This window comes from Dermacentor andersoni, chromosome 1 (genome assembly GCF_023375885.2).
Source record: "Dermacentor andersoni chromosome 1, qqDerAnde1_hic_scaffold, whole genome shotgun sequence".
Lineage (NCBI taxonomy): Eukaryota > Metazoa > Arthropoda > Arachnida > Ixodida > Ixodidae > Dermacentor > Dermacentor andersoni.
This window is the reverse complement of record NC_092814.1, coordinates 199,389,924-199,505,229: the sequence shown is the minus strand read 5'-3', so window position 1 is coordinate 199,505,229 and position 115,306 is coordinate 199,389,924. Positions and strand designations below refer to the sequence as shown.

Genomic DNA, 115,306 nt, shown 5'->3' with positions numbered 1-115,306 from the left:
TTCTCTCGAGTGACGCCGGCGGAAGCGCAGGCGCTTTCTCAGAGGAACTGAAGCAGCGCGCCGAAGCGAGACGTTCTTTTTTTTTTTTTTTTACTTGGTTCTGTTGGAGACGTCGCAGAACTTGCAGGTATATGGGTGTTGCGTGAGGAGCGTGAGAAGCGCTGGTGAACAGGGCTCCTAGTAAGAGGAGGACGCCCATCTCAGGCGAAGACTTCGCTTGCGCAGTACAATAAAGCTTATTCCTCCTCATTGCTTCTGTTCTTCAAACATTTGGTTCTCGGGGTGTTAGGTTAAACAAGGGGTCTGTTTTGTTTTGTTTTTCATGCTTTTGATCACCTTTCTCCTTTTTTTTCTTTTAGGCAGAAGTAGATAACGACAATCTTTTTGTCTCTGCAAATCGTGCTATTTTTATATGACGATGGAGAACAGGATCATGCATGGGAAAGAGCGACCCGCGCGTGCGTCGTACTGAGTTTGAGCGCCCTCACCCTTTGACAGAAATGCAGTTATCTTTGTTGGGGACGCGAGCAATGCGTCGTAGAGTAGAATGATGAGCGAGTCGAGATTATTGTGCTTCCGGGGAAGCCAATCGGAGCCATGGTAGTGATGGCCCCGACCCAACTTGGACGTTTAACTTGCTCCTGCATGAAGTGGGATTCCGTACTGGAGCCGTGTAACTAAACCAATAAACCCTTTTCCTTAATTTTCTACAACCTGACGTAGCAGTCGATGGGCTTGGTGGATTCCATTCCCTGAACGCCACCCTATAGCCGCAACACGACGCTCCCGACGCCGTCAGACTTCAAAGAACGCTGATACCTCTCTGAAGAGTACGCCTCATCCGTCAACACCTCCTTCTCTGCCCCCTAGGCCTGGCAGAATCCAATCCAAATCTGATAACAAGGTCATGGTGGAGAACAATACGACTGTGTTCCACTACTCGCCGTAGAAGGCTAAGTAGACGGCTAAGAGGAGACCGGCCATCTTAAGTCTCGTTCCAATTCTCACGAGGACGTCAAAGTAGACAGCTTCGAGACGGCAGCATCGAAGTCACAAACGATGCAGGCTACTTTCCTGTCCAAACAAGATGGCGGCTGAGCAGGGCGCTTGGAAAGCAGACAGGAAGGTTTTCTGCGCACGAGAAAACGTAGACACGCTATCCTACGCCCTTAATGTAAGCTACATCGTGTTTTTCATAGGGTAAAAAAAATTATGGGGTTTTACGTGCCAAAACCACGATCTAATTATGAGGCCCGCCGTATACGGCGGGCTCATAATTAGATCCGGAAATTTTGACCACCTGGGGTTCTTTAGCGTGCAGCTAAGTCTGAGTACACAGGTGTTTTCGCATTTCGCCCCCATCAAAATGCGGCCGCCGTGGCCGGGATTCATGCAATCCCGCGACCTCGTGCTTAGCAGCACGAGGTCGCGCCTCCATAGCCACTAGCCACCATAGCCACTAAGAAACCACGGCGGGTCTTTTTTTCATAGGTTTGCAGGCGCAAATACTTAAAATACAGAAATAATGTATGCTTTTCTCAACTTTTTCTTCTGCCTGCAAGGTGGCGTCACGTCGTAGAAACGTCTTCCATGCGTCTTCCAGACAGCTAGAAACGCGTTCCATTACATGGCCTCGAAGCTGTCTCGGCTATCTCCTTAGCTGTCTACGTAGACTGTGTCCGACGCTGCCCAACCTTAAAGGGACACTAAAGGTTAATATTAAGTCAACATGGACTGTTTAAATACAATCCCAGAAGCCTCGAAACGCTTGTTTCGTGCGAAGAAGAGACTTATTTGAAGAGAAAATGCGTTCTGAAGCGTCCGCGTACCTCTAGCGCAGTTCAAATCACCCGCCCTCCGATCGAGGAGTATTGACGTCATGGTCTCATAGTGACGTGGTGACGTTGCGCCGTCGGTGAGTAAAAAATTAGACGGCGCTACGGCTTTTCTGCACAAAACGCAAACGCGCGGCCAGAAACAGAGCCAAGACAGAGCCGACAGTAGCGCGAAAGCGGAACTGTGGTGGCTAGCGGAAGGGAAAGCGCACGACGATAAGCTGGTTCTTTATTTTATGACGCCAACTTCGACGCTCGTTGCAATGGATGACCCTGACAACGACACATTAGCTCGCGACGCTGGGCTCAAGTTCAGCGATTTAAGCACTGATGAACGTGACCTGCTGTTGAGGGCTCGCGCTGCCGGCGTCGTTGCGTACTACTACGACGACGGCCTGCTTTGAAAGACACTTCACGCGACTTCAGTAAGTCGGCGTTGAAGTCATAATCCTCTGGAGGAAAGTGCAGCGAGCACACTACGTGATTTCTCTGCTCTTTGTCAGCGCGCTGTGGCAGAGGTACGGCACTTAACCACTTCGAACGGAGAGGTTCAGTCGTTGGCACACAGTGATAAGTAACATTGGATTCGCCGCTGCAACTGCCCTTGGCCAAGTTCCGCTGACCATTCGCGCATCCCAGGACATCACATGGACGTGGCATTCTCGCTGCTTGTTCCAAATGCAAGTTTCGCGAGCCAGCAGGACCACCGAAGCACGACACGATAAAGAAACAACTGAAACTCCAAAGCGCGCGCGGCGCAAAGTCGAGCGCGCAGAGTCGAGCGAAAACGAAACCTTTCGATCACCCATACTATTCAAGGGTAACGACAAAATGTTATTTTTTCTTAGAATCGAATAGAAGTAGACAAGTAGCATTTTCTTCCGTCTTATCTTATCTAATGAAATTATCTTTTTAATACGAGTAGTTGAGTACTAGTGACATAAATTATGATGAGGAGTGCTTTCGTCATCGGGCTAGTACCGGAATGTCACTGGGGGGTCTCAAATCGTGTCATGCATTTACCTCAATTTCTCGGTTACTAAAGCTCTGTTTACGATTATACTGACGCCTTAGACGTTCTAGAGCATTGCTTTATAACTTGAACTTGACTTTCTGGTAACCTTTAGTGTCCCTTTAACGAGGCGGCACACGAGGCTGTGCGCGCTCTTACAGACCGCGCGGCTTCACCCGACCACTCGGAGAGCAAGGACGCCCCCACTACATACAATGGAATCACTAAACACTACTACCTACAACGTAGACAGTATAGCACGCCACACCGCACGCTCACCGCACGCACAATCAGAATGCTACAGACATGCACATACCCCATGCAAAACAGACTACACCACTACATGCCTGAGCTCTACGACAAGTCTTATTGCACCAATTGCAATACATCCCTTAACGTCTATCATTTACTCTGGCCGTGCTCGCAAGCTCACATAAACTCCGAATCAGACAAGCGCAAGCTTGAAGAAGCAATCCGGAGCGAAGAACTCGCTCCCCAACTCTGGGACGTCCAGCAGGTCCACGACGCCGCCAGGAAACTCAACCTCCCGGTTCCGTCGTGGGAGACGCCCACTCCATGAGAGCCCCAAAGCTCTCGTGGCCTGCAGGACCTTGAATAAAGTTGATTTCCTTCCTTTTTGGACAGAATTGTAGCACACCCTACAACTTGGTCCGCACTACTAAAGCCACAGCCAAAGCCAGAGCCACAGCGGAAGTCACAACCGAAGCTTCAGCCGATGCCACAGCCGATGCCACAGCCGAAGCCGGAGCCGCGTCATGTGATACAGCTGCGCACCGCTGTAGAGTGCACAGCGGGGGTTCCTGACACGTTGCCCGAAGAAGACCGGCAAGTGGTTATGATGCTCCGGTCTCTGATGAATACTTTTCGAATGCTCTTGAATAACCTGCACACACTGTCAGCGCGAAGTGCAATGCAAGTGCTGGGATGCTCCCAGTTCAGTACTTTCAAGTCTTGAGTAAGCATCATGGCTCACCCGCAGCATTCTATTCGCACTGCAACGTACTGCTGACGACCAATGGCTCCTTGGTCTTCACAGGTGACTTCAACGTGCATCACCAGCTATGGGGAAGCACCAGATTGGCTTCAGACAGCAGAATGACAGCAGCCTAAAGTATCGGCGGAGCACTTGTTTGCACTTGATTGATTTCAAGACGCTTTGCTGCGTGAATACACAGTGTTCCCTCTATCCCGCACTGTAAAATAATTTACACCCTAAAAAGTGAAAAAGGGTGTAAATGTGTCTATAACTCGCACCCTTAGGGTGTCCATTGTATAAATAACACCCTAAGGGTGTGAGTTATAGACACATTTACACTCTTTTTCACTTTTAAGGGTGTAAATTATTTTACAGTGCGCTTTCCTCTTTCTGTTCCCTCTTTCCCTTCTCCCAGTGTAGGCTAGCAAACCGGACGCTCGTCTGGTTGACCTCCCTGCCTTTATTGTCTTTGCTCTCTCTCTCTCTCTCTCTGAACTAACTCCATTTTTTGTTGTGTACTGTGTTCAAGAGGTGAGATAGCTTTCTATTAAAGATAATGCGACACCACGGATTTCACAAGGAGGTAGTTTTTCGAACAGAACATTATGTTGCATGCAATCGAAAGCCTTCCTAAAATCGAGAACGATGTTGTCAAGAATTTGTTCTTTTTTTTTCAAGTAAAGTGGTTTCTGAAGATTTACTCTTGCAGAAACCGTACTGCTTTTGCACTATTATTTTACATATATTTAAAAACCCATAAAGTCTTTTGTTAATAACTTGCTGAGCAATTTTCTCGAAGCCCTCCCGCAGGTAGCGATCTGAGTAAAGTGAGGGAATGCCGCTGTATTGCTCTCACATATCGGAGTAAATATTCAAGGATCGGGAGTTTTTAGGGCAGCACATCACTTGTTAAAACTCCCATGTGGGGTTATTTGCGTTGACAGTGTAAATTTAAATACGTACATTTTGTATTACGACCTCGTCTTCTTTCGCGTCGACTTTGGTTGACATGCCTTTCTTTGTATAGTAATAAAATCACACTTGAATAACCGCTTTTCGCGAACAGGAAGTTCGGGTGCTCTTTGCTGGAGGGCCCGGCAGTTCCACTGCCGTGGGTGCCGGGATCGGTTGTTGCTGGTTGCTTTGGGTTGTGGTGGTCATGATCATTTCGAAAGATGTCCCACGGAAGCACCGTGGTAAGTCGGCAACTGCGCTTCGGCAGCCAAAGTTGGCGCCATAACGGTGAAGCCATGTGATCGTCCATGCATGTATCTCGCGACATGTGCTTGAAGATTTGATTGAAGAGTGACAATCACCTCACCTTATGCTTGGGTCAGCTTCTTCATCAGTTCACGGTGAGAGTTAATGAGTGTAGAGTTACTGTGTATGCAGTAACTTGGTAGCATATGCAGTAACTTTATAGGTTAGTGTGGCTGTGAGCGCGGCCGTGATGGCAACCGCATCGATCGGGGAGCCAGAGATGGGGATGAAGGTGCGTCGACATTGCTGTTGCTTGTCATGGCACGCTGCTGAAACATACGTCGTCTTCTCCGGGTTAGAACATCGGTTTCGTTGCGTGTCGTTAAGGCTCTTTGTGTCTGCGCATGGCCATGCCCAGTGCTCGGTTGGCGTCCTGCAGCTGGCGCTCAAGCTCACGCGTCTGGAGGGTGATGCGCTGGAATTCTGGCGTCATTTCCTCGCCGTATTCTTGCACCTCGGACTCGTTGAGGGTGTCGCTTTCTTCGCTTTGGTTTTATTATAATAATAATAATAACAATAATAATAATAATAATAATAATAATAATAATAATAATAATAATAATAATAATAATAATAGTAATAATAATAATAATAATAATAATAATCTTTATTTATTTCAGACAACAAGGTCTCCGATACCATGGCAAAAAGCAGATGTGCTCTGCCCGACGGGACCCCAGCACCCGTATGCACACACTCAGAGCATGTAGCAACAGAAACAAGAACATAATACACTATCGTTACATACAAAACACAGTTTTATGCAAAGTAAACAACGGAACAAGGTACAAACTTTTGAAATCATAAAGGAAAATTCCTACAAATAAGGGAACCTCAGGATTATAAAACGATTTGTATACACACCCTATTGATCATTAGGACATGAAAGGAGCTAAGCTTTAACATTCTTTTTTAAAGAGTTCAGGGACACGCATTTCTGAATAATTTCTATGGCCTGTGTATGTATGTCTGTTGAGAAGACTGGGAATTAAGTACGAAAGCATTTGGGTTCCGTAGTTGGTCCTCACAAGTGGAGTTCTGTAATGGTCGTGCCTTAATTTGTAAGGCACCTATACTCGAGCGCAATTCAACATATTTAGAAGGATCGAGCTTGATTTCGTTATAGATGCAAGAGAGCAATTTCAACTCATATAATTGATTCACTTTTAGAACAAAGTATTCAAAAAAGTGCAAATCTGTATGGTCGTTGTACGAGAGATTTTCGACATATCGTATCGCTTTTTTCTGTAATGTTATCAACCTAATGAAATTAGTTTTTGTTGTGCTTCAATGCCTTAAGCACCGGCATATGCAACTTTTTTTAGAGGGGGTGGGGGCGAAGCATCGCTGTTTTTCGTGGAAGCGGTCGGGCGGCTTCTAGAGCACAGCGTTGCAGGTGCCGCCATTTTCTGCTGCTGCAGAAGGGTTACAAAGAAATAAACAAGTGTGCTTCCTTTTGATTAAACACTTGATGGCAAGCAAGTTAAGCATGCGACTCGCTTAAAATATATAGGTGTTACTATATTTCAAATTACATGGGTTGGAAAAGGCATGTAGCTAATTATGTGCAATCCAGCGGAGGTGAAACTGTCGTCTCTACGACGGAAGCTTCAACTCACTCCTTCAAATGTTAAATTAACTGCCTGCTTAACATGAGTTCGACCTGCATTAGAATATGCTAGCGCAATATCGGATCCATTCAGAAAGTACAAAATAAACAAACTTTAAAGAACTCGGAAGCGTACGGCAAGGTTTATGTTATCAAACTATCACTCCATGAACTAATTAGCGATAATGCTAACTATTCTAAACTTGCCAGCAGTCCCACAGGAGAGGTAGTCAGGTAAAAAATTATTTTCTCGTTTAGCCGTGATTTCTTCAAACTTAACACTTAAAGGTATTTAAATAAAATAAGGCTGTATTCCATTATGTCAAACCCTATTGATCAATTTATGCCTATACCAGCAAGGGCAGATGCTTTTAAGTATTCTCTGTTTTCCAAAAACAAAGAATGTTAAAGGCTGCCGCATATGATATAATAAAAACAGATTCTCTAGCAATGTGAAAAATGTGTACCGGCGCATTGGCTGCAACTGAACCATAACTCTAGACTGTATGATCATGTTTTAGGAAGTGTACTGTGTTATGTGGTGTTCTTATTTTTATTTTTATTTCTCTGAGATGTCATAAGCACTGGTTAAATTTTTTCTTCGGGGGGGGGGGGGGGGGGGCAAGGAGGAGGGAGCATGCCATTTCTTGATTTTGATGTTAAATGTGACATCGTTCTTCTAACAGAATTTCCTTTTCTATATTCTGATTTATTCTTATCCCCGTCGGGCTAACAGTATAAATAAATTAAATAAAATTAATTATAGCAGCGAGCAAAATCATGAATTGATTCACTGTACTAAAAGGGATATTAATGAGTTCATAAAATTGTGGCAGGATATATCATTGCGCACATGAAGGATATACACATACCGATTACAACGGTCCTCTAGTTCTGGATCTGCGCGAAGAACAGTACCATTTGTAGCACTTAACACGGATAATAAGTGACATGTACAGGTAATGCGACAATGCAGAAATATGAAGTCATGTTTTAGCTTCACATAACGGTTTAGGAGTGACTACACCAAACGAGAATAGCTGAACAAGGAAAGGATAGCTTAGGTAGTTATTATATACGTATAACCTTGAACGAAGATACCGACTCAAGACAGGAAGAAACAGCAGAAAAACACTGAAATATTATAGTATCTGATTTTTTTTATTCCATTCATGATAGAAATAAAGAAATTTATATTGAATTCAAAGGGCAAATAGAAGATGCTTCAGAAAGCGTAGAGGCCCTTCCTACAGCGGTCTGGGATATTACGAGGAGCTAGTAGACATCATGTAGCAGAAGGTAAGACTATTAAACACGACTAAAAATCGTTAGAGTGGAGAGAGGAAACCACGTAAGTGGTGGAACAAGGAAATAAAGCAAGCTACGAGGGACGTTCCGAAAGTAAGTTTCGTCATTTTTTTTAAAAGAAAAGATGGTGCACCAGGTGAAACAAACAATCGCCATAAGAATCCACGCCCGTTGCTGGTTCAACGACGGAAGGAGCTTCAGCGGCGGAGGAATGTAGTGTTCCTGTATATGCTGTGGGAGCATATACAGGAACACTAGAGGAATGAAGCATGCAGCGCCGAAGAAGATAGAGTAGCAGCAGACCGGCGTTCGAGTCAGGTTATTCGAGTACAAATCACGATGGCAGACAGGCATGTGCTGACAACCTGGTCGCCAATGGAGGTACGTGTTGTTATCCGGTATGAATGGGCAGCTGTTCCCTGCATTGAGAGCCGCACTCTCGGGATGTCACCTCCAAAACAATGCTGAGGAGGAGCAGGCTGTGCGACAATTCCTTGCATCGCAGGGCACCGAGTTTTACCGGAGTGGTTTCTTCAAACTGATTGCACGCTACAACAAATGTCTCAATGTCCGTGGCGACTATGTGGAAAAATAGTGTCAGGTGTATAGTTTATGATGCCATTGTATTTTTTTTTTAGGGGGGGGGGGGCAATAAAGTTTCCGTGTAAAAATAAATGACGAAACTTACTTCGGAACGTTCCTCGTATATAAGAGCGTAGTCTAGGAGTAAGGGAAAAGACAAAACGTTTGGATTTCACGAAGAAGTATTACTTAGACGGAACAAGTATTGCAGAAAAGAAAAGGATGGCAAGTGAACTAGTGCAAGAAAAAAAAAGAAAAAAATGTACAAGTGAACTTTGGGGCCATGATATTCGCAAAAGATATAAAGGTGCACCAAAAGATTCTTAAGTCATGTGAGTACACAGGAACCGCCAAATAAAAATGCGCGAACCTTTATACAGGATGAAGACGGTAACATCTTCGAAAGAGACAACGCGCTGCGGCACATTAGAGAAGTTATTAGTGATAAATTCGGCAAGAAAGTGTAGTCCAGACTCACAAAGATGCAGCACCAGAAAAGGTGGAGAGCACAAAATTTAAAATTGAAAACTTTAACTGGAAAAATATTCCGGCAGGACCCACGTCACGATGACTGTTGACGGTAATGCGTTAGCATTGAATCAATATCGTGACACAACATAATGTCACCGTCAAAACCAGTTATGTATGAGGCGTGTAGTAGCCGGACTCCTCTTTCGCGCTTCGGATAAACGGACGGACGGACGGACGGACGGACAGACGGATGGATGGATAGATGGATGGATTGGATTGTATTACATTGGATGGATGGATGGATGGATGGATGGATGGATGGATGGATGGATGGATGGATGGGTGGATTGGATTCGATTGGATTAGACTGGATTTGATTGGATGGTTCATATAGGAGGTCCGGACAGGCCGCTATTGGAATATGAACCTGGCAACGTTTAACGCTAGAACGTTATCTAGTGAGGCGAGTCTAGCAGTGCTATTGGAGGAATTAGAGGGCAGTAAATGGGATATAATAGGGCTCAGTGAAGTGAGGAGGCCAAAAGAAGCATATACAGTGCTAAAAAGCGGGCACGTCTTGTGCTACCGGGGCTTAGCAGAGAGACGAGAACTAGGAGTCGGATTCCTGATTAATAAGAACATATCTGGTAACATACAGGAATTCTATAGCATTAACGAGAGGGTGGCATGTCTTGTTGTGAAACTTAATAAGAGGTACAAAATGAAGGTTGTACAGGTCTACGCCCCTACATCTAGTCATGATGACCAGGAAGTCGAAAGCTTCTATGAAGACGTGGAATCGGTGATGGGTAAAGTCAAAACAAAATACAGTATACTGATGGGCGATTTCAATGCCAGGGTAGGCAAGAAGCAGGCCGGAGACAAGTCAGTGGGGGAATATGGCATAGGCTCTAGGAATAGCAGAGGAGAGTTATTAGTAGAGTTTGCAGAACAGAATAATATGCGGATAATGAATACCTTTTTCCGCAAGCGGGTTAGCCGAAAGTGGACGTGGAGGAGCCCGAATGGTGAGACTAGAACTGAAATCGACATTATACTCTGCGCGAACCCTGGCATCATACAAGATGTAGACGTGCTCGGCAAGGTGCGCTGCAGTGACCATAGGATGGTAAGAACTCGAATTAGCCTTGACTTGAGGAGGGAACGGAAGAAACTGGTACATAAGAAACCAATCAATGAGTTAGCGGTAAGAGGGAAACTAGAGGAATTCCGGATCAAGCTACAGAACAGGTATTCGGCTTTAACCCAGGAAGAGGACCATAGTGTTGAAGCAATGAACGACAATTTTATGGGCCTTATAAATAGCTTTCATTGATTACGAGAAAGCGTTTGACTCAGACGAAACCTCAGCAGTCATGGAGGCACTACGGAATCAGGGTGTAGATGAGCCATATGTAAAAATACTGGAAGCTATCTATAGCGGTTCCACAGCCACCGTAATCCTCCACAAAGAAAGCAACAAAATCCCAATAAAGAAAGGCGTCAGACAGGGAGATACCATATCTCCAATGCTATTCACAGCGTGTTTACAGGAGGTATTCAGAGACCTGGAGTGGGAAGAATTGGGGATAAAAGTTGATGGAGAATACCTTAGCAACTTGCGATTCGCTGATGATATTGCCTTGCTTAGTAACTCAGGAGACCAATTGCAATGCATGCTCACTGACCTGGAGAGGCAAAGCAGAAGGGTGGGTCTGAAAATTAATCTACAGAAAACTAAAGTAATGTTTAACAGTCTCGGGAGAGAACAGCATTTTACGATAGGTAGCGAGGCACTGGACGTGGTAAGGGAATATATCTACTTAGGGCAGGTAGTGACCACGGATCCGGATCATGAGACTGAAATAACCAGAAGAATAAGAATGGGCTGGGGTGCGTTTGGCAGGCATTCTCAAATCATGAACAGCAGGTTGCCACTATCCCTCAAGAGGAGAGTGTATAACAGCTGTGTCTTACCAGTACTCACCTATGGGGCAGAAACCTGGAGGCTTACGAAAAGGGTTCTGCTGAAATTGATGACGACGCAACGAGCCATGGAAAGAAGAATGATAGGTGTAACGTTAAGGGATAAGAAAAGAGCAGATTGGGTGAGGGAACAAACGCGGGTAAATGACATCTTAGTTGAAATCAAGAAAAAGAAATGGGCATGGGCCGGACATGTAATGAGGAGGGAAGATAACCGATGGTCACTAAGGGTTACGGACTGGATTCCAAGGGAAGGAAAGCGTAGTAGGGGGCGGCAGAAAGTTAGGTGGGCGGATGACATTAAGACGTTTGCAGGGACAACATGGCCACAATTAGTACATGACCGGGGTAGTTGGAGAAGTATGGGAGAGGCCTTTGCCCTGCAGTGGGGGTAACTAGGCTGATGATGATGATGATGATGATGATGATTGGATGGATAGATGGATGGATTGGATTGTATTACATTGGATGGATGGATGGATGGATGGATGGATGGATGGATGGATGGATGGATGGATGGATGGATGGATGGATGGATCGATGGATGGATGGATTGGATTGGATTAGATTGGACTAGACTGGATTTGATTGGATTTGATAGGATGGATAGATTGATGGATTGGATTGTATTACATTGGATGGATGGATGGATGGATGGATGGATGGATGGATGGATGCTATGAGCATCCCCTTTGGAAAGGGGCGGTGGGTTGCAAGACCAAGTTCTTGTTATTATATTGTCTAATGTCCTACCTATGTTAAAAAATTAAAGAATTAAAACAACACGATGAATTACCATAACCAAACCTTCTGAACCTCCAATGCGAACTTTGTTTTTGTACGCCTCTGTTTGTCGTTTCCCTACTTTTCTTCCACCAATCTTTCAATCACCTCTTACTAACCTCTATTGCGGGCAAGCTTACTTTCCCCCTGCTCTCGCTGAACCCAAGGGCTTCAAGGAGGCCAGAGGAGCCTAAATCCACCACTGGGCAGATATCTTCGCATTCTAATAAAACATGCTCCATCGTTTCCCTAGCTTTGCCGCCGCAAGCACATGCTTCTTCTTCCTTGTACTATCTCGCTTTATAAGTGCATGTTAAAAGGCATCGTGATCTCGCTTCGAAAAGTAAAGGGCTTCCCTTTCAGTTATCATAAATTATTTCTTTCCCCATTTCGTTTTTTTCCTTTTAAGTAGTTAGCAGGTCTCTTTTCCATTGCCACCACCTATGAGACTATCTCAGTCTCTCTGACTTTCCGCTTGACGTTCTTTGTTGCTGTGTTGCCCACCCTACAGGCCGCATACTTGCTGGTAAGCTTCCTAGTTCTTTTCCTCCACTGTGAATCAATGTTTTTCCTGTACAATTACCTAAACACTCTCCCAGCCCATTTACTTTCTTCCATATTCCTCAGTCGTTCTTCATACTCAATTTTACTGTGAGCTTCCCTCAATTCAAAACTAGTCCAGCCCATATCACCCTGCACAGCTTCATTTGTAGTTTTCCCGTGAGCGCCCAATGCGAGGCGTCCCACTGACCTTTGGCTCCCATCGAGTCCTGATTGTATCCCTGATTTAAAGCAGACAACCGCATTTCCAAAAGTAAGTGCTGGGACCATTACACCTTTCCACATACCTCGGAGCACCTCGTACCTATTGTATCCCCATAGCGCTCTGTGCTTCATTATGGCTGCATTTCTTTTCCCCTTCACTGTTATTGTTTTTTCCTGTGTTTCTATATATCTATTGCCTTCGTTTATCCATATACCAAGGTATTTCGATTCTGTTACCCGAGGTAATTCCTTGCCCTGTATTGCCACTGTCTGTTCACTGTTTTCATTGAATACCATACCACCTGATTTTCTAACACTAAATTTCAAACTTGAATTCTTGCCTTCCTGTCCACAGATATTAGCCAGACGTTGCAAATCACTTTTCTTGTTAGCTAGCAATACAATTTCGTGCGCATAAAATAAACCCGGAAGCTGCTGCTCTACTACTGTACCCGCCTGTTTGTATGAGAGATTAAACCCGATATTGCTTCCTTCTAGCGCCCTCTCCATCCTCACCATGTACGTCATAAACAGCAGTGGGGATATAAGGCACCCCTGCCTCAGTCCCTTGTTGATATCAACTTTCTCCTTGCTCCTTATCCCTTCCCATTCAACGCAAACGGTATTTTCTAGGTAAATTTCTATCAAAAGCTGCAGAAAATCGTCACCTAGGCCTTCCCCTTCCAACATATCCCACAAAATGTTGCGGTCTACGTTGTCATACGCTCCTGTAATGTCTAAAAAGGTCACATATAACGGTCTGCTTTCTACTCTTAATATTTCAATACACTGAGTAAGAACAAATGAATTATCATCCATACGCCTACCTATTCTGAAGACATTCTGAAGTTCTCCCAAAATGCCATTATTATCTGCCCATGCTTGAAGCTTTAATCTGATTGCCTGCATTCCTAGCCTGTAGATTACTGATGTAATGTCAGTGGTCTATACGAGTGAATTCTATCTTTCTCCCCCTTACCTTTATAAATTAAATTCATTCTACTTTGTCGCCAACTGCCTGGTATTCTTCTCTTTTAACGGAAAATTGACGGAAATTGCGCCACGCTGCGCCAGAACGGCATCGGCATGTGTGCTCCGGCAGTGGCCACGAACAGCGAGCGGATTCGTTGTCCGAAAAAGGGTGCAGCGCCGTTCACATGCCGCACACCGCGCGACGGCGCCTCCCGCGCAGTTCTCGTAATTTTCGCGCCTATAACACTGGACTTTTCGACACTTCTGGCAAGTGGCCGGCGCGCGCGAGGCCATGCACTCCTGGCTGTCGTCGTTGTTAGCGGAACAGCCAGCAGGTTACTTAGAGTGTACTAGAATAGGCTTGAGTGGACCCAATCCCTCCTGGCACTGGGGGGCCGAGCGGCGTAGCGCTCCCTGTAGATGAGGAGCAAAACAACAAAAAGTAGGATGTGGGCGCTGCGAGCGAACTACATAAGAGAAGTGGCCGGGCGTCTCTGCCTCCATGGCCGGTATAACGTAAAACTATCCCAATCTGATTTTATGCCAACATGGCCGAGTCATGAGCCATTTTGACCTAATGGCGGATTTGGAATAACCTAATGGCGGATATGAAATAGAAAGTTGCAGTTTAGCCGAAAGGAGAAGCATCAATTACGTTAGCAAAGTAGTAGACAGCTATACGAAGTAAGGATAGTAGCTTTATCAGCCGTATAAACTTGTAAATATTCGCTTACTAATTCAGTTAACAAGCACGGTGTCACGTGGGCACAAGAAAACATGAACACGTCTCACTCGATGACCGCGGAAACTCGCTGTCAAAACGCTGGATTGAGGAAGCGCGGCAGCAGCAGTGAGCGAATTGACCTTCGTGCTTCCTCTCGCTTCGACGCGAACGATGCGGCGAAAGCACGGCTCACACGAGCATTCTGTGGCCATCGCAGATCGCTTTCACGATATGACCCACCCCGCCGCACCAGACCTTGCTGCCGCCGGAGTAGAACGCCGCCTCCCCCCCGGTGCCTTGCGCGCGGCGACGATGTTATCGCCCCTGGACTTTATATGGATAATCACGGCGACGCCGACGGTAGAAATGCGCCTGGAGTGTCCATACAAGTGCTATCGCAATAAAACAGATTGGAATAGTTTTACGTTACACCAGCCCAGGGTTGATCGCGGCTCTCTGGGTCTGCGGTGATCCAGAAATCCAGAAATGGTTGCCGCGTCATTTGGACTGCGTAATTTGAGAACATTTTCCGCTTTCATCATGAGCGTCGGTGGGGGAATATATTGTTCGATCGTAGTACCGCGGATGTCTTCGGCTTCACAGGAAAGCATGCGCCGTGCCGCCGCTCGACTTACTCTTCCATATTCTAGTATACTATATATATATATATATGTGTGTGTGTGTGTGTGTGTGTGTGTGTGTGCGTGTGTGTGTGTGTGTGTGTGTGTGTGTGTGTGTGTGTGTGTGTGTGTGTGTGTGTGTGTGTGTGTGTGTGTGTGTGTGTGTGTGTGTGTGTGTGTGTGTGTGTGTGTGTGTGTGTGTGTGTGTGTGTGTGTGTGTGTGTAGCTGCAAAACACGCTTCTACTACGCGCTTCGCGTTGGTTTATTCTTTGCTTCGTCGTGGTTTCGAAGTGCGCTGTCATAGTCAATTATTCCACTAAAATTCAGATTGGTCTGCTCCACACTTCTTCAAAATGAAATATTATCTGCTCCAAACTGCTCCAAAACGAAATATTACTTGCTCCAAAAATTGCTACAAAATGACTTTGGGTAGTCCCACCCCTTCATCAGAGGGCCAGAGTTAGTCACACAGATGCGCACTCCGCGCGATTCGCTACAACCCTATAACAGATGCAAAGCGGGGTGGTTTGCACGAACATAAAAGAGAGCTATACACGCGGCCAACAGAAAGTCATAGAACGACGTGCATGACAAAGGGAAACAAAGTGTGTGTGTAGCGGCGGCGCTGCAGGCGAGGTTAGCCTAAAGCCCCTTTATTATATTTAGCTTAGCCAGGTTAGCCTGGCAGACTTGGCCGGCGATTAGTGTTACTGAATGGTGGGAAATTTCCCACATAAAGGCAAATATCGGGGGTCCCAGGGAATAAGGGAAATTTACTTTTTGGCAATGTAAAACGCAGAAAACGTTTTGGTGAAGTACAAAATGTTCTTATGCCCCTATTTTTGTGGTATTAAGGGCCGAAAGTGGCACTAATCTTTACTGTTCTGAACGGCCAATTGAATTATAGTCAATTCGGCATGCCTAAACCTTCACGCGGATGCATTTTTGCATAGTTTAGAACATTCGAGCGTCCTGTGTGAGGTGAGTCGTGGTCAACCTTGTGGCAACAAAGACTGTTGCAAAGCGGGCATTCCCTCGGGCTCACGTAAGCGGCCGTAGTTTTCTGGCAGTCGCAGCGCAGGTAAAATAAATCTTGTAAGAGGTTACAGCAGAGATCGCTGTAGCATCCTTCGTTAATATATTGATTTTGCTCCAATGAATGGTGACGGCTGGAGTAGCGTCATACGTTTTTGTGCCGTCGGCGTATATATATATTTTGCAAGGACAAGCCCGTGTATCAAACACTGAACATTGCGTGATATTTACAGTAGAACCTCGTTGATACGTTCCCGCTACGTACGTTTTCCTGGCGCCAACGTTCGCGATGGAGAACACAAAAATGACCCAATAGACTTACGCTCATTTCTTTACTGGATCGTATACATTTCTGGAAAAGAGGATTTTTCGGCACCAACGTTCAGTACGCCGCCAAAGGGCGATCGTGTGATACGTTTTCGGGCCACTAGATCTTATGTAAGCAAGAAAATGTGCGAGGGGCGCGCGGTCGGGATAGCTTCGCCGCAATAGCTTCGCCGCAATACCCCTGTCCTGCGCCAACCAATTCCAAATAGCTCCCGCGAATTTCCTAATTTCATCGCTCCACCTAGTGTTCTGTCGTCCTCGATTGCGTTTCCCTTCTCTTGGTACCCATTCTGTAAACCTAATAGTCTAACGGTTATCTAACCGGCGCATTACGTGACCTGCCCAGCTCCATTTTTTTCTCTTGATGTCAATTAGAATATCGTCTATACCCGTTTGCCCTCTGATCCAAACCGCTCTCTTTCTGTCTCTTAATGTTATGCCTAGCAATCTTCGTTCCATCGCTCATTGCGCGGTCCTTAACTTGTTCTCAAGCTTCTTTGTCAGTCTCCCTCTGCCCCATATGTCAGCAATGGTAAAATGCACTGATTTTATACACCTTCCTTTTCAACGATGGTAAGCTTCCAGTCAGAAGCTGGCAATGTCTGCCGTATGCGATCCAACCCATTTTTATTCTTCTGTGAATTTCCTTCTCATGATCAGGGTTCCCTGTGATTAATTGACCTAGGTAATTACGTACTCCTTCACAGACTCTATACTCCGTTTCATACATCAGGTGCAACGCAGTGGAGGCTAGAGATACTTTTTGCAGTGGCTGCGTCCGCACTTAGGAATAGTTCGGTCTCTTTTGGCCGAGTTTTGTGAAAATGTTCTTTATATAAGGTCAGTTCTGAACGAAAAAAAAGAATTTACCCTTAGAAGCAGACAAACTATGCGCTCATTCGGCTGCTAACACGTTTTTTTTTTTTTCATATCAATTTGTTCTTGTTTTTTTTTTTTTTTTGCATCCCGTCGCGGCAGTCTCAGGTGCATGCCCGCTGGCGCCCAGCGAAGCATAGACGGAACGCGCGGTGTGATAAAATTTGGAGACCGCACTACTTCCGCAGCTTCCACCGCGTTGCACCTGATGTAGGAAACGGAGTATAGAGGCCGACTGGCGATCCTGAACTCTTGTTCCTTTGCCCGGCTATTTATCATTATCTTCGTCGTCTGCATATTGATCTTCAACCCCACTCTTACACTCTCTCTCTGTTAAGGTCCTGAATCATTTGTTGTAACTCGTCTGGATTGTTGCTGAATAGAACAATGGTCATCGGCAAGCGGAAGGTTGCTCAGATATTCGCCGTCGATCTTTACTCATAAGCCTTCCCAGTTTAATAGCTTGAATACTTCTTCCAAGCACGCAGGGAATAGCATTGGAGAGATTGTGCCTTCCTGTCTGACCCGTTCTTTATAGGTATCTTCCTACTTTTCTTGTGTAGAATTAAGGTAGCTGTAGAACCTCTTTAGATATTTTCCAAGGTATTTACGTAAGCGTTCTGTACTCCTTGATTACGTAATGCCTCCATAACAGCTGGTATCTCTACTGAATCAAATGCCTTTTCGTAATCTATGAAAGCCATATAGAGAGGCTGATTGTACTCTGCGGATTTCTCGATTACCTGATTGACATGGATGTGATCCATTGTAGAGTATTCCTTCCTGAAGCCAGCCTGTTCCCTTGGTTGACTACAGTCCAGTGCTGCCCTTATTCTATTGGAGACTATTTTGGTAAATATTTTATATAATACTGGGAGTAAGCTAATGGGCCTATAATTTTTCAATTCTTTAACGTCTCCTCTTTTGTGGATTAGTATAATGTTTGCATTCTTCCAGTTTTCTGGGACCCTTGCAGTCGATAGACACTTCGTATGAAGAGCCGCCAGTTTTCCAAGCATTATGTCTCGTCCATGTTTGATTAAATCGACTGTTATTCCATCTTCTCCTGCCTCTCTTCCTCGTTTCATGTCTTGCAAGGCTCTTATGACCTCATCGCTAGTTATAGGAGGAGTTTTTGTATCCTGTTGATTACTGTTTCCAATTGAGGTATCCTGACTCATCTGGGTACTGTACAGGGCAGTGTAGAATTCTTCCGCTGCTCTTATTATAACTTCGAGATTGCTGATGATATTACCCTGCTTATCTTTCAGTGCATACATCTTGGTTTGTCCTATGCCAAGTTTCCTTCTCTCTGATTTCAGGCTGCATCCATTTTTACGGCTTCTTCAGTCTTTCTCACGTTATAGTTTGGAATATCACTTATTTTCGCCTTGTTGATCAGTTTTGACAGTTCTGCAAATTCTATCTTATCTCTTGAGTTGGACGCTTTCATTCTTTGTTTTTCTTTATTAGGTCCTTTCTTACTTGGGCGAGCTTGCCTACTGGTTGCCTTGGTGCCTTGCCTCCCACATCAATTGCTGCCTCTGAAGCCAACCTAGTTACGGTTTCATTCATTAGCTCTATGTCATCCTCATCTCTCTGTTCTAAGGCTGCATATTTGTTTGCAAGTACCAGCCTGAATTTATCTGCTTTTACCCTTACTGCCTCTAGGTTGACCTGTTTCTTCATGACCGATTTTGCTCTTTCTCTCTTCAAATTGAAGTGAATCCTAGCCCTCACTAACCTATGATCGCTGCACTTTACCCTACCTAACACTTCTACAGCCTGCACTATGCTGGGATGAGCAGAAAGTATGAAATCAATTTCATTTCTTGTTTCACCATTAGGGCTCTTCCAGGTCCACTTTTTGTTGCTACGCTTCCTGAAAAAGGTGTTCATTATTCGAAGCTTATTCCTTTCTGCGAATTCTACCATCATCTCTCCTCTTGCGTTCCTAGAATCGACGCCGTAGTTGCCAATTGCTTGTTCACCAGCCTGCTTTTTCCCCACTTTTGCATTGAAGTCGCCCATTACAACAGTATACTGAGTTTGCACTTTTCTCATCGCTAATTCAACATCTTCATAAAACCGATCTACTTCATCATCATCGTGACTGGATGTTGGAGCGTAGGCTTGAACTACCTTTAATCTATACCTCTTATTAAGTTTGATTACGACTACAGCTGCCCTCTCATTAATGCTGTAGAATTCGTCAATGTTGCCCGCTATGTCTTTACAGATTAGAAATCCTACCCCGTATTGCTTCTTATCTGGGAGACCTCTATAGCAGAGGACAGTTCCGTTATTCAGCAATGTATAAGCCTCACCAGTTCTTCTAATCTCACTGAGGCCGATGATATCCCAAACAATGTTGGATAGTTCCTCAAAGAGCCCTGCTAAACTAGCCTCACTAGAGAGGGTTCGGGTGTTAAACGTTGCAAGGGTCAGTTTCCATTGGCGGCCTGTCCGGACCCAGAGATTCTTAGCACCCTCTGCTGCGTTACAGGTCTGACCGCCGCCTTGGTCAGGTGCTCCGAAGCTGCTGGGGACTGAAGGCCATTGGGTAACTGAGTGAGCCATATGTGGGAGGGGGTGACGGAATACTGCACCAGGGAGGCCAATTCCTGTTCTGGTGAGGGAGTGTCTTTGTTGACGCTTAGTGGGCCTTCCTAATTTGGTTGTACCAGGATTAGTATAGCCCCACTTGCTCTCGGCATTTTTTGCCGGTGACAGGCGTCACTCCAAGCCTGCAGACGTTGTGCACTGGAGGAAGTGAATTTCAAGCTCACCATCGTCAAATTAAAAAAAAAAAAAACCTTATAGAAGGATTCGAACTTCCGACTATGGCAACCGAGCATTCGACATAGCTCAGTCAGATAATCCCACAGGCGGCGAGGCTACCTTATCGCCGACAAGTACAGCACAGAGGGCTACACGTGCCTAAAAACTTGTTTGATTTATCTGCGACAGATGTGATTTCCTGATCGAGATGGGTAACTCAATATAGAACGATTTGTAAACGGTTCTGGCCTTGTAGTTCCGGAATCTGACGTGTGCAGGCGGCCGTGAACTCGGCTAGGCAAACCTCATACAGCGTGTCCCAGCTATCTTTAGCCAGAGTTTAAAAAACATGCAAATGCCACGTAGCTGGACAGAACAAGGTAATGTTGTTTACCGTCTCTTGGAGATACTAAAATTAGTGTTTTAATTCCGCCTAACTAGATAATTAATGGGTAACACAACATATAACGATTTCTAAACGGTTCTGGTGGCCGCGTAGTTCCGGAATCGCACGTGCGCAGTCGGTCGTGAACCCGGCTGCGTCCCGGCTAGGTATAAGGCGTCTTGGCCGCCTTTGACAGCGCTTAGAACGTGGAGGGGTAAGATAATGGTGGAAAACTGGTCGCTTCTCTCACCGGAAAGGCGACTAGACACGGGGCACCTCCATCTTGCGCTCCTTCGATGGCCGAGCCGAGGAGAATGGATAGGCTGTCCAGTCGTATGCACACACGTACATATATATATATATATATATATATATATATATATATATATATATATATATATATATATATATATATATATATATATATATATATACGAAAACTTTCGCTCACGGGCGAATCGAAAGACTGCGACATCGTATTTTTCTACGGCACGGAGCTCATAATGAGCTACTCTCATTTAAAATTGATAATAACTGAAATAACGTCCACTATGTACTCGCTTTGCCACACAACATATGCCACATAACAATAATTGTTATCTGTCTTGCCCGCATTTCCTTTCTTTAACGCTGCCAGCCCGGCACTTCCAAGTCACGAACGGCATGCGCGTTATCAGCACGACAGAGCATTCTCGATAGGAAAGTAACGAGGGCAGCGTTTTCAAGAAAGGAAATGCGGGCAAGACAGATGACGATTATCGTTTTCTGGCAAATATACACCCCAAAGGGTGCAAACATTTCTTAAGAGTGTACGAGTAAATACAACGTACTTACAATGTACTCTTACAATGTACTTTTAGACAAATGTACGCGCTTTGGGGTGTATATTTGCCACACAACGATAGTCGTCATCTGTATTGTTTGCGGTTCCTTCCTTGAAAACGCTGCTCTCGTACACTTTCCTGTCGAGAATGCTCTGCATCGTGATAACGGGCATGTCGTTCGTGACTTGGAAGTACAGGGCTCGCCGCGTTAAAGAGGAAATGCGGACAAAACAAATGACGATTATCGTTGTGGCAAAAGGGTGTAATTTTGCTTAAGAGTGTAAGAGTGCAGCTTCCATCACAGAACACCTCTTCCATCCTCGAGAGTGCAGCGCCGAAGTCGGTCCCGACTGTTGGTCGTTGTTCCCAAAGAATGCTAATCGCATTAAAAAGCAAGAAAGAGGTTGATAGTGTCGGAGCCATTACAGCCAGAGGTTTTAATGAAGAGATATGAAGGAGAGATTGCTGACGCAATCCTCTAGCCGCCCCGTTCTGTTCCGTCTATATGGGCACGTTGCAAGTGCTAGGCGGCGCCCTGTCTTTCCGACCCCTAGCGCCATCTGACGAATAGTTGCGCGAATGTGGTAGGATTACTCACGGCGTCAGCGGCTCGCGCTGCGTGTTTGGCGCCCTCTCAAACGGTAGCGACGGCGCGAAACAGCGTGCCGATATTAATTTTAACCGGGTTTCGGGAATTACAAGATCTTCATAGCTTTTTTCGTTAAAAGAATTTAGAGAAAGGAAGTCGTCTATTTGAAGTGGGGCACGTCTACGACGTGAGGGAAGTGTTGAACTCGCACTGATCGGAAGTGACTGCTAGGTTTATTTCGCAAACGAAAAATAATGCACCAGCGAGATGCGTGAAGCTCAGCGTAAGTTACTTCGTTATCTACGGTGTGGACGCATGAAATTATAGACGACATTGATTCTTGAAGGTCGGCGACAGCAGACAAATCCTAGCGGGGAGCTGCGATTACCGTGCTGGCATCGCAGGGAAGTGCAAGAACGCCGCGGTAGTTTCCCTGTACACACAGGACGGCAAATACGAATCCAAAACACCTCATCCAAAAACGTGGGGCGTACGAACGACTCGTAAGACCTACCAGAGGTATTCTAACGTTCCTCTCCCCAAACACAAAAAAAGGGGATGAACTTACCAGTTGTGTTAGACTACGCTGGGGGAAATATTTTCGCCCAAGTTACTGGAAGTGCGATACTCTTATGTTGCGATTTTTCAGTGCGTGCAAAGGAGGTTCCAATAAACCACGTTGTCAAAAATATTGGTGATCTCAACTGCCCCTTAGTTGATATACTGGGCGCAGAAGTGTATGCCAGCTCAGCCGGCTGCAAGCCCTAGCGCTGTTTGAATGGGAGAGGATTGGGAAATAGTTCCACAGATTTACTGCGGTACAGTGTGGGAAAAAACTACTTTGTTTGCTGCATATCCTGGTACGCACTGCAGGCAGTGGCGTAGCAACGGGGCCAGTGGGGGGGGGGGGGGGGGGGTCATATACGTCTGAAGACCAGCGGAAATTGTTGATATCCTCGCCTTCCTCGAATAAACCCGGGGGGGGGGGGGGGGGGGGCGTTGACAAAAGACCTATGGACCCCGGGTGCCAGACGACCTAGCTACGCCACTGACTGCAGGTGTCGCGTTGCTGCCATCATTGCTGTAAAAGCAAATAATTCAGCGTTATAACGCACTTGGCATAACGCCGGAACATAAAACAGCTTATGCCGTCGGACGAGTGCTATCCAGTGTTGACGCTGTTCTGCTTCATACGGTCGGGTTGGAAACCTGTAAAACTTTGTTCCTCGTGAGTTGGTGCACGTGCTGTTGCAGCCCACTACTCAATAGCTCGGGTTGCACTTCGGCATTGCTCAGAAAAGGCAACAGCTACGCGCGAAACAGTGCACAGACAGGCTTTCCGAACGGCCGGTCGTATCCTGCCGGTTCCGCGCTCGCCGCCGCCAGGGGCGCCCTAGTAGGCGCGGGAACTACGTTCGCAACCTGCCTATAGAGAATACTCTACAAAGCACTAATAGCTATCATCGTCATTGAAGCGGCGGCGCTAAGAGCGGCTAATCTCGTCAAGACGTTCAAGATTCGAGTTGCAGGGCTACATAGGTGTGTAGGTGTTCTGTGGAGCTGCTACACGGAAGACGCTACCAAGCGCGAGAGCTGACTCGGCAAGCTGGTCCTTTTACTTTTTTTCCTTCCGATACAGCGACGCTACACGACGCACGGTTACCGTTTGCCATCGCCTGTCGTCGCCATCCTGTTGAGCTCTAAAAACTGCCAAGCTGCCGATTTTAAGCATGGCTAACGTCGGCACAACTTTCATGCGACAGTCTAGCTCGTTGGACGTCGTAGCGAAGAAGATTAGGCATGGTAAGATCCGAACGTTTCAAGGCGCGCGGCCTAAATGTTGCGACGCAATGATTTGCTATTTCGTGTTTTCCTTCGTCCACATCGTTTAATCGCATTTTCAGACGTTTCAGGTGAATCCTACTACCACCTTCGCGAAGCGTAAATATGAAATGAGCACGAAAGCCAAACCGTGGCGGTCTTAGTAGCGCAGGGACGCAGCTCGCGCATTAAAAGCAGCAAAATTTTCGAACAGCGCGACACACGGCAAAGAGGCACAGTGCTCTGTCCTGTGCCTCTTTGTCTTGTGTCACGCTGCTCAGAAATTATGCTGTTTAAGATGTACCAACCAGCCCAGGTGAACACACTTTTAGCAAATTGAGCCACTTTCAAGATGAGCTTTGAATGCTACTCTGTCATACACACATCGCGTTTTGATGGCACTCGAGAAATTCGGTAGACTTCATATAGAATATGACAGCCGCCCATGTAGCTTATATAGCGAAGTGCGATTAGAAGTGTTCGAAAACGTTATATGCCATTTTTTACCGTGTCCTGAAAGAATTGGACCGTTCTCACCAAGTTTATATAGGAATGGGGGCATGCTAGCTAACTGAGTATTGTTAAAGTACCGTTTTCTGCTTTGATTATACGCTTACAAAATTACCCCGCTGCCCTGGGAGAACCAAAGGTGATAGTGATTCTATATTTGCGGAGAATGAGGGGCAATGTTATGGATAATGTGTGCCAATAGTTTGGACAGTGTAGGTTAATCACACCCTATGTAGGAGATTTTACAAGTGTTCCAGAGCTTTAAAAGCATATATTGCTAATCGTGCAGGAAGTTTCCCAATGATCTGGAAGAACAACAGTGTGTAGCAAAGCTGAAATTTTGACACAATGAAGAGCACCTTATGCATTATGCATGTTCAGAGTGCCAAGAGTGTCATTTAATTACAGCTTTTACACATTCTAACATATTTGAAAGCATCGTACAGCCGTTATGAGCGTTGTTCCCTTATGTTCAAAAAGAACTGTCACACAAATTAACATTTGGTGAAAATGGGGCAAATGTTAAGTGTAATGTAATACAAACTTTATCAAGTTTCTGGCTTAACTATAAAAGTTGCAAATGATTACTGAACCCAAATTTTTTCCCCTGTTTTCATACATAATGTGAGGATTGTAGCTGGTTGTCCCAATGCCCTTGGTAAACTAATTGAGGCACCTTGTATATATTTGGTACCCACCGCAGTTGCTTAGTGGTTATGGTGCTGGGCTGCTAAGCACTAGGTCGCGAGATCGAATCCCGGCCACAGCGGCCACATTTCAATGGGGGCGAAATGCGAAATCACCTGTGTACTTAGATTTAGGTGCACATTAAAAAACCCCAGGTGGTTCAAATTATTCCAGAGTCCCCCACTACATCATGCCTCATAATCAGATAGTGCTTTTGGCACGTAAAACCCCATTATTAATTTTTTTTTAATATTTGGTGAAAATAAAGGGCACATTATATGTGATGAGTAGGCAAAGTTCAAAGTGTGGGTTAATTGTGACCTCTGCAACAAATGATGTATGCATGTGCTCCGGAGCATTATGATTGTGTTTTACGAGTGTACAAAATTTAATCTGCTGCTCTTTGAGGACTATAAATGCCACGAAGATAAAATTTAGCAATAATGGGGAAACACTGTAGTAAATCTGTATGTAAATGCATATGGATCAAATACAGTCTTTGTAAAAAATTTAGCAGGTGAGCCATATGCAGGCAATATTTTAAAGTGTGTCATTTAATTTCAGGCAACAGATTTGTAATGAAACTGCTCAAAAGGAACAGCTTTTCTGAAAATTGAGCTGTGATTATACAAGGTCACACAAGTCTGCTGTCATTCTTTTTCTCCTTCGCTGAAGGGGGAAGTCCACACAGTGTCATGCTTGAGTATCGTTCAAGGCACCCATAGAAAGTTCAGCACGCCTAGCTTTCCAGCTGTTGACTTGCCTGCCTACAAGTGTACTTCACGGACATTGCCTCTTGGTGCACAGAGTCTTCTATGGGGGCGTAGCACTATGTCAAGAACCACGTGTCATGAACTAAGCACTATAGTAGGATACAACTTAAAAAAAAACAGCAGTTGGCAACCAAGGCACATGGACCACTCGGGGTTGTGTTACTCCGCCAGCCAATCATAGAAGCAAACAAAATCGTCATGCGACCTTTTTAAAATGGCGTCGTACTTAGTACCTCCGGAGCATGTGCTGTTCTTGAAGAATCTTTTCATCAGCGGAAGCGATGAGGCGTGCAAGAGACATTGGACAAAGTGTATGGAGTGTAAACATTTCACTCTTCAAAAGTCCGCGGTACATTTCATATCACTGCTGAGCCCACTTCACTCATTAAACTTCACTGCCAACTGAAGCGAAACTTGACAATAAATAGTTGCAGCGAAGCAAGCATTTTATTTCAGTTCAATAAACAATTGGGCTTTCACCATTCCACTATAATAGACGAGTTAAAACACATAAGATTACATGCTTATAATTTTATTTTTGTGGTTACTGCCTTATTTAGGTAACATGGAAAGTTTTAAATACGAACTATTTGCAGCCTCCCGGAGGAACACTGGCTGGTGGTTATGAGGGTGTGGGCGGGGCTTCACTGCAGACTTAAGTTGTATCCAACTATATGTCGTGAACCATGAACCAAAAAGAAGAAAAAAAGAAGTAGAGCCACTGTATCATAATCACATGTATTAAATTTCAGCAATGCTCAAATTACTTAAAAAAATGCTCAACCACCGTTAGTCAAATATTAAAGCTCACCTGTGTAATTTTCTTGTTACTTCAAGGACGAGATGCTGCCTGTGCAGATGCCAGGAATGCTCCCCATCTACTATGTTGAACACACTCATAATTAAAATGTTCACCCCACATTGCTGGCTGAACTGGTTAAATGACACATTCACTTGCAAAGTAAGCTATGCCAATGGCATTCAGTACTGTTATAAGAAAAATTACATTGAAGAATATTTGTGTCTATACCTAAACTGTTGCTGTATGTCGTACAGTTAATCTATCACTGGGCATTATTTTTCTCGGCACAGGTGCTAGGTTTCTGGGTGCTTATGCATTATCATTTAGGTGAGAAGACAATAAAAATGCTTATGTTTGCTATGTAAAATGCTTGGAGGTACTTTAAATGCAGCAACACTTTCATTAGCTTCTTGTTGAATGCCGGTCAAACATATAGATTACTTAAAGTGTTCATTGTTGTTTTGACATGACTTAAGGACAGGACATATTTAGATGTAAATGAAGGGAATACAGACGTTTGTTTGAATTTTGCACGAAGGGAAAAAAAATATGCAGGCTCATTGAAACTTCATTTCATAAATTAGTTACAACTTTTTGAGTGATTATCCCACCCTCACATTGCTGCCTACTAGGCTTCTGGTTAGCTCAGTCAGCAAAGTGACTGCCCAGATGAGGCAGTAGGACTAGATTTGAACTCCAGTCCACTACAACTATTAGTTCAACTGAGATGCCTTACTTTCTTTTGAGAAACTAGCATGGTTTCCTTGTAGCTTCCTCCTACATTTCAGTCTGAATTGACCAATCAAACACACCAAGTTCCTATGGATACAACCACTGGAATTCACTGTTAATGTTTGCCTATAGTATTCTTTCTGGATGAGTTAACCTTCTTTTGAAGGCAGAGGACTTGAGCAAGGAAGAGCCCTCCAACTGGGTTTCCCTTTATTCTTTGATATAGTGTTTTAGTGCGGAAACCTTTTCACACGGACATAGGAGGGGACACACACAAGTGCTAACTTTAAACAGAATGTTTATTGGAAGCCGGATTGCTATTTGTATGTTTATTCCATGCAACAACTCAGGCATGCACAAACGGATGCATTGAGATGCGACAATTCTTTCCTTGTTAAAGATAGTGAAGGCATGCTAACAGAATCTTGGCCTAGCTTCTCAGTATTCAGTTATCAGTCTTGTGTTTCCTTGCTAAAACACTATATCAAAAATGTCGCACCAACAAAGCCAGAAGTCAATCCCTCGCTTTATTCCTAAATTCTGAAATAACTGCTTTTTCTTTCAGGCACTATTTCACTTGACTCTCTCAAGTATCGGGCCTTAGAAAAGTGGTCTCTCTCTCAAGTATCCAGCCAGGTACGTGTTGTCAGCACATTTCATTATACATTTCCAAAATGTTCTGCCTGTGAAGGGTAAGGAAGCACAATTGTGGATTAATTTGAGCTCAATTGTGAGATTGTTTGTTACTCAATTAAAAATAGTTGTGAGATTAAGTCCTATTCATTTAGCATTGCGCTCGTGTGTTTTTTTTTTTTTGTCTGCCTGGTATTTCAAATTCCTTTGAACTAAGGTCACCTTTATGTCGCACCAGCTGTAGTGTGCTGATTTTGTATACGCTGGTGCATGTTCGATCCCCAGTCATGGCACCTGCATTTTAATAGGAGTGGAATGCAAAAAGGCTGGCTGTTCAAATTTGGGTTCACATTAAGGAGGCCCTGCAACACTTCTTTATAACTGGGAACACACTAAAGTGAGTGCAATGCCTTTCAGTAAAATATATGCCCGCAGAAATTTTTTAGGACTTACCGTACAGGGCAACTCCGGAATATTTTTTACCATATTAGGATATTCTCATGTTCAAATGGCATTGACAGTCTTGTCACCGGTAGACCGGTGGTTTATTTTGCTTAGAAATTCATCAATAATTTTAAATAACCAATACACGTGATACCGAAAAAGGTAGCTGCTTCGTGCGACATCATAATGAGTCGATGATGTCAGATCCTACACTACCAAAATGTAAAAACTCGGAACACATGCTAAACACATAGTGCATTTGGCGCTAATGCCAAAGAAACTAAGTTGATGATGTCTCCTGACGATACAGGGAGCTTTTAGATTTTCCCAAATAGACAGCGGCAATTTCAGCTACTATTTCAGCAACAGTGGCAGTGTGGTCTCTGATGTCACAAACACAGGGTGTCCAGTAAAAAGTCATGAATTGGGAACGCAACCAATCTTTAAAATTCACTTTCAAGATTTCTTTCCGTACTGCGCTTATGGTAACTCAAGGTTGGCATCTCACAAAGGAGCAGGAGGCGACAGGGGTGGTGACAAGATGGGCAGGGCGCATTAAGAATCGCTGCTGCCTCTTTTGCTACAAGATTGGAGGAGTGTGCATGCATGTAGGAGCAAGTAATTTTTGATAATGAACAATTGCCCAGTGGCTTACATCTATGGGACCTGCTGCGGTAGCTGAGTGGCTATGGCATTGCTCTGCTGAGCATGAGGTTACAACTGTGATCCTGGCAGCAGCGGCTGCATTTTGATGGGGGCAGAATGCAAAACCACTCATGTACTGTGCGATTGGTGTACTATAAAGAACTGCGGGTGGTCAGAACTACTCCGTATCCCCCACTACGGCGTGCTTCATAATCAGATCATGGTTATGCCAGGCAAAACCCCAGACTTTAATTTTAAATTTCATGTGTTTTTCTAAGGGCTGTCATAGGGCTGGATATTGCAGCGCTGCATACACCATGGAGGAAGGAAAAAAACTAGGAGGGAGCATCACGCGATTCTGCTAGCCTCTCCAAGCCAACCTCCTCTAAAGCCATCCCTCCCGCTCGTCGGGGCCTTGTGCGCGGTGGTGCCTTTTGGTTAGGAATAGGCCCACATTGTTGTCAGACCATTCGTGTTTGTTTGGTATGTGGTAACGATTAGTGGCTTAGTGGCGCCTGCCATCAAAGGTGTGGAGGCACGTAGGAAGTATAACACATGGGTTTCTGCTCCCACGGGCATCATTCTTCACTTCAAATGCGTTACGTTGCCTTGAAATGTGGAGAAAGACTAGGGAGCCAGACCCATGACATAATTTTCGAAGCATCACCTGCGCTTAGCACCGCAGTTAGTCTGCACTCTCACGTCGAAACCCGTCCAGAGTATGCTGGCCCAAGCATGGTCTATTGTTTAGTCGAATCTGCTGCCTTTCATCTATATAGGATGAGACAAGATCTTTCGCGGGATAGTTATTTGTCGCTTGTTTGCTTAGTAATAGGTTCCGCTGTGCGCCTCTCGTTGTGAAAGAGATACATAGCATTACCCTGCACTCTAAACACTGAAGTCGTCGCCTTTCCTTGAGATTTATGTGCACTGTTTTGTAAGATTGTGTGGTGCGATGTCCTTACGCTGTTGGAGACATGCCTATTGAGTTCTCACCAGACTCTTGAGAGGCAGAAGGCATTGAGCAGAACGACAGCGTCGACTGGGACCGTAGAGACCCAGCTAGCCAGTCCATCATTGGGCACAATATGAGATGAATTTTTTTCACATGGAAAAGCAGTCGCTGCGGACCCTGGACGCTCACTTGATCGCCTGCACAAGCTTGCCGGGGCGTAAGATCACAGGATCAAGTCCCAGCCACATCGGCCCCATTTCAATGACGAAATGCAAAAACATCCGTGTACTTAGACTTAGGTGCACGTTAAAGAACCCTAGGTGGTCCAGATTTCCATTATGGTGTGCCTCATAATCAGATCGTGGTTTTGGCACTAAAACCCCATAATTTAATTTCTTTATGGGCGAAAGACGTATTGTTTCCCAGAGGATGCTCCCAAATGCAACGAATCGCCTTCGGAAGGGCGGCTTGGTTGCCTTCACACATTTGCAACGTGAAAGGTTTCCTCGTTTCCCTGAAACTGCCCCGAAACGCGACCAATCATCCTTGAGGTGGCCGTCGCGGGTTGTTGTGCGCAATGCTGGTTAATTACCTGACTCCTTCTTTCGCTACAGCCTTGGCGTCTGTCTGCTGCTTGCTTAAGCGGCAACCCGCTTGGTGGTTTGGTGCATTACCTGACTGACATAACAGAGACTTGACTGCTTCACACACTTGAATTCCTTCACTCAACCTCTGAATGCTTTTGCCACGCCTACTGTGTGCGCATGTTCCAAAACCATCACAGCAGACGCAACCAAAGCGAGCTGGCTAAATCTACCACTTGCCTACCACGTGAGGGCCTATTTCTAATCACAGGGTGTCTACCAACCGGGAAAACCGGGAATTCTCAGGGAATTTGAACAGTCTGGAAAAACTCAGGGAAAACTCAGGGAATTTGTGCTTCTATCAGGGAAAATTAGCTGTAACTTTATTGAAAGGGAACGAAAGTCGTGTTAATGCTGGCTCCAGTAACAGAGGAATCGCAACGAATCGTCATTGACTCCGTGTCATCGGCACGATGTATTGCCAGAGTAGTTAACGACCGATTTTCTAGACGCCCGATTTTTCGGACATGCCCGATAATTTGCACGGTTTTGCGGCACCACAACGTACTCAATATAGTCAATGTATATTGCCCTGACTGCAGGTCTGAAATGGCTATAATCAAAGCCGCCACCGCCGCTATTTTGATTATCTCGCCGCCTCGAACCGGCACTCTCGCAGGCAGATCCGCTGGCAGCCGTAAACACCACCGCGGCAACGTTAAGCCTAGCTGCTTCTATGTTCTCTATTAAACTTCTTGCCGTGCGGTGCCGTGTTTTTCATTGAAAGAATTCGCCGCTATCACCAATGGCACGGACTCCGCCTTTGTAATCCTCGCGATTGGCTTTGAAGCTCGCAGAGCACAGCGCGTTGCGTAATGCCAGTCTCCGAAAGTTAGCTTCGCCTCAGTACACTTGTGTTAGGCGGTGAAGCATAACCAGCGTGGGAAGGGGGCAATTGTCACGGGACACAGTATGTATTCCTTAATTACACATGCGTGCACTCCGTATCCTGTCACAGTACAAGCCCTGATATGCCTAATAAGCGTACTGGCAGGCCTTCAGAGCTTTTTCAGACGTGCCTGTGGTAATTTTATCCCTTAAAGGCAGTTAAAGACATGCATTAATGTTTTTCAGACTGCCCGTTTTTTCTCAATTTTTTTTTGCGGCCCCTCGGAAGTCCGAAAAATCAAATGTTGACTGTACAACTGACCAAGAGGATGCTTCAGATGATCCATGTGGTGAAAGCGTGTTAGAAGGAGGATGAGAACAGAAAGGACCGACGCACTGAGGAATTAACGGGAAAGGAAAGGTGCCGCCGCCTTTTTGAAGGAGCTTGAGCTAAAAAAAACCTAAGTGTTGGCTGATGCTGAGACACAAGTGTCCCTCATCCAAACCAAAATAAATTGTTTAAGCAGTGAAACCCAACACTGAGATGTTGTGTACGGGCTGAGAGTATGTCAGGACAGTTGAGATTGACTTCCCAGCTGCTGAGAGAGAACCTTAGTTGTGACAAAGTTCAGGACCTCATACAGATGAGCTTGCTATCAGTTGATAGAAATAGCTGATATTAAAAAAATATTTACTTATGCATGCATTTCCTTTTCATTCGTATTTGAAAATGTTCGACTCAATTTGGAATGGGCTTTACCATTTCTTTCTCTGTGCATTTTACTAACACCTTCCTTCTGTTTTCTTTTTAAATAAAATAGATATTACTCCTTACTATTCAAACTGGATTAAGTCATTTTTTTGTTTCAGCATGCTTACTAGAGAGTGACAGCATCGGGCAACGTGGTGTCAGCCTGTCTTGACATAAAACAAAGTTCTGGTTCATTCAGGGAATTTCGCAAAGGTGCTCAGGGAAAACCTGGAAAACTCAGGGAATTTGGAAATGTCAACTTGGTAGACACCCTGAATCAACCCATTCCTCTAAACTTTTTATGACTAGGCTTCAAAATTGTCACGTGACGCTCCCTCCAAGTCTTTTCTTTCCTCCATGGTATACATATAGCAAACTGTGTGTGTATGTGGGGGGGTGTTAAATGTTTGAAACATGTTGCAGAGCCCCTTTCAAGAACATTGTGCTGATCAAAAGTAATTTCGAAACAGCAAGCTTAAGCCGGAGAACCTTGCACAGTGTTCCAGGACGCAGACACGGAATGGAAATGAATCATTCAATGCTTTAGTGTGGAAGAAGTGCTTCAAGACAGCGCTTGTGTCCTTGAGAACAGTGGAGACTGCAACAACCATGCCTGTGCTCAAGTTCAGTGAGGGTGCAAGCAGCATTGAAGGAATTTACTTATAAACTTTTTACACAAACTGTTAACTGGACCCAGGTCGGTGCGGTTAATATCCCTGGCATCGTGGTGCACTGGTGTGGAAACTTCAAGGAAGTGGCACCACAAATGTTTTCTTTTTTTTTGCATTTTTTTCTGTCTTACTAAGCCTCTTCTCAGAGTAAAAGAATCAGTATTGTTATTCCAAGAGCTCCTCTAAACTCTAGAAAAAATAGTGACAAGCCTCAGAGGCCGTAAATAATTTAATAAAATAGCTTTTCTACAGCCAGTTTTGGTATTTTTCCCAGGAGGAGATTGTCATGACACAGTGTGTGGTCTCATGGGAGCAGTACATTGAGACGTTTTGATGCACGCTTGGTTGATCCATATGGCGCTGCTTGTTGTAAGGGCCGTTGCAGCGGCATAGAGGATTACCAAGCGAGCCGGAGCAAGTGCCAAACATTGTAGTGTTCTGCTGTCAGTAAGGTTCGTACCAACCAACTGGCCCAACTTGCCGTTCTGCTCTCATGTGACCACATAATGCATCATGACATCACATCAAAGTAGAAAAGAAACAAACTGGCTGTAGAAAAGGTATTACCGTATATCAAATTATTTAGGGCGCTATGAGGCTTGACAGTATCTTTTCTGGGGTTTAGAGGTGCATACCTGGCCTTCACTTAAGGGGGGAGAAAAAGAAAGACTCATAAAAATTTGATTCACTACCCCTTTAATCTTTCTCTTTAGGGGAGTTGGAGGAGCTTTCTTGGAATGGAGTTCGGTGATCTCCTTGATGTTTGAAGGAGCTGTTTTTGTATTAAGTTTACGTTAACATGCGCTTAAAAAACTTGCATTGCATGATATAAAAGCTCAAACTAGGTCTGAACAATTTTGTTCTCATGGAAGGCATATATGGCTGGCATGCACATTCTGCTCTTGGTACCATTTTGATTTTATCTGCTTGAACCGCTGTGTGCTTTATTTCTTTTATCTAGGTGAGCTTGCCACATTTAACAAGTCAAATAAGTGAAACTGAAAAGCTGTGTGTCAGATTTAGTGCAAAGCATTTATATTACAAATGTTTCTTGGTATCAATGACTGTCATGAGCCTCAAGGAAGCATGGATTATCTGTACCCTTCCATCTTTTAGCAGGCATCTATGGACATTGGAAATCCTGCCATCAACAATGGTAATTCCATCTACCATGCAAATTCTGGTGGCCTGGATCCGACACGAGCTCACAGCCCATTCACTGGCAATTGCAGTTCCATCACAGTCACGTGAGAGGTTTTAATCATCACAAGATAAGCACTTGCACTCTGGGGGTTCAAAAACATTGTTGCAAGGTGCTGTGTGTACCATTTATTCATTTTGTTCCAGCCATGACCGGATGCCTTTGAGTGTTAATCTGTCATTTTTAAGACATGGTACAACAAAAACTAAAACTACTTGCAAACATATAACATTTGCACATAAAAAAAAAATAATAAAATATTATGGTCTTGTACAGAGCCAACATTGATAAACGAGAAACGTTAAGTAAATTGCTTGTTTTGCTAAATGAAGGTTACTATCAGCTTTCATTGCTACTACTGTAAACACAAAATTAAAATAAAATTCATTTATACATTGAGATATAACCTAGGCCTTGAGCAAAATCTGTGTTGCTATTGCTACTAGATGAGTGAAATTTACAGGTAATCGATAATTTAATGAACTGGTTTCAAATATGCTGCTAACTTTTCTCTGCACAAATTAAGTTTATTGTATACAAGTTTCTTTGTTCCAGATTGTTTAGATGACTGGCAAAAAATGTTTTACAGCAAGCAAGTTAAAAGTTATAAGAATATGTTATTGAATACTCAGAGTGCAATAAGCGTTGTTTCATCTTTTTACCTGTATTCTATCCAAAGTATGAAAGTTCCAAGTTGTAACTTGACATGATTTTTTTTTTTTTCAATTGCTCAAAATTTCAAAAGGTTTCAGGGTGCGAAAACATTGTATTATAAACTTACTGCACTCTTTGGAAGTAAAGCTATATGATTTAAAGAGAAAGTTATTCAATTGGATGATTAGGAGAGTAACTATGTCTCTCGGTATATTGCTGATGACCAAAAAGAGTTATATTAGAAAAGTGGAAAATCTAATCACCGTGTGAGAAAAGCATTTTATTGACCTGGATGCAGGAAATTTGGCACAAACTGCAGCAGGAAAAGATGCTTTTTCAAACGAGACCAATATGGCCTGGCTCTGATAAGCGATTTTCTAATAGTGAACAGCAAATTGGGTCATTTTCAGTGCTTTCATGGGAAAAATTGAGCATTTTGTAGGATAAAAACCGTGTCTTTTACTCAGCAACACATCGTTAAATGTTAATTGTGTTGTTGCCCCCTTAGGACGAACGAGGAGCTGAAGTAAGCAAGAAAACGCAGCGTACAAGCTACAGAACACAATACAGTAAAAACTCCTTAATTCAACCCTTGTTGGAAAATTGTATAATTCTCATCCTCTGGTCCTGGCAAGTGTATGCATTATTTAATGGCACCACTTTCGTTGATTTGGATGCCATGGTCATCAGCAGGAACCATTAGGGAACGGTGGAACTCTTCATGCCTATTTGTGCCTTGATAGCCTTTATTCTTGTGCATACTGCGGCACGTTGGCTGCGTTGGCTGTGTCTTCAGAACTGTGTACTTGCCATCCATGATGTTGATGGCGACCAAGGTTTCATCCACAGCAGTTGCGCCAAAGGGTAGTTTCATTTTGACTCGGTATACATGCTGGCTGCATGCCTTCAGAACTGCAGGGTTGCTGTCCATGATTGCGTCGATAATGACTTTAGTTTTGCAAAGGAAGTCTTGAGGCCCTCGCCGCTTCGAGCGCTGCTCAGTTGCGAGATGAGAATTGCAGCTTCTGTACTTCTTTTCTGCAAAATAGAAACACAATTTGTGGACTCACTTGATAAGTAACAATGTGTTGATGCAAGCATTTGTTTGTTGTTCTCTTGATACCCTCAATAATTTGATATTCAGTTAATTCGGACATTCTTTCTGGTCCCGTGAAATCTGAATGAGAGGTTTTACTGTATAGCATTCACTACCTGCTGCTAATGTTTGTCTCCTCTTATTTCTTTCGTTGATTTTAACCTTGCGCCATACATCCAAGTTACGCAGCAACTAGCCCAACATAGTACTCTACTAATGTCTAACAATAGTTGGCTGTTTGTGAGTGTACAGTGTGTGTGTGCACTTGTGTGCATGCATGCTTGCCCCCCCCAAAAATACCATGTGTATACTGCACTACATAAACGTTTTTGAAAATGACGAGGTGCAGCCCTTATACGGTGGCAGGCCATTTTGGTCCTATTTTTCAAGCCACACATAATTGCTTTGTTCAAAAAAATGGTCATTCTATTGTTTTCATAGCACGTTTATTTATTTGTGCGTTCATGCCACACCGGCAGCATCCGTATAGTCCTCACCGCTGCTTAAGTTCGGTTCAGCAGCACACTTATGGATACAGTTGACGTCAGTGCCACTCGGTGTTAGATATGGTGGCTGTGACGTCGAAGCTTTTCACAATGATGTTCAAAGATAGCGCACGTCACGTGCTCGGAATTCAAGAGCATGTACACAAGCTGCACCAATGCTCTCTTCAGTGGCTCGGTTGTCGGTTGCCGTTTTAAGTTTCTTCACAATTTGGGCTTGCTTACCAAGTTGCAGGTGCAGCTTTTACAAGTGCGGCTCTTAGCCAAGTATATGTGGTATGTGCAAGAACTGTTGCAATGCACATCACATGTGTGCCACTTGTCAAAGCTTTATGTTTAGGCTACCTTCAATGGCCAGGTGGCGCAGCAATTGGCTCAGCTGTCAGCGCCACTGTGTAATTTCCGCAAAACACTGAGGTGGCCACTTCTACTGAGGCATGCTTTTGTGGCGCTCATTTGAAATGTGGCAGTCGTTCTGAATTGTGGTTTTAAGGCAATCGAAAACATTGAGGCCCATTTTCGCCCACCAATGCCCGAGAAACGATGCCAGCTTTACGACTATAACCATGAATATTGTGTCAAAGAAGTAAACAGCACGGACATTGCAGCGAAGCTTAAATTAAATAAATTATGGGGTTTCACCTGCCAGAACCACAATCTAATTGAGGCACGTCTTAGTGGGGGAATGCGGAATAATTTGGACCACCTGGGTTCCTTAACGTGAACCTAAATCTAAGTACATGGGTGTTTTGGCATTTTGTCGCCATAGAAATGTGGCCACTGCACCCGAGATTGGATCCCGCAACCTCTTGCTTAGCAGCCCAACATCATAGCCACTAATCGACCACTGCGGGTCACGAAGGGTTTGTCACAACAAAGCAAGCATGCTTACAACGTCGAACTCAAAGTAAGTTAGCAAATAATGTTTAAAATGTTTAAATAAAAATGTTTTATGCATTTGTCGCTTTATTGTGTATTTTTAGGAATGCTGCCTGCTGGTTCCTTCTCTTTTCTTTTTTGCATTTACGTCTTTGTTCGTTTAACAGAAATTGGCAAGAGCAACACTTACTTGACACGCTGAACTGAGACGATCCACTTCAGCCGTCGGATTGCCTCCCACGGTTTTGAAGGGAAGTGCTACAATTTGATGCCGACATCCCCTTTGCAGTTGTGACAATCCTTAATGCAGCAGTATCTATGCTTGTCCTTTTTGTCCACACTTCTCATGGAGGAGCTGCCAAGAGGCCACGGTGAATCCGTTGAAAAATTGGAAAAGGAGGCTTTCACGGGGGCCTGAGCGCAGTACAGGCAATGGTGAAATGGTGGCAAGGGCCTACTCGTGGTTGCTCACCGCCGCTATAGGTGGCGCGACATGTACAGCCAAACTTCATTGCAGGGTGCCTATACCATTAGCATATACTGAAACACAATCTGGAATCAACTCTTAAAACACTGGCTATGCTCAATTGCATGGGATTGCAGTATGCAATTCTCCATAGCCAATTCCTAAACATCATCAGCAGCAGCAGCAGCCTGTTATGTCCACTGCAGGACGAAGGCCTCTCCCTGCGATCTCCTATTACCCCTGTCCTGCGCCAACCAATTCCAAATAGCTCCCGCGAATTTCCTAATTTCATCGCTCCACCTAGTCTTCTGTCACCCTCGATTGCATTTCCCTTCTCTTGGTACCCATTCTGTAACCCTAATGGTCCAACGATTATCTAACCTGCACATTACATGACTTGCCCTGCTCCATTTTTTTCTCTTGATGTCAATTAGAATATCGTCTATACCCGTTTCCTCTCTGATCCAAACCGCTCTCTTTCTGTCTCTTAACGTTATGCCTAGCAATCTTCGTTCCATGCTCTTTGCGCAGTCCTCAAGCTTCTTTGTCAGTCTCCAAGTCTCTGCCCCATATGTCAGCACTGGTAAAATGTACTGATTGTACACGTTCCTTTAAGCTTCCTAAACATGGGATATTTCCAAATGCACATTTTGGAACCGTAATTTAAGCCATTGTTAGAACAGCAGGCAACCTGGGAACAAAACATTCTAATCATTGTCATTCAACTTCACATTTTAATTTATGCTGGTAGTAGTGCACAATGTGTTTAATGTTCAAACATATAACACTGTTAATGCGGCTTTTTCAAGGTGGCTGTGTTCTGAAACACGAAAGGCAACAGCTATTTTTTAAAATCTCTCTCAACCTGTTTTAATGCAGACAAGATGGATGGCAGCTTCCAGCCTGGCGAGATCGGAGAAAACATCTTGGAAGGCTGTCTAAGCGTGGCTCTCGTCACCCAAATGGCAGCTGCAATCTTCCAAGCTGCTCTCATTATCTCACGAGTGGAATACTTGTGAGCAGACCACCCCGTCACGTGTAGCTCTGCTAAGCAGTACTCTTTTTGATTCGATTTCACCTTGTGAGCAGACCACCCCGTCTCTTTTCTTGTTTTGCATTTTTCTTGTGAGCAGACCACCCTGTCTGTCTTCTTATTGTGAATTTTTCTTGTGAGCTGACCACCCTGCACTGTAATGGTCAGTGAAGTAATTGTTTCTTCATTTGTAGTTTACTATGTGATGCGAAAGAGCGTGCCTTTTATAAAAGAATCCTGTGATATAACTTTTGAGAAATGCAGCTTTTGTAGCGATAGTGTCTTTGATGCTATAAGTGCCTTGGTGTAGGCAGCTGTAGAGCTGCCGCATCTCTATAGCTCAGGACATGCACTTAGTGTCTTTGTGGAATTGACCCTCTACATTTGTCATATACATGACTTAAAGGAGATAGATTTGCCAAAATTTTCAATATTTATTGGTTTGTCTCAAGCTGCATTTTGCAGCTTTAGGGCTCATTCACACCGGTGACTCGCAGAGGTCACGTGACTGCAGTCGCAAAGCTTCTGAACTAATCATATGTTCAGGAACTGTATACGTCGACGCGCACTTTATGTAGAGATAGTGGTACAAGCAGACGTGAACAGCATCAATGATGCAACATTTTGATGTTGCAGCAGACATGTTGCACTTACCAGGTGACCTTCGCTCACAATGAGTCGCTCTTTGGTAACCAGTCATGCAACCTGTCAATCGCCAATGTGATTGAGCCCTTAGATTGTTGTGGAGTATTACAGCAAAACAGCTCGGTGCACATTGAACACGGCGGGCAAGCCACTGGTGCAGAAGAGCATAACTAAGTTGAAATGACAGCCAAATGGAGCAAGACATCAGCCAGGATTGATGCATCCATGTGACACGTCATGCTGACCACGCTGTAATCCTGGCCAAAATACGTTCTCTTTGTTTACAAATTTCAGCACATGTTATGAAAGCTAAAGCGTTACCTTTTGCCTCAGTGGTTCAGATAAGAAACCATAAGTGTACACATATGAAAAGACATTTTATTGCACACAATGTTTCAGTCAAAATTGGGTGGTAACATCCTCACACACAGCATGTATGTGCTTGTGAACATAGCAAATTATTTCGATGAAACTGTCTAGCTGTGAATCTTGTTCATCTGTTGGCTGACTTGGTAAAACCTTGAAATTTTGAAAGCATAAAGAATATCCCCAAACCAATGATAATTTCTGGCTGTGGTTTTGTAGTGATGAAAATTTTTATTGCCAGTTTGAATTGTTTTGAAAGTGCACACAGCCCATTGCTTGCATTTATACATTGTCCTTTAGCCACAACAGTGAAATGTTAAGAACAAGCACTGTTTCATGGTTCTGTTGACCAAAATAAAAAATTAGTTTGTTAAAAACAAGCCATTTGTGTCAGGCTTTTCCTCAGTGTCTCTTAATAACTCTGCATGATATTTTTGTATGCAAAATACCTTCTTGTTTACTATATATATATACATATATATATATGTATATATATATATTAAACAGAAAGGTATTTTGCATTTTGGGTCCTCGGAGCTAAACTGCTCAGCAATTTCCCGCTGCACCATGCCAAATCACCAGCATAGGGCAATAGCCCCTGGAACACTCTGTGTCTTATGTTGTTCGCACTGCATAGCCTACCCACTGTGCACACAACTTGCATGTTCCAAGAATGTATCGCTGAGAAACCATACATAAACCAGTAGTATACAAAAATATGTGCGTGCATGCTGGTGAAAGATTTTAATAACTGGTGAGGTTATGCAAGTGAAAGGCTTGGCATGTTATTGCAGGTTTAATATGTCATGAGAGATCCAAAAAAGAGAAAATACAATATTGCAAACACATTCACTCGCACATTAACTCAAATGTAGGCAACAGTGAGCAGCAGGAAACGAACAAAGTGGATAGTGGAACAGAACTGCACACCTTATTTGACATTATAGAAAGAAAGCAATAGCAACAAATTGCTTCGAAATGTAGCTACCGTATTTACTCTATTACGACGCGTTGTTTTCATGATTTTCATTGCTTGAACTTTGCCCTTGCATTGCATTCGAATAACGGAAAAAATGATAATTTTAAAGCAAATATTCTAAATCTCGTGATTTTTATCATTATGTTGGCAACCTGTACGTCCCAATCCAATCCGTAAACAAGTTGACCGAAGTCAAAACTTGGTTTTTGTTGGAATCGACGCCATTTTCGCTGTGCTTGTGACTGGTGTTACGGTTACAGTGCTGCAGCACCCTTTGGGGCCTTTTGTGCTTGGACTCCGTTTATTCGTGACGTTATGGCAACGTAGTGCATTCAGTATGACGCTCGCTTTAAGAGGCGAGCAATTTTGACGGCCGAGAGGGTAGGAAACTCAGCCGTGACTTGGCAGTTCGACATCAATGATTCAACGATTGCGTGGCAAGACCAATGGAAGGCCCTCTTTAAATCTGAGGCCGGTCGGAAGGGCTCTGTTGACCTCGTAGTGACAAAGAAAAAAGACAGTCTAGGTTAGACTTAGTAGTTGTTGACCATAATAAAAAACGGTAACATAACCGGGAATGAACAAGTGCGTAGTATGTCTGCCTTTTCATCACAGACGGGATATGATATTGACATGTAGACTTGTCTTTTTCGGGTGAGCGCTTTTCACCGTCTAACAAATCTGCCCGCATATTTCAGAAGTTTCTCAAATGTTATCAATGGTTCTATCTGTTGTCTGTTATCACCGAAGCTTGTGTAATGTGATTGCATGTGCTACGCAAATTCCGTAGAACTTTCTGGAAGACACACAGGTACTAGCAATTACTCTGGAACCTTCTTTGACCCGTATAAAAGTCGATGCGCTTGACCAGCAGATCAGGTTTTCGACGATCGCCGCCGTCTTTGCTCATTGAGTGCAGCCTGTTTTTGAGGGCACAGGTTCGCCCAATAAAACGCTACTTTCGTCACTCACAGTTTTCCTGCTTTCTTCGACGTCACTACCACATGACAATATTTTACTTTATTTAAAATTCCAACAGCTTGCCCCAGGTCACTTCAGAGCTTGTCAACATAAGGCGTCCATGAAAAATTTTCTTGAAATATCACCCTCAAAAATCTGATAGAGATTGTTCGATGGTAACATTCTGGAATTTTAGATCCAGTTTTACAATCGGGTGGGGTTCCTCGCGGCCGGAAGAGTAAGTATTTCATTTTGCTGATGTTTAATTGGAGTCTATTAGATTGAAGCCATAAATCCAGACCTGTTAACCATTTGTTAGCTACATCAAATACCTCTCTTACGTCAGCATTCGTGTCATCTGCATATAAAATTAATTTCGTATTTTTGTTAATGTTTACAATATCATTAATGCATAATAAAAATAACGTCGGTCCAAGTAATCATCCCTGTGGTACACCAAATTTTACAAATCCTCTGTCAGAGTTTACGCCATTTATGCATGTAAATTGACCTCTCAAAGTTGAGTAGCTTTTTATCGAATACCAAGCTTTGCCACGTATTCCACAGAATGGCAATTTCGTTAAAAGCACATCGTGTTGGACACAGTCAAAAGCCTTTCAAGTCCAGAAATATTCTCAGTGTAACTATTTTCCTTTCAGTATTGTCTAGTATGTGCTCTTTTATTTCAAGAAGTGCACTTTCAGACAAGTTTTTTCTGAACCCAAATTATTCGGTTACTATTGTTTGTCATCAGAAAGTCTTTCATGTATTATGTTCTCCGCTATCTTTGTGATAGGAAGCACCAAGATTAGTGTGTAATAGTTCTTGTCTTTAACGGAACCACCTTTATGTATTATGGCCACAAGGGCTAGCTTCATTGTGTCTGGGAACACTGCGGTCTTCCTTTCATCTCGCGTTACATTTGCAGTTTTTTTTTTTTTTTTCGCTTAGCTGGAAAGTCGACCCTTGCATTACAATCTTGGTCGCTTTACATTCGAGTAAATGCAGTAATCATTTTTCACAGGAAAAAAACATTTTTGTTGCCTACTGTGTGTGTGTATACCATGCGTTCAACGTAATTTGTGCCAAAATTTAAGAATATCAAAGTGCCATGTAGCTGGACCAAACCAAGATAATGTTTGCTGTCGCTTGGAGCAAGTCGGGTCATATTTTTGTATATTGCCTAATTACATAATTAGTTATGAATTAATGAACTATCAACTAACATATTCAGCAATAAACGAGAAGAGAGGAGGTTAACGAAGGGGCCCAATTTTGATTAGTCATATCATAAAAAGCCAACAAACACTGACACCAAGGACAACATGGAGGATATTATTTGTGCTTAATAAATGAAATAAAGAATAAATTAATGAAAGTGGATGAAAACATCTTGCCCAAGATGTTTCTTCATCCACTTTCATTTCCATTAATTTATAGCTTATTTCATTTATTAAGCACAAGTAATATCCCCCATGTTGTCCTTGGTGTCGAGTGTTTGTTGGCTTGTTATGATATTCAGAGCAAGTGTCAATAAGGGAATTGTGGAAAATCCTGAAACATTCCTGATCAAGCTTTCTGTTGCTCAATATGTGCTATATAGTAAAAGTTATTTCCAAGCCTGAAAGAAGCCTGTGGTAAGTGCTGCACAACACACGTAACAACAAAAGTAGACAGAGCCAAAATTCACTCGGATTACAAAACACTGACTTGAATAGCTCACTGAAAAAATAGCAATATTAAAATGAAGAGGGATAAAGTACTAAAAATTCTTTGTTCCATGTGGCAATATGGTCATACGAGGGTTCTCTTGCATGTCACCTGTTGATATTTAATGGATTTAGAAAAGCTTCTAGTGGTGATGTATCACAGAATTCCAAAAGGCAACAACAGACCAGCATACTTAAAGGGACACTAAAAAAATAATTCTGTATTGCTAAATTGCCCTTCCACAATATCAAAACCACCACTTTTACCGCGAGAAGACGCTTGGTAAGCCAGAAAAAACACAAAAATTAAAGACAAGTCATTTTCTCATGTAATAATTGACCTATTATTTTGAAATGACCGCCTGCAGGGTTCTCAAACAATGCTTTATCCGTCTAAACTGATTTAATGTTTTGCTTTAGTGTCCCTTTAAAGCGGACAGCTGGGCTAGTGGAAAAATTGAAATTTCACGCATTTCCACTGCTTAAAAAAAGTTGGAAAACATAAGGACAGGTAGGACCAGGCAGGACCAGCATCGTACCTGTCCTTGTGTCTTTGCTCGTCTTTTTACTATTTCTTTTAAGTGCTGGAAATGCATGAAACAGAGTGCATTTGCATTCCTGCAAATTTTGTTCTAATTCTAGCAACGTCATTGCAAAGGGTCTTTGACTTTCAAGAGTGACACAAAATGGGTAGCAGTGTGTAGTACAGTAAAACGTTGTTAATGCATAGTTGGCGGGAAACGTGGATCAGATACACACTATAAGATGCACTAATTAACCGACAATGGCAAATGAACGGCTATAGACTTGCCAGCCAAAAAAGAAAAAAATTTAATTCTCACTCAAAAACACTCACAGTCAAGTTTTATTTGCGAGCAGGCAGCAAAAAATCTGCTTTTCACTTGCCACCAAAGTGGCCTTGCAGCAATGACAGCATCCTCAAAGTCGGCAAAGCCGCAAGCCAGTTTCTCGATCAGGCCCCACTTCTCTGCAAAAGCCCTCATGATGGTCAATGCACTAGCCACGTCAGATACGGAAGGGCCATCATCCACGTCATCATCCATGACAACGATGTGGAATCGCTAGAAGCTATGGGAGCAGCAAACATGTCATGGCTACCATGTTTTGACGTCATTATCAGTGGCGACTGCCATCCAGGAAGGGTCCATGTGCAGCAGTTTCACCATCTATGGTCTGCGCACAACATTTTGCCGATGCGACACTTGGACATGCCAAAAAATGAATACTACACATTAACCGTCAGCCAATATAGTGACAGGGCGAGATAATTATCGTGACTATATTTAAACCGGAATTACTTAAGCAGGTACACATCGTGGTTTTACTGTACTAGAGTAGTCACCTATGGGACTGCTATATATTGCCATACAACTATTTGGCAAATCTATCGGCTTTCATAGCGTGCAGTAATGCACTAACCTAATTATCAGAGGATGTAATTTTTTTTCTTTTTAACCTGTTCATTTGACAGCAACAACTCCAGTGGGAATAACCTCACACAGTCAGATCTCTCTCTCTCTCTCTCTATTAAAGAATCGCAGTGCAGCCAGTATCTTTGCACTAACCGAGAACTGGACCATGCTTCGTTTAGGCTCAACGGCTAATGGACCAAACCGGGCCAGGCCTGCATCTTTCGAGCCCGAGCTGGGTATGGGCCAGGTTTGAAACCACCTGTCTGGGTTCAGGTGGGCTAGCACATGCAATTTCTAGGCCTGGGCCGGGCCCCAGCCAGAAAATACGGCCTGTGTAGCTGTCAAGAGTGTTTTGGCTGCTGAAGCAAGAACCGCTGCAGAGAAGTAGGCTGTTGACAGGTGTTTAGTATGGTTAACTTCAAAACTATGATTGAATTGTTTGGGAAGGACTAAATGTACATTCCTTTCACCAGTGCTAATATGAAGAAGCCATCACAGAATAATAGTGAATTCCCACTCGGGAACACTTAGTGCTAAAAAAATTTTTTAAAACCAATCCAACAGCAATGAACCATGCATACAAAGCTGGACGAGGAGAAGAGCCGGAGGTATACTACATAAACCTGGTGAGGTTGGCTTGCGTGACTTCATTCCAGTTCACAAGTGGCATGGCAATGACGAGCGCATAAACCGAGCTGCATGGTGTGGCAGCAGCAGCTAGCAGGGCAGTGCACTATGTATAGATCATTCTAAACAGACTGGCAATTTGGGCAAGCAGATGGCAGGATGAATTTTTGACATGTTATCCTGTGAGCTCCACAATATACGAGTGGCAGTAGACCGATCAAAAAGGTGAAAAAACTGCTTAATGATGCTGGTTACATAACAATGGGCCAGTTCCAAAAAACAAGTGACAAGCATATGCATGCCTCTCTGACACATCAGTTGCCAGCACAAAAGAGAATCTAGCTATTCTGGCTCCCAATACAGCAGCAATACAGCTAAGGGGTCCCCGTACTCTGTATATAGGGACCTTCTGCGCGCTTAGCGCCCTGCTCAATGCATCGACCACACTGCCTATGCAGACTCTAGCATCTGAAGAGCCCACAAAGCATGGGCCACACGCGCGTTCATTTTTACAATCGGCTGCACCTAGGCCCAAACTAAAGCTCTCGCCTAAACAAAGTCTAAGCTGATTCTTTATGTACTATATTTTTCAAAAACTCCCAGACCAAATGCGCGCTGTTGAACTGCATGTAAAACCAGACGGCAGTGCTATGTTCGCTAGCACTGACCTACTTTTTGGGTGCATGAGCCCTTATACTATGGTACATATCAAAGAAGCCTGTAAATGCCAATACTATTAGGTCATTCCAATGCTGACTGCAAAACTGCCACATGGTTTAATGTCCAGTCTGAGCATAGGCCCTTTGTACTCGGCATTTTTGCAACAGATGATGCATGCAATTTCCAAGTAGTATGATTCTGAAATACAACAAATAGCATACATCTGTAATGCACATTCTAGTACGAAACTCCGACGGGGAGAACAGGAAGTTACTTGACATGGAGAGGACAATTCAGCTTTCTTATTGTGGTGACATACTGAAACATCAATGTGCACTACCAGTGCATTTATTCTTCAAGGCATGCTCTGGACAATGACATGGAAAGGCAGAAGAGTCTTTTTTGGCGTTGTTGTTGTTGTGTTCATACAATGGTATGTTTAGTTCACATCTTCCTCAGCCACACCTTCTTCAAGACTGTTTTTTATTTTCTGCAAAGAATAAAGACGTTTGTAAAGTAATATATGATAAGCTGCCACCCATTGTTCAAGAAGAGTGTTTCATGTGGTTACAGTTAATTCCCAGCAAGAAATGAGAACTTGTACGACACCTATTGCAATAACGACAGTGTGCAGAGCCGTTTTTTGAGCATCTGAAGAACTGGGTACAACCACCTTCAGAATTCAGCCCAACATGCAGAAAGCTAATAAATATTGGTTTGTGAATAGTAAAAATTTATCATAGAACAGAATACAATTATTTATAAAATACAAACTCAAAATATTAAACAGAATACTCTGTTAAAAAAGCACAGGAATGCAAGTATGGCAAAAGAGAAACAATTTGTCCTTCAGCACTACAAGCTGTTGTATGCTAGCCTATTAAACTAGTTGATTACATATGGGCACAAATTGAACACAATCAAAGGATTTGTGTGGTCATTACAAGGATAATGGAAGGGAAAGCTATGTGATAAAATGCATATAGAAATTAAGGTTGGTTACAAGTATGAGTACAAGCATTAGAATAAAAGTGACCTCGTACTATTCAGAAATGTAACTGATCATTAATACAACTCGATAGTACATCCTTTAAGTGATGCAAACCTGGTGATCCCTCTGCCAGAAGAAAACTTTACATCAATCAGGAGAATAAACAAAGAAGCAGCCCCCAAAAATTGCAGTGTGCTTGGCTAAGGTCGTTGCAACAAAGAACAAAATAGATGAACTGCACCATATGCAGGCCTAGTACTAGTTCTAGAGAGTACTAGAGAAAAGACAGCTTGAATCAATCATCTGGCCAAGCTGGCTTAAAGGCCAACTACAAAAATTTGAGTGTGGCTAAATTGGTTAAAAATGAGGAATACTATATACTACTGAAGCAATTTTGGCAAAGCTACCAGAGCAGGTAATTGTCAAATTTTCTTATTAGCAGCTTTTACTTAACACCAAAGCAGACAACATGTGAATAAGAATGTCGCTTGTGCAATTTATCAAAGAGCCGTGGACATCCATGAGCAGCCACGGGCAGCACCTAATCTTGGAGATCATGCAGAGGAGCCGTGCATTCAGAGTCGTGTGTCACTTCAGGCCAACGGTAAAGCCATCATTTTTTCCAGTTTTGGTATCGAAAACATTTACTTCTGTGAGCTTTTCATGATGCATCCATTTGTATTTCAAACTCAAAATTTTGCACAGAAGCTGCACTATATCTACACTATCTAAACTAGGCCTTTTACACGGGCCAAAATTTCTTCACAGTTTGCCTTGAACACTGGGTACCTAGAATACAATCGCCACAGATAGGTCTTTTCACAGCAACCACACTCCAATAATCTTAGTAATGTTGTATATTCAGATCTAACTGAATATCAAATTATCAAAAGTGAATGTCAGTTCAAAATGGAGGTATGTGGCTTGTATTCAACATCCCAGATATTCACAACATTATTTCTGTTTCTTATCGCATATCTTCGTGGTCAATGCCACAAACACCATTGTTTTGCTGCCATTTTACTAGGCAATGCACTTGTTACCTCACCACAGACCTGAGTTGGCTCAAAGCTAAACTGGAACAGCGGGCCAAAGAGGTAATGAATGATAAGAGCAATGTTATTATTACACTAATTTTTCAATAATCAGCCAATATTTTTTCTGTTCAACAGAAGATGAAGTGGCATTGGCTCTGGTGAAGGCATGTGTAGATCTTTTGAAAATTCGACCATGTTTCTATAATTGTAACTACCTGAAAAACGATTGAAAGTAATGATTGTTGAAGCACCTGCAATGAAACTGCACTGCTTTAGTTTTTAGTTACGAAAGCTTTGTGGCGATGCTAATTTTTGGCCAATTTTATTTTTTACAAATCACCTTTGGTGACTTTTGTAATATTCAAGTTGAGGCTAGGAACTGGGAAAAAAAAAGCTTGACTGTTCAAAAATAACTTGGGAGGACTGTAATGATCAACCATGTTTTTTAGAAAGAAACGACTGACTGACTGACTGTTGACCAAAATGTCTGGCATGTTTAGAATGGAATGAGCCTACTTATGTTTGTGTTAAAGACCACACTCCTTTTGAAGCTGTCACTTGTTAATTCAAAGCTTCTATTTTATGCTAATGATGTCGGTCCAGAAAATTAAGTTTGCTAAGTGTACTATATTTTTTTGCTATGAAAAGGGCGTGCTCGATGAGCACTTTGCAAAAGCATTTTCCTTTGAAAACATGACAGATCAGTTCAATTCTATAAACATATGTGAAATTGCCAAACACAAATAATCAAAACTAAACAATGATGTGCAAATAACTTGCAGAAGCACAGCAAGGCATGTTACTGTTGAAAGACCAGCAGGACTACGAGGTTAACTTTTAACTGTCACACCAGAATGCCTCATGGGAATTGCAAGAGATATGAAAGAATGTAAATCTTCAATACACTAAGTTACTCCCAAAAATTCCTAAGCACTGAAATATATGAAATATATATTATTGTCTACAGAAAATATACCTGTGGAATTGCATAGTCGCAAACTACATCTAGCATTCGGATACACATAATGCCAGACCCATGAGTTGTTCCACAGTGAAAAGCTTTGAATAAATTTAGGCTGTCTTCAGCATGCAAAGAAATGTTTGTGTTCTAAAAACTTTTGCATCTTACCAGCTGTACAAGTTTGCTTTTGAAAAACATCATCACGGCAGGTGACTTTGGAAACAGTAAGCTAACAGCTTCTTTCCTTCTATGATTCTTAAACACAGCATATCATTTATGGCGTCTAGTGTGTTGAACAATCATTGCAGCTTTATTTACGCATTCTGCTGTTAAAATTTCTCTTAAATATGACGATAACAATAGTTACATTGTTGCTTACGGTGATAGTGCACAGGCAGAAGCAATATTTATTTAAGCTTCTTTAGCCTGCCTTACTATAACGGATGTATTCTCCACAACTCTTGCGTAAAAGTGTGTCAAACAACTTTGTAAAATCAAATTCTGGGAACTAAATTCATTTTCTTCACCACAACCAAACATCCCAGAATAGAATTTCATTAACCAAACTTCAAGCACCAACAAAATATGCTTTATCATAGACAGCAGATGTCACTAAATTACAGCAAACCATTTCTAAGAGCACCTTCTGCGTGCTGGATTCTGTTGCACTGCATTACCTCCACCAGTCTGATGATGAGTGTGCCGTGGAAAGGGCTCGATCTGCAATTTTTGCTGCAACTCAGACAGGGGTTCCTCCCAGTGCTTCTCATAGTAGACACACATGAGGTTCTTAGCACTGAATCCTACACGCAGGGCCCAAGGCAGATGAACATTGATGTAGTCTCGGCGTTGTCTAATAAAGTAGAAAAGACATTTTACTAAATCAGCTTCTGGAATGTCAAATATCCATGACAAGTACCTGCTGATAATGTTATAACACAAATTCTTAAGAAAAAAAAAGAACAAATTAACACACAGTAGAGAGTAAGTATGCAATGTTATAAGCACAGTTGCATGTCATCAAACTGTTTTGCACATTTGTTTATTAACTGCTTCTGTGTCAAATGCCAAACAAAGATGGCCAAATGATTTTTAGAAACCTCAGTTGACAACATTTTGTTTTTTTTACCATCTAAGAAAGACTACATTTGCTTCTGCTTGCGCTGTCCCATGGATTGTGTGCTGCCATCCACCAAAAGCACGACTAAGCACAGAGACAAAACTAGGCTCGTCCATGGCGTTGCTAGAAAATGCAAAATACCGCTGATGAGCTGAGCTCATCCTTGGCCGTTTTCACCAGAAGTGCGTGGACAAACCCCGCTTTGTCCAAAGCATGGAGGAGGTTAATTACTTAAACCTCAACTTTCAGACACCATATGAAAATTACTGACAATAAGAACACATGCACCAAACAGTCACCATGGAAAAACACAGAAATGTAATACCACAATCATGCCAGCAATTATTTGCACGGATCTTTAACAGAAAAAGAATAACAAATGCTGCAGCACTCTTGTCTCTTCCACAGTGACATTCAGGAATCTATTTCAAGAATAACAAAATCAACAGAAACAAGTCTGTCTGCCATTACAAAATGAAGATAAAACATTATTACTTTAAGCTAAAGGAATTGTAAATGCCCAAGAGGCACACCTGGTAGCTACAGATACTCTTAAGAGGAAGCTTTAGCTCGGGCCAAACTCCGACGCGGCCTATTCAAATACATGTAAAACGCAAAAACGTTTTTCTGAAATAACCCCTGGACCGATTTTAATGAAATTTGTTGCATTTGAGAGAGAAAGTTAAATTCTAGTGACTGTTGGAAGCGGAATTTTGATTTAGGGCCTCAATATTGTTGAAACGATTTTCAAATATTCGACCATTTGAAAAAAATAGAAGCATGAAGTTTACAAGTTCATAGCTCTGCATCAAGAAATGATATCGCGGTTCTGTAAACGGCATCCATTAGATCATTCAAATCGGACAAATTCAATAGGTCATTTTACATCTTACGTGAATTTGTTACGTTGGTTACAAGGGTTTTGCAAAAGTTATATTTCCCTATTATTAATTTTTTTTATATTCATGTGTAACATATCAATTTTGTCCGCTTTAAATGTACTATTAGATACAATTCACAGAATTGTATTATCATTTTTCGTTGTGAAGTTACAGAGTTGTTAACTTGATAGTTTCGTTTTTTGAAAACTTATGATTTTTGCCAATATTTAATAAAAAATTGACGACCTAACTCAAAAATTCGAGACCAACGGTCACTAGATTTTATGTTTTCCTTTTAAATGCAACAAACCTCGTCAAATTTGGTGCGGTGGTTACCGAAAAAAACGAATTCTCCTTTTACATGTATTTAGATTGGAGCCCCCGAGCTAAAGCTTCCTCTTAAGAGGAAGCTTTAGCTCGGGTGCTCCTATCTAATTACATGTATGTATGGAAACATGTTCTCGTCAACCACTGTGCCAAATTTGACGAGGTTTGTTGCATCTAAAACAAAAACTTAAAATCTAGTGACTGTTGGTTTCGAAGTTTTGATTCAGGTCGTCAATATTTTATTAAATATTGGCAAAAATTGCAAATTTTCAGAAAATGAAATTTTTCAAGTTTACAACTCTAACTCAGCAATGAAAAACAATATCACAATTATGTGAATTGAATCTAATAGTACATCTAAAGCAGACAAAATTGATATTTTACACATGAATCTAAAAAAATTTAATAATATGGAAATACAGCCTTTGCAGAACCCTTGTACACAACGTAACGAATTCATGTAAGATATAAATTGACATATTGAATTTGTCCGCTTTGATATAAATGAATGCCATTTACAGAACTACAATATCTGTTCTTGATGCACAGCTAGTAATTTGTAAACTTCATGTTTCTATTTATTTTTTTTAACTTAAGGATTTTTGAAAATTCTTTTTAACAAAATTCAGGCCCTAGCTTGAAATTCCGCTTCCAACAGCCACTAGAATTTACCTTTATCTTTCAAATGCAACAAATTCCATTATTATCAGTCCAGGGGTTATCTTAGAAAATCGTTTCTGCATTTTATATGTATTTCAATAGGCTGCATAGGAGTTGGGCCCGAGCTAAAGCTTCCTCTTAAGAGTAGTGAAATTGTTATGGAATAACTACACAAAGAAGCATTGCTACAAAGCTAGCTAACTTTAATCACATGCTCTTGTCATGGGAAAAATAAAATGCTTGCTGGACACACAAAGGTCTGAAAGAATGCTTTTTCACGTAATTAAGTTGCCCTACACAGGACAGCCGACCTCCTGCTCATGGCACCGTTTAGCTGAGGGTAGGTTTGCAAGCAATGAAGATATAGTGTAGAAATGATGGTGTCAAGCACAGTGGTGCCAGCTTGAGTGCTCTTACTTTTTTTCCACTTCTATGGCAACGTCTGCCATAATGCGCAAGTCAAACAAGATGTGTAGGTAAGTGCACTTGCAGAGTTTCACATATTGCCTAACGAGCCTCACATATGCTCAAAACATAAGGCTGCAGGAACAGCTAGAAAACAGCAACTCAACTGCCACAGATACCAGAGCTAAATTAAAGGAACATTAATAAGCAACACTAAATTAGCTTAAACCAGCAAGCTTTACTTTCAAAATTGCATTTGTTTCTGCCAAATAAATGCAAATGCGGCCAAACTTCAATACATATTTTAAGTTTTACACACAAGCTAGAGCTCTGGGTTTTCAATGTAGCATCATGAATTTCAAAGTATTTTTGCATAATTCTGGCATCCTACAAAGAATAAGTTCATGAAAACCTGCTAGGCTCTGTCTTTGACTTCTGCAAATCAGAATGCCATTTTCCTTATAAAAAAGGACAATTAGGATAACTAGTCCTAAGCATACATTCAAAATTCATGACGCCACAGGATGCTGGTGCGGGAACTTCAAAAGTAGCCAAAGTTATCGCATATCTTTCTTTTCTGCTTTCTTTTCTTTTTTTTCCTTACCATACCTCCACTCATAGCATAGGTATTCATAGGTATTCCTAAAGTGCAATGGCAAGTATCACCAGGTTTTGTTAAACAAATCATTTTTTCCTTCGTTCTACTAATACCTAAATTTCAGTCTACACACACTCCAAATATATTTTGCAAAAGCTGTTTGCAACATCAGTAACTAAGTGGTACTGTTAAGACTTTTCAGGAATGTCGTTTTGTGTTGTGTGAAATGCGCAAAGGAAATCAAATATGCAACAGCACCTTATGCCATCAGAGAAAATGCACTCAAGAAAGCATGCCATGAACATAATAGGTGTTGGGCATGGTGTAAATTTACCAGAGAGAACAGGTCTGAATGTGACAGTACCTAAAATATCCCAAAGTAAGCCAACAAAAGCCTTTGCAGTTTTAATCACTAGAGTACACATTATACATGTTAAACAACTTTATGCAAGCAGCATGCAGAGCACAGAGGTGTAATGCAACCTTTTTGATCAATGCTTAAGGGTGAAATCAACACGAAGATTCAATTCCTTTTTGTACTTCATCAGTGGTTGAGTGTTGGGCTAGTTGGTGCTGCAAATCTGTTTTCCCAGTGCATTAGGCATGGACAACAGAATGGGCACAAACAGAGCTGTATTTGTTCATTCAGGTGTGCCTGTCTTATTTGCTGGGAAAAGACAGATTTGTCAGCGGTCCAAGTGACACTCTGACTATATTACCAGGATCCGCTGCTTGTGAATAGTGAATAATAAACGACTCACTGCATTATATAAGCCAAGGATATGTCATTGAAACAGCCTTGAAAAAATTGAAACAGTACAAATGAAGAGAGCACTAAACATTGCATTACTTTGGCTTCAGACGCATTGCTCCAAAAAGTCCACCAGTTGAGCACATGGGCAGCTTAGTGTGGATAGCTTCAACCCATTTGACAGTCACTTCACCCAGCATGTGGATTGGCATTTCAAGGATTGCGTGGATCAGATCATGCACCTCGCGATACCTCTGAGCCACATAAGCCAACTCGGCGTCATCAACAAACTGCACAGGAAGCCTAGAGTCAGGTGTCACATTCTGCAAGGGAAAAAAAATTTCCATTGAGAAACAAAAAGCAAGCAACTACCATGGTCATCTCTGCCAGAGACAATACAGAACGCAAGGCAATCATAGGCATGAGCTGTGCAGCTTACTCTGTGCATATTCCCGTGCTGCTATGCATTATTTTTAAACATGGAGCAATACCTTGGTGGATATGCGACAAGAATAAAAGCATAATAGCACTGCTAAGATTAATCTTGTGTTAAATTGTTTCAAACTTGAAGTGTGACCAAGCATCCTTCATTCAGCTTCATTCAGTCACACACGTCTGAATGAGGCTGCCCCCATTCAGACACACATATGAATAGGGGTGATGTAAATACAGTTACAGCATCTTGTTTATCTTATCTTAGTGAAATGTAATGTTTTGCTTTTGTAGCAATCTGCATGGTTCCGACATTCATCAGCACTGCACTGGCAGACAACGATTAAAATGGGTTCAAGTGTAATAATTTTCAAAAAGGCAAGATGTTATGGAAATGGACCTGTGCACACTTCTAACAGCAAAAATGTGCTGTGCTGCAGTTTTTTAGTTGAACACTTTTTTAACACTTTTTAGTTGAACGTAAATGAGCAGGAGTCAATATGTTTTCATGTCAGCTTAATTTTGTTCTTTATACCTTAATTACACCCGAGATGTACTAAGGTCCATTCAAAGTGTTTGCTCAATATTTTTCTTTTTTCCCTGATTATTTATGAAAAGTAACTGTTTGTATCATGCAGGGGATTGTTTACTTTATGTCATTTTAACATATAACATTTTAGCTGATAACTGTGGGCTCAGAGTTTGCAGTGTCGAGTGGCACAATTTCCAGAACGCTTACAAAATTTGACATGTCAAAGTGATACCATATTGCCCTTTTTATTTCATACAGAAATAAATCCCAAATTACAAAATCTGCGTTAAGAAATAGGAGGGTGCGGCAAGAGAAAGAAAAGAGGGGAGTGGGGTGAGGGGCATACCGAACAGCCAGTCCGAGTGCCGGGAAGCCTAGTGACACCACTGAAGGATTTCATCCTTTTCACCCATGGTCAGGAGCTACACTCTTTGTGCATTTGCAATTGTTTTCTGTGTGCCTGTTCCTTAATGTGTAGTCTTAGAAATAAGTTGTACTCGGAAAAGTGCAAGGCATGCATATAAAAAAAATATGTCAGCAGCAGGACCTATGCCCCAGCAAAGGTCTGAACCATGCACTCAATTTGTTACTCTATAAAATGAACACAATTTTTTTTACATAAATTATCTGCAGTGTCTAATTTACACTGCATAGTTTACATTCATGACATTAACATTCTGATTAAGGATAAATGCTAGGACTTAATTGCTGTCTAACTGTAATTAGGATCTAGTCAATATTGATGAAAGGTGTGAGAATAACAGATTAATATTCACATGAATAAACCTGGCTCTGTTATAATTTCTAGCCCTCAAAGTACTCCCAATCCATTTATACAGCAATATTAACACAAATGACAGTGCCATATTCTTTGGCACTGAAGCAGACAGACACCTGCAGTTGAACTTGCATGTTGTCTTACATGGCCAGCAGCATTTGCTTAAAATACTAGGCCTTACTTTAATTGCAAAATCCTTTTGTCGCTTTATTACGACTTGCTCCAGTCAGATTATCTGCATCTTAATAAGGTGACAGACCCTATCCATTTATACTTAGTTCAACCCATATAAAAACAAAAAAAAAAATACATGTAAATAAATACCATGACCTTTCGTTTTAAAACAGTGTCAAAAAACAGACAGACAAGAGCACAGAATCAGTGCTGGGTTCTGTGCTCTTCCTTGTCGGTGTGTTTTTTGTCACTGCTTAATATGAATGACCCATACCAACTAGGTCACACCCAAACCCTTCTAAACCATTACCTTTAGCAACATTATGTCTAACGTATCTGCAATATATTGGTTCAACAACTTGAACATTTTGTTGGGGATTCCTGTAAGTTTATGAATGAAAAGCTCTAGAGCAGAGCAGTCAGTTTCCACACAATACATCCACTTGCCTTGCATCCTGAAAACTTCTATCAAAGCCTGAACTATGAGAATTTAACTGGCACCTGTTTTATTATAGATATTGTAGGTTCCACCAAGTATACTTAAAATAAGTATACTCATATTTGTTGAATACATCATTGCTTTTTTATTCACACTTATTATGTCATGTAGTTTCTTATGGTATGTTCAAATTTGTGTTTACTGACGTGCATGTCAGTTGTACTTATAGGTTTTGTACAGTGGAGTTTGCCAGCGACTCATACACCATCTGCCAAAACACAGGGAAGGTGGGCTCCCATTTGCCTCATGCAAAGGAACGCAAACATGTCACTTTGCGAGGCACAGTGCAATTTCAAAACTTTTTTTTTCTTTTTTCTCTTTTAGGGAAGAGAATAGTGACATATTCGGGCAGAATATGAGCCCTCACAAATATGGTGAGCTAGGACAAAGGAAAGCGCACGTGCCAAGATGTTGCAGGCTGGTTCGAGGTTTGAAGTTTATTATCACATCAAAAAGATACACAAGTGTCTTACTATATGTTACAGGAGGAGGTCCCAAATTGAAAATTGTCTGGGGCCTCCTATCGGTACGACATTGGCAGGCGAGTCTAAATGTAGTTGGTGTACAATTGATTAAAAAAGATATAAAAAAACAAGCAATCTGAAAAAATAGTGCAGTAAGCACAGGATTAAGTATATCAGTAAGAAATCGACATTCTTTTTGGTCTGCCACCAATACGAAAACTTGCTACCATCAAACACTGCATGTTTCCTGCCAATAGTTGTAAATTTGGCTTCCTATGAATCTGCTAGTGTTTGGAGGCCATTCTTAAGAATTTAGGCCAACACAGCCATGCAGAGCACCTCACTATGTGCACCAAGCAAAAAAATCCAAGGACACCTAAGCACTTCTTATAAGTTGTGAATGCGAAAGCATTGATGTCCAATTGAACACCACTGAGCGGTCCTTTGAGTTTTGCACTGAGAGTAATGTTTTTTAGTTTTGCTATCAAGTTTTGCAAATGGTGCAGGTAATTTTTCTTTTGTACAGTTTCTATGTTAGTATGTTGGCTGTAGACTGGAATGATTTAGACAATATTGCCGACAAATCACGGACGCCGCAGCCACCAACATGCTGCGTTACGAGAGACCGAGGAAGCAGCAGTGGCCACCAAGACCAGCAGGCGCAGGCAGCAGGTAAGCCGAGTGGGGGTGAGAGAAAGATACGGACCACACGCCGGCCACTGAGCACAAGAAGACGGCACCCGGACATGCGCGTCACACAAATGTCTTGCTGCCGACAACCCGTCTCACCCTGCGGCAATGCGACGACGTATCTGCCCCATCGAGGCAAGCTGGTGAAGTGGCGTCATGGCAATGCCTTCTCCCCTTACACAACACGTGGTGTGTTATTGCGGCAACAGGTGTTCTGTTTCACCCGCTCCGCTCCGTCAAAGTGCGTAGGTGACATAGCGTTGCACCCAATGGGAATTTAGCTGCCGTTTTTGCTGCTACAACCATTTGCTTTTTTTAGCTCAATGGGCAATTTGATGCCCTTGCATCAAAACAAAACATGGTTCTGTAAGCCAAGGGCTGAGGGGGGGGGGGAGGGGGGTATTCTATAGGTGTCCACCTAGTGGACATGTCCATTTCATCTGCTGCTGAAATGCTAATTGGCTGGGGGCACCAGTCTCCTTTTGACGTGTACCCAAGCCCAGCCATTCAGAACTTGAGCAGCAGGTGAAATGGAACTGTTGACTAGATGGACATCTACAGAATACACCCCCCCCCCCCCAACCCCTGGTGTGCAACCTCAAGGTATTTCGGGAGGCAAAATACGTCCTTATCCTAAGCGTGAAACTGCTATGCACACAAGTCAACATAACATGCCGTTTTAATTCTGTGAGATCACATAGCAGCTCACTTTATTCTTTAGAACCATATGTTTCATTTTTATGCTCGCACCATACCACAACCACAGCGATTTCTTGCTTCCGCAGCTGAAGTATTGGTTGAAACAATGAGCTGAACGGATGAAAAATTATCATTAATTGACATGTGCATAAATTATGGGCAGGCCACTAACAAAACTGTGCAATTTCCATTCATGACGAATTTGTTCCTAGTGCCTGCTTGCTAAAAATTATAAGCATTAATGCAATTGAAGCATCTAATTATATGCACATTGGCAATGTGTACAGAAGAAGTTCAAAGGCAGGCATGGGCAAAAATTTTACCTGGAAAGTGTGTTGTGTGACCTGCTACACTGTGACAAGTAAGCAATCACGTAAGCGAAAGGCTTCCTGAAGGGTGTTGGAAGCATGGTAATGCACAAAGACAATATGAATACAGTGCAACATTCAGCTAACCTGCATAGCAAAAATTTATAGTGTGAGCAACTTTGGGAAGGGATTAAGACAAAAGTTAAAGTGCTTGTAGAATCACAAGGCAGATACAGTAATGCGCTGTCCCCGCATGCACTTGCCATGCAATGGCTGTCATTGCTGTTTGTGCTTGATATTTTAGTTTCCACTTCAAGCATGTTGGTGAGACAGTATGCCCCACTCATGCATTGAAAAAAAAAAATAGTCAAGTGCAAAAATCTAGAGACCCTGGCATATGCAAAAAAAAAAATTCTTCTAGCACAGCCGTGCAACGTAAAATTGCATAAAAGCATAGCACTGGTCAAGCAGGCACACATGGGCAGTACACTTGATTTCAGCCTTTATGCCTAGGCTGAGAAGAAAAAAGAAATTTAGTGGCAACTCTGGTCCTTAAACTTTTGCAGTAGACTGTACATATGTGGAGAGCAACCATGCATTAGAATCCCCAGTGCACCTAACTCTCGCCACCTAACTCTCTAAGAGAGAAATGTTACATGCAGTATGTCGAAGAGGGACAGCACGGTTAATCCATTGCTTTCGCTTGGACAAAGAGAGTGGGAAAGGGCCGGGAAGAGGGTACCAAGTAGCACATCGGCAGGCCCGGATGGTATTCCAATTATGCTAATAAATAAATTGGGCGCAAAATCTAAGAAAGCATTAAGGGAGGTGGTGAGCAAAATGTTCATGGCTAGTAAAGTACCTGACGAATGGAGGCTAAGTAGGATGAGAATGATATATAAGGGAAAGGGGGACAAAGCTGACATAAATAACTACTGGCCTATAACAGTGACGTCAGTGGTTTACAGGATGGTTATGCAGATTATAAAGGACAGACTGCAGGCATGGGTAGATAACGAGGGGGTTCTTGGAGAGCTACAAAATGGGTTCCGGAAGCATAGGAGGCTAGAAGACAATCTGTTCTCACTGACAGTGCATTGAAATAGCTGAAAAGGAACACAGACCCCTATGGCTGGCTTTTTTGGATATCAAGGGAGCCTATGACAGTGTATTTCAAGAGGGCTTGTGGGGCATTTTGGAAACTTTGAGTGCAAGATGGAGTAACCAATTTCTTAAAAGATATCTATAAATGTAACCGGGTGATTATACAATGGGAAAAGCAGGTTTCGGAGCCTGTAATGATTCGGCGAGGGCTTAGGCAGGGGTGTCCATTGCTGTTTATGTTTATGCTGTACCTACAAGGATTAGAGGCCAAAATACAGCAAAGCAGACTCGGCTTCAACCTATCATTTTTCAAGCAAGGAAAATTGATTGAACAGTCATTACCAGGACTGATGTACGCAGATGATATTGTATTAATGGCTGACAATACAGACGATCTGCAGGGATTGATGGACATATGTGGTACAGAAGGAGACAGATTAGGCTTGAAGTTTAGCAAAGAAAAATCAGCAGTCATGATCTTTAATGATAACACTTGCGGCGAGCATAGGATACAGGAGGCCTTGCTTGAGATAGTCGATAAGTACAAGTACCTTGGGGTGTGGATAAATAATGGAATTGAGTATCTGACAGAGTACGAAAAATATTTAACGACTAAAGGTAACAGAAGTGCAGCAATTATGAATAGTAGGGCACTGTGGAACTACAATAGGTACGAGGTGGTACAAGAGATATGGAAAGGGGTAATGGTTCCGGGCCTGACTTTTGCCAATGCAGTTCTATGTATGAGAGCAGAGACCCGGGCACAGTTGGAAACTAGGCAATGTGGTGTGGGTAGGTTCGCTCTGGGAGCACATGGCAGGACACCAAATCCTGGGGTGCAGGGGGATTTGGAATGGTCTTCTTTCGAGGGCAGAGAGGCTAGTAGCAAGATAGCATTTGAGGAGAGATTGAGAAAAATGGGGGAAATGTGGTAGGTTAGGAAGGTTTCCAGTTACTTAAACACGAGGAATGTTGACACAAGGTGGAGGAAACGAACCAGAAAATTGTCAAGCAAATACTTGGGCAGCAGTGGGGGGACAGGTAAGAAATCATCTGTCAAGAAAAAGGTTAAGGAGACAGATATGTGGAAAACAGAGATGCAAACCAAAGCAGCATTAGAGACATACAAGACGTTTAAGCAAGAAATAGCCAAATAAAATATTTACGATTACTCTAAGGGAGGCTCATTGTTGTGTTTGAGGCCAGGACAGGTGTACTATGGACTAAAACGTACCGAGCCAGATACCAGGAGATAGACTTGTTGTGCGGGGCGTGTGGAGAGGAGGAGGAAACGGCTGAACACTTGATACTTTTTGGTGAACGACTTTACCCTGCAGTTGAATGTAACAGGGAACTATTCAAAGGTTTGGGTTTTAAGGTCAGTGAAGGTAAAATAGACTTTGGACAGGTAGAAATGACTAAACGGGGGCTATCTGATTGGTGGATAATATCAACGCAAAAGTAAAGGAGTAAATACATAGGTATGCGTGCATATAGTACCATTCAAGGCTAGGTGGCGTGCACCGCCGCCCGATTCAAAGGGTTGAGCCTCATTCATCCATCCATCCATCCATCCATCCATCCATCCATTTATACTGCCGCCTAACCATTGTACGGAGCGCATGCACTGTTAGATACACGCCTAACTGCTACCATCTGAAAAGTTTTGACCTCTCTCTCTCTCTCTCTCTCTCTTTTTCTTCTTTTTTTTTTTCTTTGACCACGATTTCCTTTTGCTTAAACATTCGACGCCTTACACTTTAATCGAACGCATGGTGAAACGTAGATTGAAATATTTGCGTGTTCTTTATATTCTGCCCCACCACACTAATTTGCATACCGGTTGCACAGGTTACACCAGCAGCTTGCGCCAACGGGACATAATTCTCGTATTTCCGCAGCTGTTTTCATTCTGAAAACACTACCAAATGGAAGAATACCAGTACCCACGTTGTCATGCAGGAACCGATAGTATGTGTAGCCGAAAGTGTAATCAGGAAGGCGGCTAAGGTAGTCCAAATCCACCGTGCGAGTGTTGATTCTCGGCCGGTCTCTGCGAGAGATCAGTGTTAACAGTTGGCGCACTGCCTCTAGTGTTAACGTTCAACAACAGCAAACCTTACCTTAATATCTGTCGGCCTTCCTCGTCATAAGACATAATTCTGTGCAAATTCCGGAAAGCGTACGCTCCTGTTATTTCTCCAAAGACGGCCACCATGTCTGCAAGGACCAGCAAGTAATTTTATAAGATGCGCAGGTAATCTTGCAGTAAATTACAAAATATCTGCACTTACCATCCCTAAATGGGTCCGTTAAAGCGGCAAGCGCAGAACCGACTGATATGAGAGCCTTCTGAGCCAAAGTTGTTGGTATGTGGCCGGGATACAAGGGACCTTGTTCATGTGCGTCTGTACGGTAGAAAAAAAATCGCCAGTGCAGCTGACTACAGCACGCTTCCTTTGTGCTTCAAATATAATGAGAGCAACGTATGAAACTTCCATGTGCTGCCTGACTATCGTTCTGCGACTTACTACCATGGTCTTGCACCTCTCCGTTGTTTCCTTGCGCGAGAGACCGGCCAGTCACTAAAAAGGAATTGTAAGCATGCCTTCGTCCAAGCAGACGTGGCAAGCTGCAAGCGGCACGTTTCATAGTTTTACTCTGCCAAAGCACCACAGCTGTGATGGTAAGTTATATAAGGAAACACTGCACAATCAAACACACGGGTGTAGCCGAGGGACCATAGAGAAAGGAGGGACTTTCCACGCACGCTGCGTCACAAAACCAAAACCAAAACACCGTGATGTTGATGTCACTGGAACGCTGCCCCTTGATCGTGGTTCTAATCCTCCAGCACGCGCACATCCCCATCTGCGAGCATTCTGGTACTACTGTAAAATATTATATCTGTTTAATAAATCACAAGACAGTAGCTAAAAGAAGTAGAGCCCAATAACAAGAAATGCAAAAAGAAACTTGACATTTCTGTGATTTCGAGGGCATCCTTAACGTTTTAGTGAGATAAGATACAAATGAACATGGTGTGTTTTCTCGTGAACACAGGCAAACACCAGTAAACGTAGAGTCTAGAGAAAGCGAAAGTGCAGTCGGCGGGCACATTCACAGCTCGCAGCTGGAAGGCCACTGAAATGACCGATAAGATGTGTCGCATTACACTTTTCGATAAGGCAGCAACAGAATCCCTCGCGCTCAAGCGCAGCTTCTCGTCCGCATTTCGAATGCGGCGTTGAAGAGTACGAATCATGAATGACACAAATGACTTCAACTTTGCGCCATGCGTCGAACAGGTAGGTGAGTTGGCATGCACAGTGAACGGACTCTGACCATTATTGGTACATATGTTATATTATTCTGCCTTGACTGCGTAGTCGAAGCTTTCACGGTGCCATATCTCCTGCCCGGGCAATTGGAGTAGAAGGCGTAATATACGCCTTGTCCAAATGTCTTGATGCGTGTCTCAGTTTTGCTAAGTAATTGCATGATTCGTATTTGCCCTGTGTACCTGGCCTATCACTTTTAACTACCGTATTTACTCCCATATGGGTCGACCTCTCTCTCTCTCTCTCTCTCTCTCTCTCTCTCTGTGTGTGTGTGTGTGTACGTGCGTACGTGCGTGTTTCCAAATTTTACGCAAAATGAACTATTGACCTATATTCGATCGTGACCAAAGAATCTCGACCAGATAGTAAAAGTACAAGATTATAACGAAGTTCATCCGTCCATCGCGCCCACCGTTCTTCAAGCAAAATTAAGGGGCCGGTTTCACTGGTACATTAGCAACTATCTGTGGTTAATAGTCACACGGGGGTAAAAAAGAACAACATCACTAAATATGATAGAAAACGTTCATGGGAACAAGGACGATGTCGTTTGGGATGCCCAGGACGTATGCCTCGGAAGTATCTGACGAGGACGACTTCTCTGGCACGTCCGACGAGGATGCAGATTGTAGCATCGACTACAAGCTGCATCCCTGCATCGACTACAAGCTGCATTATAGTAGCCGAGATTATGCTAAGGTGTCTCATGTTCAAAGTCTTTTTTTTTTTTCTAGAAAGATGTAGGTCGACTTATATTCGAATTACTTTTTTTTTCTCAGCTAGTTAAATGTGTATAGGGGTCAACTTATGTTCGTGTTAAACTCATTTTCGAGTAAATACGGCACTCAAATGAGTTTTAAACATATATCTGATGTTCATTAAGCTCTATTTCGGTGAATGAAACAATTATATTCAACGGACGGATATCCTTAGACATCCACAGTGTACTTCCTGCCAACGTTTTTCCTGCATCCTGGGGATATTCCATGTGTGTGAGTGATTCGCTGGTATACATCACAGTAACATGTCAATGGTCTTGCAGGTTGCTAAGAACCATGGCAGTTTATCCGTGGCACTGTCTTTGTTGTTTTGCATACGATAAATCACTAAATAACGCTACAACAGCTGCCAGTTGAGTAACAATAGAAAGTCGCAGTTTCGCCCGAAAGGCGAAGCATTATACGAAGTAAAGTTAGAACTTTTATCAGCTGCACAAACGTGATTAAGAGCGGCAGCCAGCGGCGAGTGAATTCCCCTTCGTGCTGCTTCTCGCTTAATTCAATGCGAACTAGGCGCGCGAGAACACAGCGCATATACGAAGCCATCACCAATCTTGCGCACGCCGCCGAGCCTTCGAACCCTCCGCAGATTATTACCTCCAAGGTAGGGCGCGCGCGGACGCGCTTTACGCTCAGCCACCGCAGCCGGAGTAGAAGAAGCGATGCGCACCGAAGCACACTTCTAGCGCGCGCACATCGAGGGGAAAGGGGAGAGTGGGCGCAATGTTCTGCAGCCCTTATGCAGTTATGCAGGTTAACGTTGCCCTTATGGGCAACGTTAACCAGAGTGCAGTTATTGATATTTTTAGGCATAGTTGAGCAGATGGCCTGCAGAGAATAGTGTGTGTTCCAAGATTATTTTATTCATGCAAAACTATTTACGCGCTACATTAATAAAAGCTCGTACGTCCATTAACAATGAAATGGTTCAACCTTAGGATTGAGAACGAATTTCAGGTAAATGATAACAGGGAGCACGGCTTATATTGAAAAGTCACAGTGCTGCCCTCTTCTTCAGAGTAGCTTAATTTTTGCCTTGATTTATCGTCGGCGTCAAAGAGTTTGCCGTTCATGCGACCACAAAAGTTCTTCAACAAAATGTTTGCACTGCACCAAAACACATATCTCATGACAACTTCACTGGTGTGCCCTTCTTCACATTCGGGACGCATGCATTTATTCCAGTCTAGATTAGGCTCTAAAAGAATAATTTCGCTTTCGAGGCATTATTACATACAGTATACCGCAGTCCACATATTTACAACACGTGCCTCAAATGAGTTTAGCAATGGAGATACAAAACATTCGTGCAAATATTTACAAAGAACCTGCTGCCTTATTCCGCAGAATTCCAGCTTTTCTCTTCTTTGCCTTAGCATTGGCACCCAGTATTCTGTAACATGATCTTGCGGAAACATGAACATGCACATGGTTTTTCGGCCCCGATTTGTAATTGTTCCAGCAATTGGGCACGCAGCACTTATTAGGCATATCCTGGCATGAACGTAATCCACATTCCACGGCAATTAAGGTTTGCCGGACACACAACCGCAATCGCAGCACAAGCGCAGACTACATGCACGGTTCACGCCCAGAAAAAAAGTGCGCTCGGAAGCATGCCGCAGCATGCCAGGAGTTTTCTAACCCCGAAGCTATCCAAGGAGCGGCAGGGTTCCCGGAACTAATCAAATTGTTATCGCCGTCGTCGGCCACGTGAGACGCTCGCCCTCGCGCTGCCCGGCTAATGTCATGAAGTTTTGGTCTATGAACTTGTTGACATGCTAAATACTGACAAGTTCACAGTAATGGAAAGGGAACCATAAAAAGCACATAAAAAGAGGCATGACATATGCTCACGCTTGTGTAGCACCAAACAATGAAATGTACTGGATTAAATAAACGAAGCAGCGGGTAATTGCTCCCTGAGAATACCGATAAACATACAGTGCGAGGCAACTTGAGAAATAATGGTATTTAAACGTCCAGGACCTTAAAAAAAACAAAAAGAAAGATTCAATCATCGCGGCGGGACATTCCAAGTCGCCCTGGTAGGTGTCGAATTCGGTAGCTATAACGAAATTATTTTTGAACAGCTCTTACAGTTTCCACGCAACGATGGTTGCTTGTGTGCTGTCAAATGATCATATGCTGCTTCCTAATAAGCTCACGGCACGATATGCAAAAACACGCTCCCAGCGAAAGGGAAATATTGTGCGCGTACATAGATGCAGGCGCGCAGTCGGTCGCCAAGAACCCGTCCGATCGCTGCATCGAGGCCTCATGTGTTCTGTTATACTCCATTTAGTTGCACAGACAGCCCACTATAAGAACATATTTCACATGGTTTGCTCACAGCGCTTGCCTACCTTTCACGCAAGATGCCGGTTCGGGAGACTCCATCGCGGCGACCGCGCGCAGGTATACGTATTCGGTAAAGAGCGTCTATAAACGATTCTCCGCTTTCAGTTTGCCCAAGAATATTATATCGACAGTAAAAAAACTTCCCTCGTTTTCAGAGTACTTACAGAAATGTCCAGGAGGGCTGCCGCGTGGTGTTCTTATGGAGCGCCGTAAGCGAAACCTGCGAGGAGCACCGTCTTCTGTCGCGCGCATGGTACCGAAGGGGGCATTGTACTTCGGCCGCGCGCGTTCACGCGGGCTTTATCTTGAAAGCGATATTTTTTGGGGGGTACACTCTACAGGTGGGCCGATGGCGCGTAGCTTTGCGTGCGCTGTATTCTCGCTGCTCACTTTGCGTTGAAACGATAGACAGCACGAAGGTGACTTCGCTCGCTGCTGCTGCCGCGATTCCTCACGCCAACGTTTTGACAGCGTGTTCGCGGTCGTCGGGTGTGGTGTTCATGCTAGCCTGTGCGCGCTAACACCATGCTTCTTAATTTTGTTAGTAAACGAATATTTACAAGGGGGGCGTTCTACTCCGGCGGCTGCTGCGTATGGCGCGGCCGCGCGAGCCCTGTCTTGAATACGATCTGCGATGCGGTCAGTGTAGGCGTCTCGGCGCACCGAGGGCCGATAGCTTCCTGTGCGCTATTGGCCTCGAGCTCCACCACTGGAAAAGCTGGCGCCACCGTCGGCGTGATTAGGGATTACGTGGGCATAGCGGCCGCGTCGGCTGCTTCGGGAGCGCCGAAGCGAGCTGAAAACGAGTTTAAATTCCCTCGTACGCTGCGGTCCTCATTTAGTGGCGAGATTTTCCCGCTTCGTGTGTCCCCTTTACAACGTTTGAAAGCACTACAATAGGTAGTGGCTGCCTTTGAAGGCGCGCAACATGGTAGGCTACTGCTCAGTGCCGCAGTGCCGGACGTACGCAACGGAGCCCGGTGTCAGCCTTATTCACACGTAGCCGCAGGACAAGAAGCTGCGTGAAGCTTATCTCGCGAAACATAAAACTGGCAAACAGTCATCCGCTACAACTCGGGTATGCAGCAAGCACAGACGCGAGGAAGATTTCTGCTACGGCGCCGGGTCTGCGATGTTCGGAAAACGCGCACTGAGACGCTCGCCCGAGTCCGCTGCCCGACAAATGTCATGACGGTTTGGTCTATGAACTTGTCGATGCAATAGATACTGGCAAGTTCATTGGAGTGGAAAGGGAGCGGTAACTAGCACATATAAAGAAAGCATGGCATATGCATGTTTGTGTCATGAATTAATGCACTGGATTACAAAAAAGCAGCGGGGAAATCGCACGCTGAGAACACCGATAAACATACAGTGCGACGCAACTCGAGAAATAATATTGAAACGTCCAAGAATTTAGAAGAAAACAAAAGATTGAATCGTCGCGAAGGCACATCACAGTCCCCGTAGGCGCCCAAGTCTCTACAATGAAATTATTTTTGAACAGCTCTGATAGCCCCCACGCAACAATGGTTGCTTGTATACTGTCAAATGCTCATATTCTGCGGCCTAAAGCTCATGGCACGGTGCGAAAACGCGCACGCGGCGAAAGCGAAACAGTGCGCGGACGAGCATGCAGACGCGCAGTCGGTCGCTGCGAATCTGTGCGATCGCTGCATTGAGGCTTCATTCTGTTATGCCCCATTTGGTTATACAAACACTATAAGAACATATTTTACATAGTTTGCTTCAGCGTTTACCTACCTTTCACGTAAGAAGCCGGTTCGGGAAATTCCATCGCGGCGACCGCGCGCAGTGGCGTTCACTGTACGTATTACAGTGAACTCCTCGCCGCCAATAGCACCCATTGCTTGCGTGTCACCCGTGTTCACGATGTAAAACGTCACCAACTTCTCTTTATTTCCTTTTGTTTTCGCCTGTGTCCTCGGGCCATGTGCACCGCAGGCCTCCAGTAAGGTGCCTCGATGCGCCCCCCCTCCCCCGGGCGCGGCGCAACGAGGCACCCTAGACTCCAGGGTTGGTAGCGGTGGTGGTCACTCCGAATGTTCGTCTTAACAGAAGAGTATGTGTGAGGAAGTTCACTTTAAGCGGATTTTTTTTACATTTAGTCTGGAAAATTAAACAAATGTTCCCATGCTGTTTGTTATGTGCGAAAAAAAATATATATATATATATATGCACACGCACAGTGAACTCTCGTTAAGACAGACTCGGTTAAGCTGAATGTTCGCATATAACAAACAACATGGGTACGTGTGTGTGTGTGTGTGTGTGTGTGTGTGTGTGTGTGTGCGCGCGCGCACACTATACTGTTTGCCACCCTATGAGCCCCTCCTCCAGCGAAGCCCTGCCCTTATGGGAGCACGACTCTTTGCGTGCTTGAGAAGATGTCACCGCATCAAGCCACCATCATTCTCGGCTCACCTTCGCACCTACAGCATAAGGCACATGGCAGCGATGTCATCACACTAGACCTTTTTAAGATGATTTTACGATGACATTTTATTGTGATAGCAATCATATGGACACGCCAGACGGGAATCTATCCATCCATCCATCCATCCATCCATCCATCCATCCATCCATCCATCCATCCATCCATCCATCCTAGGGCAACCCAGTGGCCCAATTTGTCTACCTGTTTGGGCCACTAGGTATGTGCTCCTAGTCGTGATGCCGTTAAGGTCGTTCCATTGTCGTAATTCCAGCTTCGCGAACCAACTCTCGTCATGCTGTCGTCGTCACACCTTCTACTCTGACCCAGTGGTCAAAGTTGTCTGATAGCTTATTGAACTACTATAGGTATGTGTTCGGGATCATGATGCCGTTGTGGTAGCTACAGTGTCGTGATTTCAGCTTTGTCATCCAACTATCGTCACGCCGTTGTCATCATGCCATGGTCATCCCACAGTCGTGTTATTATTGTCATCACTTCAGTAATGTCATCCCATTGTCCCACCGTCGTTGTCATACCGCTGTCATTGTTCCACTGATGTCAATCTTTCTTCGCTATTGCATTGTAATCATACTGTCATCATTAAATCATGATTATGTCACCCTTTTCATGTCATCGCTGTCCGTTGCTATTGTGCCTCCATTGTCAGACCGCTGTTGTAATGTCGTCGTGGCTGGTCGTGCCATTATCATCACTGCAGCTTCGTTATCCAACTCGTCACAATCAGGCTTCATGATACAGTAATCGTCATGCCACTGACGTAATACACTCATCATCATGCCTTCGTCCTCATGCCATTGTCATGCCATCGTCGTCACTGCATTGTTGTCATACAGTAATTGTCGCATTCATTGCCATACCATCATTAGGATCCCATCGCTGTGATTCCATTGTCATTGTAACTTCGACATCTGGCTCTTGTCATGCCATCTTTGTCACGCTGTCAATTCACACTGGTCTGTCACTACAGTGCTCGATTCTTATTTGCATTACCATTGGCAGTCATCGTGAGACGAGTTCTGCCGTTAAGTTTTTTTAAAACATTTATCATACACACACACACACACTCATACACACAACATATATATTCTGCACCTGCTTTTCCTTACAGCAAGAAAAAGCCACGATGACGAGCATGTAGTGAAAAAAAATCTTGCTTGATGTCTTCGAGTTCAGCTGTCTTGTTTTAATGCTAATGCATTATAGAATCCGCCACATATGGTGCATGTGTTCCATTTAAGTGCCCATAAAAAACGGCCACTAGGTCTATCTTTCTACATGTTATCTAGTTATCTACATGTCTGCAGACACTACTATTATTCATACCTTAGGTTGCACACGAAATGCACAGACGAAGGAGCGCAAATTCTCAATTGGTAGCCTAGTTCTTCCCTTTGTATGTGTGTTTCATGCGCAACCCAAAGTTTGAATATAAATATTCATTAATTCGCCCAGCTTTCAAATCTTTTGCTGCAGACACTACCTTTTTCTGGCATACATGCTTAGTGCTGTAATTACTGAAGCACAACAATTAGGGTGTCAGTATTGCTAAATATAAAATTTTACGTTGTATCAGCATATAATAAGAGCTTGCAGCACAGATGCACAACATTAAAGATGCTGTAGATTAACAGAAAAGTGAGAGGCAACTATGCTTCACAATCAGCATTTCATTTAACTTGCATGCAGTACACTGGCCTAGTTCAGTCATTTCTCAGAGTTATTCTGTCTGCACTGTAGACTATATTGCAGTCTTGTCAGTATATACATTCAGAGTCAAGACTTAATGCTACAAAACGTTCCAGTTTCAGAAGACAGGCCTGGTATCAATACCTGACTTTCTATCAGATGGTGATGTCCAGCAGTTGAAGCAAGAGTGTGAAAAAATAATAGATGGCATGGAAGACAACAATGAGCAGCTAACTGTTTTCAGCACAAAAAAGCATGAGGTAATGTCAGGAAAGTTAGTAGCTAGTCAAAAGAGTTGTGATAAAGCAATAACAAGCTAACCAGTTGTGCGAAAATGTACTTTATTTGAAGGAAAGAAACACATACTTCTTGGAGTCCGGTGACAAGATTCGGGCCTTTTACGAAGAGGACGCATTTGATGAGCAAGGTAATATGGAATTGTACTAGCTATAACCCTGCCTTGTTGTATCTGTGGCGAATGAAAATTGGCTTTCTGTATTACAGGAAACCTGGTTGTAAGTAAATCAAGGAGCATAAACAAGATTGGACATGGTAAGCTGTAGATGCAACAAATATTTCATATACTAGTAGGCATGACTTGTTAGGGTTACCCACCTGCAAAGTTAGAGCTGTAAGCAAAACAGCACTGCAAGGTACAGCCTATAAAATTCTGTGGGTATAAAAGCAAATCATGCATTCGATTGGGCTAGGTTTTGATAAAAACATTATGTACAGATGAAACCAATAATATTTGTGCTATTTCTTTTATGATTGTAAGTAATAGAACAACATTTAACACTCACAATATGAAAATGTAGTTCCCCGCCGTGGTTGCTCAGTGGCTATGGTGTTGGGCTGCTCAGCACGAGGTCGCGGGATCGAATCCCGGCCACGGCGGCCGCATTTCGATGGGGGCAAAATGCGAAAACACCTGTGCACTTAGATTTAGGTGCACGTTAAAGAACCCCAGGTAGTCAAAATTTCCGGAGTCCTCCACTATGGCGTGTCTCATAATCAGAAAGTGGTTCTGGCACGTAAAACCACATAATTAAATTAAATTAATTAAAATGTAGTTGGAGAAGTGTCGAATAGCAAGTTTTATTTCTTGGTTCAGCTGCAACAGCAGCATGCAACGTACCCTTTTGGTCACTTTTTGTTACAGCTGTGATGTAACAAATTAAAGCAGCCACAGTGATTATCAGTGTACACTATAGTGGTAGGGTTGCCACTTTTATAAAGATTTAAAAAAAAAGGGGGGGTTGGGGCATGGGGCATGCATCGACATGGGGCATGTTTTTTGTGAAGCTTACTGTATGCAAAAATACAAACAAAATAAAATTCCGATGTGCCGAATGCAAACTTTGTACGACTGAAATTTATTGAAAGGCTTTATATAACATTTGGACCCAGCATCATGCAAGGGTAGGAGAATGAACAGTCTGCATCCATGATAAGCACTGACAGCAGGTGGTCACCCAGAAATATATCTGAGGAACGCAAAGGATATATGTATATGGGCTCATAGGAGAAAGCTCAAAAAAAGAGAGAAAAAAAAGAAAATAGGGCAAAAGGATGGACCATTCAATCTTGCAGCTTTGGATAACATGATGGAGGAAAGCTTGACCCTTTCCATGCCAAGCTATTAACTTGAATTCTGACCAAAAATGGAACGTTAAAACTGCGTGAAAAAATGAGGACAAGCAAAAGGAACACACAACACACTACGAGTGCAGTGGTGCTCATGGTGTCTTGTGTGTTCCTTCCGCTTGTCCTCGTTTTTTTCCCGCAGTTTTAGCCTTCTTTCAATTACGAACCAACTAGCTCTCAAGAACGTCCTACTAAAGACCAAAAATGGCCAGATTATTTTTCAAGACCCCCACTTTCCAGCTTGTTTTGCTTCCTCAGAAAGAATATATTTGCTCATGCTTGCACTGCCCAGTGGATTGTGTGCTGACATCTACCAAAAGCATGACAAAGCCATGATGAAACTACGCTTGTCCATGGTATTTCTAAAAAATTAAAGGTATTGTCGATGAGCTGAGCTTGTCCTTGACCATTTTTACCAGGAATGCATGGACGAACCCCACTCATCCAAGCCACAGAACAGGCTAAGAAATTGGGAGTGAATTCCCTTGCAACAGATCAGTTGTCTGCTACAAATGAAATACCAACAGAGTGCTTGTGGTGCAGCTTATAATGTGCTGATTTAGAGAGAACCAGAAAACCAGCAAATGGCAGGCCAGTGTGGGGGTAAAAAAAGAAAGACTGGATGTGCTGGCAGAAAATTTCAGTCGGAAATTTTAACAGGGGATAATTGGCACTCCTTCTTTGAAGCATCAAAATATCTATCAGCTGACAGTTCTTGTTAAGAAAAGTGCACCATAAGGTTTTGTCTCAGAGCTCTTAACTTTTCAAATTAAAAATCTTATGCAGGTCAAAGTCACCACATTCCACATAATATGGAGCATTAAGAATAGGTAATGTGTGCATATAGTGTGGGCTCAATCGATACAGGACAAGGGCAACAGGAAACCTCTGGGAGAGACCTTTGTACTGTGGTGTTCTTAAAGGGGTACTGACACAATATTTTCTACTATTTCTCTCTTGCATTAAATGAAAGTCTTAGACTAATTTGACAAGTCTATGCACATGATTAATGCTTTAATATAATAGCTTTTCTATGGTCAGTTTCGGTTTCATTTTCATGAGAATACTGCGTCGTGACGTCATGATACAGTATGTGGGAACAGGACATTGTGACATTCTGATGCTCGGTTCAGCTCGCTTGGTCGTCTGCAATGCTGCTACATCGGCCCTCACAACAAACAGCATACGAGGCGACCGAGCGAGCTGGAGCAAGTTTCAGGAGCAAGTCTCAAAACGTCGCAATGTCCTGTTCCCACGCGACCACATACTGTGTCCTGATGTTGCAGCAGAGTATCCTCCTGGGAAATTAAACCGAAACTGGCTGTAGAAAAACCATTATAATAAATTATTTAGAACACTCTGAGGCTTGTCACTATTTTTTCTAGGATTTAGAGGTCTAGGACCTTCAATTAAGTAAAAAAAAATGATTGGGCAGAAATATTGTATCAGTAGCCCTTTAAACAGCCTGAAGATGATTGTGACAATAGTAGTGACAAAAAGTTGATGGTCGATTAAAAGCTGTAATCAATTCTGCCCACTGTGTTTTAAGGTTTTAGACTCGATATCTGGCTGTTGTATATAGACAGACAAAATGCAAAAATTCTCATGCACTGGAACTTTAACACGTGCCAATGAACTACAGGTGGTCAAACTTATGCCCAGCAACTGTCCCTGTAAGCCCCCTCATTGCCCATGTGCGCAACATTTTATCTCCACAAGTACATCAAATCTTCAGGAAACAAGTACAATAATTATATTTCTAACTGCACAATTAAACAACAGATTAACAGCAGGTTACACAAAGATTAGCACCTATTTCTGAAATGTGACCATATGTGCTAATTTTATCTGCACGATGCATCATGTCTTTTCGGTTAAGAAAATGCATTTGCAGCAGACCACAATGTGACTCCATCTTTTAGATTCTCAGCTGTAATAGCACCTACATGTATGTGGCCAGATTTAAGATAGTGCCATCCAACATATACAGGATGTCGTATGTAACTTGTGCCAAAGTTTAAAAATATGCGAGTGCCATGTAGCTGAACAGAACCAAGCTAACATTGTTTGCCTTCACTTGGAGCAAGTCAGACTATGTTTTGTATTTTGCCTAATAACATAAATAGTTCCTATTAATTAACTTTTCAAATACTATAATCAGAGCAAAATTGTCGATCAGAAAATTATAGGTGATCGTGAAAAAATCCTGATCCATCTTTCTGTTGCTCAATACATGCTACATAAAAGTTTTTTTCAAGCATTAAAGAAAGCTTGCAAAACACGAGAAAGTTCCGCACGACTAGTGTCCGTGCTTTTGTGCGCTTCTTTCAGGCTGTGAAAAAACTTTTATGTAGTACATATTGAGTAACAGAAAGATGGATTGAGAATTTTTCATGATGGCCTACAATTTCCCGATTGACAATTTTTCTCTTATTATAATATTTCAGAAGTTAATTAACAACTAATTATGTAATTGGGCATAATTAAAAAGAATAGTCTGACTTGCTACAAGCAACGGCTAACAACATTACCTTGGTTCTATCCAGCTACGTGGCACTCGCATATGCTAAAATGTTTGACAAGTTACATCGGACACCCTGTATGTGCATGTGCATGGCTGGTATAAAACCAAACTTGAATTTTTCAGCTTTGCACTGGCTGAATCCTGTTTTCAGATGCATCTCCTTCAGCTCCAAAGTGAAGGTATACACATCGGAAACATATCTTGCATTGAAAAAAAAAAAAAAAAAACCAGACCCAGAGATTTTAAACATGATGGTTTCATTTCAGGCACTGGTTAAAGAAATTGGATTCAAGGATCCATGCATTGTTCAGAGCATGTACATTTTCAAGGTATGATATTTGTTATATTGATGCAGTTACAATTAATGGTGGCATTGCCTAAACATTGATTTGCCTTCCTTTTTCCAGAACCCAGAAATTGGAGGCGAAGGTGAGATAAGATAGGTTCAAGGATAAGATAGGCTAACCACCAGACCAGGAAACTGAATGCTGTCACTCCTGTTATTTAGTGACAGCACACCAGGATGCAACATTCTTGTACACTGAGCCAAACAAGCTGATTGGCCTCTGGTTCCCACTGGAAGACGCCACACTGGAGAATGGTTGCCTCTGGTATATTCCTGGATCCCACAATACTAGTAAGCAAAAAAAGTGTCCTTTCTAACTATACAATTTGCTTTGTGTCTGTGCACATGCTCACATGACTGCATGAATGAACCCTCATGAACTCTGTGCCAAGTAAGGTAATGTAATTATTAATTGTATGTGCCGATTTGCACAACATTTTCAGCATAGCGATGACATGCAAAATATGGCAAAATCTAAAACAAGAAAAAATAATCAAATTCTGTCGAAGCTGTCTCACACAAAAAGACTGTACAACTACATTATTGTGTGAAATAAATAAAAAAATGCGGGTACAACAGCTGAATCACTTTAGCTGCTGAGACTCCTAGTAAATGCAAGAATGGTCAAAAGATTAGTCATCCATTACTGTAAGACATACTAAGAGCAAAGAAATATTATTTTGCACTTTTAAATTGTACTTATATCAAGCTGGCACTTACTTCCACATAAGTTCATAAGTTCATAAATGTATAAATGTTTATGCATGTGAGTTTGTTAAATTACTTTCACATAACCTGTGAAAGGTTCTGGCAGCATTTCTTGGTCTTGTGCATATCTATCAAACACGTTGAAACTCTACATCACTTGTATGCGATGCATGCACAAATTGATTCCTTGGTAGCAACTTCTTCAAAATATGCATGGTCCTTGCATAGCCAATTCCAACAGTTCTGAGCACATGCTACACTTCATATGAAACATGATCAAGAAGTACTGAAGTAAAATGATTTGGGCGAGTTGGTTCATAGCTATTCAAAAGGCGCAGCATAACTGAGACAGAGACAAAGAAACACAAAACATACATCACAAGTGCTGTGATGTGGTTTTGTGTCTATTCATCTCCATCTCAGTCGCGCTGTGCCTTTTGAAGAAGTATTGAAACTTGGATACTATCACCAACAGTCAGACGGATACTACGTCTATCTCTTGGCCAGCTCATTTATCCAGCCAAACATGGTCACAGTAGTCTTCCAATTCAGCTATTGTTCCACATCAGCCACTTAAACATAATGTCCTCCCACAATATCAAGCTTGTGTACCAGAGTGTGATAATGTTTTTGTGAAAACAAGGGAGTTCCATCAAATAAATTCACAGTAGAATGCGCATAGCACCTAATATCCCTTTGTATGCTATAACTTGGTTGAACGAGTTTAAACGCGGCTGTGTGGATAGATTTGGATAATTCAGCTTGAGCTGAAAGCCTTTTCATGAACAATCGGTGATTTGTCTGAAATTGCCATGGAATTGCACATATCAAACAGCAACGTGTGCACAACCATTCAAGACATTTTGGGCAGGTCAAAGGTCTTGGCATGATGGGTGCCATGCAGTGGCATAGCCAGAAATTTTGTTCGGCAGGAAGGGAGGGGGGGGCTCATGTTGCAGCTCGGCCTCCTCCTTATAGAATTTGTCGACGGATCAAATACATTAATAATATATAATAACTGCATTGTCATTGCCAAAGATGCTGCAAACGAATTATTGAACGCTACGCCGTGTCAAGACAAGTAAAATATGTATTTTTTCATAAGAGAATATACTCGTATGTTTCAAAAATTGTGCCCAAAATAACTGATATCAATGCTTCCATGTTTTTTGTCTATTTAAGAAGTAAAGAAAATATCACACGAACTTTAGAACTATATCAGTTCGAAACCAGCAAAGCAGTGCATGCCGCTGACATGAAAAATGTAAAGGCCATGAAATGAACAAGTTGAGGACAAATGTTTTAATGAAACTTTATCAGTCAAGAACCTTGTTTACATTTTTGTACATATGCAACGGCCAGGGAAAAATCTCAATGACGCTGTCATTTGTTCCAATGCATTGCACAGGAGCAGCTGTCATTGGTCTTGTATCGTGAGTAATTGCACCGAAATCATAGTTGCAACAGAGAGCTCATATAAAAAGCAGGAGTTCTGCTAAATATACGAGGGCGAGTCAAATGAAAGTGAGCCAATGTGAATATATGACAAATGGGGTACTTTATTTAAAAGTTGCCTCCATGAGCCTTTAGACATTTGTCCCACTGATTAACGAGCCGCGTGATTCCTGTCTCATAAAGCTTCTTGGGTTGCTGCTTCAAAAAGTCTGACTCCTTCAAGTCATCGTCTGACACGAATCTGGTTCCCTTGAGCTGTTTTTTCAATCGCCCCTAATTGTGGAAGTCGCAAGGCGACAGGTCTTGGCTGTATGGCGGATGTTGCAGCGTTTCCCACTTTGCCAACTTTGCCAGTTTTGTGTTAACCACATCAACGACATGGGGATGAGCATTGTCCTGGAGCAAGATGACCCCATTCGTCAATTTTCCATGTCGTTTGTTCTTGATTGCAACACGCAGCTGATCCGGTGTTTCACAATATCGGAAACGATTGATAGTCTCTCCAGGTTTAGCAAATTCGATCAGTAATGGCCCCTGACGATCGAAAAAAAGGTTAACAACACCTCTCCGGCGGAAATGACGGCCTCTGCTTTCTTTGGGGGTGGTGAATTCGAATGTTTCCACTGTAAGCATTGCTGTAGTGTTTCAGGCTCGTAATAGTGGCACCATGATTTGTCCCCAGTCACAATTGCAGACAAGAAGCAGCCACCCTCATTGTGATACCAGATCAGATAAGTCAAGGCAGCGCCAAACCTCTCAAGTCTTCTGGCGGTGGTTCCTAATCTTGGGCAACCATTGTGCACACAATAGCCGATAGCCGAGACTTTCATGGATTATAGTTTGAACCGAACCATGACTGATGTTCACACGCTCTGCCAGTTCATCAACGCTTATCCTCCGTTCTTGTCTAATCAGCTCTCTGGCACATGCATGTCGACGTTATATGTAGCAATGCCAATTGCATGTTGGGCTATTTGCGCCGAAACTTCTCATCTGCACCATCGTCACTGAAACTAACTCTCTACAAAACATTAGTTTGCTCCAAACTAGAATGCGCATGTGCCATTTGGGACCCGGCTAACATTACACTCATAAACAGCATAGAAGCCATTCAAAATCGTGCACCGCGTTTCATCTTATCAAACTACTCCCGATATGCTAGCGTTACCTCAATGAAAACAACACTTAACTTGCCAGAACTTTCTTTCCGTCGTAGATGCTTCCACCTTTCGCTCTTCAATAAAATCTACCACCACAACCCCTTGTTGAAAGAACAGCTTATCACCCAACTGTCATACATATTATCTCGCTCTGACCACAGTTTCAAAGTTAATGTGCCATCTTCACGTACTAAACTTTGTAGTAATGCATTCATGCCTAGCACAATCAAAGATTGGAACCACCTTCCCGCCACCGTTGCAGCCATCCTGGATATCGACACCTTCAAAACCACCATTAATGAAACGCCACCTTGAATACGTCTTTGTATCTTGCACAATTTTTTTTTGTTATGTTCACCCACTCCTTTCTTCAATGCCTTCGGGCCTTCAAAGTATCTTAAATAAATAAATAAAATCAATCAATCAATCAGCCTTTGGAATTGTGCTAGGGTGATTGCACGGTGGATTTGGCCCGGTCTTGGATCATCTTTGCAACTTTCACGTCCTTCTTTGAACAGCATGCTCCCATGCTTCACAGTGGCCAATGAAATGCAATGTTCAACGTACACAGCAGCCATACGGTGACTAATTTCTTTTTGGGAAACACCTTAAGCTCTCAAAAACCTCACAACACCGCACTGTTCAACTTTTGGAGTGTCCATTATGTCACGCAACTATGTTCAACCCAGTGTATGAGAGCATTTAAGAACCTTTACCCTCACACCTGCGTGTCACTTTTGTAAATGAGAGATACCTCTGTGCTACGCGCACGCCTCGCACATAATGAACCGAACCATTAATGCACGGGGTTGGTTGGCTCACTTTCATTTGACTCGCCGTCATACATTAGAAATGGGAAGATACAATGGAATACACAAATGCGAAGATACAGCTTGATAAGGGAAAAAAAGTGCCACTGGAAACAAAGTTCACTGCACGCATACACAAAACCTCGCAACAAGATGTTTAAATATACAGATAAGCCTCCATTAAATTTACGTATCTGAGAAAAAGTCACTGTATATAATGCATCAAACAAGGCAAACAAACATCTTGTGCAACCACAGTTTCATAGTCCCCCCCCTCCCTCCCTCCCTCCACACCCTCTGATGTAACACGCGCAGCAGCAGGCGACGCGCTTCCTCCCTGCTTTTCTTTGTTGCGCACACAAGACTAAGCCACCATCATCGGCTTATCCATAACCTCCCCCCCCCCATGATGGCGAACACGATGGCGACGGCAGGAATGCACCTGGAGTGTCCATATAATTGCTATCGCAATAATGTAGGAGTATTCGGCAACTGAAGCGTCCCATGACCCATTACTTTCCGCAAAACATGAAGTAACAAAATCAAGCTTTTACTATGCGACAATGTCTTTATTTCGTGGGGCAGGGGCATGGAAATGAAAAAACGCAAAAGAGAGCATGTTGGCCACAATCAAATGCCTACTTTAAGCACCTAATGTGGCTGCCGAAGGAATATCTAAGAAAACATGAGACACTTGTCCACAGAGAACCGTACGCATACTGCTCAGTATCTTACACTGGTGAGACATAATTTTCCGGAGAGGTTGTGCTCAAGCGAACGCGTTGCAATCCGTTGAGTCCCCGCAGTGATGGCAGTGAGTGACCATGCATTGTTTCCTTTTCTCGTCTGCTAGCCAGAAAGTGTCCAAAACTTTGCCAGGCAAAAATCCACTCGGCCAGAGAAAAACGAATGTGCATCAAAGTGCGCCGCGCGGTGGTCGGGGAACACAAGAAAAACGCATGAGCTCTGGCTGGCTCTGGCAGCCCACGGGTAGCCAGAACAAAAAAAATCGAAGAGGCTCAATGTGCCCTCATGAATAAAAGTCAAAGTAGAAAAATAAATAAGAACGTAGCTACCTTTGCTGGCTTTAGTGTCTTGACATGGATTCTTTGGCGCAGGTGAAAAAAAATGTTGATATTATTCTTTGACATATGACAGCAAAAAGGAACCACTACAACACTTTAGCTCATCAGACCTCACTGCGTGGTTTTGTCAACTTGTCTGATAGTATGTTGATTTGGCTTGTCTTGTTGTATGGTCTGAGGTACGACTTATGAAAAGTCAGTACACCTTTGGTGTCAAATGTTTATAACAACATTAAACCCACAAAGTTCCGGAATTGAAAATTTAAAGCATGACTTTGAAAATGTCAATGCACCTTTCGCATGAAAAGTTTATGGGAACTTTATACCCATAAAGTTTCAGAATTGAGATCCATGTGCTCCGCTCCGTAGATTCTGCGGCCTCCGTGAAATGCCGCGACGAGCCCGTTCTCCATCAAAACGCCCTTGAAACTTTGTGGTCGGATGGGGCTCCTTGCATTATGCGACTTCCGGTGCATGGGCGTTGCCGCGAAATCGAGCCCGATTTTGCAGTGTTCGCGTTGAAATATCTTTTCGAGCATGAAAAGGTCACTCTAGACAAAATCCAGAATGATTTCCAGTGCCGTTGTTTGGTCGGCAGCGCATGACAGCACAAAAAATTTCCGGGGGGGGGGGGGGGGGTGGGGGGGAGGCTGATGCCCCATTACCCCCTCCCCCCGTCTACGCCCTTGGTGCCATGAAACTGCTATGCACAGGGTCAACACCACTGCTTGCATTCACAAGGAATCTTTTGAGCCTCTATGAAAGCAACCTAGAAAATTTTCTGACCCACATTGTAACTGAAGGTGAGCCGTGGCTCTACCAACGGGACCCAGAAATAAAGCAATAGTCTATGCAGTGGAGGCATTCAAGGTCCATTATGCTTGAAAATTTGAGACCCAATGCATGGAGAGAAAAGTGATAGCGGCCATTTTCTGGGACACCCTTCCCAATTGATTACCTGGAAGATAGCAGGACAGTAACGAGAGATATTATGCCAATGTTCTCCAAAAACTGCGTACAGCACTAATGAAAAATTATGAGTGTTGGCGATCAAACACCACAAGGGAACAAGGTTAAATCACTTGAACGCACGGCAAACTGCCTCAGAGTAGTGGTTTAATGTTTAAGATGAAAGCTTGTTAAAAGCCTTGTAGGCAAATGGGAGATGTGTGAAATGGGATGTGTGAGGAAAATTCCAGGTAGTCCTCTTCATACGAAAGTTGTAAATCTTTTTCATCATCCCTTGTTCTTATACATGTCTAGTACTTCAAGAGATACCATCATCTTGGCCGTGTCCTTAATGTGTCCAACCAGATTTTGATGCAGTGGAGCTGCATTCTAAGTGTTTCACAATGCATGCTTTTTCGCAGGCACAGAAAAAGCCTGCAAAATGCACAGGCGGAGTTTTCTTGTGCGGGGCTGTATGAAGAGGCTTCAAAGTGACAGAGGCGAAATCCAGGTTGTTAGGCTAGTAGTGCTTTTGCACTAAAAGCTTCGCTCGCTGGTCTCTGAACCTTCTGCATGGTGAAAGGGCACCTCTGAGGTGTACTTGCTTCAAATAAGTTTAAGCAGGCAAGTTGCTGAAGTAGGCAAAATCAGCAACAGGGAAGGTGCTAAGAAAATAACTGTGATCTAAAAAATAATTTAGTCTCTGCTGTTCCAAGTTTACTGCTGCTTGTGTGCCCTTCTAAAGCTAAATCATCATTAATGTGTGCGTGTTTATTCCACAAAAGGCATGTGCACGGGCAAGATTTCTTTTTTTTTTTTTTTTTCTTAAGGAGCCCCTCACCAGGCCCCACAGCAAATTTTGGTTATACGCTGGAAGTTGTTACATGTTCTCTAAGAAGCGTTCTGCTGCAAAAAGTTTTGAAATTGGCTCATTAATAGCCGAGATAGAAATATTTCAGTGCTGCGAACTCGTGATTTCAGCAGGCGGCCTCTACTGCCAAGTAAGATGCTCTCTCCACTCGCCCAGTCTAGCCTCCGCAAGTGAAATTCCTTCCCTGCATTCTCCCATACCGGACCTCGAGGATCGCAAGGACGCATACGTCACAGGCCCCGCCTTCATTTTTTTTCTCCTCGCTTTTTTGTTTATATTTCAGCGCTACACACTTCTGCTGACGGCGTCGCGCATGAGCTGTTGTCTCGTTCACGCAGCACACGATTTTGTGCGCTGTACACAAGGAAACATGACTAGCAGTATAATTCAGTGCTACATGAATACTAAGGCAGAACAAACAGATCACAGAGCATGATCATGCACTGGAACACGGTAGAAAATGGCATAGTTTCAGTACCTGCGCACATGACTGCACGACCTTGAGAACAAGCAGATGAAGTGGAAGTACGTCTCTCTTGCTTCGGTGTGAAGTAAAACAAAAAACACGCAGACATTCCGTTTGTGTTTCATTATTTCTCTAAACTTCAATTCGTCAATTCAAGCACCAGATCGCACAGATAACAGATGTTGTCTTGAATAATTCTTGAAGTCACGAGTGACCACAAGCGACGTAACATTGCAGACACCAGTACGTAGGCGCAGGCACACGAGTACATAATCCTCTGGCTTGGAGTGTGGCGGCCGCGAGGAGAAGGAAAAATGGCGTTCGGTTTGAAATTTCAGATCTTTCCGTGGCGCGTTGCGATGTAATACTTTGCAGACACGATCGTTATCACGCAATGTGTGATCTGCGCTTGTCAGCTCAAAATGGCCAGACCTGGTGAGGGGCCTTTAAAGGAGTGTAGACACCAAATTTAGAGGTTAAACTGACTACAGCATAACCTTTGTATGCTTATGAGGAACGCTTTCATGAAGTATGACTGACAGCAGATGGCGAAAAGGTAATACTTCAATTTTAAAGTCTATTATTTAGACGTGGCTCCCTTTTGCATACTTGTTGCGATAGCCATCATGAAAATGTCATTGTTAAGAGCAAAATAGTGTGATGTTAAAACACTGGTGACAACGCAATTTCAGAGCAACAGCACATGCATTTGCCAGAGCATGGCTGGGAGACGGAAGTGTGCATCTCCCACCTAACTCCTGTGTCAATGAAAGTGGCTGCACGTGTGAAATTGTGCAGACGGGCGAGTTCATATTCGTCAGCGCTTTGGTGGTTCATGTGAACTCCGTGACGTCTGGTACTCACGATTTTGTATCGCTCAAAGGTTATCTAACCACTCCTACTGGTGGGAATTTCGAAATCCAGAATTGTTCAATGAAAATAGTTTTATATTAAATTACTGGGGATATGATTGTTACCAGTTTGTTTCATTTAATCAGGCAACTTCCTCACTTCTCAAAATACAGACTGGTGTGCCACGGGCATCCATACTTGGTCCTGTATTTAACCTTTAAATTAATGACCTTCCTAACATTTCTTTCTCACCTAATATCAACATGTACGTGGATGATACTAATCTTTTCTTTGCAAATTCTTCCCTGCAATGCTTAGAAAAAGAAATAAATGATTACTTGAATTTATTATCTGAATGGCTGTACAATTGCACTACAATTGAATGTCAACAAAACAAAGTATTTAATATTTGAACCAATAAATAAGCCATTCCCTGTTAATATAACTGTTCTACTTCAAGCAAAGAGGTTAGAACAGGTAACAACGCAAAAGCTGTTGGGGGTATGGTTTCGGGAGAAATCTCCTGGGACAATCATGTCAACAAGCTGAGCAATGATCTTAGTAAAGTAGTAGGTGGTATATATAAAATTGGTGATCTAATACCATTATGGCTAAAGAAAGCAATATACTATGCCCTTTTTTTACTCGTAGCTAACTTAATTTAACCTTCAATTGGGGAACAATGACAGCAAGAAACTATGAGAAGTTATTAAGCCTGCAAAAACGAGTAGTCCGAATTTTTGAAAACTACCACGGTAGGTCACATGACCTACCCGTGCAAAATTTTTTTAGCAAACATTTACTGACCCGAGCAAATTAAGTTTTCTAATATGGATTACTCTTACATATAAAAAAACACAGACTACGTTGTTTTCTCCTCCTCGATATCCATTACATAATCAAATCGAAACAATACCATTTACGTTTACTAACTACGGACATAAGGATTTAAACTATCAAATACCTAGGCTACTAAACATCGCTGAAAAAAAAAAATTGATTTTTATGCACCTCACTTTAAACAATGTACAAAATCCTTTCTCTTATTTATTTATTTGTAGATACTGCAATCCCACATTTTGGTATTGCATTATCAAAGCTTACATTATCAAATTCTTATACACAAAATACTGTTGCACTAAATTTTTTTATGCACTATATATGTACGTTTTAATCTGTGCTGTAATATGAATGTACAAACAAAAAATTTGAAGCATTGAATGTCTTTTCGCATAGTAATTGTATAATGTACAAACTATCTTGTTTATTTGTATTTTCTGCATCACACTCACTCTTTGTTGTGCTATATTTGCTTTTTTCCTGCATTGATTTATCATGTATACGAAAGGCGCTTAAGAGCAGGAGCCTCTGTCAGGCCACATGGCCTTTAGCACGTTTCCTCTTTCTGTAACAAAGAAAGAAAAAATAAACTTCAAACTTAATACGCTGGCTGTTACTATGTTCCCCTAGATGCTGTGTAAAATCATCACTGGAGAATTTGGTGTCTGCGCTCCTTTAAGTGCCTGCCATCCCCTTGCCCCCTCCCCCCCTTTCTTGGTGTTATGTCTGCATGATATTTACACTTCACAGGTTGGCAGGCATGCATATTCCTCCTCCGGCACCCTGGCATGATGTCTGCATGCTTTGAGATGACTACAGTTCCCTTACGTTCCCTTGGCTAAGAATGGAACACGTCACATCCTCATAGATAGCAGCAAGTAGGCCGCTCCCAGAAGCAGTGCTTTCCTTCACTTGAATGGCTCGATCCCAAAAGCAATAGGCCAAACACAATATGTGACTTTTGCACTCCTACTGAAGTCCATATAATGAGCAAGGAAAAAAAACCATGCTTTAGAGTGAGTGAATCTGTGACAGAAGAGGCCATTTGTACTAGTAGTGCCTGAGCAGACACATCAGAAGCACTGATTCTCATCCTTTAGTTACACTGTGTGTGTGTAGCAAGCATCAGACTTCATCTTACCTGTGTCAGATGCCAGTGAAACATGCTAGCGAAATTAAAAGCGTTTTGGATATGTGAATTCAAGCACATTTGTACAGCTGATGTCACTATATTTCCTTCCATGTCACTACATTTGGCACCACATGTAAAGAGAAATTGTTACTCTTTACACAACTTTCAGGGAAAATATCCAGTGCTAGCTTTTTTTCACTTGTTTATATTTCTGGATACATGTTACGCTGCTGCTGTTAGTTGAGCAGACTGCATTGGTAGATGCAGTAGCACATCAGTTCTAGCCATTTAAGTGTTGCATGTACCACTTCACTAGAGAAGAGCAAAACTGATCTGTGGTGCTGTAGTTGTTGCCCAACATTATAGCCAGTTCTGAAACTTTGATGTTCCTTGCAAATTTTACGCCACCAAATTTTTTAACAGTAATATGTCCTTTCTAATTTACTCTTAGAAATTTAGTCAAACAAGATTGATAAAGCAAAGAGCAGCATTATTGTACAGTACAGGCAAAAATTTAGGGAAAAATAATTAGTAATAAATCAAAACTAATTTTTATGCTTCATATATTTTCTTGGACAAAAATAACCACTGTCGCTTACCAAGCAGACATATGTTTAAAGAATCATAAATAGCAAACTTAAAGAAATTTAGATTCTGAAGTTCTTCAAGACTAATTTCCTTTATCAGGTTAAAAAAATTAAATTATGGGGTTTTACGTACCAAAACCACTTCCTTTATTAGGTAGAACATCGTTGATTGCCAACAGAGAAAATTAAGGCCAAAGTTTTTCTTTTTGAATCTTGTGCACATAAAGCAACTCCAGTATGTCACTGCCATGCCACAAACAAGGAGAACCAATGGACCTGATTTTTGTTAGTCACAAACATATGAAGCCAACAGACAACCATTAATTTCGATGTATTTCTGCATGTTTGGGTCATTTCTGTGCCGACTGTGTTCTGAAAACTTGTTAGCTAGAGCTTTGAGTTCCCTAGCAATAGAATACGAGTAATCTTTATCAAGAAATATTATTTAGTCTCAAGCAGACACTGTACCCAAATCCATGACGTCACAGGGAGCTAAAGTGCGAACTTCAAGGTGGCATTGCCATCCTTTTATCATTCTTGCACCTTATCCAGCTTACTAACTCACCATGCACAGAAATACTGAATTCAGTGCTTCAGAAGTTTCATTTAGGAATCCATCTTAATATTCAGAACTGGGATCACTGCCGAAATATTAATTAGGTGTTCCTATTGAGTTTCAGCTTACTGTCCGTTGCCTACAAAGTATTTACTAAGGTAAACGCAAATAGAATCAGGAACACCTTAGACTTCTGTCAACCAAAGGACCAGGCAGGATTCCATAAAGGCTACTCAACAATAGACCATATTCATACTATCAATCAGGTGATAGAGAAATGTGTGGAATATAACCAACCTTTATATATACCTTTCATTGATTACGAGAAAGCGTTTGATTCAGTTGAAACCTCAGCAGTCATGGAGGCATTACGGAACCAGGGTGTAGATGAGCCGTATGTAAAAATACTGACAGATATCTATAGCGGCTCCACAGCACCCGTAGTCCTCCATAAACAAAGCAACAAAATCCCAATAAAGAAAGGCGTCAGGCAGGGAGATACGATCTCTCCAATGCTATTCACAGCGTGTTTACAAGAGGTATTCAGAGACCTGGATTGGGAAGAATTGGGGATAAGAGTTAATAGAGAATACCTTAGTAACTTGCGATTCGCTGATGATATTACCCTGCTTAGTAACTCAGGGGACCAATTGCAATGCATGCTCACTGACCTGGAGAGGCAAAGCAGAAGGGTGGGTCTAAAAATTAATCTGCAGAAGACTAAAGTAATGTTTAACAGTCTCGGAAGAGAACAGCAGTTTACGATAGGTAGCGAGGCACTGGAAGTAGTAAGGGAATACATCTACTTAGGACAGGTAGTGACCGCGGAACCGGATCATGAGACTGAAATAATCAGAAGAATAAGAATGGGCTGGGGGGCGTTTGGCAGGCATTCTGAGATCATGAACAGCAGGTTGCCATTATCCCTCAAGAGAAAAGTGTATAAGAGCTGTGCTTTACCAGTACTCACGTACAGGGCAGAAACCTGGAGGCTTACGAAAAGGGTTCTACCTAAGTTGATGACGCAACGAGCTATGGAAAGAAGAATGATGGGTGTAACATTAAGGGATAAGAAAAGAGCAGATTGGGTGAAGGAACAAACGCGAGTTAATGACATCTTAGATGAAATCAAGAAAAAGAAATGGGCATGGGCAGGACACGTAATGAGGAGGGAAGATATCTGATGGTCATTAAGGGTTACAGACTGGATTCCAAGGGAAGGAAAGCGTAGCAGTGGGGCGGCAGAAAGTTAGGTGGGCGCACGAGATTAAGAAGTTTACAGGGACAACATGACCACAATTAGTACATGACCGGGGTAGTTGGAGAAGTATGGGAGAGGCCTTTGCCCTGCAGTGGGCGTAACCAGGCTGATGATGATGATGATTAAGTTTCACTCATAGTGTAAAATAATTTGGGTATGTGAATACACATGCTTACTTTTCCTGTATGAAATGTTGTTGGTCTTTTTGAACAATTACATAGATTTGTGAACAGCACACTTCTGTGTCCTCTCCTACAGTGAGCCTGTCAAGAAGGTTTGTTCGGAACCGTGACCCAGATGGACCACTGCTAAAAATGGTTGAGATATCTTCCCATGACTACAGCAATGAAACATTTGTGCCTGTCCCAGCGTTCAAAGGTATGTAGCTGCAGTCTCTCACTTGGAATGCCTTTATAAGACATCCCTGCTTCTGTCAAGCTCTATAGGTCAGGTTCAGCTACTAGATGTTATGTATAACTTGAAAGGTCATACACTGTACACATAAAATACTTATTCCTAGTCTTGAACAAAAGCGAGTGCTATGAAGATATAAAAATATGCTTAAGGTAATGGTAAGGTAAAATTACGTTGTACAGCTGAAACCATTCTGTAAAGCAGGTAGAGCCATTGTATACTGGTGTAACCATTGAATCGATGTTTGCAATTGCTAGTGCAGCTTGAAATGTACGTGTACGCACATACGACCATAGCTCCAATGTGTGATAGTACTGCCTGACAGATCAACTATTTCCTGAACCTTTTATGCAGCTTTGTGTATCAGGTTGCTCTGTTTTTTTTTTTTGGAGAGTGGGGGGACGGACGCTCTTATAACAGTTGCGTGTACTTTATTCCACAGGCTCATGCGTAGTCATCCATGGCAACGTCGTACACAAGAGTGAAAGAAACTGTTCTCTTTTCCCTCGACCAGCCTATACATTCCATATTATTGACAGAGATGGAGCCACATACAGCCCAGAGAACTGGTATGTGTTACTTTTTTCGAAAGGCTCAGTACATCAATAACTGATAAGCTACCGTATAAAAATGCACAATGTTTTTTTTTTTTTTTTGGAATGGCATTTTGTTTTCTCAACTGTTGTATCACAGTCGTCTCATCTTGGAATTCACTGGTTTGATTAAGTAAGGGAAATATTAAGGCAAGCTGAAGAGATGAATTAGTTCTTCAAGGTATCCAAGACATTGCTTTTACTGATAACACGGCTTTTGTGAGAAAATGGCAAACACACGACAGAATTCGTGCCACCACTGTGAAAGTATGATACAAACTCCCATGATGTAACATGTACCATTTATAGTTGGTAAATTGCAGTCAAACACTGATAATAAAGGAATTCAATTATTTTACACTTCAAAAGAATATGCAGTTCGGTTAACTTTTTCCTACTGTAAAAAAAAAAAAAAAAGATTATACCACTTTGTCTGCACTATTTAAGGGAGTGTGCTGCCATTCTCTTGACTCAACAAAGCAGGCAGTTACTACCAGCAGATAAAAACTAGCGAAGATTGCTGATGCAGCTTAAGACATGCATAGTGTTTCACACTAAGGTTACTAGAGTGGTGCTGCAATCGCTCAGCCTACAAGGCAATCATAGGTAGCAACATAGATTTATCTTTGATTCGGCATGTATTGACAGAGCATGTTGCAGCTTCTGTTATCGTTTCTTGTGGTTCAATTCTGCAGCATGCTAGCCTCACTATATCTATTTAGAGGTGTTAAAATGTTTTGCACTGACGGCTATTTTGTTTAATTTTGCAATTTCCAGCACAAATAAATTACAATATTTTTAGTGTGTACGTGTGTCGCTAAATCTACATCAAGTTTTCTAAGTAACACTCACCATGTATAATCCGTTCTTGTTTTAAATGATTATTTCTCTTTGTAGCGTTCTGAAAATCACACAAAGATTAGAGGCTAAATAAGACTACTGTTGTCACACAGACTTCGTGATGAAAAATGAGCTCCAGAAATATTCATATACGAATCCACATAGCCATCTGAAGACACTAGGATGAAACTTGGGCAAATACATGTACTGCCTACAATTCCTATGCTGGACAAACAGTTGTACTGGCAGAATGTGCAGACACTAGCACCAGATTCCCCTCTAGTATTCCTAGAATAAAACTATGAAATTACCTACATAAATGACATGTTTGTCGCAGATTTGAATTACACTAGAATTGTGTGGCCCCGTCAGTTGCTTCCTATATATCACCTGGCATAAAAGCAAACATAATAAGGTTTCTAGAAGGGTAATCAACAATCTAGAGGGTGTGTTTAGATAAGGACCTTTACAGAGGTGTCCAGATCATTTCTTGTTTTTAATGAAATTTTTATCTAACAGCAAAGTGACTTCGTACATTGGAACCGAGCTTGTTTTTTCCAATGCATGTCTTTGTTTCAGTATGACAGTGGGGAACTGTCACGTAGCTCAATATGTTCTGTGCGCACATTCTGAGTTTTACCCCGCTTAAGAGAGTAAAGTTTAATGATAATAAGGGCAGAGAGGTTGGCCTGAGGTTGCAGTCTCATAGCAGCACCTTAATGCTTGAGCCACTGACAGCATAAATTGAAATGCAAACAGGAAATAACCAATCAGAATGCCTTTTATACGCCTTTTATATGTAATAACACGAAAGTGAAACATGTAATCGCTTTGTAGCCAATTTTTAAGCATGAAGTAGTACTAAAGGTAGCTTTGGAGTCTGAATTGAGTGACTGTTACAAAAGCAGCTGAACCTGGACATGAAACATTGCATTGAAGTAGTTTTGCAACTGCTTGAATTTTAATTTATACTAATAGTACATTATAATGAATGTCTTTCCTAAAACATTAAGCTTCTTTGTCAGGATGAAAGTTTCAGCAGGTTTCATAGCTTCATTCTAACAATGAAATATGAAGTAATGCAACATTATATGACGTTAGTCTCCGTCTTGTTTAGCAGTGTCATAAGATAAGGAACACGGTCACCATTGATCAGAGAGGTAATAATCCTGTAAGTCCAGAGCAGCCCCCAATGTCCAGTTGAAAAGTTCTATAACTTCTGCCATCAGCACAGCTATGCTGGCTAGTAGCGTTTTGTTCTTAGGAATGAAAAGATATGTGTTGGAAAGACCAGCAAGTTTCTCCAGCTTATACCATAATAGTTTCAGGAATATAATCATACAAATGTAATTTGTTTCAGGTTACAGCCAAGTGAAGAGCTGCCTTTTCCATCACTTTATGAAAGCTCCTAAGCACGAAGAGTGGAACAAGGATGTGCCAGTTGTTTATTCCACACCTGCACAGCACCCTCTTGAGTAATCGAACGTACAGTAGTAAACAGCACCTCACGAAATACTTTGCCTTGCTTATCACATATTGCATTTTCTGTTTTTATATTTCATTATACATGGACTTTTTAATGGCTATTCCACATGACTGTCTGGGTGAAAGCTTACTATCTAACATCCTTACTATCAGCCAGAATAGGTCATTTTTCCTATGCACATCAGCACACAACCTTCTGTTGAAAAAATTTTCTTGCACCAATGCTAGCAAAACAAGGTGCATATGTTGCACTTACAATGTGTAAACAGGCTAACCTATGTGTCCTGCAATATTGACTAATAACAAGCCAGCTACACCTTGAACATAAACATAAAACTAAAAAAATGACACCTCTATTCATAATATCAATAGTGGCCATTACCAGCATTTACTAAGTGGAAGTTTCACTTTGCTTTAATGCCGCAGTTGTTTTTTTTTTTAAAGCTGCACAAGGTAACTTTGCCCTAAATAATTCTATATTATGAGGATTCAAGAAGTATTATGCATGCTTCTGCTTTTTTAATAAACACAGCATTTATCTTTTGGCTATTGCAAGTCGTGTTTTTTTCATATGTTTCACTCTCATAGATTCATGCAAGAAAAACATTAGACATCACTGCCAATCCACAAAAGCCTGTACAAATTACAAAAGAAGATGTTACATACTGAGTGAGTCAAACTGATAGCATGATCGTAGTCATCTAATTATTCAGACTTCTTAAGTGTAACTTATTAACAAATTAGGTAAGCTTAATTATGCAAAATTTAAAATCGTATTAGAGCATAAGTTGCATTAGAAAAGCTGTCAAGCATTTCCCCAATGAACGTGTTTCTAAGACATCATCTTTTACATGGTTCTTTTTCCTGGGTTCTCAGGCAAGCCCGCAAAAAAAATTAAAAAAAAATAAATAAATAATAACTGTCGCCACAGGCTTGCACATCTGGATTGCAGCGCTCTCAATCATGTTGTCAATGTTTTCGGTGCAAAAGGTTAGCGAAGGAAAGAAGGAACGTTTCTTCTTTCCTCCGCTAACCTTTTGCATCAGCAATGTTAGGACAACGAGTAGGGAGAGAAATTAAACATTCATATCCAAAACTATGGAAGATGCTTGAATAATTAGAAGAATTAGATGAATTGGTATCTATGAGGTTAATGTTGATATCGCCCATGATTATTGTGTTACAGTTAGCGTGCAATATTTTTTCCATGGTTTGATCAAGCGCACTACAGAAGTCAGTAACTAAAGAAGAAGGTGAGCCATAAATGCAGCCAAACACTAAGTTCTTGTTGCCTATACTGAAGACGGGGGAATCAAATTCAACAACACACAGATTCACAGTTAGTAATATTCAACTCCAAGTCAGGCCGTCCTTTATATGGAATGTTAGACGAGACAAATATAGCTGAACCGCCGTCATTACTCATCTCTGTGAGAATACTCAGAAGTGTACGAGTTAAAGCAGGATAGGTCGTTGTCATCATTACTAAGCCAGGTTTCAGACACACATATTATTGAAAAGGCATTGTTAAGTGTCGAAAACAGGTGATGAAAATCATCAAAATGCTTGCGGAGACCTCTAGCATTGAAGTGAATAATTGAATGATAGTCGCGCGACATGAATTTATTCAGCACAGATGTTGAGAGGTAAGAATCCATGGTGGATGGTAACGATATTTAAGAGTCAGAATCAAGGCAGTTAGTTGAAAACAGAAAGGTCAGACTCATCAGCAATGCGACAAACACGGCTCTCATAAGTCTTTCTAGCCTTAATCTGACAATTAACCCTCCACATGTGTTTCCAGTTGTTGGCTTTTTTTAGCACCAGTGCTTTGGAAAAGAGTGCCTTATTTTGTGGTGTCAAGTGGTCATTAACAAATATGGGAAAGTTGTCATATTTGCCGATGTCATTCAGGCAGAGCCTTGCCTTTCGTGCCTTGCTGATAAAATTGTTCTTTTTCGTTCGAGAACAGAACCTAGCAATTAAATTTTTCCTACACTTATCTTTAGTAGAGACTCAATGAACAACATCGACATCAGAGGAAGTCACGGGGGATCCAATTTTCCTGCCCACTGTCTCCAAAACTGCAACACAGTCCTCGCCCTGAGTACAGGGGATACCCCTGATTTCAATGTTGGTCATGCATACGAGAGTACTGCTCGAGCTTGGAGACCCTTGGGGAAAGTGAACAGTTTTCCGTTTTCAGGGCTTTGTTTCTGCCACAAGTGAGGCCTTTTCACTGTGCAGCTTGTCGACCAGATCATTCAGAAATTTTAGACTGGATTCAAGGCTGTCCACATGCTTCTTGATCTCCAGTACGTCAATCCCAGATGTCTTCATGTTAACGATAATCTTGTCAACAATGCGATCAGTCAATCGATCCGATTCATTAAGAAGTCTTGACTCCAGTTCATTAATTCTCTTAGCGAGCTCAGCACAGGTGGGCATATCTAACAGCGCTCAACTAAAAAACACTAAAAGCTTAATGCAAGGACACAAGTAGCATAAAAGCAGTTCTTGGCAGCAGTGACAGTCACAGGATAAAAAGAAAATGACAGATGCTGTCGTAACCAACCTGTACAAGCATAAATGAATGCGTGAGCTGGTGCACGAGCACTGCCGCTGCTGCCAAGACTGGTTGACAGCAGGTGAAGATGGTGGGACAAGCGAGCACCGCCCGGTGGTCTTCTGTGAAGATCTTGATTGACAAGATAGCTTCCTTGATGCCACGTGCAGTTGATCCAGCCAAATACAGGAGGTCTTCTGAGAAACAAGATAGCCTGTACAAGCAGAAATGAATGAGTGAGCTGGTGCGCGAGCACTGCCGCTGCTGCCAAGACTGGTCGACAGCAGGTGAAGATGGCCTTTAAGTAGCGATGGTGGGACAAGCGAGCACCGCCCGGTGGTCTTCTGTGAAGATCTTGATTGACAAGATAGCTTCCTTGATGTCACGTGCAGTTGATCCAGCCAAATCCAGGTGGTCTTCTGAGAAACAAGATAGCCTGTACAAGCAGAAATGAATGCGTGAGCTGGTGCGCGAGCACTGCCGCTGCTGCCAAGACAAGACGTGCAGGGATTTTGAAACCGCTGGTGATCTAATTTGTAGGGTCACTTCAATGCCCTTAAATGTAACTCTGTACTTCATGTGGAGTTTTTAGAACGCAACTCTTAGGTGCGAATTCCTGCAGCGAGCGTCGGCGCCGTTGCTCGTAACCAAGCGAACAAGCACAGTGAAGGATAAAAGCAAACGCACGGCACAGCGGGAGATGAAAGACAGCAATAGCAAATAGAGTGCAAGGAGGAGGGTGCACGGAAACCATGAGGTGGAGTGTATTGCAAAAGCGTGAGAAGTATATAGTGTCACGCAAGACGGGCTTTGCAGCAACGATGGCTACGAGATGGCACCAGAATAGCAGGAGTCGTCTCTATCGAAACAAAGTGTTGCATAAGCGGAGGCCTGTCCGCGGTGATTGCTGTGAATCGCGCCTATGCATTACCCATGTGCTGCCTCTCCTGATCTCCTAATTAAAAAGGCAGTCGTTCCACACGAAACAGATTGTCCGTGCCAGCCAATATATCGTGAAATGAAAACACATACAGAGCTGTGCTCAAATTTCGCATAAGGGAGTATCCGAATTGTCAAAGGATTTTTTTTCCACAGCTGCAATGTTTTCTTCGCTCACTGCTGTCACCATGTGCTTATTCCTTTTATTGCATTTCAATAAGGTTCTGTCCCTTCTAAATTCTTGAAGCCGGCAGAAAATTGTTGCATGGAGAAGCAAAACATCCTTCAAGGGCCACTTCAAAGGCTAAAGGCTTTCAGTTTCATTTAAACCACTCTTAAAATAATAAAAAATCATAGTATGAAAGTGCAATCTTTCCAGCTCCATAGTAGATGGCAAGAGAATGCTTAGTTGATAACAAATCACGTTCCTTCAAGTAGTGGCAATGAGGTGCAAAAGTTGGGACTTGACCATTTGAATCAGAAAGCAGGCTGCTATAGAGGGTGTTCTCTGGTAGTGTAACAGTGAATAGTAATAATTTGTCTCAAAAGTTTTGTAGTAACCCAAGTACAGTGACAAAGAGCAGGGAACCATTATCCCCAGATAATGAGGAGCAGCTCTTCTTCTTCATTACACTCGAAATGCTCAACCTTCATATAATTTTCTAATTTTAAAAGTCATCTAACTGAAACGCCACAACCAGACATGTTGCTGCGACAATAAACATTGTGGAAAATAACTGCAGAATCAATTCCACAGATTCTCAGGAAAGAATAAGTATGCAGTGATGTGTTATTTGTAGAAAATATTGGTGGGAATTCAGTACTGCTCTAAAAATAGATTTTGTTTACTGCTGCTGGTGATCTTGTCAAAAATCAAAGCACCACTTTAGGCATTTCTGCTATTTTTCACTGTAAAGTTCGATGATACAAAGTGCTTATCTTGCGCTAAACAAGTATAAGTTAACTCGGCAATTTATATTACACTTTAGTAGATCTGGAAACCACGAATGAAACCACATTGCAAGATGCTTCTTAACACATGTCCTACTTTAAGAAAAAAACAAATGCGTTCGGATAATATGTCTGAAAGCCTAGAAAAAATTCGTTTGCTCTTCAAAATTATTCAAATGCCCTTTGAAAATTAATAACCATGGCAATTTCATTTGCTTAAACAAATTACTTTTCTGTACACTCCTACTAAATACCAATACCTCTCCACGGTGATAGATCCTCTGCACATGGTGCATTATACAGATGCACTTTATTGACTACTTGGTCTTCATGCAGTGACAGAGTGTTGATCAAGTGACAGCTTTCAACATGCCACCACATAATGCTATGAAGAAATAAAAGGATCCTGCACTTCTAATTTGAGAGCCTTAGACACAACAAGAGAGCCCACAATTGTGCCCACTGCCACTGTTTATACCATTATTTCAGTGACCTACTGCTATAGAGTTAAGGAGTGAACAAACCAAGCAAGCACCACTAGACAGAATATAAGCTGAAATAGGCAATGTAAACTCTCTGCAAACATGACAGGGAACACCAGACTTGTGTTCAAAGCTAGTAATTTTCCTCATGCGTGCTTGTCTAGAAGAAAACTTGCTTGTCTTCTACAAGAGAACAACATAAACAAATAGGAGTGAGCGAGGTTTTGAGGCTCACATTTACAAGAATCACCGTTTGAACAGATGAAGTGTTCCCTTTCATATTGATGGAGAGTGTACATCCTCTGGCTTATTTGAGCTCTAAGTGCAAGGGTGTTTTATGAACAGGCTTTTTTCAGTCCTTTCCTAACAAGATATAGTGGCATCAATATTGCGAGCACAAGTTTTTAACATACGCTAGACCTTGCCGTTGTACGTCTTGTGTCACCTTAGGTCTGATGTAGCATTAGCGGATGTTGGTACAGAAGTATTTTACCAAGAAAAAAAGAAAAAGAAAGCGGAGTAGCAATAAAATGCAAAACAGATAAATGCAGTGCTGCACATGACTATTTGCTTTGCCTTCTCAATGTTCGCTTTGACGAAATGATATGCACAAATCTACATACACATACACACAAAGAAAGATCTATCTAAGAGTAGAACAGTGTCAGAAGTAAAACTGCAAATTGTTTTCTGTGTTTAATAAACTCTCATTTTGTGAATAGCATACTTTAAATACCAGTACCACATTGCATACAAACAAGGGTACTTTAGATGTATAATGTCGAAAAAGTGAAACTATTTTGAAAAATTAGCATGTGGTTACACTAAACATATATTTCTAAGAAGCTTCTACATCGTGGCTTTCTAGATGCAAAATACTAATTTCAGCCTGTTTTCAAATGTTGTGCAACTGGCAATGGTTATTCTCATGATCAGTTAATGGTACTGGTATCCCATGGAAATGCAGCCAAATTCTATGTACATTTGGTGCAAATGGGATACGCTGGCAGAATTTACTTAGATAAATTGCTAATCTATCGTCAATATGAAAGTGTTAATTACAATACAGAAAAAAAGACTGCCAATTCTGGCTAGTTTGAACATCGACAATTTCAAAAAACTGCGTAGACAACAGGACTATGCGAAGAGGACACCCGCATTGTTGCCTTCCCGTAGTTCTCTTGTCGGTGCTGTTTTTTGATTGCCAATATAATAAGTTGACTTGCAGAACTTCATAATAAATTCAAAAACAAAAGGTTTTCATTATTCCCACTGCATATCATACTATTGTAAGCAAAGCAAACCTCTCCACGTTTTTTCTCCCTTGTGCCATCATTTCTTCCTAAACAAATGGGGAAAGGAAACAGTCTGGAATTAGGAGGGAGCTTTCATAAAAATGTTGCCCAAGCAACCTAAGAAAGAAGAACCAATGTGCACTTTAACAACTACTATGAATTTATTTCCCCCTTTTCCAGCACATTCACACATACCTAAGGGACTATTTTCCTCCCAACAAGTCCTGCTGTTTGGCTTTTGTCATGGCATCAGCTTTGTTGATTGTATTTTCTACTTCCATTTTCACCTGTTTCAGGAAAAAAAGAAAGTAAAGATGAGACACTGCACCAGAGTGTTACAAAATTGCAGAAGGTTCACGCAGAATCTTAGAAAGGCAATAATTGTTTGCCCATTAAATGGCAATGAATTGCAATTGAGACAATGTAAGTGCAGCACCTTCACAAACGGTGCAGTTATACATTTCCTTATATTTATCCACTTAACATTTTCTCAGTATATTATGCACCTGTGAAAAAAGACCAAAACATTTTCTTTTCTTTTTCAATGGTTGAGTTAAAAGTACTTTAGGTAAAGTTCCTTCCTTTATTTTTTTAATGTTTGAGTTAAAAGTACTTTAGGTAAAGTTCCAGCACTCTTTTTTTTTGCATTTCCTAGTAAACTCAAGAACAAAGTGTGGAAGCAGTCCTACGGTGCTTTCTCCTCAACTCAATATTTTTGCAATTTTCTTCTTTTTTTGTTTTGTTTCTTCACATCATGACAAGCTACTGAGCCCTGCACTCTACTATGTCAAGCAAGAGTGCAATGACTTATTTTCACAGAAGGAAAGTTTCAGTGCAAATGCACAAGAAAAAATTAAATGAAGAAGTGAACAATAGATAGCCAGGCACTAAACGCAAAGAAAACAGCATGAAGCCTGGGCCCACATTTTGCCTTTGAGTCATATTTGATTCCCATAACATATCAGTCGTGACTAACACTACAATAAATTAAATCTCCGATTTAAAGCTGGCATGTACAATGTCACAGAACCGTCCCTGAAATCTCAGAATGAAGGCTGTTTTGCATTCCATTTCTTACTGATCAGCCAAGAAACAAACCTGTGGCCCCCCCATGATAAGCTGCAGAATGCCAGAGCTGTGAGGCACACTACTTTCTGGGAGGCTGCTGATCTTTATTTATAAATAGTAGCTGAAATAGATGTCAAGCTTCAAATAACATGGCCAGGCAGCTGTACAGCTCTGTGCTATTGCTTTTCACAGCCAGGAGGCATGTAGTCAGTTTGCCCACACTACCTTAAAGCAGAAGCAATTCTATCTACTTTAATGGTCCAGGGATTCGCAGCACACATGATTTACATCATTATTAATTTGTACAATAAAATTTACAATACATAAATACTATATCACACAGAAACAATGAAGCAAATCAGGAAAGCTAAGCACATGCCCAGTACGTGCTTCCCACCATAGAATTTCCAAAGCTCATACTGCATTACAGGTTTAATCTGACATGCCTAGACAGAATAATGATGAACATTTGACTAGCATGCAACTAAGGCAATAACGCTGTCAGTTTTTTAGTGCATTGTGCAAGAGCAAGCAATGTCACTGTGTTTTGCCAGACAGAACACCCACATGCGTCATGACACCAGGCTATAACCTTTCTCATTACTGCATACCCAGGAGCCATAAGATTGTGCAACTTGAACTATAGCTGCTGAACATGAACATGTAGTATGCAGTTCTCATGGACACTCATAAGCATGCCACCACAACAAAACGCTTTCCAGAAGGAACTACAGACAACTTGCAATGTAGGCAAGCTCATAAAGGGGGCTAATAAGCATGTCCATCCCCTAATTCTATATTGCAATAATTACTTTAATGCTGGAGCAATGAATCACGCACACCTGGCCAACAAAAGAAATTTTTTGCAAGAGGATTCAATAAAATGGTAAATTTCCTTGTGGATTTTCGCACAGCCTGAAACTTCAATGTGCAGTACAGTAGTCAAACGTAGTATTGCATGTTGCAGTTTCATAACGCAGGCATCAGGTGGAAGGAATTATATCTTTTTTTCTTTCTTTTTCAGACTTTCCATTCTTCATAAGCACCTGTGATCAACAGTACAAAATATCTACACAATACAATCAAAGATGTTCGTCACGCCTCCCCGAAATTTGATAAATTTTTGGGCACATATCTGCACTCTACTGCCAAAGCTTCACCACTTACCTGTAATGTGGCATTGTATGAGAGATCTTCTGAGACGTTCTGCTTATTTTTCTGGATCTCTTTGATATACTTTCGCTCTACACTGAGCAGATCCTCTTTTGCCTTGTTAAATAAGGTCTTTGCATTTTTAGCTAGTGATTCTCTGTGCTCTCTAGTGATCCTGTAAAACACAAAAGGTGTCTTGATTAATTCACCGATTGGGTGATTGCATTTAACATCTAAAAGTAACACATGTGCTACGAGACACAGCATAGTGGAGGGCTCCAGCTTATTTTGTACATGCCCAAAGCATGTACACAAGTATTTTTGCATTCCACCCCCATCTAATGCAGCTGCGGCAGTCAGGAATCGAACCCTCGACCTTCTGCTCAGCAGCATAACACCATAGCCACTGAGCCACTGTAACAGGTCGACACTGTTTAGACAAGTTGCTAGCTAAAGTATGACTTCTACACAATTACACAATAAAAAAGTTGCAATGTAAAACGACAATGTCATGCAGTGTTTATTTCCACATACTGTCAATTGGTCACTACAAGGGGACTGAATGAAAGGCTTGAGAACTATTATTTCTTAAATCCCTAAACACAAGATACTTTCAAATTTATTGAACATATTTTTAAGAGGAAGCTACAGATACATGTAGAATGCAGAAACGCTTCTCTGAGACAAACGTTGGGCCGACTTTAATGAAATTTGTTGTATTTGAGTGAAAAAGTTAAATTCTAGTGACTGTTGCAGATGAAATATGGGTGGTGACGCCTACTCAAGTTCCAGCACCTGGTGGCTGTGACGTCTTGGATTTTGATGGCATCTTCTAGGGCCTACTAAATATATATAGCGGTACAGATCGACTACATTGTGTTCTAAAGGAGCCAAATATGAAACATGGCAAGTTTCGGGAACCTTTATTATTCAGCCAACGCGGCCCAAATGCGAAAACATACGTTGGAATCGCTGACGTCAAGCTGACGTACCGGCGCTGGGGTTTCGGCACGAAATTCAAATACTGATACTTGGACCTTCATTAAAACTATTTTTTTTTAAATTACTGCCTGCAGGGTTCTCGAACAATGCTTCATTAGTCTAAACTGATTTATAGTTTTGCTTTAGTGTCCCTTTAAACCTATATATCAGCTTTGATCATTTTTGGCCTGTCCACTGTCTCACTGTCTGAATATTAACAAGGCATAAATGTGCTGGTTTGGTCACCACCAAAGGTGGCCGTAATAATGGGGGTCAACAGCAAAGCACAATATATATTAGAGCCTCTTGTGTAGTCAAACAGGTATCAAAAATCTACAATGCAAACCTATCTTCAATGAAAGCACAGCTGCTACAACTACAGCAACATTGTCCTGAAAACAGTATGCACTCTGATTGCAACTCGCTGTAACACATGTTCACAATTAACCAGTAAGCCATTTCATTTAGTAGGATGTCAGGAATATTGTACAGTAAAGACAACATGTCCAAACTTTATAGGCTTAAACACACAGTATCTCACTTGGGAAGGTGGCAGAACACGGTCGTTCCATCCTGCTGAGTAGAAATGTTCAACCCAGATGTCTGAATGGCCTGTATAGTTGCCTTGATAGCCTGTTCAAAGGTAACAAACAGTTATAGTATATTCTTTTCCTATCAAAAGATCAGAAGCTGTGTAATAAATAGCAGAAATGGATGCCTGTTTATACGCAAAAAGCACGCAGCCATGGGAATAAAAAAAAATAAAAGAACTTGGCATGAACAATAATATATGTATGTTAATTGAGACCATCACGCAACCATTTTACAACAGAAGTAAGACCTAGAACTAAAACAAACTATTAATCCATATCTGCTTCATGAGAAATTAAGCTTAGCTGTACTGACACAACACACCCAAGAGTGCTAAGTAGTTGTCAGTGAAAAAAGGAAATGAGTGCATACAAATAAGTAGGCAATGAAATGAGAAAATTTGCGGGAGCTAGTTGGAATCGGTTGGCACAGGACAGGGGTAACTGGAGATTGCAGGGAGAGGCCTTCGTCATGCAGTGGACATAAATAGGCTGGTGATGATGATGCTGATATAATGATAATGGTCGCTGCCTAAAGATACTATAATAAAATCACAAAATGCTTTTTAGAAGGGCCACAGAATGTCCCATAAGAATGTCACACAATGTTTCAGTTAAGAAAGTCACTGTACGAGGAGTTTCTTTCACAAGAACTTTATGAAAGCGAGCAGAGTTATCAGAAATAGAAAGCTGACCTTGACTATCTTTAATGCTATCCTACTTTTATCATTCCTACTACACTAGATGATGCTACCATTAGTGTAGCACCACGCTCAGAGGGGTCTGCCCAGGAAGTCGCTGTCATGTTGTGGCCTTTTCGGCTTCCTCTCTTGCATGCCTAAACTGCCAACTGTACCAGAATCTTTTTATTCTGATGTCAATTATACACACACTTGAGGTGCGCTCGAACCATCACTACTGTAGTGCTGTCATAGTATAAATGACATATGCGCAGCCCACATGGGGAGGGTTGGAAGGTCTCCAGAGATGCAGAACAAGTGCAATCTGTTTGGCTGCAAAAACGAAAAAGCCAACTAGACACACCTTCAGGCACCACTTGATCAGCTCTACAGCAGAGCAAGGGCAGCGTTTTTGCCTTCTACTCATGTTACAGCATGGTCGTGACCCAGTCGTGGTTCATACAGTTGTCTGCGCAAAATTCTGAGTTCCTTTTTTTTTTCCGGTCTCATCCCCTCCACCATCGAGGTGCGACATCTGCAGCGCCGATGGCAGTGCTGCTAAGCATGCCAGTGTTGTGAGACGCCTAGTAAGTGCCAGGGCACTGCGTCTACTCCGCAACAGCAGTTGCTTCGCTTGCTGCATCATGTCCACATGTCAGCTCCACAGATTACTAAAACACCACCTTAGGAGCTTCAGAGCAACGGTAAAACTTGCTGTCACTTTCAATTCATTGCCCTTCTGCCAAAACAGCCCAATTGTTTAAAATCACTTTTATCAATAAAAATAATCAACAACTGGGCACCCAATACTTGTAGAACATTATACTTCTTTTGACAAACTTGCAGACGGTATGTACAACAAAATCTTTTTCAACTCTTATGCTCTTCATTTTTAACTTTAAGGAAGTGCGCTGCTATCCAATTGGAATGACTGCATTTCTGCTTTAGTGTTAGACCTGACATGCCTTTGCACATACCAAATGTAATTCAAAGACCACTTGATTAACACTGGAGCATCCATTTTGGATGCATAACAGAGTGTGAATCTGATGCACCACCTCTCTCTCCTTGGTAGGAGTGAGAAAATAACCTTGGTTAGATCCCTGATTTAGGAACTCAAGTGCTTTTTTCAGTGTAGCTCTACAGGTTGATGGCACTGTTTTCTAAAATGCTAGTTTTTCAAGAATTGAAGGTTCGAGCCAATGTTTGCAATTCATTTTCGCAACACACGATATTGCAATCACACAACTCACAGTTAGAGATTACTTGCTGCAATAATCAGTGATATTACAGGCATCATATGTGTGCTCAAGTAGCAGAAAAATGACTGCTCAGGGCTGTGAAGGTCTTTTTCATGCCAATGCTCTCTATATTAATGATAAAAATGCATAGGCCACTATGGGCTTTGCAAATTTTTCACCTGTCTATATCCCAAACTGCACGTTTCCATATTACCAAAGCATAAACACATTTATATGCCTGGTTCCCACAAAAATGTTCAATAATTAAAGTGGTTGATTATATGCAAATCTTACGAGGCATGCTTACAATCTGAAGAAACAAAGTTGTGTGCATGATTAACTGATGAACTCAGCCAGTGAGCATACTAACAATTGACCACAATATACTCAAGTAGCGCTAGGAACAAAGAACAGGATAATGTAATGATTCTATTCCAATGCTATTATTTTTCGCGCTTCATCAGAGGTCCGAGCAGCGCTCAGTCAGTGTTATCACGTGATTGGCTGATCATGAACAGTGAATCAAAAGAAAGGAATAGAATAAAGCCAAGGAATCCTTGCATTATACTGGCCAAGGAGACAAGAAGATTACATGGCACAGTGTTGGGCTAACAACTAAGCTTTTCTTCTGATACACGTTCAACTAAACACTGACATGGCTTGAGTGCCATGATCTGCCAATAGCCTAGTGAAATGTATCAGCTGATCACATTCAGTTGTCCATTTATTCACTGTGGTTATATTATTATTGGAAAATAAACACAGGAATTAGAAACACTGTCTCATATAGAAAAACTCAGAACCAAAAGCCAGTCCTAGATGCAATCATCACTTCAAGGAACCTTGTACAAAGAACTTACATCAGGGAAACTCGCCATATGAAGCACAATAAGCTGGGGATTCTTTTTGGCTATTTGGGCCACCTCTGCCAGGCTATACTCCTGTCCATCAACATGCACTGGTATTGTGTCAATGCTTCCTGCACATTGGTAAGAAGAGACAGCTAGTCAACTGCAGAAGTACAACACACGTACAGCATCACAACACGGCAAACACAACACTGCATACAGCATATGGCTTCTAGAAGTTACATTGAAATAAACTGAATAAAAACACACTTAGGTAGATATAACACTAGCTATAGATATCAGACACTAAGAAAACAAAGCAAACAAACATCCACTAGAGAATGAAATATGTAACCAAGCTGAAGGCACAATTTCATTCCAAATGGAGCATCAAAACAACTCTGTACTTGTCAAAATTGGTGTTAAGACTAAAGTTTCCAGCAAAATGTTATGCTTCAAGTACTGGTTGACTTCAATTCTGCAATTACAATATGTTCATTAAACGAACTTATTTTAAGTTAATCTGTGAATTTTTTAATTATTCCTAATGACACTTATCAGAACGATTCCAATGTCCGCAACAGCTGTGAAGCTTGGTTGGAAAAAAATATTTGATATGGAATCCTTCATTTTTAATAATCGAAGACAGTTATGGAAACTTAGCATATTCAACCTAGAACATATGAAAGTCATAAATTCGACTACAAAGAGAAAAAGTAGCATCCGACATCTAGCTTGCCCCTTTTTCACTGCTTAGGTATCATGCAGATATCTTCAGGAATAACGGTGGAGCTTGCCGCTAGTGCGAGAGATTTTAGGTAACTCTCGTGTCATATAATTCAATATCATCGGGAGGTCCCATCCAGAGGCACCTAACCTGCCCAGTGAAGCTTGGACAGCTGCCAAGAAAAGCACCGAAGACTGGGCTAAGGCAGAAGTGGGAAAATGGCATTTTAGCCGTATTTCATTTTATAAAGCCAATTACAGTATTACCATGACCAAAACAAAGAACATGCAAACAGCTTACCTGCAGCAGAGTTCAAACTAAGATGTTTGATGAAGCTTTCCTGCAATCGATGCACCACCTTTTGCATTTCAGATCGAAAATTCTGAATACGGACCACTTCCGCAAGTTCATCATCGTTAAGTGTAATTTTAGGCTTGGTTTCCTTTGCTGAAAACAAAGTAAACATAAAACATAATCTACAGCTTAGCTCGTAGAAAAGTCTGGTTCTTCAATATAACTTGATCATTTTTTATTTGTTCAAAAAGGCAGGTTATTTTCTTTTATGCACAAGTCTTCACCTAATTACTACAGTTACAATTTGGCCCATTAGAGGAATCACAATTTAACAGCGATAAGAAAAGTTGTGCTTTGTACAGCAGGTTCTTTATAATGCTATTAGTGCTATACTTGGTGAAAATTACTTCACAGTGATTCACATGTTAAAAGTGCACCTGTGTAGCTTATTCTCTCTTTCAACACAATACATGATGGTCAGAAACTTATAGGACAAGAATCCATCATGTTCGCACATGTTGTACACATCTTTTCAATGCTGAAAACATAGATAAGCTGTCAAGTGCTTCCTAAACATACCAGCATGTGGCTAAGTATCTTTCAACATTGTATACAGTAATTTCAACAAGGCTATTAGATATGATATGGATAATCACAAGCCAATATGGCTTTGTCGAGTTAAAACTGTGAAATAAAAAGAAGAAAAGATAAAATAAGAAGCTAAAATTCCCACATGTTCTAGTGCATTGGGGGCAACATATAATTGAACTCATCACAGTGGCTACAGCATTCTGCTGCTGAACACTATGTCATGGGTTCCATTCCCAGCTGCTGCTACCACATTCTGATGAAGGGAAAATGCGTAAACACGCCACGAGTGTACTGCTCGTGTGCCAGGCCACTAGAAATGCTGAAGTGGGCTTAGCATGATTAGGTGATCGGAGTGTTTGAGTATGTCCTTTCGTATAGCTTCAATACCACTACGTAGAAAAATACTGTTATTTTTCTACTCCCGAATAGTCCAGTAGTCCTGAATTCAATTTATTCAGGACTACTGTTATTGTGACAATGACTGAAACCTGAGGTGGTCAAAATTAATCCAGATAATCTATTACAGCACCTTCCACAGTCCTTATCTTGTTTTGGGATGGTAAACAGTACAATTTCATTTCTCAATGCGATTAGCATGCCGAGAGTACTAACCCCACCTTGGTTAGCTGCTATTTAACCACTACTGCACGACAACTTGGGCCACTGCATGCGCCCATACTTGGCCAATACCCCGGAAAGGAGGTGTACCCAGACAAGCAGGCAAGAGCATTCAGTAGAACTGTGTATGTGCCACTGAATATGTATCCCAATAGAAAACTTGAGCCACTGGGTGTACACCCTTTTTTGTCCAAAGCCAGAGAATGGGTGTGCACCTGAAAGATGAGCAGGGCTACAGGCAAGACGTGAAGAAGTCCGCAACAGAAGTGGCCAAGTGTGCAAAAAGAACCCAACTAAACAAATTGGGACTTGAGTGTGCGTTGAGCGAGGTTAGTCCTTCTCGACTCTTGTCCTGCTTGAGCGTGCACCGAGCAAGTAGCTTTGAGCTACAGAGAAGTGAAGTCAGCAACAGAAGATTAAAAAACTCGGCTACACAAAAGTGCGTAAAAGTACGTTCCACTTGTGTGTAATTTTGTACAAACATTTTCGTCATTAGCATTCCGTTTTACATACTATGTGCATTTAACATTTGCAGAAACATCAAAAGAAGCTTCGCTTAACATTTATTTCTACTTAAGCATGGGATCCGTACAATTAGTAACAAAAACAAAGCAATGCAAATCTCAGAATGACCACTACAGATTGTAATTAAAGGTGTCTTCAACAATAGTCTGCTGCTGCAATGCTTGAATGCTAATTGCATTAATGTCAACAGTCATTGTGAGATTGGCTTTGCCAGAATTGTTTAATATATAAGTGAGGATGCAAGTATGTAAGTCACTACTCACAAAATGCCACAAAAACACAAAACAACACAGAAGCGAATATACAGAACATGTGCTCTGTGTCTTCCGTTATTATGCAGTGCTTCACAAATGATGGATTCTTGACAGCCTCCCCTCCACTACCAACTAGCAAGACAAGACCTAAATAAATTCATAATGGCCAATGCAATGTAAGCTTCAAGCCACAAAGCAAGACAAAAAGAACACTATTTTGTTATGTGCTGAAAATTCATGTACAAAATAAACTCTGCCCACCACACAACTTGTCAGACATCAATATGATTACAACTACAAAAATAATCATAGTAAGAGGAACTGAAGTCATACTGTAAGCAATCTAACCCACATCACAGGTTGACCAAGGACACACTAGTAATAAAAAAAGCAAAGAAAGTTCAATGGCATGAAACTATTTTCTTTATCCTAAATTGGTACACTGGACTCCAATAGCAGAAGTGACGCATCAAACATTACAATATTTAGCACAGGCCTACTTTCTTCTTCAGCAATTCTAGGAGGCACATAATTTGTTATTGTGGACTAAGAACTTAATTCAAGTGTGCAAAAACTGTCCTGAGCAAGAAAAACAAATGCCAGAGCATTTTAAGTGAACCTGCATTTTAACTGGCTACTTCAAGCAATCTGTAGATCTGCCGAGCCCATCAGCTTTATCTAGGGCACTGAAACACTTTGCTGGGGAACTAATAAATATTACACTGTGCTGCCTAATGTGAGAGACAATGCCAGTATGCGAGGTCAGCCACACAGGCATGCGGTAAATGTACCTTGAGCGCAGCAGCTGCTATCAGGTTTTGCCTTTACTGCTCTACAGAGCCTTGCTTGAGCACCTAAGACAAGTTCAATGCACTCTGTATAGGAGCACACAAATATTCAACTTTTTCAAATAACAAATCAATATTCTAATATTCAGGAATATCAAATGTATTTTTATTAACTTTGGAACTATGAGCATTGAAGCCTGAATGGCTGAAAAGCAAATTTGAAGCACACAGGCGGTAAACCCTTGCAGAAGTACATCAGGACTGCACCATAAGAAATCTACACTAACACAGAATGCAGCCAGGCCCATTTCGGAAGTTGCAATTCATCACTTATAGCCAAGGGCTTCAGAACTGAGGGAATGGGGGAAGCTCCATAAGTTACATTGAAGGGGGGGGGGGGGGCACTGCCCCACCCAGCCTTGAGGGCCAACCCGCCTCAAATATAGTACATTAAGCCTTGGTTTCATAATACCAAAAAAAAGAGAAAAGTTTGTGTCAGTGACATTAGTCCCGGTTCCTGCCTCCACAATCAATATACACTTCCGGAGCCCCTGCTCATAGCCCTAACATTTACAAAAGAAACTAGTTGCTCTCATTTCAGAACCGCACCTGTACATTATTCTGACACAATAACTTTTCACGTTGCTCCCCACTCCCCAAGCAAATATTTACATCAGGAGTAGACTCAGAAAGTTGCTTCTATAGTCAGTGACAACATAAAAATTACAAGCAAGCTCCACGCAGGAAAACGCAGCATACCTATCTTTCACCTCTGGAAGAAGCCAAGCCAGCAGGAGTCCACTCACAATTATAAACAAATTACATACAACCAATAATATTTGTTTATTTCCCTCATGCCAAGCAATAACGCATGTTTAAAACAGTGTTTTTTTTTTCATACAGAACTGTCTGTATGGAAGGTTTCCGAATGAAACATAAATGTCTAGGGCAAATTTTATGGTTGATCCTGATATCATGTCTCAACCAAAGATAATATTTGAGCTTGAACCAACAAGCTTTTATTTCCCACTTAGCCCAGCATTTACATTAGCAGAGCAAATTCATTAACTCTTTCATTACTGCACCTACAGAAATCAATCAATTTGATCGACAGTTTTTCTATGCATTGTTAAACATTTCCTTTGGAATTCTTCTACTAGCAACATCATGCAGCATCTGAAATGACGACCAAACTTTAACTATTTGGCAGATTTGACCATTTTTGGCAGATTGGGAAGTCTGTAAAAATAAAACTTCTACTGAAGGTATCAGATGCAAAATTTGTGCTTTGGTCGACTCAGCACCACAATTTTTAAATGAGAGCAGCAGTGAGGACACAGAAACTTCTCTCGGGTTGTTGATATTCCAATCCCACATATAGGCTGTTTTAACGATGTCTCAAACAATGGTGCACGCCCACGAGTGCGTGTTATTTTGATAATTGTGATCGACTAATATCAAGTGCAGCTTTATTTTCCCCACAGTGGGTTGCTTTTATCCATCAGCACTTCAACAGTGTATGTACAATTACAAGCAATCCTTCTCGTCATGGGGGTTTTCACTTACACAAGAGCTTGCAATCAATTTCAGACCGACCTTAGACCGAAGCTTGACTAGTTGTCTAATCTATTACATTTTGAACACCATCTGTGCAAGTGCCTTATTCATTGCTGCACAGTAATGTGCAACACTCCACATTACTGTACAGCACTGCACAGGAAGTGAACAAAGCATGTGGAGGCTCCAGTGCTAGCTGAATGCACACTAGACCACCTCGCTTGCAAAGAAAAGCTGATTGAATAAATAATCACTTATGAGGAAGCTTCTGCAAGCTCCATGACCTAACAACCATTGCTTCACAAGCCTAAATAATGCAGTAAAGAACAAACCAACTGCCTGCTGCAAGGAGTAAAAACCAATGCTCCCTGCATAATAGGAACCTACCCATTGTGACATATGCAGAGCTACTGCTTTCCCGCATAGTATGGGCATCACTATGGCTAGTAATGATGCCAACAAATCTTCATAACTGTATTGCGTGATCTGACTTACAAAAGTTGGCAACTAGGAACCAGGTGCATATTCTGTATATTTCAGATTTCTTTTATTCTCAGTGCTTATACTAAAAATAGCTAATTATTACTTTCATTTATGTTCTTAGAGGTGCTTCTTCGAAGTTTCATACAAGAATTCTCTGAGCAAACTATACTGCTATACATCCATTCAGAACACCAGTGATCAGTCTACAATTTTAAGTATCTCAGTATAGGTTGCGACTACTATGTCTTGAAATAAAATGTGAAAACATAAAAGCACCAAAAACAAGAACGTTTCTGGCATTAACGAAAGCGTTAAGCTGTGAGCAGTCTCTAGCTCGCTCAGCTCTCTTTCAGAGATGCTGCATTTTTGTGGGTGGAGCTGGTTTGTAATTGTTCGGTTGTCACCGACTATAGATATCTGTAGTGTACGAATAGTTATGTAGCGTAGTACACCTGTTGCTTTTACTGTTAGTTTCGGCATTGCTCATTCTTGACAAGAAGGCGAGTTCTGTAGCTTGGCCTAGTCTAAAATTTGTTAAGCACAAACCATGAAATACTGTAGCAATTACTGTGACTCGGCTTTAAACAAAATACTGTTTATTCCACTACATTAACCATCAAAAACTATGCAAAAATGGCTATCTTCAAAAATTCGAGCGGGTGTTTCATTATTGAAACCCCCACAACTCATTCTGGGATTGTGGTGTTCCAAGTTTGCAACATAATTCTTGCATGTTTTTGTGTGCTGTGTACATGCCTTTCTGTGTTACATATGTTTCCACGCCACTCCTGCAGAGCTCGTGGGAGAGTGGCATTATACCTATAACTGTCAAACTGGCCTTTCCACGGATTGTGCTGTAGTGCCCTGGAAATTTTATACCGACCTCTCTGCCTTTCTTTAAATAAGTTTTGTCGCCTTCTTGCTTCCCTTCATTAAAGTATCACCGTATATTCATCAGTGATGCTAAGTACACAACTTGAAGCTCTGTATGTATACTAAGAACATGCACAATTTACAGCCATTTCTACTAACAGCCCTACAAAAAGTTTTAATCTGCAACGGCCTTATATGCACACTTAAATATGGTTTTCCTAAGTGTTGTACAAGTCAACATTAGGTCCTATATATCAAAATCTGTTTTATCTGTGTTACACTTAATTTTATCGCCATCCTCAGCTCATCTTCTAAATTTAATATCTGATAATTTCAACTTATAGGAGCAAAACTGTTTCATTTCAAAGTTTTTATGTGTGCTTATTAGCCTCATTTATTCATATTAAATGCAATGTCAGTCTGTGCTTCAACAGGCATGGGGAAAAAAAAAACTAATTCTTATCCTAAACCCCTAAATCTGTATTCAATTTACAGTGCAAAAATAATAATAAAAAATATAAATAAATTTAAAAAATGCTTACAAGAAATGATGTTCTATGAAAGAATACATATAGAACATGAATTGTGGATTTCCACAATGATGCATGGCAAAAACACTATCTACGGCTTCCTTGGAAGCTTCCATGAATGTACACTATAATAGTGTTGCACCCTTAACGTAAAATTTTATCCCAAAATAATACTTGTCAATTGTGAGAGCATCTTGTTTCTCCAACAATGTGTGCCGGCTACGTTCCAGTCGAGTGTGCTAAACATGTCTAATGCATTCTTCACGGGAAAGCATCACGCACACAAAACTAGAGTAATGAACCATACGACTATTGTGATCACTTATGGGGCAAAATTACGTCCTAAAGTTTACAGAGATAATGTTTATTTGTAGGGAACAGCAGAAAGCCCGAATCTGCCAAAACTTAGCCAGCTACTCGGCATACTATAGGGACGGGGAAAAGGAAGGCATGTGGCTATGACACAACTATGAGGGCCGAAAGTAGAGCGAGAATAATCAAATAAGCCACTGGACTTATTCATATCCTCAAGTTCAGAACTGTGGCTCATATGAACTAAACCTTGTGGGGTCGGCTGAGAAAAGCCACCAAGGTAACACGTTAACATCCGTGCAAGAATCAACTTATAAAAAATTATTTTTTTTTCTACGCTTACAGGGGCTTTTAAAGTAGGTCCCCCACAATCAGAGCCACAAACTTGGCTTATGAGAAATTTCTAGATTTGCTTCCAAGAAATGTTAATAACATCAAACCCATCAGACCTGTTTGCGTGTGTTATAATCATGGTACATGTCAGGATTTTCATGTAAGGCACCGAGCATCACGACTGACTGCACGTTTCTCGATACTCAAGGAGTTTCTTTTTTAATATTTTTAGTGCAGCATGAACACTACACGTGGTACGCCGTGCATGCGAACAAGCAAGCAGAGTTCAATGTACCAGAGTGCTTGGGTCGATTTGCTCCTTTCGCATAACAGCAGTAGCTGATAATAAGCGGTTGCCTTTGTGCATTATGCAGCACGGGCTGGTGGTGTACTGGTTGATTCAGCGTTGTCACAAAGGCACCGCATGCTGGCAAAACGCTGCGAAGCCTGCCCATAAGTTGCAGTTGGTACCTCAATGCCATGCTGCAATGATAAACAATAACAGAGAAAAAAAATCGGGTCAATCATGCTTCAACCAGTTTTGTTTTCAATGCACATCCTTACAGCGATTCGTTATTCGTACACCCTCCACACAAAGTAAAGCTGATTTGGAGAGGCAGTTTCGGCGACGTTTACTTCCTTTCACCACTCGCACATGATAAAAAAAAAAAAAAAAAAAAATGTAGCAAGCTATCTCATCTCTTTGGGGTAGCAAGGCTTCTGATAAAATTTATAATGTAACTGCAAGCACAGTGCACAAAAGCTCCAAAAAACCACCCGAAAGTAAGCATTTACGCACATGTTTACGCACGTGCTCTTGGCTCTCACGAAGTTAAACCATAGAATAAAGAGCGAACGACACCGCCACCCCGGCCACTCTGTTGTTGTCACACGAATACGTGTTATACAAGCAGTGAAGCGATCGACCTTCCATTGATTAAGTAACGAAAAAAACTACAAAAGCTGCAACATAATTGTACGTATGATGTTGAAAAACCTGACAGTAATATTGAAACTAAGGTTGCCCAAAAATAACCGTTACGAAGACGACGCCATCTCGCGCGGCACTCGCGAACATGCGCGCTAAAACGTACTATTTAATAAAAAAAAAATTATATATATATATATATATATATATATATATATATATATATATATATATATATATATATATATATATATATATATATATATATATATATATATATATATATATATATATATATATATATATATATATATGATGTGCTCGCAAATCTCCGATGGTGCATCGTTTTCCTCCATGTTTTCCTCCATGGCTGCGAACGCTGAAGCGTTGAGGCATGGGATACGAAAGTGGATTGTGTAGTTGTGGCTTTGTCCTGGCGCGAGGTGTTTACAGCATATGTGTTTAAGCATGTTTAAGTGCCACCAGTGACTGAATGATAGAGATGTGAGAATTGCAGCAAGATTGAGAGCTAGCGCCTACACTCGCAAGTGGCGACCTTCACCTCGATGGACGGCATGTTTTGTAAGCCAACTGCGTGATGAGGATGGGTCTGCGGTTAGAAGCGCTCTAGCTGTAATTGACAGAGATACCTCGCGCGGATGCTAGAAACCACGTTTGATCACTTCTCGTATCTTATGCAAAACGTGATGTTCTGGTCTGTTTTGGCATTAACGAGCTATTTCAGCCTGTGTTGTACACTCTGCTATGTTCGTGTATGTTCTTGTTTACAGTTCGCTAAAGTGCACAATCGATTGCTCTGCATTCGCTGATGTTTCTTTTCTATGTTGCGCAGGGTAAGCAGGCGGTAAAAGGAGAACCGTGAATTTCCTGCTGAACGTTGGACATGTGGGAATCACTGCCTTACTCGTTGCTCCTGCGCGTCTTGTCACATCTTTCGGCGAAAGACATATGCCGTTGCGGCTGCGTGTGCGCATCTTGGTCACTGGCAGCCGATGATGAGTTGCTGTGGCGGAGGAAGTTCCAACAGGACTGGAAAGTTGACCGGAACATTCCTGTTCTGGAGGGCGCCCGCTGGAAGTCCGAGTATCGCCGCTTGTACTATGAAGCGCCCGTTGTCGAAGCCGAAGTACTGCTTGAGCACAGCCATCAGGTCCTGCACGTGAGCTTCTCGCACGACGGCACCTGTTTCGCCAGTTGCTCCAAAGACGGCCACGTGAAGCTCTGGAGTGCTTCATACCCGGCGACAGTGATTTACTCGAGGAATATGCGTGACCTGAGCTGGAACTACACGCAGTTCTCGCAGTTCAACGAGTCTGACACGCTGCTACTTGTGTCTGGCGTGCACTTTGGAACGCACACAGCTTCTGGGGAGATCGCCGTCTTCAACCTGAAGGAAGGCTTTATCCTGCAGTGCAGAGTTTTCAACAAGCCCTACGATATCTTTGGGACGTGGTATACTGACCACTACCTCCTCTCAGGGAAGTTGCACTTCCTTGGGCACATGTTATCCTGCTCAGATGTTTGGCTGAATAAGGCCTGGCAGGAGAGTGAATCTGAAAAGAAGCCCATTGTAAAAAAGCTGTTCAGATTTTTCAATACAAATGCCAGCTCAGTGCGCACCATTCTTGTTGCTAATTGCGAGCCACCACACGTCCGTGGTAATCCTGTATCTGACCCATGGACATCACAAGATGATGATGACACAGATGAGGACAGTGCTGATGCTGATGATCCCCTGGACCCACGTGAAAAACTGCTCATTTTCACCACCGGGTCTTTGACCTATGCACCACATCAAGTGGGCTTCAAGCGCATCAAACCTTTCCGGTTTGCTGAGCCAGAAAAAGAGCCCCCTTCGTTGCTCCAACGCATTGCCAGGCAGCAGGAAGCAAGACGCGAGCCACCTGATCCAGTCGAGCAGTCTTTCGATGCCGTTGATCATCTTGTGGATCTGCATGGTCACATTATTGGCATGGGGCTGTCACCTGACCATCGATTTCTGTATATAAATAGCAGGCCTTGGCCGAAGAACTACGTTATTGAGCAGCCACTGTCACCACCTCCTATTGCACAAGAGATAGACATCCACGTCATAGACCTGACCACCATGGAAGAAGTTGGCAACCTGTTGCGTTCCCATCGTGCATACACGCCTAACGATGAGTGCTTTTTCATCTTTCTTGATGTGAGTGAAAAGTATGTGGCTAGTGGTGCTGAAGACAGGAAGGGCTACTTGTGGGACCGGCACTATGCTGTCTGCTTGGCCAAGCTTCCCCATGATGACGTTGTGAACGCTGTGGCTTTTAATCCCAAGGAGCCAGAGATGCTTGTGACTGCAAGTGATGATTTCACGCTCAAAGTCTGGAGGTCACGAGCAAAAGCTCGGGAACTCGGGCTGCTGCCTAGAGACCATGTGGAAAATTCAGCTTGTGCTTCAAGCAAACCTGGTGCGAGAGCAGGGCCCAGTGCTTCTTCAAAGGGGTGGGAAACAGCTTGAAAAATAAATGGTGTGCGTTGCTGTTCACTACTTATTTGAACTATATTTGATTTAATGTGTTTTGTTGACAGTGTTCACAGTTATCTGTGCTAAAAGAGTCGGTATGGACACTTATGTCTACCTTCTTTGAAACTTGCATTTGCTTACTGGTTGTGTGGCACTAACAGAGCGCACAAACCTCTGATTTAAATATGCTCAAGCACTTTCATATATGCTTTACTCGCTCGGCCGTATACAGTGTGCTGAGACTCAAAAGATAAAACTAGAGTGTGCTGCACTTGGAGAGTACTCGTCCCTCCTAAAAAAAAAAACATTTGACAAGTGATCTTTAATTAATGCAGGAAATGAAATAGAGGGACAATGAACTATCTGAACAATGTACCCGCACTCTTGGTGTACCAGCTGTGCGATTCTAGCATTCTGGCTGTTATTGACAGAGATACCTCGCGTGGACACTAGAAGCCGTTTGATCACTTCCTGTTGCGCATCTTATGCAAGACGGGAAGTGATCAAACGTGGCTAGTGTTGCAACGGGACCCACAGGACACCAAATATGCTCATCCCATGGGCATGCTGAATGCATACCCGAGTGTCAACACTGAAACGTTCGCATGAGCACAGCCTCAGCCTTTAGGATTAATTTTGAATGCGAGATTGCGAGTAGGCCTGCTAACAGAACTGTATCACTGCCACTGTG

General features: G+C 42.2%; 5 protein-coding genes and 1 pseudogene across 19 annotated transcripts; 4 read left to right on the top strand and 2 right to left on the bottom strand.

Annotated features, from left to right (window-relative positions):
- The first annotated feature begins 23,175 nt into the window (after positions 1-23,175).
- LOC126547059 (uncharacterized) lies at positions 23,176-39,861 on the top strand. Of its 5 annotated transcripts, none has more exons than XR_008609061.2 (5): positions 23,176-23,545; positions 26,371-26,494; positions 27,633-27,703; positions 33,758-33,885; positions 38,317-39,861. XR_008609061.2 is itself a non-coding variant. In XM_050194892.3 (4 exons), exons 1-4 carry the CDS (start codon positions 23,473-23,475, stop codon positions 38,477-38,479), a joined length of 435 nt encoding a protein of 144 aa, XP_050050849.1. In that variant the 5' UTR covers positions 23,176-23,472; the 3' UTR covers positions 38,480-39,861. The 5 variants fall into 5 exon arrangements, 2 of the variants coding, with proteins under 2 accessions (XP_050050849.1, XP_050050848.1); XR_007602649.3 differs by having other exon boundaries at positions 33,755-33,885; XM_050194892.3 differs by lacking the exon at positions 26,371-26,494.
- A 6,270-nt stretch (positions 39,862-46,131) lies between these two features.
- Positions 46,132-62,048, bottom strand: Coq4 (Coenzyme Q4). 2 transcript variants are annotated; one of them, XM_050194889.3, is made up of 7 exons: positions 61,792-62,048; positions 61,555-61,668; positions 61,384-61,480; positions 61,211-61,313; positions 53,680-53,903; positions 49,482-49,691; positions 46,132-46,339 (listed from the first exon to the last, which is right to left on the bottom strand). In XM_050194889.3, exons 1-7 carry the CDS (start codon positions 61,910-61,912, stop codon positions 46,333-46,335), a joined length of 876 nt encoding a protein of 291 aa, XP_050050846.1. In that variant the 5' UTR covers positions 61,913-62,048; the 3' UTR covers positions 46,132-46,332. The 2 variants fall into 2 exon arrangements, with proteins under 2 accessions (XP_050050846.1, XP_050050847.1); XM_050194890.3 differs by having other exon boundaries at positions 49,516-49,691; positions 61,792-62,046.
- On the top strand, positions 59,648-61,204 carry LOC126547057 (uncharacterized; annotated as a pseudogene).
- A 238-nt stretch (positions 62,049-62,286) lies between the features above and the next one.
- On the top strand, positions 62,287-91,032 carry LOC126547220 (phytanoyl-CoA dioxygenase domain-containing protein 1-like). 2 transcript variants are annotated; one of them, XM_050195118.3, is made up of 11 exons: positions 62,287-62,568; positions 70,023-70,166; positions 70,258-70,333; positions 70,411-70,458; positions 74,201-74,256; positions 74,344-74,406; positions 74,485-74,506; positions 74,586-74,714; positions 87,412-87,531; positions 88,010-88,136; positions 90,361-91,032. In XM_050195118.3, the coding sequence occupies exons 1-11, from the start codon at positions 62,524-62,526 to the stop codon at positions 90,410-90,412; spliced, it is 882 nt and encodes a 293-aa protein (XP_050051075.2). In that variant the 5' UTR covers positions 62,287-62,523; the 3' UTR covers positions 90,413-91,032. The 2 variants fall into 2 exon arrangements, with proteins under 2 accessions (XP_050051075.2, XP_050051076.2); XM_050195119.3 differs by having other exon boundaries at positions 62,288-62,572.
- On the bottom strand, positions 70,231-112,211 carry mRRF1 (mitochondrial ribosome recycling factor 1). Of its 7 annotated transcripts, none has more exons than XR_008609060.1 (9): positions 111,963-112,210; positions 111,459-111,646; positions 104,306-104,452; positions 103,291-103,409; positions 100,461-100,552; positions 98,954-99,113; positions 96,914-97,005; positions 89,013-89,061; positions 70,231-70,375 (listed from the first exon to the last, which is right to left on the bottom strand). XR_008609060.1 is itself a non-coding variant. In XM_055062944.2 (8 exons), exons 2-7 carry the CDS (start codon positions 111,643-111,645, stop codon positions 96,922-96,924), a joined length of 789 nt encoding a protein of 262 aa, XP_054918919.1. In that variant the 5' UTR covers position 111,646; positions 111,963-112,211; the 3' UTR covers positions 70,231-70,375; positions 96,914-96,921. The 7 variants fall into 7 exon arrangements, 5 of the variants coding, with proteins under 5 accessions (XP_054918919.1, XP_054918918.1, XP_054918920.1 ...); XR_008609059.1 differs by lacking the exon at positions 70,231-70,375 and adding an exon at positions 81,392-84,182; XM_055062944.2 differs by lacking the exon at positions 89,013-89,061 and having other exon boundaries at positions 111,963-112,211.
- Positions 112,212-112,428: 217 nt separating this feature from the next.
- On the top strand, positions 112,429-114,639 carry Fbw5 (F-box and WD repeat domain containing 5). 3 transcript variants are annotated; one of them, XM_050195098.3, is made up of 2 exons: positions 112,429-112,673; positions 112,945-114,639. In XM_050195098.3, exon 2 carries the CDS (start codon positions 112,996-112,998, stop codon positions 114,607-114,609), a length of 1,614 nt encoding a protein of 537 aa, XP_050051055.1. In that variant the 5' UTR covers positions 112,429-112,673; positions 112,945-112,995; the 3' UTR covers positions 114,610-114,639. The 3 variants fall into 3 exon arrangements, with proteins under 3 accessions (XP_050051055.1, XP_054918598.1, XP_050051056.1); XM_055062623.2 differs by lacking the exon at positions 112,429-112,673 and adding an exon at positions 112,680-112,806; XM_050195099.3 differs by lacking the exon at positions 112,429-112,673 and adding an exon at positions 112,680-112,864.
- Positions 114,640-115,306: the final 667 nt, after the last annotated feature.

What these genes read in the sequence shown, in the direction of transcription:
- Fbw5 (XM_050195098.3), top strand. Translation starts at nt 112,996, where the DNA reads ATGTGGGAATCACTGCCTTACTCGTTGCTCCTGCGCGTCTTGTCACAT.
- LOC126547220 (XM_050195118.3), top strand. Translation starts at nt 62,524, where the DNA reads ATGAATGACACAAATGACTTCAACTTTGCGCCATGCGTCGAACAG. An exon ending in TCAGCACAAAAAAGCATGAG is followed by an intron (nt 70,167 to 70,257) that starts GTAATGTCAGGA and finishes CTTTATTTGAAG; the next exon opens with GAAAGAAACACATACTTCTT. An exon ending in AGAGCATGTACATTTTCAAG is followed by an intron (nt 74,407 to 74,484) that starts GTATGATATTTG and finishes TCCTTTTTCCAG; the next exon opens with AACCCAGAAATTGGAGGCGA.
- mRRF1 (XM_055062944.2), bottom strand. Translation starts at nt 111,645, where the DNA reads ATGGCATTGAGGTACCAACTGCAACTTATGGGCAGGCTTCGCAGCGTT. An exon ending in AAATCGACCCAAGCACTCTG is followed by an intron (nt 104,453 to 111,458) that starts GTACATTGAACT and finishes CTTTGTTTTCAG; the next exon opens with CAAAGGAAACCAAGCCTAAA. An exon ending in ATATGGCGAGTTTCCCTGAT is followed by an intron (nt 100,553 to 103,290) that starts GTAAGTTCTTTG and finishes ACCTTTGAACAG; the next exon opens with GCTATCAAGGCAACTATACA.
- LOC126547059 (XM_050194891.3), top strand. Translation starts at nt 23,473, where the DNA reads ATGGCTAACGTCGGCACAACTTTCATGCGACAGTCTAGCTCGTTGGAC. An exon ending in AGCGAAGAAGATTAGGCATG is followed by an intron (nt 23,546 to 27,632) that starts GTAAGATCCGAA and finishes TTTTTCTTTCAG; the next exon opens with GCACTATTTCACTTGACTCT. An exon ending in TGCAGTTCCATCACAGTCAC is followed by an intron (nt 33,886 to 38,316) that starts GTGAGAGGTTTT and finishes GTTTTAATGCAG; the next exon opens with ACAAGATGGATGGCAGCTTC.
- Coq4 (XM_050194889.3), bottom strand. Translation starts at nt 61,912, where the DNA reads ATGAAACGTGCCGCTTGCAGCTTGCCACGTCTGCTTGGACGAAGGCAT. An exon ending in AACGGACCCATTTAGGGATG is followed by an intron (nt 61,481 to 61,554) that starts GTAAGTGCAGAT and finishes TGGTCCTTGCAG; the next exon opens with ACATGGTGGCCGTCTTTGGA. An exon ending in ATCGGTTCCTGCATGACAAC is followed by an intron (nt 53,904 to 61,210) that starts GTGGGTACTGGT and finishes TTTCCCTTGCAG; the next exon opens with AATGTGACACCTGACTCTAG.